At 34.8% G+C, this 137,203-nt stretch overlaps 1 protein-coding gene across 2 annotated transcripts; it reads right to left on the bottom strand.

The window, feature by feature from the left end:
• Positions 1 to 36,117: 36,117 nt before the first annotated feature.
• LOC149776619 (ATP-citrate synthase-like) lies at positions 36,118 to 121,997 on the bottom strand. 2 transcript variants are annotated; one of them, XM_089941120.1, is made up of 30 exons: positions 121,645 to 121,997; positions 119,038 to 119,198; positions 111,574 to 111,696; positions 105,286 to 105,348; positions 104,642 to 104,740; positions 101,984 to 102,078; positions 98,520 to 98,599; positions 93,624 to 93,754; positions 92,532 to 92,650; positions 91,100 to 91,236; positions 87,414 to 87,475; positions 85,173 to 85,290; positions 84,095 to 84,252; positions 75,492 to 75,727; positions 71,236 to 71,288; positions 70,213 to 70,328; positions 69,688 to 69,792; positions 68,056 to 68,147; positions 65,990 to 66,094; positions 64,203 to 64,284; positions 62,221 to 62,331; positions 59,041 to 59,168; positions 58,421 to 58,514; positions 56,188 to 56,342; positions 51,391 to 51,541; positions 49,167 to 49,310; positions 47,678 to 47,791; positions 44,432 to 44,514; positions 39,408 to 39,484; positions 36,118 to 38,502 (listed from the first exon to the last, which is right to left on the bottom strand). In XM_089941120.1, the coding sequence occupies exons 2-30, from the start codon at positions 119,185 to 119,187 to the stop codon at positions 38,399 to 38,401; spliced, it is 3,285 nt and encodes a 1,094-aa protein (XP_089797246.1). In that variant the 5' UTR covers positions 119,188 to 119,198; positions 121,645 to 121,997; the 3' UTR covers positions 36,118 to 38,398. The 2 variants fall into 2 exon arrangements, with proteins under 2 accessions (XP_089797246.1, XP_089797247.1); XM_089941121.1 differs by having other exon boundaries at positions 121,847 to 121,997.
• Between the last annotated feature and the right edge of the window lie 15,206 nt (positions 121,998 to 137,203).

The following is a 137,203-nucleotide window of genomic DNA, read 5'->3' as shown; positions in this document are numbered from 1 at the left end:
GGATGGCTGACGAGGAACAAAAGTTGGCACAGCAACCATTACCAAGACGCACAACCACAGAGGATCCAAGACCTCCACCAAAGAAAGGAGAGGGCATTTGGGTGATTGCACCCCATGCAGTGTGTGAACCTCACGAGCTTGCGGATCGATTTACCCCCTGAAGGTTCGGAGTACAGCTCCGATGAAGAATTTAATGAAATAGAAAATGAGATGCTACTTGTTGCTAATAACTCTAGTTATATTTTTCTCGTTGGTCACTTTAACGCCAGAACTGCCAACTTATCGAATATTTATAATAACATTATTAATACAAAAATGTTGAAATATTCAGTCTCGACAATGATGCAATGAATTACATAGAGAGAATTGAGCAACAAGAGAAACATAGTATACCTCAGGTACGATACTCACAAGGCAAATATATAAATAGGTATGGAATGCATTGTTTTGAACTTTTTTTTAGAAATAATAATGTGTATATTTATAATGGGAGAGTGGGTGTAGACAGGGGAGTTTGAAAATGAACTTCTGGTGACAAAAGCATAATTGATTATCTACTAACGACGTTAAGTGGTTTCCAATTGTTAAATACGTTTGAAGTCCTCGACATTAACCCTTTGCTTTCAGATACTCACTGTGCTTTCCCAATTTCAAATTTATCAGCTACATGTACTTCATGGTTCTATCGCAGAAAACTCTATACTAGAAAATAAACCTAAGATATTGTGGGATACGAGAAGAAAAAAATGAATTCACGCCGAATATAAATATTCAAAATCTAAATTATATTGACTGTGAATGGCAGAAACTCATCAAAAATGATAATGCAACGCTAGACGATGTAAATAGAATCATCAGTGACATTAATGTTTTTATTAGCTCTGCTGAACTAACATATTCTCGGAAAGGTTATCCTACTGAAAGTTTTGCTAATGCACTCAGGAATAAAACCGACTCTAAGCCAATGTTTGGCAGTGGGTGTATGAAAGCGATTTGCATAGAAAAATCCACGAGCTTAGGAAAAATGCAGTGAGTAAAGCTAATATGATGACTTCCAGTAGACAGGATAAGAAATCTCTTGCAAAACATTACTTTCCTTTCAAAGTATCGCTTGAAAAGAAATGACACACCTTACAGTCAAAGGATCCAAAAAAATACTGGAATATAATAAATAATGATTGCTAGAAAAAATAACGGTTTAGAGTGTTGCAATGCAAGAATCGTTTGAATATTTTAGAAAAATAAATTCAGTGAACACTGATAGTAGCGATTGTTTAATTTAAAAAAAAAAACAGTCCAAGCGGCGGATGTTGATAATTCTTGTATTAAATGAATATATAAAAAGCTCAATTGTTGTATTGTTAAATGTGTATCGAAAACTTATTATTATAATCTTAAATACTGGTTATGTACCAGATAACTGGACTAAATGTTTTTACCGCAATACTTGACTTAAAATTGTCTAAATTCTTTGACGATAATAAGTTATTATCTAAATACCTTGACGATAATAAGTTATGGTGTAAATTTCTTGACGATAATAAGTTATTGTCTGATTAAGTTATTGTCCGAATTCCTTGACGATAATAAGTTATGGTCTAAATTCCTTGACGATAATAAGTTATTACCTGAGAGTCAAGCTGGATTCAGAAATGGCTATTCCACAATAGAAATTATTTTTCTTTTGTATAACTTTATCGAATTTATTGGAAAATGCATAAAGACAATTTTTACGTTTGTTGATTTAGGAAATGTCATTGATATTGTATGAAGAGTTGGATTATGGCATAAACTGCACTCGTTTGGCATTAAAGGAAATGTTTATCAAGTATTTTTAATGATAATGTGTCTTGGTAAATAATGAATTTTCGGGTTTTTTCTCATGTGAAGAAGGTATAAGACAAAGCGGAAAATTTATCTCCATTCTTCCTAAATGATTGATATTAGTAAACTGGTGTAGAGAATACACTGTACCTTTTGAACATACTGACCTTGTGAAAAGGTTGCTTTTGTACGCTGACGACACTTGTTGCAGATACTCTTGATATGTTTAGTAGATATTGCGATAACTGGAAACTTAGTCAACACAGAGAAAACACAAATTATCGTATATGGTTCGAAATAAAGCTTTCATAAAATATAAGATCAGTAATGTCGATATTGATGTTGCGTACTTCGGTCTTATATTTCACAAGTATGGAAAGTTCTTCAACAGCCTGAATAACCTAATATCCATAGCTAATAAAATTTAGCACTTGCTAAAAAAAAAAAACGTACACACAATGTAAATTTCACTAGTGATTGTCAACTGAAACTACCTATTCGTATCTAGGGATTTGTGGAACTGATATAGTCGAGAAAGCTTAACTTTCTTTCCTCCGAAGTATATTGAATGTAAAAAATGTACGGATCTATATTTGGTATTCGGCGAACTTGATCGTTTCCCCTTAATCATTAACATTAAAAGTCGCATGGTAAACACGGGTTAAAGCATTTAGTGGTCATGATGAAACATTATCTTATCGTATGTATTCTCTCATATACAAACACTTTTGTGATAATTCGTATGACAAAATAAATAAGGTTACTTAGAGTAAAATCTATATTAAATAACGTTCTGTTAAGCTACTTATGAAGAAATCAAAGTTTTGTTTCAGTTAAATGGTTAACAAATTCGGTAGAACAACGGCTAAAAGATCAATACACACAAACTTGAATAGCTAACATCAATACATCATCGAAAGGTCGAAATTGTAGGTCATTCAAAACGAGTCTGGATTTAGAGATCTATTTCTGATTACCAAAAATATTATCTAAATGTTTAATCAAGTTTATAGAACTGCTAATCGTAGGTTTCCCGTCGAAACTGGAAGGTGGGCTAATGTTAACTATAATGGTAGATATTGCACACTCTGTCATTCTCAAGAGGTAGGTGATGAATATCCATTATTTTCTATCTTGCTCTCATTTTCAATTCCTGACTTTAACACTACCAGGATTAACGTTTATAAATATAATCAGTTAAGGACTACAGGTAACTCAAGACTCTTAAAAATATTTGCAGGTTTTTATATGGTGTTTTCCAAATATTTGAAACACTGTTAAGCATTATGTAATACTCATGTTTTTGTATATACCTTATATGTTGTAACCTTGACAACCTGAGTCTTGACTTAGAAATGCTCGTGGAATCAGTTCGTGCAAGTAACAATGCCACTGTAGTTATTAATCAAGCTACCTCAATTTGACAGCGATTGCGCAGCAACGATCTTATGGACAGAAACACATATCGAGAGTTGATGCACGGACTTGTTGAAGATATTCACGAAATATACGCCACCGATGATGAGTTCTAAACGATTGAGACTGTGTGTGTGTGTGCTACGTGAAATCTATGCATCACTGCAACAGCTGGTTGTAAATAAAGCACAGATCGTGACATTGTACCATCTCATCCACAAAACCAGAATTCAGTGTGACTTTGTATGCACCTGTGACTGCTGCGGACTCACGCACGCTTGATATTGCACTAGCCTCGCTTCGAGTGCATTACAGTTTGTCTAATATCCGATTCCAACCGATTGGTGGTCTGCCCACGAATAACACATTTGTGTTTTCAGCAGACAGTGGCACCAAATGGCAAACGATCGAACTTTCCTCGGGCGCGTACGACATATAATCGATCAATGAAGAAATTCGACGAACGATTTCGGTGGTCACTGGCAGAGACCCCAAAATTTATATATGTTCATGAACCCACACTCAGTTCTGTCATTGCTATCGAATCTCAAACGTATGCGGTGGATATTGCTCGGTCCTCCATAAGGTCAGTTTTAGGTTGGTCTGGCCCTATTCCAGAGGACAAACGGTTCTTGATTGTGGGATATCATATCGCTCCTGATAGTGTGAAGATTACCTCAACGAGGCAAGTTATTTTATCCTTTGACGTCGTCTTTGGCAGTTACGTAAGTAGGACTGACATGGCATGCTTAGTTGTACAAGGACACATTTTGTTTGGGCTTTCACCCTGGTGACCTAACCTCGATTAAGCTCGCGGAATCTGTGTATCTTCCATACCATAATAATCGGCTGACCCTTATTCGTTTTCCATGGTGGATCAAGAGAGGCACGTGACGGATCTGCGGAGTGAAACATTAACAACGCAACTGTACATTAAAGATCGGTCTGACATATAAAAACAACAATGAGAGGACGTGTGAAGCACTTTCGCGTAGTGAACGCCAGAAAACCCGTGTACATGGCCTATTACGGAACTGGACTGCTACCGATGCAGATGCTACTGTATAAATTTTAGCGTTTCGTAACTCAAATTTCAATCTAGGATTTGCACAGCGTCGAGCTAAAAACTTCGTGGAGACTTATTCAGATTTTCGTGTGCTATTTCTCTTAGTCACATCTTTGGGTTTCGCAGAACGATTTGCAATGTAATATTAAGAGCCAAACACATGGTGACCCTGTTTCGTAAAAAAACAACTCCAATGATGCCATTTGGTGAGATGCAGCTCTGGCACATAGTCCATTTATCATCGTTTATGGAGTCGGGAAACATGTCAACGATGCCGTTTCTCGACCATACCACAAATAGACACCCTTCCGCTGGTATATGTGTTTGCGGTGTTACAACTCTCTGGTCACAAATTTAAGTAACATAAAATAAGAAAAACCAACAAGTTTTGTAAAATTGAACAAACAATTTAATTAGTAAAGTCATAAACGAAAAATGTGAGAGGAACTTATTGTATAATGAAGCGAATCCAAATTAGTTCTTATACAGGTCTATGAAATCCCTAAACGAATGAAAAGTCACTTATAGTTTCAATACCAAAAATTCACTGGTCCTCCAAAAACCGTGACGTTGTCAAGATGGCATTGTCCAGAATTCTTTCGAATAATTTATAGCAATTCTAGAATAATATTATTGTCCAAATAATGAGTACTTTCTTTCACCACTAAACAGTCCCAACAAATGTTTTCCTCTCGAAAAATATCTAAGTACAACATAAAATACGTCTGCAGACTTGCAACCTGAACACAAAATGTGCAAATAACTCCAAAATTGGAATGAATCAGAATGCTTAATAGTCTTCTTATATACACCGCATATTTTGATTGTAGTTCGCAATATACACCATGTGACAACATACACTATTGATTTACGACAAACTACGTATATTTACATGACCTCGTGCAAACAATGTGAATCCACAGATTTCATTCTGAAGCTTCCATATCCTATCAGTCACACATAAAACACGCAATAGGCGCCATTTCAAGTCTTAATATTACGAGTATTATTGCTAATTGTCAACACGCACGTAAACATCTATTTATAGATCCAACGCAATTTGCGTTTTTAACAGAGCCAAACTGCATACAACATTTATAACAAAAACTATTCTATACAGTTTACGACCATGAACAAAAATTACGAAAATTAAATACAATCATTTACCATATGTTGCAGAATATATATATATATATATATAACAGTGTCATTTCAAAGTGTAAATCTAGATAATAATCAAAAGCATAGTAAGATGATATTTTACACCTTAGAAATAACTGAGGTCTCTTTGCTGTTAAATGGTCATCATGAAACTTCAGAAGAAATTCAGCTTGACTACGCAGATGCCAATCATACTGTCCAGGTATATCACAAGTTGTGGTCGTATATGGACTGTCATCAAAACGTCTATACTGGCCAACAAATTTCCGAACAAGACTTTCGCATGCTGTACCCCATGTTTTATTTTTCACTGGAGCATACGGAGTTGTTAAGGCAGTGCGTCGTTGACTTGTTTTTTTCAGGCACGTGTCATTAATGCAGGTGGCGCTAATTACACTGGTCAACAGTGAAATCATTACTGACTTGAAAAGGCCCTAATCTGTAGTATTTTGGTGTGCCGAACACGAATATAACCGTGAAAAATTTGTATTGGCTCTCGTTTTGAAGATATTCATATACCTCATTTTCTATGTTTCACTGTGTAAATTTCTCCAGTAGGACTGCAGCAACATCCGGAATAATGATGTAACATTGCATAATACCATCATGCTCACATCATCCACAGTTGATTGCATCATTTTCTGATGCAATGCAATACTAATGCCATGCGGCTGCTGAAGTAAGTTGACGTCAGCAGTGTACTATACATGTGTAGGCCTATTATACTAATGCCAGGCGGCTGCTGAAGCTGACGTAAGCAGTGTACTATATAAAGCCCAATCAGATAGGTTCAGCATTTAAAATATTTTAGACGTTGTGCGAGACAGTTCAAGCTACTGTTACATAAAACTTATTATTTTATCCATTTACGTACAATAAAGAACAGTAATGCCTCGAAAGTGTGTTAATACCGCGGACAATTTTTGCTATATTTGTGGGGAAGTGACATTTGCCAACCAGAAGAAAAGTATCAATTCTCAAGTGAAGAAGGCATATCATCTTTACTTCGGATGCAAGGTTGGTGACCAAGACAAGCCTTGGGCTCCGCATATATGCTGTGCTACATGTACAACACAGCTTTCACAGTGGTTGAATTGCAAAAGGTCATCAATGCCGTTTGCAGTCCCAATGGTGTGGAGAGAGCCAAGCAACCACCTAAATGACTGTTACTTCTGCTTGGTTCCTCCTCTTTCCGGCGGAATAACGAAGCGAAAGAAGTCGAGAATAGTCTACCCAAACATTCCGTCTGCATTGAGACCAGTTCCACATGGTGAGGGACTTCCTATTCCAGAACCTCCAGCAGAATATTCTCTTGATTCATCTGACGAAGACAAAGGTGAGTCGACCTGTTCTTCTCCTGGTCCATCAGCATGCAGTGATCCAGATTTTCACTGTGGTGCATCATCAACCCCACACAGAATAACACAGGAAGAACTAAATGACCTGATTCGTGATTTGGACTTATCAAAGAATAAGGCAGAATTGCTAGGATCAAGACTCCAACAATGGAATCTTCTAGAAGAAGATGTCACAATTACTGCATATCGAAAGCGCCACCAGCAATTGGAGCCTTTCTTCAGAAAGGAAAGTAATCTGATATTCTGTTCCGATATTGAGGGCCTCATGAATGCTTTAAAAATCACTCATGACCCACAAGAATGGAGACTATTTGTGGACTCTTCGAAACTGAGTCTCAAGGCTGTGCTTTTGCACAATGGAAACATTCTTCCATCTATTCCAGTAGCGTATGCTGTCCACATGAAAGAGACATACGATAACTTAAGGCAGCTACTGAATTCCATTGAGTATAACAAGTACAGCTGGCACCTCTGTGGTGATTTGAAGGTAGTTGCCCTTTTAATGGGACTGCAGCAAGAATATACAAAATACATGTGTTTCTTATGCGAGTGGGATAGCCGAGCAAGGGAAATGCACTACATGAGGAAGGAATGGACTCACAGGCAGAATGTAGCCATTGGAGAGAAGAATATCCAACACCCAGCTCTGGTTGAGGCTCAGAAAATCTTGCTACCACCCCTTCACATCAAACTAGGTTTGATGAAGAACTTCGTGAAAGCCATTGACCGGACTTTGCCAGCATTCCGATACCTGCATGAAAAATTCCCTCGACTCAGCGAAGCAAAGATTAAAGAGGGAGTTTTTGTGGGTCCTCAGATTCGAGAGCTTTTCAAAGATGACCGGTTCAACAACTTGCTGGAAGGTGACGCGAAACAAGCATGGAATGCTTTTCGCCTAGTTTCTACAAACTTCCTCGGAAATGTTAGGGCAGAAAACTATAAGGAACTAGTAGAAGACATGTTGATGAAGTATAAGAAACTTGGCTGCAATATGTCTCTAAAGATTCACTTCCTTCATTCCCATTTGGATTTCTTTCCTAGCAACTGTGGTATTGTTAGTGATGAACACGGCGAACGTTTTCATCAAGATATCGCAACAATGGAACAAAGATACCAGGGAAAATGGTCCACTACAATGCTGGCTGACTACTGCTGGACACTCCTCAGAGATGCTCCCGAACAGCTGTACAAGAGACAGGCGAAGAAATCTAAGATGTAGTCAATGACTTGATTTTTTATAGGTAGGCTATTACAGTTGACCTTTTACTATTGGAATGCATTTCGTTATGTAAACATTAATTTCTTGCAGATTACAAAAAAACTAGAGCCAATTTTGCAATTTGACTGTCATATTCGTGTTCAGCACATAAAAATTGATAAGAATTGACTAATTTTATTTCAGTAACATGACTTTTGTAAAAATTTGTTGTCCAGTGTTACAAATGCTGTACTGCTATACTTTCTGACAAGACGTTGTTGTTGGAGGGTGCTGATAGCTGAATGAGAGTGATCGTTGCACCTGTAGAAACAGTCGTAGAATTCATAGTTGCCCCATCCATGTTAAATTCCCCTTGACGTCAATATGCCTGGACCCTCTCTGTAATCCTAATTCCTATAGATGCTAAAGTGCCCCCTACCACTACTGAGATGCACAGTACCATTATTAAGGGCAAAGTTTAATTAGGGCGTGGCAAGTCAAGACCTGGGTATATTTTTCCACTCTTAAACAATACTTTGATAACTTCACTTTGCCTAAGATTAGTCATGTCCTGTTCGTAATGATACTAAATGAACAGTACTCAAACGTCCGTTTTCGTAAATATCCTCTAAAATAATGCATTTGTGTATTCAATGCCCGGAATGTACATACAACAAAGCATCCAACATCTGCTCTTACGACTGATATTGTAGATTCAAAGAACAAAAACAGAGCAAAAGATTTCAAGAAACAGCGGCCGCATCTGATGTTTTCCATGTGAAATACATATTCGGTCAGATCAAAGTGCTTATATCTGGTTCATTTCTTTTTCTTTTCTCCAAATATCATTAAAGTCGCTCAATTTTCAAGTTAGTGGACAGGCGTGTAGACATGAATTTTAATTGTCAAAAATATTTTTTTTTACTTAAAAAAATGGATTTCGAAATTATTCCCAACAAAAAAGCTAAAAGCGCATTGTGGGAATTTTAAAGCACAGACAGACTAGAAATGGAAGTGAGATTTTTATTTACTAATAATCTTTCTGCTTTCAGATGTTTCTAGACTTGTTTTATCTTTATGGTAAATGTATATGTTCATTTGAATTTAATTTGAAGTCTTACAATGTAACATCACTAAGAGATGTATTTTTGAAGAGGCAAATATTGTAGTGATTTTTTTAAAATTATTTTCATTAGCTGTTACTGTATTGCAATACGTATTGCAATATGGGTTAGTTATATCGCAAAATTTCGCAATATGGTTTAGGGTGTATCTTTGCACCCCACTACTAAATACATAGCCAGCTGATTAGGACGACAAAACGCTTGATTCATGAAACTGGTAGACAAAACGCCTGAATAATGAAATAGAGAAAACGCATAATTAATGAAATAGACAAAATGACCGATTAATGAAATAGACAAAGCGTATGATTAATGAAATAGACAGACAAAACGCCTAATTAATCAAATAGACAAAACGTCTAACTTAAAGAAAGAGACAGACAAAACGCCTAAATGAAATACAAAAGAAGCTTAATTTATGAAATAAACAGACAAAACGCCTAATTAATAAAATATATAAAATGCCTAATTAAGTAGACAGAAGAAAACCGCCCAATTAAGAGATAAACTGCCTATTTAATGAAATAGACTGACAAAACGCTTAATTATTGAAACAGACAAAACTCCTAAATGATGAAATAGACAAAATGACTAATTAATGAAATAGACAGACATAAAATATGCCTACTTAATGAAATATATAGACTGACAAAACGCCAAATTGATGAAACAGACAAAATGTCTAATTAACGAAATTGACAAAACGTCTTATTAATGAAATAGACAGACAAAACACCTGATTCATGAAATAGAGAAAACGACTGATTAATGAAAAAGACAGATATACAAAACGCCTAATTAATGAAATAGACAAAATGCCGAATTAATGAAATAGACAAAACGTCTAATCAATGAAACAGACAAACATGCTTAGTTAACTACAATGACAAAATTAATGAAATATACAAAATACCTAATTAATGAAATAAACATACGTACAAAATGCCTAATTACTGAAATAGACAGACATACAAAATGCCAAAATAATGAAATATACAAAACGCCTAATTAATGAACTAGACAGAGAAAAAAAAACGTATAATTAATAAAATAGACAAAACGCCTAACTAGTGAAATAGACAGATAAAACGCCTAATTCATGAAATAGACTAAACGACTAATTAATGAAAAGGACAGACATACAAAATGCCCAATTGATGAAATAGACAGACATAAAACACGTCTAATTAATGAAATAGACAAAATTTCTTACTAATGAAATATACAAGCATTCAAAATGCCTAATTAATGAAATAGACAAAACGTCTAATTAATGAAACAGACAAAACGCCTGATTAATGAAATAGACAAAACGCCTGATTAATGAAACAAACAGACAAAACGCCTAATTAATGACATAGATAGACAAAATGCCTGATTAATGAAAGAGAGAGAGAAAAACCATCTAATTAGTGAAATAGACAAAACGCCTGATTAATGAAATAGACAGACAAAAGACTTGATTAATGAAACAGGTAGACAAAACGCATGATTAGTGAAAAAGAAAAATTGCCTGATTAATGAAATAGACAGGCAAACGACTGATTAATGAAAAAGACAAAACGCTTGATTACTTAAATTGAGAAAACGCCTAAGAAATGAAATAGACAAAACGCCTACAAAACGCCTTATAAATGAAATAGATAAAACCCCTAATTAATGAAATAGACAAAACGCCAATTAATAAAATAGACAAAATGCCTAGGAAATGAAATAGATAGACGAATACCTAATTAATGAAATAGAAAAAAACGCTAAATTAACGAAACAGACAAACCGCCTACATAGTGAAACAGAGAAAACGTCTAATTAATGAAATAGACAAAACGCCTTATTAATGAAATAGACAGACAAAACACCTGATTCATGAAATAGAGAAAACGACTGATTAATGAAAAAGACAGACATACAAAATGCCTAATTAATGAAATAGATAAAATGCCGAATTAATGAAATAGACAAAACGCCTAATCAATGAAACAGACAACATGCTTAGTTAACTACAATGACAAAATTAATGAAATATACAAAATACCTAATTAATGAAATAAACATACGTACAAAATGCCTAATTACTGAAATAGACAGACATACAAAATGCCTAAATAATGAAATATACAAAACGCCTAATTAATGAAACAGACAGAGAAAAAAACGTATGATTAATAAAACAAACAAAAAGCCTAACTAGTGAAATAGACAGATAAAACGCCTAATTCATGAAATAGACTAAACGACTAATTAATGAAAAGGACAGACATACAAAATGCCCAATTGATGAAATAGACAGACATAAAACACGTCTAATTAATGAAATAGACAAAATTTCTTACTAATGAAATATACAAGCATTCAAAACGCCTAATTAATGAAGTAGACAAAACGTCTAATTAATGAAATAGACAAAACGCCTGATTAATGAAATAGACAAAACGCCTGATTAATGAAACAAACAGACAAAACGCCTAATTAATGACATAGACAGACAAAATGCCTGATTAATGAAAGAGAGAGAGACAAACCATCTAATTAGTGAAATAGACAAAACGCCTGATTAATGAAATAGACAGACAAAAGGCCTGATTAATGAAACAGGTAGACAAAACGCATGATTAGTGAAAAAGAAAAATTGCCTGATTAGTGAAATAGACAGACAAACGACTGATTAATGAAAAAGACTTGATTACTTAAATTGAGGAAACGCCTAAGAAATGAAATAGACAAAACGCCTTATAAATGAAATAGATAAAACGCCTAATTAATAAAATAGACAAAATGCCTAGGAAATGAAATAGACGAATACCTAATTAATGAAACAGAAAAAAACGCTAAATTAACGAAACAGACAAACCGCCTACATAGTGAAACAGAGAAAACGTCTAATTAATGAAATAGACAAAACGCCTAATTAATAAAATAGGAAAAAGGCCTAAATAATGAAATAGACACACTAAACGCAGAAATAATGTAAAACACAAAACGCCTAATTAATGTAATAAACAGACAAAGCGCCTAATTTTTGAAACAGACAAAACGCCTACTTAATGAAATAAACAGACAAAACGCCTGATTAATGAAATAGACAAAACGCTTACTTAATGAAATAGACAATACGCATAACTAATGAATAGACAAAACGCATTCAAAACGCCTACAAAACGCCTGATCAATGGAATAGATAAAATGCCTAATTAATTAAATAGACAGAACACCTAATTAATGAAGTAGACAAATCGCCTAATTAATGAAATTGACAAAACGCAAAATTAATGAAATAGACAAAACGCCTAATTAAAGAAACAGACAGACCAAACGCCTAAATATTAAAATAGACAAAACACCTAAATAATGAAATATACAGACAAAACACCTAATTAATGGAATGGACAAAATGCCTAATTAATGAAACAGACAGGCAAAACGACGAATTAATGAAATAAACAAAACGCCTAATTAAAGAAAAAGATAGACCAAACGCCTAAATATTGAAATAGACAAAACGCCTAAATAATGAAATAGACAGATAAAACACCTAATTAATGAAATGGACAAAATTCCTAATTAATGAAATAGACAAACGCCGAATTAATGAAATAGACGAAACGCCTTATTTACGAAACAGCCAGACAAAACGCATAAATAATGAAATAGACAAAACGCCTTTTCAATGAAATAGACAGACAAAACGCCTAATTAATGGATGGACAAAATGCCCTATTAATAAAATAGACAGACAAAACGCCGAAAGTAATGAAGTGGCGTTCACCAGTTTCGTATTTTGCATAGGGTTAGAATTTTTAAAATAAAAGAATTTCCCATGGTTGTACTAGCTATTTAAAAAGGACCTTGTATATCTTAGGTAGTATTCAAAGAACCTTTAATTCCATTCATTTTGGTATATAAGTGATGGGTGTAATACGGGTTATGGAGTATACAGCTTGGCCTTACTTTAAATGCGTATCTTTCAAAATACTGATAGCTCCGCTTGGTCCTTTTCACTTAATGGACTTCAGAGGTAAATTGTAAAAGAAAGAGCCGATAAGCTTTTTCTATATTTACATATTTGGTAATTTAGTCATTGCACTTTCAGAAGGTGTTTTTGTCTAGTCTGGAAAATTTATTTTCCCAGTTCTAATAACTATTAAAGATAGTGTACTTTAGACTAATTCAGACCGATTTTTTTTTAGCACAAGGGAGCAGTCATTTTAGTTTGTGTTTAGATCATTTACAATCTCTTCAAGGACAATATCCATGGGGGCCCCGAGTGACCGAGTGGTCTAAAGCGCTCTCCGTTACGGATCACTATCGTGTGCTGAAAAATGGCGTTAAACCCTACAACAACAACAACAACAATATCCATGCAATTTCAGCCATGAAAGTAACATAGAGGTATGACAATATTCTCTCCATTGTGCATGATGTAAATGTAGACAACTTCAGCTTACACCCACCTCTTTCTCAGAAGTTCATAATATCTGTAGAGCTACCCCGAAAGAGACAAATTGCCTAATTAATGAAGCAGACGAAGCTCCAAATTACTGAAACAGACAAAACGTCTTATTAATGAGATAGACAAAATGACTAATTAATGAAACAGACAGACATAAAAAATGCATAATCAATGAAATAGAAAGACATACTAGACGCCTAATTACTCAAACAGACAGGCAAAACGCTTAATTAATGAAATAGACGAAAGGCCTAATAAATGAAATAGACAGACAAAACGCCTAATTCATGAAGTAGTCAAAACTACTAACTAATGAAATAGACAGGCATACAAAAGCCAATTAATGAAATAGACAGACATAACAAACGACTAACTAATGAATAAGACAAAATGCCTAATTAATGAAATAAACAGAATGCCTAATTAATGAAATGGACAGACAAAAAGCCTAATTAAAGAAACAGACAAACAGACAAAATGCCTACTGACCGAAAAAGACAAAATGCATAATTAAAAAAATAGACAAAATGTCTAACTAATGAAATTGACAGACATACAAAATGCCTAATTAATTAAATAATCAGACATACAAAATTGCTAGTTAATGAAATAGAGGAAAATCCTAATTTATGAAGCAGACAGACAAAACGCCTAATCAATGTAATAGAAAAAAAAACACCTAATTAATTAAATAAACTGACAAAACGCCTAATTAATTAAATAGACAAAAGTCATAATTAATGAAACAGACAGACAAAATGACTAATTAATGAAATAGACAAAATGCCTAATTAATGAAATAGACAGAAATACAAAATTCTCATTAATGAAATAGAGACATACAAAATGCTTATATAATGAAGTAGACAAAACACATAATTAATGAAATAGACAAAAAACCTAATTAATGAGATAGACAAAATGCCTAATTAATTAATTAAATAGACAAACATGTACTTATATGAACACACGCTGAGCAGGTACTTAAATGAACACACGATCATCAGGTATTTATATGAACACACAGTCAACAAGTACTTATATGAACATACGGTCAACAGTTACTTATATGAACACACGGTCAACAGGTACTTATATTAATAGATGGACAACAGGTACTTGTATGAACACATGGTCAACAGCTACTTATATGAACACGGTCAGCAAGTACTTATAAGAATTCACGGTCAACAGGTAGTTAACACGGTCAACAGGTACTTATATGAAACAGATGGACAACAGGTACTTGTATGAACACAGCGTTAACAGGTACTTATATTAACACACGGTCAACAGGTACTTATATAAACACAGGGTCAACAAGTACTTATTTGAACACATGGTAAACAGGTACTTATATAAACACATGGTAAACATGTATTTATATAAACACATGGTCAACAGGTACTTATATGGACACATGATCAACAGGTACTTATATAAACAGATGGTCAACAGGTACTTATATAAACACATGGTCAACAGGTATTTATATGAACACATGGTCAACAGGTACTTATATAAACACATGGTCAACGGGTACTTATATAAACATATGGTCAACATGTACTTATATAAACACATGGTCAACAGGTACTTATATGAACACATGGTAAAGATGTACTTATATAAACACATGGTCAACAAGTACTTATATGAACAAAAAGTCAACAAGTACTTATATGATCACATGGTCAACATGTACTTATATAAACACATGGTCAACATATACTTATATGAACACATGGTAAAGATGTACTTATATGAAAACATGGTCAACAGGTACTTATATGAACACATGGTCAAGAGGTGCTTATATGAACACATGGTCAGCAGGTACTTATATGAACATATGGTCAAGAGGTACTTATATGAACACATGGTCAACAGGTACTTATATGAACATATGGTCAAGAGGTACTTATATGAACACATGGTCAACAGGTACTTATATGAACACATGGTCAACAGGTACTTATATGCACACACGGTAAACAGGTACTTATATGAACACACGGCCAACAGTACTTATATGAACACACGGCCAACATGTACTGTGATGTGATGTGATTTGGATTTTAACGTAGCTTTTAAAAAAATTAGTCATATCGCTACGATGTCTGCATTGTGACAGTTTATAGCACTGGGGCATCATGCCCCAGACGTGCAACATGATGCCCCACCCAGGCACGTTATCTTGACACCAGGTCGACCAGTACTAATAGTAACCACTTAATGCTGAACGCCAGGCGAGGCAGCTGTTAGTACCATTTTTATAAGTCTTTGGTATGACTTGGCCGGAGATCGAACCCACGACCATCCGCATCCGAGGCGGATGCTCTAACCACTGGGCCACCAGAACCGTCCATACAACAAGTACGTATACGAACACACAATCAACAGGTATTTACATGAACACATGTTCAACAGGTATTTACATGAACACATGGTCAATAGGTACTTAAATAAACACATGGTCAACAAAACTTATATGTACACATGGTCAACAGGTCCTTATATGCATTTACAGAGAAGTATAATATGAATTAAATAATTTGAATAAATAAATTCCAGCCCAAATTAAATACCGGATACACAATTTTCAAAGACTTATATGCCATGATTCTTTTCAAAAAAAAGATTACATTTTTATATTATGTAGCCATTGTAGACTTATAAGCAAATCATTAAAGGAACTCGCATTAATAAGTTTCAGAATTATTAGGTCTGGGAAATTTGTCAATTCTGGATATATTATATTGGATGTGGTACAGCAGCTGTCCATCAGTGGTTGTATATACCCCAAAAAATAAAGTTGCTGGCGAGGTAGTAATTTCTGCAATATTTTAAGAGTTATTCTTTTGACTTCTGTTACACATGTGATCGATATGCGCATTCCAAATGAGATGTTGATCGATGTAGATACCAAGTTTTACTTTTAACACTATATGTGTAAATGTGTGTTTGTATAAATAAAATATCGTATCATATCCAGTTTCGGATGTGTAAATGTGCGTTTATACCAATAAAATATATACCTTATCCAGTTTTGTATATGTATATGTGCGTTTATACCAATAAAATATATACCCTATCCAGTTTTGTATATGTAAATGTGCGTTTTTATGTATACAGTAATATACTCTACTCTTCTTTTCGTGTGAGAAAAGATCGTTACCTACTCCTATATTGTATATATGATTATGTGCTTGTATGAAAGAATATCACACATTATTCTTTTTACATGTATGGTTGTTTCGTTTTGTGAAAAAATAACATACCCTGTCCATCCTTTCTAAGAGTGATTATATGCTTGCTTGATAGTAAGTATCATTGTGTTGTGGCATCATAACATAATTTTCATGAGGCTTTTTCTTCTTATTTTATTGGCTAATTCGTGCAATGTTTACATTCTTTCAATCACTTATTCATTAATATATGTTTTTCCTCTAAAAGTTTGAAAAAATAAAACCTGTTCAAACAGGAATTGCGTGCGTGATATTTACCCTTCCTTTCTATTTAACTCAACTACAAATAAAATTATTTTAATTATTGCAAGAAGACAGGTTTCGACTTATTTGTTTGTTGGCATCCGTTAGTCTCGAGAGACGATGGAAGTGCGCGCATGAGAGATGTCCTGGTTGGTGGTTGTGCAGCGTCTGCTGTGGCTATGTAGCCCAACACGGTAGTAGCAGTCCTTGTTGCACTTGCTGCACAGGTTTCGACTATTATTATTATTATTATTATTATTATTATTCGACCATTATCTTAATCTGAAAGAAATCAATTGCTGTTTCAAGTGAGTTACGCGCGATCAATTTTCATGGAATCCATGTAGTTAGTCAAGTGGTATTTATGATTCCCGAAGAGCTTCATTAAGTGTATGGACCATATGCTGTAAAACTTTATAAAAATGAATGTAATTCAAAAGGTCTATTATTTGTTGCATCACTTTTATTACCTTGCCTGTATACAATGGGCATACATTGACTTTGGACCAATCTGAAGGAATTGGACCCAAATTAATGCTTTCGGTAGATGATCTGTTGATGATGTGGAGAATATATGCTTCTTGTTTCTGATTGGCTGAAGAACTATTGGCTTTATTGAATGTGTGCCAGCTAGGGTTTTGGGGGTGGAGGTGGGGCCGTATTTGCTAGAGGTTTAGTATGCCATTTAAGCACCTCCTCTGGGTTGTAAAGGACGTTAAATCCGATATAATTGTTCTTTTGTTCAATGACAACGATTTCATTAATGATGGATCGACTTACAATGATTTAATTCATGATGGATCGACTTACAATGATTTAATTCATGATGGATCGACTTACAATGGTTGCATGACTAGTCTCTCCCTCGCAATGTACGCATGAGATCAACGAATAAGTTGTTTGTACCTCTCTGCTGGGATTTATGGGGGAGGGAATTGTTAAGATAAGGATTGTTAGTAGATAAGATTGTACAGGCGAAAATCACAGTAAACAAAATTCATTCCTCGATTTGAGGATGATAAAGAACATGTACAGGGAACCACAGTAATGATCAGTTCTCATGTTCTGAAGAAGCAGAACTTTCATTGGAAATTTCTGTCGAAGTAGTATATAATTCATTCTACGATTGTATTTTTGTCACACTGTTAAAATATGTCTTGTAAATTTTCCGTTATTTGTGTAGTGCGATACATACAGCAGAAGAGAAAATAAATGGGTAATTTCTTCCACTCGCAATGCCACTTTTGTGACTCTGCATTGACTGTTATTGATATTCAAGGCCAAAAAGTGGACAAGGCTTTTCTTTGCATCACATAACTGAATCGACAATGCTGTTTAGTAAGTGTACTAAATGTTGAACACTAAAACTGTTCTGTAAATTCCAAAAGTATCGAGTAATCCGAATGTATTCCACTGGTAATGGTGTTCTGTATTGTACTGATGTATCAACAATACAGAAGAATTACATCGAATTGATCCCAAAATGTCTTTAAATTAAACAGCTATTAAATTTGCTTGATCTCATTTAGGTTTTCGCGTACTAAATTTGCTAGTTCTTTTCTAGATCATCGTGTGCTAAATTTGCTTGTTCTTTTCTAGACCATCGTGTGCTAAATTTGCTTGTTCTTTTCTAGATCATCGTGTGCTATTTGCTTGTTCTTTTCTAGATCATCGTGTGCTAAATTTGCTTGTTCTTTTCTAGACCATCGTGTGCTAAATTTGCTAGTTCTTTTCTAGATCATCGTGTGCTAAATTTGCTTGTTCTTTTCTAGACCATCGTGTGCTAAATTTATTTGTTCTTTTCTCATTTAGCTCATCGTGTGTTAAATATGTTCTGAGAATTAATAAACAACGTGTTCAGCTACTGATATAGGAAGTTAAAAGGTACATGAAAAGTAGAATGTTGTCTGATAACAGAAGGTGGTTTTGTCCATGAAGTGCTTCCAAGATAACTTCACTTGTCGTTAAATAAGATGAGGTCATACAATTGTAGAATGATCTCAGAAAAGGAAAAACCATTTCCACCAACCTAAAACCCCATCAGACGGAATAAAAACAAACTCTTCAGACAGGCTGTTAAAAATCTTCGAAACTTTTAAGTGTACAAATAGTAGGAACAGGTAAAATTGTTGTTGTGAGCTTAACGCCATTTTTTCAGAACATGATAGGCCGTAGATGGTAGCCAGTATAACTGGTGGAGGTAGAACACGGGAAAACCTCGGAAAGAACCACTGACCCACTGAAATATACTAGCAAGCTTTGTAAGATACCCACATAGACAGAGTTAAGATGGCGCAGTGATCGGAAGAGGTGAGAGCTTTAGACCACTCGGCCACCAAGGGTTCCCACAAGTAAAGGATAAATGCCCCAAGCGCGAGGGAGCCGCGTTAGCTCATTTGTTAGCGCGTTATCTCCTGACCAGAAGTGTATGTATATAAGACTTTGGACATTGTTGTTGTTGTTGTTGTTGTTATAGGGTTTAACTCCATTTTTCAGCACAAAATATGCTTTACATGGTGGCCAGTATAAATGGTGGAGGAAGAACTCGGGAAAACCCCTGAAAGATTCATCGACCCACGTGAAGCAACCGGCAAGCTTTCTCGCATACCCACATTGGCCGAGCACAAGACTCGAACCCACACAGGCAGAGGTGAGATGGCAATGATCCGTAACGGTGAGCGCTTTAGACCACTCGGTCTTCGGACATGGTGAAATGTGCATAACTGTGTTCATATAAGTACCTGTTGACCATGTGTTTATATAAGTATTCTTGACCATGTGTTCTTTTAAGTACCTGTTGACCGTGTGTTCATATAAGTACCTACTGATCATCTCTTCACAAAAATACATGTTCACGGTGTGTTCATATAAGTACCTGTTGACCGTGTGTTCATATAAGTACTTGTTAACCGTGTGTTTATATAAGTACTTGTTAACCGTGTGTTCATATAAGCACCTGCTTATCATCTTTTCATAAAAGTACCTTTTGAATATGGGTTCATATAAGTACACGTTGACCGTGTGTTCACATAAGTTCCTGTTGATCTTGATCTTGTATTCATATAAGTACTTGTTGATCGTGTGTTCATATAAGTACATGTTTACCATTAGTTCATATAAGTACCTGTTGACATGTGTTCATATAAGTACCTGTTGACCGTATATTCCCATAAGTACCTGTTGGCCGTGTATTCATATAAATACTTGTTGACCGTGTGTTCATATAAGTATATGCTGTTCATCTGTTCATACAAGTACCTGTTGACCGTGTGTTCATATATGTACCTGTTGAACATGCGTTCATATAAATACTTTTCGACCATGTGTTCATATAAGTACCTATTGAACATTTGTTCATATAAGTACGTGTTGACTGTGTCATATAAGTACCTGTTTACCATTAGTTCATATAAGTACCTGTTGACCGTGCGTTCATATAAGTACCTGCTGACCATGGGTTCATATAAATACTTGTTGACCGTGTTCATATAAGTACCCGTTTACCGCGTGTTCATATAAGTACCTGTTGACTACGTGTTGATACAAGTACATGTTGTGTTCAAATAAGTACATGTTGACCGTGGGTTCATGTAAGTACATGTTGTCCATCTGTTCATATCAGTACCTTTTGACCATATGTTCATATAAACACGTGTTGACCGTGTGTTCATATAAGTTTCTGTTGAACGTGTGTTCATCTAAGTACCTGCTGACCATGCGTTTATATAAATACATGTTGACCATTATAGTTACTCATGTCCATTCATTTGAAATCTGTGTGAGTACGTATCGAGCAATATGTGACTATTTATAAGTGAGTTACAAAAATCTTGAACATAACTAGTTATAAAAATTGAAGACCACACGACAGATGCGTCTTTCACGACCAAATGTGTTATCCAAGTTAAGATTATTAAATTATTATTTTCATTATTGCAAAAAAACACACCAAAATAGCGTTAGCACAATGCTTGGGAGTGCTATATTATAATTACCTTTCTTTTCCTGTTTATCCCTTCACAAGTGCAGAAACCCTTCACCTGTTATTTTAAGCTTAAAAAAAAGACAAAACTAAAAATAAATATGGTTTTGTTTTTCAGTTTTTAAAAATGCATTTCCCATTGATATAAATAACATACAAGACGAGGAATTTATAACTTATAACTTATGGCATAAATGTAGCAATGTTCTGACGCAGAACTTCTAAAAGGTACATATGAACAGACCCAGCTGAACAGACGACACAGTTTAGTGAGTTTCAGTATGGCTATTGCATGCACTTAGGTGTATTTGTCCATCCATTTCATCTGTAGCTTTGTTACAGATTTAACTATTGTTTGTAACTGGTATTATTTCATTTATAGTGTTACGTTTTAGGCTCTTTAAAACAGTAACAATAAAAGAGTGAAGACAACAAGCTTTGTAAAATTTAACAAATAATTTATTTCCTCTGTAAAACAGGTAAAAATGAGAGAAGAACTTACGGTTTTACGAATCAATTCCCAAAATATTCCAGGAATAATCCAAGAATTAAAAAATAGAAGTCTTAGAAATACGTAAAAATAAAAAGTCCTAAATGAATCTGAGTTTGAGTCCTGATAAAACAAGTCCAAGATGGAGGAGGATGACGTATGCTGTGGTCAGTGTTGTAGTGATGCATCAACAGTTCCTTGTTGAACCACAGAAAATAATATTCCAGTTTTGAATTCCGAATAAAATTTCAATAAATGTCTTTGTCCAAGAATTCTGTATGGGCACTTAAATATTTGTAGGAAAAAGAATTAAAACTTCCATAAAGTAGTATTTCAACTCAAACTGGTCACAAGAAAACACCTTAAAGTGTTAATGGTTTATATACAGCCCAACTGATTAAATTCTCTTTAGAAAAAGATTACACACTACTTTAAGACGCAAAACAGATTCCCGTATGAGGGTCATATGATCATGTTTCTAGAACAACACAGAAGCTTTGCATACCTGACATCATGTACTCCAAGTATGGCCTCGATTTCACTTTATGAATCTAGACAAAGAAAGAATTAAAAAATTAAAATTAAATAGCTGTTTACTTCACTCTTACTGATTCTGAATCAAGGTCAGGAATTAGGTCAGCATTTGATACAAAGTTTCTATTATTAGGTGTTTACGAAAAAACTGTCAGGTCAAACTATTTTCTGGAAAAAGTCAAATCCAGTAAATAAAGTTATATTATAATGGGGGTTTCACGGTTAGTATCTCCCCTTGAAAACACCAGAGGGCATCTCGGTGCAACTTACTTCCGGATTGTTCAATCAATTAAGATGGCAGATGATTATAAGAAAATGTGACAGACCGCTCACATTATGCAATCATATTTGATCAATTGTTTTTACATCTTCCCACCCCACCCACCCCACTAACTTGCGCTGCTCTCAGCTTTCAAATAAATATTATCTGCCCATTTCAGAGCTTCAGTATCTTTCCATTACTACCTTATGCTCTAGTTTGTATTAATTGATTGTACGAAAGTGTATCGCTGCGTAAAACGTTCTTGCAATTTATCTCGCTTGAAGAATAATGAAAATATGTTTATTTTTTTTTACAGTTTCAATCATAGCAGTTAATGGAGATAGAACGACAACGAGAAAAAAAATTCTAACTTCTTAAGGTTCTTTTATTATTGATTTAGACTGTTGCTTATCTGTTAATGTTCATTATATTTTTCACGAAATAACTTGAGTTTTTTCAAAATGCACAAATCTCAACCACGCATGAACAGACAGGCGCGCGTACAGGTCTCCTTGAAGATTATTTTAATTGTATTTCCTTGAACGGTTGGAAATTTTAGAGTGTACAGTTTGGAGAAATATCGATGTTAGACACACTATGCATGTATAGGACATTTGTGGCTCTCACCTATCTTTCTGTCTGTCTGTATGTATATCTGTCTCCTTTCATCTGGTGCATGGGTATGTATATCCTCGAATGAATGTGTGTTCGCATACGTATATTACATAAACATACTTCTGTTTAAAAACGAGTATAAATTATGCTAAGATCGAAAGAGTGACTGATAGATAAAGACAACAAATATGAATATTTGTGCGTATCCATTTATTATTGATTTGTAGAGCATGTTCTTACAAGCAGTCTCTTTTTTAAATCATACTGTTTGCAATTTTACATCCGGTCACGTGGATCAATATTGATGTAAAAGGCGAAGCAAAGTAATAGGACGGAATCTGTGAAATAATTGGATCTTTAAAACTTGCATATTTAATGCAAGGAAAGTTAAACAGAATTAAACTAATTTTAAGAAGGCCGTTCTAGACAAATTTGCTGGTGGCAATCAGAAATGTTGTCTAAAGACCCCAACAAATTTGAGAGTTTTTACGTGTCAGCATAGGCAAAGAAAAATCATGCTGAAAGTTATTGCATGTACTGTCCGATACTTGATGTTTCAGAAGTCAAAAAGACAATGAACCAAAAACAAAACGTCATTGGGCATGTTATTTGATCTGAAAATTGTACGATATTTACACCCAGATATGAATAAATATTCCGTCTGCATTAATTACAGTCCTTTGTCGCTATGATAGCTAATGTAATTATTGCTTTGTTAAGTTCCTCTGAATACAATGAAATACTGTGTTCCCTTTTGATTTTAAAAGCTTTTCTGGTTTAAAATATTCAGCATTACAAATCAGCTGACATCGAATTCATGTTATAATTTTCTTATCGAACTTATGTTATAACTTTCTTAACTCGTGTTAGAAACGAACTATTAGCCTTGCGAAAGTAAATGAGAAAGAAGAATATATCAACATATGAAAAATGCAAATTGTTGAGATTGTTGTCGTTAAAGTTATATAGCCAAGAATGTGCAATAACTGTTTAAAATCGGAGAGCAAAGTGAAATGTTCTTACAAATGTATCTGAAATTATGGATAATGAATCTATATTATCAGGTATGGACAGTGTATTTAATATAATTATTTTATATCATTTAAGTATGGAAAGTAAATATCATTTAATTATCTGATATAATGTAAGTATGGACACTGGATCTAATTATCTGATTTAATGTCTATAAGTATTCTCCTAGCATGAACAAAAGATGTTTGACATATATAAATGATTTATTGGTTTAACCATAATGATCTCTAGTACAGCTAAGATTCCTTCCTTTGTTGACTTTATGTTTCGCTAACCAAGTGTAGAACGGTGAACTATCCGGAATTGAAGATATTTTTGTGGACATGCGCATTGGAGCTAACGGAGGTAATTTTAGGCACTACGATCAGTAACTTGGTTGCAACCGTGAAACGCCCTAGAGCATGTAATGGAATAAAAAAAGCAAAATTAAACTAACAAACAAACATTTAAAATAAATAAAATAAAACTTTAAACAAATATACATAGCAATGTTATTTGTCTATCTTATTTCAGTTTGAATTATTGCCTGCAATTAAGTGGAATTGTCGGTCTACTTAATTAATTAGGCATTTTATCTGTCTATTCCATTAATTAGGTGTTCTATTTTATTATTTAGGCACTTTGACTACTTGATTAATTATGAATTTTGTCTATCTGATTAATAAGCCTTTTGTCTGTCCATTTCATTATTATGCTTTTTGACTGTTTACTTCATTCATTAGGCATTTTGTATATTTCATTAATTAGACGTTCTGTCTGTTTCTTCAACTAGGCGTTTTGTCTATCTATTTCATTAATTAGGCGTTTTTGTCTAATTGAGTAATAAGGCATCTTATATGTCTGTCTATTCCAATTAATTAGGCATTTTGTCTATTTCATTAATTAGGCATTTAATCTGTCTATTTGATTAATTGGGCGTTTTGTCTATTTCATTGATTAGATGTTTTATGTTTTTCATTAATTAGGCATTTTGTATGTCTGTCTTTCTTATTAACTAAGCATTTTGTATGTCTGTCTATTTCATTAATTAATAATTTTGTATATTTCTTTAATTAGGCTTTTTGTATGTTTGTCCATTTCATTAATTAGTCATTTTTTATGTCTGTCTATTTCATTAATTAATAATTTTGTCTATTTCAATTATTAGGCTTTTGTCTTTCATTAATTAGGCCTTTTGTCTATTTCATTACTTAGGCGTTTTGTCTATTTCATTGATGAGGCGGTTTGTCTATTTCATTAATTAGTCGTTTTGCATAGCTGTCCATTTCATTAACAAGGCATTTTGTATCTCTTACTATTTCATTAATTAGTCGTTTTGCTGTCTCTTTCATTACTTAGGCATTTTATTTATTTCATTAATTAGGCGTTTTGTCTGTCTATTTCATTATTTAAATATTGTCTATTTTATTAATTATATGTTTTGTTTATTTCATTAATTATGCTTTTTGTCTATCCATGTGATGAATTAGGCGTTTTGTCTGTCCAACTATTTCAGTAATTAGGCTTTATTTATGTCTGAGTTCTTTTTTAAATTAGGCATTTTGTCCGTTTCATTAATTAGGCGTTTTGTCCATTTCATTAATTAGGCGTTTTATCTGTGTATTTCATTAATTAGGCGTTTTGTCTCTTTCATTAATTAGGCGTTTTGTCTATTTCATTAGTTAGGCTTTTGTCTATTTGATTAATCAGGCGTTTTTTCTATTGCATTAATTAGACGCTTCGTCTGTCTATTTCTTTAATTAAGCGTTTTGTATAATTCATTAATCAGGGGTTTTGTCTATTTCTTTAATCAGGCGTTTTGTCTATTTCATTAATCAGGCGTTTTGTCTATTTTATTAATCAGGTGTTTTGTCAATTTCATGAATTAGGCGTTTTGTCTGTCTATTTCATTAATTATGCGTTTTTGTCTATTTCGTTAATCAAGGTGTTTTGTCTATTTCATTAATCAGGCGTATTGTCTAACTGTTTCATTAATCAGGCGTATTGTCTAACTGTTTCATTAATTATGCGTTTTGTCTATTTCATTAAACAGGCGTTTTGTCTATTTCATTAATTATGTGTTTTGTCTGTCTTTTTCATTAATCAGGCATTTTGAATATTTCATTAATCAGGCGTTTTGTCTGTTTTATTAATCAGTGTTTTGTCTATTTCATTAGTTAGGATTTTGTCTGTCTATTTCATTAATTAGGCGCTTTAACTATTCGTTCATCAAGGCGTTTTGTCTGTCTATTTCATTAATCAGGCGTTTTGTCTACCTGTTTCATTAATAATGCGTTTTGTCTATTTTGTTATTTAGGTGTTTTGTCTATTTCATTAATCAGGCGTTTTGTCTATTTCATTAATCAGGCGTTTTGTCTATTTCATTAATCAGGCGTTTTGTCTACTTGTTTCATTAGTAGCCGTGTTATGACTTTAATCAGCTGGCTATATGTTTGGTAGTAGGGGTGCAACAATACGCCCTAAACAATATTGCGAAATATTACACTTAATGACAATAATAAAATAATCACTACAACATTTACTACTTGAAAAATATATCTCTAAGTGATGTTACCTTGCAAGACTTCAAATGAAATTTCAGTGAATATATACATTTAACATAAGTCTACAAACATTTGAAAGCAGAAAAATGATTAGCAAATAAAACGTCCGACGGTGCGCTTTTAGGTTTTTTGTTGGGAATCATTTCGAAATCCATGTTTTGAAGAAAAAAATATTTTTGACAATTAAAATTCATGTCTACACGCCTGTCCACTAACTTGAAAATTGAGTGACTTGAATGATATTTGGAGAAACGAAAAGGAAGTTAACCTGACGTAAGCACTTTGATCTGACTGAATATGTATTTCACATGGAAAACATCAGACGCGGCCGCTGTTCGTTGAAATCTTTTGCTCTGTTTTTATTCTTTGAATCTAGAATATCAGTCGTAAGAGCAGATGTTGAATGCTTTGTTGTATGTACACTCCGGGCATTGAATACAAAAATAAATTATTTTAGAGGATATTTACGAAAACGGACGTTTGAGTACTGTTCATTTAGTATCATTACGAACAGGACATAACTATCTTAGGCAAAGTGAAGTTATCAAAGTATTAAGACTGGAAAAATATACCCAGGTCTTTAACTGCCACACCCTAATTAAACTTTCCCTTAATAATGGTAATGTGCATCTCAGTAGTGGTAGGGGGCACTTTAGCATCTATATACTTAGCATCTCGTTTTCCAATCTCCTGCAATCTCGTGCTAAACGTGCATCTAGGAAAAGAAAATATTGTTCTTGAAAAGATTGGGAAAAAATGTGCATTGTATAGAGATTTGTTAGATGAAAGCAAGATAGTGGAAAACTTATTTTAATACTAGATCTCTCAACCACTCCTTTTCCTCAGGTAACAATCACAGTTGACGTTTTAGCTCTTGAATCACCTGAACCAAAAAAGTGAAATTCTACTCCTGTTTAAATACTTCTTTGGTTCGGCACCCCTCTTATACAAAAAACACCTATTACGCCAGAAGTTTTGACATTGAACGATCGTCTCTTCCAAATAAATGAGACTCGAATAAGTGTGTCCTTGATGTTAAATAACAGTAGAGACATTTCTCTTTTCGATTCGAATATTGTTTGTTAAGAAATATTTGATGGTGAGCTTAACCGGGATGGGTACATCTGTGAATGACACTTAGCTACTGTGGTAACAATCCTGGAGTGTTCTTACTGCTGGTGCTGCAGACAACGCTAAGACGTTTTCACGTGCTAATGCTATAACACCTAGCTGGCCTCGAGTTGGCATTGGCACATCACGGTGGTCCCAGCTATCAACCTTTATCTGGTTCTTAACATCAGCATATTTTAGTGTATACCAAGGTATGCTAACACCACTCAAACAGATATTCGTCGACATGTGGAACAGAATTATCATCAATGTTAGCAACCACTGCCAATCGGTCCAACACCCCGTCGGTAAATTCCGTAACTTTATCACCGCGGTCAGATTCCTTCACGTATAGACAATGATGAAATCTTAACTTTAGCACAAACGCCAAAGAGGGTTAAGTAACCGAATGGATAGATGTGCATTGTCTTAAACTGAATGTCATCTTTAGCAATCAACGATATAGCTGTCGTATGCATAACAGATGCTGGAAGACCAGTGTCGGGTTCGTTACGTATTATTAATCGTGGACCAGGCTTCATATTTACAATTGCGATTATTTGACTCCATAAATATGAACCAGATTCGCATGGGGTGAAGATGTTAAATTTAGGTTTATCAAAACCATTTACATTATCAAAAATAATTTGACCATTTGCTGTTTTGCTACCATCAGCTATTTACTCTTCTTTGCTGCTCAATAGTTTTAAGTATGCCGCATATGAACTTATCACGAGTGATGGTGTGGGTACGTGAGGAAGTTCCTCTTGCACGTGTTGCACGTGTTGCATTAGTAGCTGTATTAATACAATGTTGATAAATGCGACTGAATCGCCGCTGTCTATGATTCCACCGTTGTCAGTGAGCTCAACCAAATTCATTACAACAAAGTTGCCGTTCAATTTGACATTGATATATTGAATTTCCACGTTGAACGTTTTTAGCTTGCCAGGCTGATCTTCAAAAATCACAGGCTTACCCGGATCAACGCCAACAACAACACGACCGGTAAACTGAGACAAATCCGCTTTGGTGGCAAATCGGCTCAGAACCACATCCGTGCCATGTCGTCGAGCAGAGTAACGACTGTAAATCGTGATAGACATGTTTGTATAGTATTATCGCACGTTCTTTTATGTGAAATCAGTAAGTGTTTGAGGGGTTGTGAGCGCCACAGTGGAAGCAACGCTCCAATGACAAGATGACCGCATTTGGGACCATCCAACCGTGTTTGTACTGGCATAGTAGAAGGAAACAGCAGTTGTTTACCATACTTGGATAAATAATTAACCACTTCTACTGGTGGTGCAAGTCCATATAGTCATATTACACACTATGTTGAGGTGTCACCAGTGAGTGCCAGGGCCTGTGGATGAATCTAGATTGACGATGCCCATTTCGCGTGTGCGTGGCACCATCGCTGCAAGTCCATCTGGCATAAAAACCACGAAAAATGTTTGATCGATTGTGCCAGCGCGAGTAAATCAAGTTTGGTTAGTGTCAACGGACAAGTCAACGGCGTGATCTTCTGCGACCGGGCAATCGAAGACCTCTGCCCGAGGATATTTAACGACTCATGCCTAGCAATCGAAGGCTTCTCACACCATCTGATCAACCCGTACTGGCTACTGCAGTGTGTCATTGGGCAAAGTTCCTTTCTCTAATTACCTTGGCATGATATAGCATTCGGGTGTTGCTATGCCTTAAAGTACCAACTCATTCCAGTTCAAGAATTGATTACCAAATGGGTAGCATTCTCATTTGCATACAGTTTCTTGGAAACAATCAAACTAATTAAAACCAGATCTCCACTGTCCTGGGTGAAGATCTGACAGCGACCGCTTAAGGTTCATGTTCTTGTTACCTTTGAGTTAGCTAATAGAAAATGCAGCTTTCAGAAATTTGAAAGTGAATAAAAATTGTTCGGCACACACTAATGCTCTTAAGTTATAGTGTTCAATCTCCAAAACGCGAAGATACAAGATTTCATGTCATTGGTCTATAAAATTAGCTATTATGGTAATAATATAGGTCACCAGAACATGACCCCTAAGCGGTCGCTATCCGATCTTCATTCAGGATACTGCAAAACTGATTTTAATCAGATTGGGAAACAATTTGAGGGGTAAACGATTCGCGATACGTATCGGCAGAGCAATATTTTATGTGACGATATGCAATAACAGACTTAACACCATTCCTGACAGCAACAGAGGTACCTTTGCTGCATTGCAAAGATCATTTGAGAAAAAGGTTCGTTTTTTTTTTTTTAATGGGATGACGATTTTGAATTGGTTAGGAATGGTGGAGACAAATAAAATATACACGAATCTGGTCTCGTTCTGAATTCAAATTAAAGCTTTCCTATGAAAGAAACTTTGTATAATAGCTTGTAATTTTCGAAATTCCGTCTTATAACTGTAGATGTATCTCCTGTTACCAATAACCTCTGACCTTCTGAGTTCTTCAGTGCGTGAAAAGCAAAATTTGTTGCCGTGTGTTGAATCGGGTTTACATAATGCATTGTGTCACAATGCATCGAAATGAAAGTAAATTGAAGTGCTTTGTGCTTCTCCTCAACAAGAGTACCGTAAAAAAATAGTATACTCCCGCACCCTGTTTAAAAGTTCGGTATGTGTGCACGAGTAGGGAATCGCTGGAGATAATTGACCAGTGGGTGTCAATGACCTGGACCTTTGGTTATCGTATACGGTCCTGAAACAGAATTGCTGTACAAAATCATTTTTTTAAAATAAACAATTAGACCTACAATGACCGTGACCTCTGACCTTTGAACCTGTATCCTTCTTTATTACCCTAAGCTCAAGTTATCCACAAAGTTTGATCGAGGCACTTGGTATAGGACCAAAATTATTCTTCAAAACCCAAAGTTTCTTTGAGCCACTTTGACCTTTTTCTTTGACCTTTTGATCCAAAAATCAAAAGTTTTTTTTTTCTCCATACATTACGCTTGAGGGGTTAATAAACATTCGTCAAAGTTCATGACCTAGAACTAAAGTCAATATGCAAAAACATGTTACTTATTTCAAAGTGATATTAGCCTTGACCTTTTGACCCCAACAGGCTTCTTTCTTACCCAGTGTGCAAGCCATGTTGAAGATACATAGTCAGGAAATAATGTTTTGTGCACGAACCTTTTTATTTATTTATTGTTTAACAGGGAGCTGCGGTCGCTCTGTGGTTCGCGTACCGGACTCACACCAACAAGGCGTGGGTTCGAATCCTACCATCAGACCAGCCTGGGTGAGCTACCGTGGTGTACCCTTTTGTAAGGCACTAAACAAAACTACTTTTGTTGCTGAGCCGAAATCACCAAACCAAAGTAAAAGATTTTAATATAATATAGTTTATATAAAGGTAGTATTTATGTTTGCATAAAAATTCACCATGCAAAATACTTGAAATAAATACTATTATTATTTCTTCCATTTACATTTTCAATTACGGGTAACGGGAAGGTATGTTTTTATTTCTGTCATAAGACAGAGCATTAATTGAAAGTAAGTAATTCATTCTGTTTACACGACCTTAGAAGCAGTCAAAATGTCTGGATGTTTTTAGATTTTCTGTCAAACTTTGTACAGTAATCATTTTCCACAATATTCAGTAGTTTAACATCTGATGAGCACTCGAGTGTACATTTGTTTGACTGAATATATGCGTGTTTTAGGGAGTATAGTGTGTTCTAGAGTAGCCAGTGCTGGTATTTGGTGTATTCGCTTGGTAATTAAGTGTTCTAGACATGCTCTTGTGTAGCGATACGAGATTATATAAACCAGTTTCAGTCGGATAACTACTGCAGAAATGTCCATACCAATCTACTTCTGGCGTATGTTGGGACATTTTGTCTCTCAATAAGACCGGGATACTATCTTATGTCTATGTGTATTCACAACCTTTGGCTGCCGTATTCAGAATTCTAACCTTAAAATGTTTTTCTTTTTTGGTGACAGCATGTACTGCAAACAGAGTTTGTGTTTTTATATTTGTTTTATAATAATCCTATATCAGCTGTTGCAAGTTAAGATTATATATTTACATTGGCTGTAGCGGCTGTTGCAAGTTAATATTAGATATTCTCAGTGGGTAGCAGCTGCTGCAGGTGAGATATTTACAGTGTTTGTAGCAGCTATCACGAGTTAATATTATATATATGTACAGTGGCTATAGCAGCTGTTGCAGGTCCCCTTTCTTTAAACAGTTGTTCCAGTCTTTTAACTAATGGTAATCTTTCTCAAATTAAATTGATTTTTTCCTCAATTTGTATCGACCTAATTGTGGCTGTTTGCTTTCAGCACACTTTCCAAATGTTCTGGCCTGACAGCCGTTTTGTTCATTTATTGGTTGTCCTTGTCTATCTAGTATGTATTAGCCTGTCATTCTAATTCACATTATGCTTTAATACGCCATTTCCAAATTTAACATTTCTAAGGGATTTGCAAAGTTACTAAATCCCTTTTCTGAATGTAGTGAACAATGTTTTCATTGCAGTGGCAAGCTCTCTGCTTTGAATACATATGTAGTATTCATCTATTACAGTCTTCACTTTTAATATTTTTGTGATATTCATCTATTATAGTCTCTATTTTGAATATGTAGTATTCATCTATTAGTCTTCAACTTGACTATTGATCTGGTATTCATCTATTATAGTCGTCCAGAACTCCTTCCAGTAATTCCAGAATAATATTATCGTCTAAATAATGAGCCCTTTCTTATTTCCACTGAACAGTCCAAACAAATGTTTTCCTCTCGAATAATATCTTAATACAACACAAAATACGTCTACAGACTTACAAATGGAACACAAAAAATGCTGATGACTCTAAAACTGGTAAGAATCTGATTGCTTAGCTCTTTCCGTATCTACGCCGTCTACTGCGACTATATCTCACATTATATAAACTACGTGATGGATCTTACTACCTATTTCGCTTCGAACTTGCCTATTCATGTGACAAAACAAATTGGAAGTCACTAAATTCTTCTAGAATCGTCTAAACCCGATCAGCCAATGAAAACGTAAGCCAAAGTCGTCATCAAGACTATGATTAGTACTTGTCTATACATACGTAAACATCTTTGTATAGATCCTTTATAATATTTGCGCTCTTAACTGAATCAGGTCACGTAAGCAAAAATCTAACTGAAGATATTATACTCTGTACAATTTACACATATGAAATTTTTTATAAACATTAAATAAAACCATGTTCCGGAGCGACAGAAAATATAGAAATACATAACAATAGTCTCCACATTTAATATTTTTGTAGTATTTGACAACTATAATCTCCACTTTGACTATTTATATAGTATTCATCTATTATAGTCTCCACTTTAGATATTTATGTAGTATTCATCTATTATTATCTCCACTTTGGATATTTATGTAGTATGCATCTATATAGTCTCCACTTTGGTTATTTATGTAGTATTTGCCTATTACAGTCTCCACTTTGGATATTTATGCAGTATTTACCTATTATAGTCTCCACTTTGGATAGTTATGTAGTATTCAGCTATTATAGTCTCCACTTTGGATATTTAAGTAGTCTTTGCCTATTACGTTCTCCACTTTGGATATTTATGCATTATTTGCCTATCAGTCTCCATTTTGGAAATTTATGTAGTATTTGGATGTATTTGCCTATTATAGTCTTGACTTGGGATATTTAAGTAGCATTTGCCTATTATAGTCTCCACTTTGTTTATGTAGTATTTGCCTATCAGTCTCCACTTTTAATATTATTTTTAATATTTGCCTATTATAGGATCCATTTTGACTATTTATATATTATTCATCTATTATGGTCTCCACTTTGGCTATTTAAGTAGTATTTGCCTATTATAGTCTCCACTTCAGCTATTTATCTAATATTTGCATATTATAGTCTTCACTTTGGATATTTATGCATTATTTGCCTATTATAGTCTCCACTTTGGATATTTAAGTAGTATTTGCCTATTACAGTCTCCACTTTGGATATTTAAGTAATGTTTGCCTATTAGTCTCCACTTTGGATATTTAAGTAATGTTTGCATATTATAGTTTCCACTTTGGCTATTTATGTAATATTTGCATATTATAGTCTCCACTTTGGCTATTTATGTAATATTTGCATATTATAGTCTCCACTTTGACTATTTATGTATTATTTGCATATTATAGTCTCCACTTTGGATATTTAAGTAGTATTTGCCTATTACAGTCTCCACTTTGGATATTTAAGTAATGTTTGCCTATTACAGTCTCCACTTTGGATATTTAAGTAATGTTTGCATATTATAGTCTCCACTTTGGCTATTTATGTAATATTTGCATATTATAGTCTCCACTTTGACTATTTATGTATTATTTGCATATTATAGTCTCCACTTTGGCTATTTATGCATTATTTGCATATTATAGTCTCCACTTTGGATATTTATGCATTATTTTCATATTATAGTCTCCACTTTGGATATTTATGCATTATTTTCATATTATAGTCTCCACTTTGGATATTTATGCATTATTTTCATATTATAGTCTCCACTTTGGCTATTTATGTAATATTTGCATATTACATTCTCCACTTGTCTTACCTATTCATCATCAAATCTCTTCCTATTGTTTTGCTTTAAAAATTATCTGATAAAATTTGTGTGTGAAAAGGACAAACAGCATGTTGAATCTCATGTGCATGAAACACCATGTGAAAAAAAGTTATCCAAATAAAATCAAATAAACTATTGTTTGTTAGATTGTGACATGGCTGTTTCAGACGTCTTGTTAATTCGGTCTAAAAGCAAAGTAGTTGCTGCTTTAAAAGTTAATGAACTGCTAAAACCAGTATAATGTTAGAGATAAAGAAAAGCCAAACCACTGAAACCCATACAAAGTTCAGCATGTCAGGTCCTTGTCTACGCACAAAGGCAAAGTCTGTCCGACTTGACCCAGGAATGACTACAATTTTCAGGTACTAAACAGTGTGCACAAAGCACAGCTTATATCATTAAAGAACATAGATTAAACTAAAGATTAATGTGAAGTGAAACAAAAATAAAAACATAATAACTCCGTTTAGCATCTTCCAGTTGCATACACTGAAGTTGTGTGCAAGTCTAATTCAAGTTATGATTCAAACTTGTGAATTGCATTACTCAAACATGAGTATTTTTCACTCATATAACATCATACAAGTCCAATTCATTTATTGTTGAAACTATTACATCAATTGCTTCTGTAAACTTGAGGTCCAATATATATACACTAACAATCCAAACACAAGCTCATTGAACACACCAACAATCCAAACACAAGCTCATTGAACACACCAACAATCCAAACACAAGCTCATTGAACACACCAACAATCCAAACACAAGCTCATTGAACACACCAACAATCCAAACACAAGCTCATTGAACACACCAACAATCCAAACACAAGCTCAATGAACACACCAACAATCCAAACACAAGCTCATTGAACACACCAACAATCCAAACACAAGCTCTCTGAACACACCAACAATCCAAACACAAGCTCATTGAACACACTAACAAACCAAAAATAAGTTCTGTCTACATATTAACTGAACACATTACCTAACCAGAAGCTCCATCTATGTATTAAGTGAAGAACTGTCACTGAATACATGAACAAATCAAACATTAACTCTGTCTATATATTTGCTGATGAGGATCTGTTATTGAACACACTAACAACCAACACATAAACTTTGTCTACGTTTAAAATTAGGAACTGTCAATGAACAAGCAAACAAACCAAACATAAACTGTATACGTATATGAGGAACTGTCACTGAACACACTAACCACACATAAACTCTGTCTACATAATAAATGACGAACTGTCACTGAGCACACTAACCACACACGAATTCTGTCTACATATTAAATAAGGAACTGTCAATGAACATATTAAGACACCATCCATTTAGTACGTATGCAAAAACCTGGCAAAGCTTGACCACTCCCCCCTCCCTGTACACAAGCAAACTTTTTTACACACACCCCAACTGCGTATGTATGCTTGACGCACCCCACCCCATTGAACAGCCTATGCAGAAACAATCAAGGATTATTAATATTAATGTGTTTAATAAAACAGATAGTCCACTGACGTTGAATGTCTGGCTGCATCAAAGAAATAAGCTACGTAACTTTAACAAGTTTGTCTAGTGTCCGTTAAATTCAAATGCCAACTGAACAAACAGGTTACGTATTAGACAAATTATTTTATCAAGATTTCACCCTCTCATTTCCTATGAGTATGAAAATGATCAGTAAACCCCCTCCCATGCAAGTATATGCATTTGGGTTAAACTCCCCTCTCCCTCCATGCATATGTATTAAATGGATGGCCCCTAATCGCATAAACTCTGTTTCCATATTAAATGAAGAACTATCACTGAACACACAAACTACACATAAACTTTGTCTAAAACAATTTTATTGCTGATCATGAACATAATGTGAAAGAATGGCACTAACAATAATAGTGGTTTTACATTTCCAATGCTATTCTTAATATCAAAAACACCTTTTAGTGTAAACAAGTACTATTTTCAAGGTCTTGACCATTTAATGTTCTAAACTATTTTGCACCAGGATAAAATATACCTGTATGATAACTATGTCAAACAAGTTTGGTCCCAATCACCTGGCAAGCTACAAGAAGCTTGATAATAAATATCTTGCAAGTGGGGTTTAAGCGATATTGCAAACTGCCACACATGAAACAAACACAAAAATAAAAAAAGCAATGTTTATGACATGATTTACTAAAACTTCATAATGTAAAAAAACCTGTAAAATGCAGAGATTTGTTCTTCACTGTCAATTGCTTTTTGGTCAAACATAATTACATATTTCACATGGACATAGTGAACTGAGCACAATGAAAAATGATGTATCACAACATGAGAGATTAAGATTTTCTATTTTACATTATTCAACATGACTGGAATTTACCTTTTCTATTATAGAATGATATGTATTACAACATGATACAGACTGAACTTTACCATTATAGAATCATACTTATTACAATATTAACTGTAACTTCAAGTTATGATATGAAAACACAAGAATTCATAACCATCAAAACAAATCTTTAAACAAACATGTTCTATAAATATGCAGTCATTGAACTCAGCCAAATAAATCTTGGCAAGACCATTCTAATGGATGGATATTTTGAAATAAATGTACTTATATTCAATCAGGCCTAATTTCATTACAGAAAAGAAAAACATCCAAAGAGATCAGTTTATTACATACACGTTTTCTTTGCAAATTCATCAATTTATTTTCCCATTATAACTAAGAAGCTAATGAAGGACTTTTCTATCCCAACGCACCAAATCAGGCATTGTAACCTATTTAACAATTAACATTTATCAGTTAATTCGACTGTAAAACAACCACTGCAATTAAAAATCAACATTTTTTTAATCATCCAGTATATGAAAATGACAGTGGGACTGCATTAGGCAAACTCTAAGCCCAATTTGTTGCTGGTCTATTTTTGTTTGTTTTACTATAAGTCCTTGCCAACACTTGTTTGCACAACAAAATGAAAACATTCTGTTTACAAGTTGTTAGAATCACAGATAAACTGCTACAAGCTGGAATAAGGCAATATAAAAAATAAAACCCACACAATATATATTTAAAATTCTATTTTGATACCTCAAATCACAATAAAGTTGCACATTTATACTGTATCACTAACGATAAAAAAATGTTGATGACACCTACTCCAACGCCTGTTATCTAAATTTGTCACTGTACTTATAATCACTGAACAGACTGGTATGAAAACACAGATAAAACATTATATATCTGCCTCATTTTGTGATAGACGTATATTGTTACATATCTGGCATAAAACAGCTAGCAGAAATATATTTTTCTTGTCCATTTATTGGTAAAATTAATAAAGCACCACAAACAACCTAATTACCAAATGTCCTAATTAGTATGCAAACAGTCTGGACAACCAACGCATGTTATGTATGAGAGACAAAAATTTTAAGAGCATGAAATTTCCCACATTTGTTGTTACCCATATTACATGTATTCATGAAGAAAAACTGATGTGGGGAGTCACAATTATGAAATTATCAATTTAATAAATTCAATAATTTTCACTATAGAAAAATTCGAAATTGATTGTATGAAGAAAGACTACAAACCCTTAAACTATGCAGATCATTCAAAGCACAGATAATAGTTTTGTTATTTAATGATGTCGATCCCAAAATATATTGAGCCCTAAAACCCTTGTGGCCATTGCTACTGAAAATGCAAAAAGATGAATAACTATTCAATGGTCTATTCTACTTCTAAACTGAATCCCTAAAATTACCCATTTACGCTGAGAAAAATAAAATAAATAGGCCCTACCTATAATTAGCAATATCATCAAATACAAAGCCTCAATTAATTTCACAACTCAAAATTAGGATAGCAGAATAAAAGTACTGCACATGAATATGTTCTGTTGAAGCAAAATCAAGATATTTGACAATTATTTTGATCTGTGATAAAATAATTTTAAGGAAAGATAACAATTTACTGATTACTGAAAAAAGTATCAAACATCTAATGAAAATAAAGTCAGATCAGTTGCATGTCTTTTAATATTAGCCTCAGGAATGTCCTTGAATTGACCTTTGATAAGAAACAGGTCCTGGTCATTTAGATTCTTCACTGTTGCTGTTCACTCATGGTTTCTGGCATGATGTATGAGATATCATCCCATGGATGACGATAAAGTCCCTGCTTCAGACGTTTTTGGTCCAAGAAGTGGCCTAAAAGACATAAAACATAGCACTGTCATTTATATAAGATCTGACACAAGGACATAATAGATATGGCATTCATGGCCCAGTATATATGGCATTCATGACCAAGTATATATGGCAATCATGACCCAGTAGATATGGCATTCATGACCCAGTAGATATGGCATTCATGGCCAGGTATATATGGCATTGATGACCAAGGAGATACGGCAATCATGACCCAGCAGATATTGTATTCATGACCCAGTACATATGATAATTATGACCCAGTATATATGATATGGCATTCATGGCCCAGTAAATATGATATGGCATTCATGACCCAGTAAATATGATATGGCATTCATGACCCAGTACATATGGCATTCAAGATCCAGTAACATGGCAGTCATGGCCCAGTAAATATGGCATTCATGGCACAGTAAATATGGCATTCATGACCCAGTACATATGACATTCAAGGTCCAGTAACATGGCATTCATGACTCAGTAAATATGATATGGCATTCATGACCCAGTAGATATGGCATTCAAGGTCCAGTAACATGGCAGTCATGACCCAGTAAACATGGCAGTCATGACCCAGTAAATATGACATTCATGACCCAGTACATATGGCAACCCAGTTGGATTTCAGGTCCTCCTTAAAAATCAGGAGGGTGTGGGAACCCTGCCTTTGTCAATGTGGGCGTGCAATGACTGGGCAGAAGGCTGGAGGGACATGCAGACATGGGTATTTTTATATATGCCCTGTCAGTGTAGTTCTGGTGTGTGCAATGACTGGATAGATGGCTGGAGAGAAGTGCAGGCAAGGGTATCTTTATATGCCCTGTCAGTGTTGTTGTGAATGGGCAGATGGATGTGCAGAAAAAAAGTATCACTAACCAACTGGCAGACAGACAGACAATTACCTATAAATCCCATACTTCTGCCAAGGACAAACAGACCATTCAATGCACCAATATCAATATACTCCTGGGCTTCTTCTCTGAAATAAAAGAATGAAATCTGAATTCCTTTCCTCCAACATTTCTTTGACTGTTACCTGTATTTTTTCATGTTTCTTTTTTTGTTTTTAAAATCAGATTTGCAAAGGAAATTTATCGAACCTATGTCAAAATGTTAAGAACCATACAAAAGTGAAAACACTTATGGTAAATAATACTGATGTATTGGCGATATACACATGATGTCCATTACACATATATGGTAAATCATACTGATGTGTTGGCCATATAAAGATGACATCAATTAAACATATATGGTAAATCATACTGATGTGTTGGCCATATACACATGATGTCCATTACACATTTATGGTAAATCATACTGATGTGTTTGTTGGCCATATACACATGATGTCCATTATACAACTATGGTAAATCATACTGATTTGTGTTGGCCATATACACATGATGTCCATTACACAATTATGGTAAATCATACTAACGTGTTGGCCATATACACATGATGTCCATTACACAATTATGGTAAATCATACTGATGTTGGCCATATACAGATGACATCAACTAAACATATATGGTAAATCATACTGATTTGTGTTGGCCATATACACATGATGTCCATTACACATTTATGGTAAATCATACTGACTTGTGTTGGCCATATACACATGATGTCCATTACACATTTATGGTAAATCATACTGATTTGTGTTGGCCATATACACATGATGTCCATTACACATTTATCGTAAATCAAACTGACTTGTGTTGGCCATATACACATGATGTCCATTACACAATTATGGTAAATCATACTGATTTGTGTTGGCCATATACACATGATGTCCATTACACATTGATGGTAAATCATACTGACTTGTGTTGGCCATATACACATGATGTCCATTACACATTTATGGTAAATCATACTGATTTGTGTTGGCCATATACACATGATGTCCATTACACATTTATCGTAAATCAAACTGACTTGTGTTGGCCATATACACATGATGTCCATTACACAATTATGGTAAATCATACTGATGTTGGCCATATACACATGATGTCCATTACACAATTATGGTAAATCATACTGATTTGTGTTGGCCATATACACATGATGTCCATTATACAATTATGGTAGATCATACTGATGTGTTGGCCATATACACATGATGTCCATTACACAATTATGGTAAATCATACTGATGTGTTGGCCATATACAGATGACATCAACTAAACATATATGGTAAATCATACTGATTTGTGTTGGCCATATACACATGATGTCCATTACACATTTATGGTAAATCATACTGATGTTGGCCATATACAGATGACATCAACTAAACATATATGGTAAATCAAACTGATTTGTGTTGGCCATATACACATGACCTCCCTTACGCTGCTCACACAGCCTCAGATATTAAGTACTACTTGTACAGCCCCAACCTAGCCCCATTTTTAGTCATGTGATACATGTATAGGCCCAACCTTGGCCCATTTTTGGTCATGTGATATGGCTACTTGTATGGCTCCAACCTAGCCCCATTGTTAGTCAAGTGATATATACCTGAAAAGCCCCAATCTAGCCCCATTTTTAGTCGTGTCATACCTCTATGGCCCCAATCTACCCATATTTTTAGTTATGTGATATGGCTGCTTATATGCCCCCAACCTAGTCCTATTTTTGGTCAGGTGATATGGTTGACATGTATTACATCATACCATATCTACTTACTTATAAGTTGAGTCCAAAGGTAAACTGAATTGTCCCAGATCTGCTGTGCCAGCAGGTATGGGTCTATGCAATTTGTTAGAAGTAATCACTAGAACAACCAACACACAATATATGATAGCAAATCAAGGTCTATGTTATCTGCAGTTGGACTTGACTTGTAGGTAAGTATATATGGTAGTCTGATCACATCCCAAGAATTGCCTGTTAAACAAGATTAATGGTATTTGTTCCAAGATCTTCATATTAAACAAGGCTAATGGCATTTGTTCTAAGATTTGCATATTAAACAAGGTTAATGGCATTTATATCAGGAACTTCATATTAAACAAGGTTAATGGTATTTGCTCCAAGATCTTCATATTAAACAAGGTTAATGGTATCTGCTCCAAGATCTTCATATTAAACAAGGTTAATGGCATTTGTTTCAGGAACATATTAAACAAGATTAATGGTATTTTGTTCCAAGAATTGCATATTAAACAAGGTTAATGGTAGTTGTTCTGGGAAGTGCATATTAAGCAGGATTAATGGTATTTTGTACCAAGATTTGCATATTAAACAAGGTTAATGGTATTTGTTCCAGGAACTGCATATTAAACAGGGTTCATGCATTTGTTTCCAGAACTGCATATTTAGCAAGATTAATGGTATTTTGTTCCAAGAACTGCATATTATGCAAGGTTAATGGTATTTTGTTCCAGGAGCTTCATATTAAACAGGGTTAATGGTATTTTGTTCCAGGAAGTGCATATTACGCGAGGTTGATGGTATTTTGTTCCAGGAACTGCATATTGTGCAGGGTTAAAGGTATAAGTTCCAAGAATTGCATATTAAACAAGGTTAATGGTATTTGTTCCAGGAACTTCATATTAAGCAGGTTTAATGGTATTTTGTACCAAGAATTGCATATTAAGTAAGGTTAATAGTATTTGTTCCCAGAACTGCATATTTAGCAAGATTAATGGTATTTTGTTCCAGGAACTGCATATTATGCAAGATTAATGGTATTTTGTTCCAGAAGCTTCAAATTATGCAGGGTTAATGGTATAAGTTCCAAGAATTGCATATTAAGTAAGGTTAATAGTATTTGTTCCAGGAACTTCATATTAAACAAGGTTAATGGTATTTGTTCCAGGAACTTCATATTAAACAAGGTTAATGGTTATTAATAAAGTTCACTCAAAAAAAGGACATGTATATTCTGTAACACTGTTGTAAACAGGTCACATTTTGAACTGGTATGGTGGAATCTTTCTGTTTGCTTCAGCTTTAACTTGATTGGGACACTGACTGGCAGTTAGGTTGGCTCTGATGACTTTCTGTATGTTCAAGTTGAAAGTTTTTACATGCTCAAGTTTTTAAAATTTTTGCAATATGCTCAAGTTAAAAGTTTTTATAACATGTTCAAGTTATTACAATTTTTACAATATGTTCAAGTTATTACAATTTTTACATGTTCAAGTTATTACAATTTTTACAATATGTTCAAGTTATTACAATTTTTACAATATTTTCAAGTTAATACTTGGATGACTAATAATGAAAAATGCAGGTCATTATCATTTGACAGATAGAACTTAACCAGCATTTAGTTTATTACATATGGACCAAAATATGTTCTGCTTGCATGTGAAGCTAAGTCAAGGGCAACCCAGAAATACACAAAATTCAGCATTAAACATAATTTGGCCTGATATTCACAAATTTAAGTCTAGAATACAATGATCTGGTCTAAATTTGACCAACATAACACAGTCTAGATTGAAGATATTTGATTGGTAACGTCAAAGTCAGACATTTTACCCTATCAGACTGCTGAATTTTAAACGCAAATTTTAGACAAGAGTTTAGTTGGTTAACTTCAGGCCAGGTCCAGAATTCATAAACAAAACTTAGGTTCTAACTTATAGATTAGTCTAGAATATCCAAATGGCTCAAAGTTATGACTTACTTAAAAATGACCAATCAAGCGGCTTAAGTTCTGACTCAAACGTTTGTGTAAAGCTAGTTGGATATGAACAAGATGAGGGAAATACCTCATGTTAAAGATTAATAAAAGCATACTGTTTATGGAAAACAAGAATTCTATGGAACATAGTGTCATAGCTGTGAATCTGGTGCAAATGACACAGCTTTCTACTCAGGTGGAACATAGTGTCTGAGCTGTGAAAAGTGCAAATGACATAGCTTTCTACTTAGGAGGAACATAGTGTCTGAGCTGTGAACCTGGTGCAAATGACAGCTTTCTACTTAGGAGGCACATAGTGTCTGAGCTGTGAACCTGGTGTGAATGACACAGCTTTCTACTTAGGTGGAACACAGTGTCTGATCTGTGAATCTGGATGACAGCTTTCTACTTAGGTGGAACAGAGTGTCTGAGCTGTGAACCTGATGCAAATGACATAGCTTTCTACTTAGGTGGAACAGAGTGTCTGAGCTGTGAACCTGGTGCGAATGACACAGCTTTCTACTTAGGTGGAGCAGAGTGTCTGAGCTGTGAACCTGGTGCAAATGACATAGCTTTCTACTTAGGTGGAACATAGTGTCCGAGCTGTGAACCTGGTGCGAATGACACAGCTTTCTACTTAGGTGGAACACAGTGTCTGAGCTTTGAACCTGGTGTGAATGACATAGCTTTCTACTTAGGAGGAACATAGTGTCTGAGCTGTGAATCTGGCGTGAATGACACAGCTTTCTACTTAGGTGGTACAAGCTTAGACAGGTGAGACAGGAACTTCAAGCACAAAGTGGTAGAAATTTAGACAGGTTAGACAATAACTTAAAGCATGCTATAGTACAAACTTAAGTGAGACAGAACCTTCATGCATTTCATAGTACAAACATAGGTGAGACAGGACTTTCAATCATATCACAGTACAAACTTTGGTGAGACAGGAACTTCAAGCATACCATGGTACAAACATAGGCGAGACAGGAACTTAAGCACATAGTTTAGTACAAGCTTTAGACAACAGTATTATACAACCATTGATGTAGAAAATGTGACTTTTAAAATACACATTTTTCATATTTACACTGTTGCTATTAATGCCAGAAATGTAATATCTGATGTCTTGCCATTCTCAGGTAGGACAAATATTGTCTTGCCATTCCCAGGTAATATAAATAATGTCTTGTCATTTCCAGGAAAGACAAATATTGTCTTGTCATTTCTAGGAAAGACAAATAATGTCTTAAAGTTTAAGATGCATAACACTTACCTGGTAAAACAACCACATTCTCTTAGCAGATCAACAAATGCCACACCAATAAATCCATCCACATTCAATATCAGATTGGGCTTCTATGATAGAAAACAAAGAAAAATGTCAGTAAAAATGCCATAAAAGACTTGTATTTTTTTTTGTCTTCAAAAATGTTGATCCATTTCTAAAATGTTTCTGTGGGTATTTGTTATTAGAGCCATTCTATTTAAATCTACCTGCTGGATGGGGATAGTCACTTTTTCTCTGTATATTTCTGGATTACTCCTAAAAGAAAATGCACCCACCCCCCGCTCTTCTAGGTAGATTTAAATATAACAGCCCTCATCATTCTCGTCAGAAAAGTTGAAGATATAAGAATGTCATTCTTTTTAAAGGTATTCTAAACCAGGATCACATTAAAGAACCACAACAGTATTCCAATGAACCTAGGATCAGATTAGAACACCAAAACAGTATTCCAATGAATCTAGGATCAGATTAGAACACCAAAACAGTATTTCAATGAACCAAGGATCAGATTAGGATACCACAAAGTATTCATGTATACTGGTATGACTGTATACAGCCCATTATATAATGTATATTGATATGACTGTATACAGCCCATTCCATCATGTATACTGATATGACTAGACAGCCCATTATTTAATTTATACTAATATGATTAAATAGCCCATTCTATCATGTATACTTATGACTGTATACAGTAGTTCCCCTCTTATAAGGCCACCCCATTGCAGCAGGGAAGTAGCCTTATAATGAGGGTGGCCTTTCTAGAGGGGGATGACAATTGCGAATAATAAATACATATGAAGAAAGTCACAAGTACATTTAATTCTAAAACATTTAATATTTTCATTTAAAAATCACAAGCATGTTGTGAAACAAATGCAAAACAAAATGTTTCATCATTTTCAAAAGAATGTTATGAATAACCATTGATATAGTTTTAAAACTGTCTTTATAATTATGTTACAGATCACATCATCTGTCACTTTGTTGGTAACAGTCTAAAAAACAAACCAGTCTCGTCACAATAAAAAATATCCTTGCTGTCATATCCTCTGCATATATAGTTCAATCTTTTGTTCCAATCTTCGACAACTTCATTATTATCATCAGCTGATTCTCCACAAAGGACAGAACACTTAATATTGTGTCAGACTTGAAATATGTGCAACCATCCCTTACTTGCAGTAAAGTCATCATATCCCATTTCAACTGACAAAACTGTTGCTTTTGCTTAGATCATTTCACGGGTGTGTGGAATTTTCTTAGCACGCGCAGTGCAAAACCATTCAAAGACCTTGTCATTCAAATCAGGATACAAACATCTCCTGGCTCAAACAATTTTCCTTTCTCCATCCATTCCACCTTCCCACTTCTGCAGAATTGTTTCCTTATCTTTCACGATATTGTTTATCTGAGTCTTTCTGACATCACATTTTTCTGCAAGGATCCTCGAACCCCCCACCCCCATTTTTGGTCAGTTAAATTACTTTCACTTTCTCTTCTATATTGAGAATTTTTCTTTTCCTTGATGACATGTTGATCTTTTTGCCGTAAGTTAATCAAATTGCCAACTACAAGACTGATAAAACAATTTTGTATGCATTTAAACAAATTGCCATGTGTTTTTAAAGGATGTGATCTTGTCATGTGATTTGTTAGTCGTAGTCTGGTACCCTATTGTTTTTACACATTTCTTTACACTAAGAGAGAGAAGCCAAAACGGCTTCGTTATGTACTATTAACATCAAGCAGATTTGACCTCATGACTGTTAGGATTTGTAATCTTGACAATTATGGTCAGTAGTAATAGCCACTAATTATCAAAGTGAACAAGCTCAACATCTTACTAAGGGAAGCCATAAAGGCTATCATGCCATTTTCCTGCTGACTTGTGTACTGTACATCAATACTGTCACTTCTCAGCTGTTACTACTGTTCAATAATTGTAATCTTAACAATTATCAGAGTGACTAAACCGGACAGCTCATGATAACACAGTAGTAAGGCTAATCAGTTTACATGTACTTACCCTTTTGTATGGACTAAAATTGGAGTCTTTCTCGGCTTAAATGGAATAAATGTGATTTCTTGTGAGGCGTAAATGATATAACATTAATCTTAGTGGTACATGTTCTTTAGTCAACACTTCTTTCAGTAACGAAAACCTGACATGGAGAAACAGAAATCGGATTACTTAATACACATTATGAACAAAATACTGGTTCTGGATACATCTTACAATAAAATGCACCCACTTGTGATGGGTAAATTTTATATTATTGCACTAATATGCTGGTCGCGTTAGCCAGGTGGCCTTTCGTGAGGGGTACTTTTGAACACAAACTTGTCGGTGCAGAAGGATTCTGGCCATAAAGAGTGGGTGACCACTGGTCAGGTGGGCCATTAAAGAGGGGGACTACTGTACAGCCCATTCTATCATTTCTACTGATATGACTGTATATAGTACATTTTATGCAATCTAGTAATGAATAGAGAGAAACTGTGAAGCAATCTAGCAATGTGTAGAGAGAAACTGTAATGTTATCCAGAAAAGTTTAGGCAGAAATTGCATTGTGATCCAGCTGACAAGAAAAGAAACACAATCTTAAACCCATTCCTTTTTTTTTTTAAAGCATAATAAAAATGTATACACAGTATCATACATTTCACATCAATAAAAATATAAATATTATGACACATTTCACCTTAATAAAAATATAAATAATAAAGATGTAAATATATGATACATTTCACATTAATAAAAATGTAAATATATGACACATTTCACATTAATAAAAATGTAAATACTAAGTCATATTTCACATTAATAAAAATGCAAAAATTACGTCACACATTTCACATTAAACAGTTTGGAAAAGAATAATATTAAAAAATTGAAGAATATGGAAAATTCAAAGTGTATACTTCAGACAACTTCTGTAAGAACTTGCATGTTTATTATTATCTGTGAGTCCACTTAGCAAGTGACTGGCACTAGATTCAATCTGGGACTAGGAACTGCCCATGTTAATTCCACCCTAATGATGAATTAGCTGAGTAATGACAATTACCAACCTCTTGGACTACAACTCAAAGTCACACAAATGACCGATTTATGGAGGTAAATTCTGTCTTTATCAAGGGTTAGCTAAGTAGTCAAGTCACACAAGATTTTAAAAAAAGTTTCATCTGAAGCTGTCCTGTGAGATGAATATTTTGACATTTTACCTTTGATGTGGTAATTTTCTCCACCTCAATCGCATAGTTTAGAAGAGGAGTGGCAGGAAAATTCTTCTTGGCATATTCCTTTAGGATCACCACTCTCATATCAGGATTGTTTATCTGAAAACAAAAGTTGTGTCTCATATGTACACACTTATATAATGTAAATGTGTGAAACTGAAGATACAAGATGGGAATAGTATATATTTCATGTAAGTATGTGATACTCAAGATACAAGATGGGTATACTGAACTGTCATGTATACTTGACAGGAGATGCGTATACTTGACAGCAATACCTAGGATCAATTCTAGAAATGAACATTTAGGGGGAAATTTCCCACTCCCGGCACCATCTGAAAAAGGGATCATTTTATTTAGATAGGTGGGATGAAGAAATAATGGTAAAAAACTGTAATACACAATTTTCATACATCTGGAATAATGGTAGAGCTTGAAAATGTAATGCACAATTTTAACACAGTAAAGGTAGAGCTTGAGACATGATGCACTATTTTCATACATTAGGTGGAGCTTGAAAATGTAATGCACTATTGTCAAACATTTTACTTGTTTTTCTAAGAGATTTGTTAGAAATCAGTGCAAACCATCAACAGCATGCCTTAGAAGAGATCCAACAATTTGGTGACACCATGTAATGATAAGAACTCTATAAAATAATATGTATGGGCAGATTTGCCAAAGAATAATTTAAAACATTGTACTATCTTAAAAGGAAGAATACTGGGTCACAATTATTGTCCATACTCGCTTGCATGTCGACATTTTTTTAATGATAATTCGATTCACATAAAGCAGGGAGTTTTATAAGTGCAACATACAAAAGAATTTGATAAATCTAGGGGTAATGTTGGAAACTCTAAATGCTTGCAGTACACACAAGTACTGTCAATTCAAATATATTTATGTTTTCATGTCATTATGCCCACTGAGACATACTTATGCCAAGTGATATCTACCAAGTTTTCTGCCAGTATATGCAGCCCAAAAAGCCCTTGGCTTTTAAAGGCTGCATTTACTGTGTTTTCAATCTGACAATCTTTTGGATCAAGCTGTGAATTTAATACATGTACTTGTTCAGTGCAAAGTAAAGTACTACAACTTCCTGTACATGTTTGACCTAAATCCCTAAGTTTGTAAAGGTAGAACCCTGTTTGTTTTCCAACATACCACTTTGACTGAAAGAAGAAATCAACATGAATGCAGCCATCAATTTACTTGACTACACATATGGCAGTGTTGAAGAGGAAGAGATAAATGCAAACTACAACAACATCACTGGAAGAGAGATATCCATGTCTCATCAATGCTTTGCAAATGAGTCAATGCTGTACAGGTGAGTCAATGTTTCCAAGCAAGTTAAAATTATGCTCTTAAACTGAACCAGAATAACATTTTAAAATCAAATGGTTAGAAGCCACAGTGTGATTAATTACTAATAAATTCTGGTGAAACTAATGACTAAACAACTCACAGATTTGACCCGATGTCCGATCCCCATAATGAGCTTTCCCTCTTTTCTCATCTTGTTTACAAACTCCATAGGAATCAGGCCACTGTCCACGGCATCACTAAACTGCTTGGCTGCAGCATCCAGCGCCCCACCAAACCGCTCACCCTAGAATTATAATGTGTACATTCTTGTAATGAGCATGAGATAAAACCTTATGAAATAAAATGGACATCTGCCCATCTTGATCTATTCTTCTGGATTATCACACTTGTATCACCACAGTTATATCCCCTGAAAATGCAATATATTATCAAAATTTCTTTCTATGCAAACTTTTTGGAGTACTCCAGAGCAATCAGATAATTAGGTTTTTAATACATTCTCATAAAAGAATATATTTTGGTATACTTTTAAGCAAACTGGGAAACAATTTTATCTCTATTTTCCCGTGAAGTGAAGGATCAAGAAGCAATTAATTTTTGTACATAAATCATATATCACCTTTCTGTGGCACAATATAGTCTTTACAGTGCTGGTGTACCATTAAATCCCAAATCAATCAATTACATGAAAGCTGCTGCTGAACATTTACATTCATCTGACACATTTCTTGATTTCACACTGGAGGTATATTGTGCCTCTTTGTATATAAAAACCTAGTACATTCAAGGTCAGCAATTTTGTAATTTATTGTATTTCTTAAGAACATGTATGATATAAACAGACCTCTAATAATGCAGTTATCAAAACTTCATCTCTCTCAAATTAATTACTAACTTTTCATTCAACTGCCCTTAGAAGATAATTGACTACCTAGTCTATGTTGTTGTTGTTTTTCAGTTTGATATTTGTTAATAACGCTGAGGCAATGAAATGCATGTATCTGTATCTCATTATATTGTTGTTGTTCACTGGTCCCACTTCTTGTAAGGTCACCCTTTCTGTTCAAAGAATGCAGTCTTACAAAATGGTTGACCTCTTATGAGGACAAAATAGTTAAAATATATTTGGTGTCAGGCAAGGTGACTTTGTCCTCTTTCGTGAGCAGCCTCTCAAATGGAAGACCTCTGCATTATGGACTGGTGGCTTGTATTACAAAGAAAGCTTCAATTAATATATGTCCTTGATACAAGAGATTTTATATATACAGGTTAACTTATAAGATAAAAGATCTTAGAATGTTGTCCATGGAGTTATTCTTTATTTGAAAGTGTTTACTAAGGTAGGTTTCAATGTATCTACCATGTCTGGTGAATATCTAATTATACAAATTGTAATTAACAATGTTAGGGTAGCACACGGATGATAGCATCTAGTTGTAGATTCTTCTTGAGGGGGACAATATGGTTAAAATATATTTGGTGTCAGGCAGGGTATCCTTATAACTGGGGTGTCCTCGTTTGAGAGGAACTTCTAAAGAAAGAGATCAGTGTACAAAGGTGGGTGGTATGTAAAAGAAATAAAGTGTCATCAATCAATCAATGTCTTCTATACCAGAGGTGATATATCTAAGTCAACAAGTAGACAAGAAAAAGAAAAGCTTAGATGTTCTCAACTGTGAGGTCTCCTTAATTTGAGGGTACCTGCTAAACAGGTTTCAATGTGCATATCATGTCTGGTGACAATCTATTTATACAAATTATATCCTGACCAAAAGTAGTAACTAGGCATTAAATGCCTTAATACCAAGGGAGATCACTCATGTGTAACAATCTCTAAGATAAGCTATAGTACAATCTCCTTGAGAGGGCTGAATTTATTGGGTAGTCAAAGAACAAAAAATTCATAATCAAGAAATGTATTTGAAGAAGAAATAATGAATGTTTACATGGTTAACAATTTCCTCAATCTATCTCTGGATCACAGGACCAAAGGTTATCAAATAGTGGGAATGGTTCTTTCAAAAGAACAAAAAAATTGAGCATTAATTGTTATTACACTGCATCAACATATAGACAGATAATATGACAGACATGTTTGCATCATTTGTCATAAATCAAAATTAAAAACAACCATAAGTGTTTCAAAGTATAAGCATAATATTAACCTAATGTCTGTTGCTTTTACATGGCAGACTTGGCATGAAAAAATTAACCTAACAAGAATTTCCTTTGATTACTTTAATTCAAGGAAGGGATCTTTTGATATGGATTTTATATCTGAAATACAGTCCAATGAATCATTCTCATTCTCTAATTTGACTTTCATATCCAGTTTAGTCTTGTCGAACTGCAGTCCAACTTACAATTGTGAGAAGTCCCGATGCAAGGCATGAGACAAGATCTTTCCCTGCTCTAGCACACACAATGGTGTTATGTGCCCCTGACACAGCTGGCCCATGATCTGCTGTCACCATCAAACACATCTCAATAAACTTTGTGGCATATTTTGGCAACCTGGAACAAAAAGACAAAAACCCATTTTATAATGTGCTTAATCATTTGTTACGTGATTGTGCTATTTTCTTCACTGAATTCAGACCTATGTCACCTGTTACAAAACTACTGAAAATTCTAAATTTTCAATGGAATTACTTGTACTGTGGATTCAATGTATGTGATGAGATTCGTGGAAGAGTATGAAGTGTTGATACTCTATTCATGCTATGTTAGACATGTATGTATATAAACAGTATACACAAAAAAGTACCAATGCATGGTTCTCTGAATAAAGTAAAATATTATATATGCCTTCCCTGTTTTCACTACAGATGTATTTCTTATTTAATATGCATCGACTTAAGATGGTAACTGTGTCAATGAAGCACATATTTTCGCGCTCACATTTGTTACCTACCCTTCCCCCACAAATTGTCTGGGGTACATGCATCATTTATCATTTTCTTCAGCTAACTGACCTGGTTGCTTATAACAGTTCGGTCTATAACACAGTCAGGTTCTATGGCTCCCAACTTCTGTATTATAATGGGGTCACACTGGATAATGTCCGTGTTTTATTTGGCATTCTGATTCCTATTATAATGCCCATATTTTACTTGTCATTCTGATTCCTAGAATAATGCCTGTGTTTTACTTGGCATTCTGATTCCTAGAATAATGTCCATGTTTTATTTGTCATTCTGATTCCTAGAATAATGCTCATGTTTTATTTGTCATTCTGATTCCTAGAATAATGCCCATGTTTTACTTGTCATTCTAGAATAATGCCCGTGTTTTACTTGTCATTCTGATTCCTAGAATAATGTCCATGTTTTATTTGTCATTCTGATTCCTAGAATAATGCCCATGTTTTATTTGTCATTCTAATTCCTAGAATAATGCCCATGTTTTACTTGTCATTCTAGAATAATGCCTGTGTTTTACTTGTCATTCTGATTCCTAGAATAATGCCTGTGTTTTTCTTGTCATTCTGATTCCTAGAATAATGCCCATGTTTTACTTGTCATTCTGAATCCTAGAATAATGCTCGTGTTTTACTTGTCATTCTGATTCCTAGAATAATGCCCATGTTTTACTTGTCATTCTAGAATAATGCCCGTGCTTTACTTGTCATTCTGATTTCTAGAATAATGTTCATGTTTAACTTGGCATTACGAGCCCTTCCAACCCACTGCTTTACTTCGCACTCTGATTCCTAGAATAATGCCCATGTTTTACTTGGCATTATCAGACCTGCTAACCCTTTGCTTTACTTCGCATTCTGATTCCTAGAATAATGTTTGTTTTACTTGGCATTACCAGCCCAGTCAACCCTTTGCTTTACTTCGCATTCTGATTCCTAGAATAATGCCCATGTTTTACTTGGCATTACCAGCCCTGCCAACCCTTTGTCTTAGTTGGCATTCTGATTCCTAGAATAATGCCTGTGTTTGACTTGGCATTACCAGCCCTGCCAAACCTTTGTTTTACTTGGCATTCCGATTCCTAGAATAATGCCCATGTTTTACTTGGCATTACCAGACCTGCCAACCCTTTGACTTGGCATTCTGATTCCTAGAATAATGCCCATGTTTGACTTAGCATTCTGATTCCTAGAATAATGCCCATGTTTGACTTGGCATTACCAGCCCTGCCAACCCTTCATTTTACTTGGCATTACCAGACCTGCCAACCCTAGCAAGACAGTCTCATTAAGGCATTTATTTTTTTTCTGTAAGTTTGACTGGTTTTCAGTAAGGTTTAACAAAATATCATATACTGCTACTGTAAAGCTGGAAATCATGTATTTGAAAAGTTTGATATTCAAAACATGCAGAGACAGTGAACATTATGTTCAAATGAAAACCTTGTAAAGTACACATAGACATTATTTACCTTTGGTACATTTGCACAAACTTCAGTTCCAAACCTTATGTAGCTGAATGGCTTTTTGCTATCTCGTAACTCGACATATTATTGGAATCTTCTTTCATTTCACATGATGATGGCAATCGTATCTCCCACCACAAGACATATTCAAATCAACATGTAATGTCAATAAATATATTTGTGTACCTTCTTGCTTTTATTCACAAAAATCTGAATACTTCTATTTATTCTTCTACTGACTATTAACTCTTTTCCCTTTCGTCTACAACATGCATCACTTGTTGGATGCCATATTTAAAAAATCTAGAATCAACATTGGATCTTGCAGATGCTGTGCAGTTTAAAGAATGTGAGGTACTACTTCAAAGTTAGTCTGGTTCCCTGACTAACTCCACTAAATCTAATATGAAACACTGATTGATATCAAACACGGATGAACCACTTACCCAGATTTTACCACAACAATCAAACATCTGTAAATTTTGCTTTTAGTCCGTAAGTCCATATTATATGGTCATTTTCTAAAGACTTATGGCAAAATCGTAAGGGTTGGCAGATCTGCATTATGATTCCTAAAATAATGCCCCTGTATTTTACATAGCATTCCTATTCTGAGATTAATGCAGTCCTGCCAACAGTGGCAAGACCATCTCAGCATGGCAGCTGATTTTTTTCATAAGTCTGACCAGTTTTTAGTATGGTGTAACAAAACATCATAAACTGTTACTATAAAGCTGGAAAATGTAATTAAAAGTTTTGAATTCAAAACATGCAGCAACAGTAAGCATTATGTATAACTGAGAAGTTTGTCAAGTACACGCAGACCTTATTTACAACTAGTAAAGTTGAAAAAAATCCAGTTCCAGCTAAATGGCGTGTTGCTATCTCTCAACTTGACGTAATTCTTGTAATTTATTTCCATTTCACATGCTGATGGCAATCATATCTCCCACCACAAGACATACCCAAGTTGATATGTGATATCCATTAAACATAATTGTGTCTCTTCCTGCTTTTATTTAAAAGAATCTGAATATTTCTTTTTATTCTTTGGTGCTGATTATTAACACTTTTTAAAAGGATTATTTTTTGTCTCATCTAAACATGCATCACTTGCTGGACGCCATTTAAAAAAAATTATATAATCAGTTTGATCATGCAGATGCTTTCCATGAAAATATATGTGTAGTTTAAAGCAGCTGAGTTACCGCTGTGAAGTTAGTCAGGTTCCCTGACAAATTCCACAAGTTCTAATATGAAACCAAGATCCAAAGCAAACACGGATGAACCAATTATCCAGATTTTTCTGCAACAATAATTTTTCCATAGTTTTTGCTTTCACTCTGTAAGTCTGTATCTTAAGGGCCATTTTCATAAGACTTGTGGCAAAATTGTAATGGTTGGTAGGTTTGTCACTGTCCCATTGTGTTTTACATGGCATTCTTATTCCTAGAATGATGTCCATGTTCTACTTGGCATTTTCATAAGACTTGTGGCAAAATTGTAGGTTGGTAGGTTTGTCACTGCCCCATTGTGTTTTACATGGCATTCCTATTCCTAGAATGATGTCCATGTTCTACTTGGCATTTTCCCCCCAGCATAATGACCCTGCCTATTACATGGCATTCCTATTCCTAGAACAATGCCCCATTGTGTTTTACATGGCATTCCTATTCCTAGAACAATGCCCCATTGTGTTTTACGCCATGCCATATTCCCATTAACAGAACAATGCCCTGTATTTTACATGGTATTTCTCTTCTAGTATAATGCCCCATTGAGTTTGACATGGCATTCCTATTCCCAGTATTCAGTTCCATTTTTTAAAACAATTGTCTATTTTTAGAAGCACAAACTTGAAAGGCCTTCATGATATGTTGCTTTCTGAAACTTTTGGATGAAGTTAATTTAGTGGAAGGTAGAAGTTGTTTACAGATGCATAATTGGTTGAAGTTAATTTAGTGGAAGGTAGAAATTGTTCTGAGATGCATGATGGACTCCAAACAAGAGCCATACCATAGATTGCTAGGTCTTGCAGCTGGTAAGCTAACAAGAAGGCTGGGGTCAGCATGTTAAACCCACATTCAATGCACTGGTGTAAAACAAGTGACCTTGACCTGAAAGTCAAAAGGTTGAGCAAGCATGTCACAAAATGAATTATCTTAACTTCATAATCATTCATTGTCAGAATTAATACATTTATCAAGAAGTGAAGGAAATATAAGCAAATGAACCTTAAATTACAGCCTTAAAAGCAATGTTTCTACAACCTTGACCATGACCCAAGGTCAAAGGGGCAAATCATAATCTGACAGAATGAACTGCCTTAGCTTCATATTGATTCTACCCATGTGTAAATAAGCAGGTTGTCAAGGGGTTTAGAAAAGCAAATGTAAACATTTGAACCAAAATCTTAATACACATCTTCTATTACTGTGACCTTTAAACTCCAAATCAAAGGGGCATGCATGCATCCTGCAGGACGAATTGTCTTTGCTTCATAACAAGTCAATCAAAGCATGAACAAAATATACAAATTGTTTGGGAAACATAAGCAAGTAAAGAAAAAGAAACTTTAATGTAAAATCTCTATTAAGTGACCTAGACGCCATGGTCAAAGGGCAGCAAAGGGCAAAGTGAGGTGTCAGAGAACGAACTGTCTTAGCATCATAATCATTTATGCATAGTATGAAAAAATTCAATCAGCGTGAGTGAGTGTGTGTGTGTGTTTGCATGCATATCATGCATGTCTAATAGTGAGAGCACATCCTAACCTTCTCTGGAACCAGAGGAGACTTAGAACTCCCCCTATACCCATATCTTCCTTGAATATTTCAGTGATGGGAATGCCAGCATATAGCAGTTCCTGCCCTCGCTCGTCACATATGCTTGTCATAAATGAGGCTGGTTTTCTTATCAGTCCAAGCTCCTGCAAAACACAAGTAAGATTAATAACAAAGTGTCAAGCAGATACAAAATTAATATTGTATAACAACTCTGTTTTGCAAACCTTGTGTGATGCCACACTCTATGAAGTATAACTCTCAATGCTTTCATAACTCTTTTGAAGAAATAATGTAATAAATCAAATACAACAGTAACAATTATAACAACCCTGTTTTGCAAACCTTGTGGGATGCCACACTCTATGAAGTATAACTCTCAATGCTTTCATAATTCTTTTGAAGAAATAATGTAATAAATCAAATACAACAGTAACAATTATGCATAACTGAATTGCTGTGGATTGTTTTAAAAATAAGTACCTCAGTCAATAGTACCTTGCAATGATTGAGGTTTATAGTACATTGTTATTATAATCAGCTGCAAACAAAGTAGAAAGTAGTTTGGTCTAGCAATTTGGGGAGATATATATATATATATATATATATATATATATATATATATATATATATATATATATATATATATATAGACAGATATATAACAATAAGGAGATTATCCAATTTTTAATATCAAAAGTCACATGACCTGTGACAAATCACTATAGTGCTTGAAAGCTAGAAATAAGAAAATAGTGAGATCATGTCATCAGTTTTCAGTGCTAAATGATTACAGGGACAATGGCACATTGGTTTTACATCTAAGCTATGACACAGTCAATGCCATATTGGTTTTACTTCCAAGATATGACACATACAATGCCATACTGGTTTTATTTCTAAGCTACAACACAGTGAATGCCATATTGGTTTTATTTCTAAGCTGCGATTACAGGGACAATGCCATATTGGATTTCTTGATACAGTCAGTGACATATTGGTTTTACTTCTTGACACAGTCAATACCATATTGGTTTTATTTCTAAGCTATCATACAGTCAATGCCATATTGGTGTTACTTCTTGACATAGCCAATGCCATATTGGTTTTACTTCTTGACACAGACAATGTCATACTGGTTTTACTTCCTGACACAGACAATGTCAAATTGGTTTTATTTCTAAGCTATGATACATCCAATGCCATATTGGTGTGTTTTGACACCATCAATGCCATGTTGGTGTTTCTTCTTGACAGCCAATGCCATGTTGGTGTTAGTTCTTGACACAATGTCAAATTGGTTTTATTTCTAATCTATGACACAGCCAATCCCATATTGGTTTTATTGTTAAGCTGCAACAGTCAATACCATATTCGTATTACTTCTTGACACAGTCAATGCCATGTTGGTGTTACTTCTTGATACAGTCAATGCCATACTGGTTTTACTTCTTGACACAGTCAATGCCATATTGGTTTTACTTCTTGAAACAGTCAATGCCATATTGGTTTTATTTCTAAGCTATGACAAGTCAATGCCATACTGGTGTTACTTTCTTGACACAGCCAATGCCTTATTGGATTTACTTCTTGACACAGACAATGTCATATTGGTTTTATTTCTAAGCTATGATACAGACAATGCCATATTGGTTTTACTTCGAAGCAATGAAACAGTCAATGCCATATTGGTTTTATTTCTAAGCTATGACACAGTCAATGCCATACTGGTTAACTTCTTGACACAGACAATGCCATATTGGTTTTACTTCTTGACACAGACAATGCCATACTGGTTTTACTTCTAAGCAATGACACAGTCAATGCCATATTGATTTTATTTCTAAGCTATGATAAAGTCAATGCCATATTTGCTTTACTTCCAAGTTATAACACAGACAATACCATATTGGTTTTTGTATGTGACTGAAGTATCAAATCTATTTGATGTTATAGATTTTATATCACCCCAGAAGATATCTTTTACTTGGGTAAAATCTGGCAACTGTGTTGAAAAACTAGCTATTTTAAATTTGGTCAGTTATATATTAGTGACTACAGATCTAGGTTATAAAGTGGTAAACTTTTATAAGATCGAGTTTTGTGATCTCACTCCGAGACCAATATTCTGCTAAAATTTCTCTACTTCTGAAAATTCCATCCACATGACATATTTCCCTCTCACCATTTTTCTAAGTACATCCATAATGATGCCTCTACTTACCCTAGCCCAAGAAAAGTCCATAGGTACTGTCGGTGGGGCTTGCTCTGCCTTGGGGACTATGATGCCATCAGCAACAAGATTGTCATACACCTCTCTGAAGAGAAGAAGTGAGTAAGAATATGTAATCTTATTATAACATCAGGTGTATAACAAAACACAGACAATTCAGAATATATGAATGAAATAAAATGTAATCCTACGGGTATATAAACAAAACATAGACAACAGAAGTCGATATGAAACATAACAAAACGTTTAGGATGGCTTTTACTGTGTTTAGGCTCCAGACTATTGGGATTATTATGTGGCCAGTTTAGACGGAATCGCCTGAGAGTGTGTCTAGGCTCCACTAAACGGGGATTAATATGCTGCCAGTTTCTACAGGGGATCACTTACAGAAAGTTTCATGGTGACTAGGCACCACTATGTTGGGATTAATCTTTAGCCAGGTTGTGCCGGGGACCATTTGAAGTAAGTCTCACTGTGTTTAGGCTTCACTATATTGGAATTATTCTGAGGCTAGATTTTAGAGGGCACAATATGAGGAAAGTTTAGGATACACTCATGAAAATGTTTAATCCACAGTATTGTGCAACATTTGACTTTCACACCAATCTTACTTGATAAGTGTTCCCAGTTCATCAAAACTTCTTGGTACATGGGCACCTGCCTCACGAAGAGCTTTGTTTTTCGCCTCTGCAGTCTCAGCTTCAGCATTTGCACATGATCCTGCATGACCAAACTGTACCTGTTGGTTAAAGAAAGGTTTAATTAACTTAAAAACAAAAATGTGGACAAGTATGCTTTGACAGGATGCTGTAAACGGCATAAGAGAAAACTCAAAAAGTTTGCATCATCATAGTCAGAACGCTAATCTGACAATTACCCCATGCTGGAGTAACAAAAATAAAAAGGGAGATGTCCCTGGAAGGTGAAAATAGAGAGAGAGAAGGGAGATAAGTCCATGGAAGGTGACAATAATACAAAGACGGGAGACACGTCTGTTATTACAATATTGAAACAGACCTGCCAACCCTGACAAGTCCGTCTCATTAAGGCTGTTGATTTTTTTCCCCGTAAGATTGGCCAGTTTTCGGTAAGGTGTAACAAAATATTAATAACTGCTAATGTAAAGCTGGAAAACGTAATTAAAAGTTTGACGCAGCGACGATAAACATTATGTTCAACTGAAAAGTTTGTAAAGTACGCACAGACTTTATTTACCGCTAGTACAACTGCATAAACTTTAGTTCCAAACCCTATGCAACTCAATGGCTTGCTGCTATCTCTCAACTTGACATAATTCTTGGAAGTTTTTTTCCATTTCACATGATGACGGCAATCATATCTCCAGCCACGAGACATACTCAAACTGGCACATGATGTTCAATAGACGTAATTGTGTCCTTTCCAGCTTTTATTCACAAGAATCTCAATACTCCTTTTTATTCCTCCATTTTTTTTAAAAATTCTATAATAAACAGTTTGATCATGCAGATTCTTTGCATGAACAAATAGGTGCAGTTTAAAGCATCTGGAGTGCTGCTGTAAAGTTAGTTTGGTTCCCTGACTTATTTCACTAACCTAATATGAAATACAGATCCATATCAAATACATATTAACTGATTATCCAGATTTTTCAGCAACTATCATTTTTCTGTAGCTTTTGCGTGTAAGTCTGTATTTTAAGGGTAATTTTTATATGACTTATGGCAAAATCGTAAGAGTTGGCAGGTCTATTGAAAACATTTGCCTTATTTATTTTGACAAACATCTCATATTTGCATCCATTATTGGTTGCATAAAAGAGGCAATGATAAAAGAGAGCTATAAACCATTAGAATCAGATGTAAGACGAATGATTAGTGTCTTAAGACTAGAGCTACCAATGGGTATGATGATGTATGGGTACACAAAGCTTGATCTCTTCGTGATGAAAGTTATTACAAATCTATGGTCTTCAAATAAGTAACAGAAAGAGTGAAAAGCAACAAGTTTTGTAAAATTCAATAAATATTTGATTTTCCTACAATACAAAATGAAAAATGTGAAAACAATGTATGGTATTGCAAAATAAATCCCAAATAATCCCAGAATTTCTAATACAAGTTTTGAAAAAACTTTAGAGGTATTCCAAAATAAATCCAATGCTGAAGATGTTGATGTAACTGAAGAAGCCTGTGTCGTGGTGACGTGCCAAGTCTTTTGCTGGATAATACAATCCAAGCATGTATCCTTATTTGAATTTCACTATAAATCCAAGTCTTTTCCAAAAATGTCATTTTGAGCACTTTGTAATGCCAGAGAAGAATAACTTGAATCAAATAATTTGAATGAATATATTCCAGCCTAAATGAAATACTGTACACAACAAGAATACAATTGATTTTGCTTAGATCTTACAGCATAAATAATTAATTTTTCCAGCAAAAAAATGTATATAAGAAGACGTAAAAAGGAATTCCAGATAAGGGTCAAAGGTCAAATAGTTATCCAATGTTGTTTAGAAAAATGTCACTGATCTTGGAGAAAGTCAGCAATTAGATACAATATTACATTACCAATAGCATATAATTAAATAAATAAAAAAATAACAATCAATGCAAATTAAATATATGTAACAAGGCTTGACTCCTTAATATCAAATATCTTTAAAGTTACAGAGTGATGGTGTATGGGTATACAAAGATTGATCCATTAAGGATTATTGGAAGTAACTTTTGTGTTGTGTCCCCCACCCCATTCTGAAAATCCTTACTATAAATGTGTTGCAAATAAGACTTAAAATATCTCCTAAAGTATAAAAATGAACACTAACATTTCATTATTGTTTATTATTTATTAAGTTGGCTAGTTTCTTTAGTGTATGATTTACAACTAATTTCTTAAGTGGTGGAGCTAATTTTCTGTGGTCTAACACTGCTCAGAAAGTGATATAACTTCCAGTCAAGGTAGGCTTCACAATATTCACAGTTGTTTCTGATACATTACTTTCTGATATTTTTTTCTTACGAGATTTCAGTTTCAAACATACGAATTTAGGTACACATGCTTATTGTTAATTATTACTATCATGCCAACTGAATTGTAGTTAGAACAATTACTTACAAAACAAAAACCAATTTACCATTCTTGAAGTAGAGGGCACAGACAGTAATTCAGTTCCCATAGTCTGTGATGTTAATGTTGACCAAATTACTATACCTTCATGGTAAGATCAGCAAAAAATGTTTACATTTTATGAATGGTTCATCCACTGGGAACTTTTTCAAGAAATTATTACACCATGTGCGTCATTTTTTAAAATAATGTTCTTGCAAGTGCCCACTATAAAAATCTGACCTGGTGATGTCTCCCTATTACATCCAGTAGTACCTGTGCAGAGATCAAACTAAAATGATTCAAGGCTGAAGCCCACAACTGCATACAATTTACCTATAGATTAGTTTTTTCATAATAATTATGGCATTTTTTCTGGTAAATATTTCCAGCTAATCAATTACCTTCATACTCTGGCATATATTATTTGTATACCACCCACAACAGACTGGTTTCATTACTCACAAAATAATTTCAATGCTGTGATCTAAATGGGAGAGAAGAGTGGATCAGAAATACAAAATTACCAAAAAGAGAAATGAAAGTCGTAAGCTTCTGATAATTGATATCTAGACTTCCATTCCAATCCCTAAAAAAGGAATGACAGATGGACTAACTTGCTTGTGGAAGGGACTGTTAATACCATGTTCCCATGGAGCAATTTTAATATACAAGAAAGGAAATATTTTGGCAGAACGTACCTCAGAAGTGAACATTTTGGCACAAGTTCCAATGCACCAAGCCACCAAAGGCTTGGTAATACGCCCATCTTTCATGGCTTGTGTTATTCTGTATTCTTCCACTCCTCCAACCTGAAGTTGCACAAAATTACATAGTTAAGTTTTACCAGGAATTACTGTATATACTCAACTGTGTTAGTGATTTAGATTTTTAATGAAGCTTTAACAATTTTAGTCATATTGCTACAAAGTCTGCAGTGTGACAGTTTACAGTGACGTCTAGCACTGGGGCATCATGAAGCAGATGTGGCATTATGATCAACCCAGTCATATTATCCTGACACTAGGCCAACCAGTCTTGACACTAACTTTTTAATGCTTGGCACCAACTGAGGTCACTGTAACATTTTTATAAGTCATTGGTATTACTTTTCCAACGAATGAACCCACAACCTCCCGCATCCAAACTGGATGCTACAATTAGGCCACTGCAGCAGTATATACTCAAATGTAAGTTCAATCCAACTGCAAATTGCATGGATCCAGACCTGCCAGAACATATGATAACAGACCATGGTCTGTTATATGATGCCATATCATAGTCCATTATATAACAGATCATGGCCTATCAAATGACAACAGATCATGCTCTATTGCATGATGACAGATCATGTCCTATCATATCTTGAAATATCATGGTCTATTATATGACATATCATGGTCCATCATATGAAGACAGATTGTGACCTATCATACGATGACAGATCATGGTCTATTGCATGATGACAGATCATGTCATATCATATCTTGAAATATCATGGTCTATTATATGACATATGGTCCATCATATGAAGACAGATTGTGACCTATCATACGATGACAGATCATGGTCTATTGTGAGACAGATTATGGGCTATCATGTGATGACAGATCATGCTCTGCTGCATGTCAGAGCTGGTCAATTAAGCAATGACAGATTGTGGCCTATCATATGACTGCAGCTGAATCCAATTTGTATATTTTATATGGTAGCAAAAAATGGTTTTGTATACCACAAGAAAACTCTAAAACACTTAAAGATAAACTATTTGTCTTGCAGTTCCTAACTGTGCTCCCTTAAAATTAGTGTGTGTGTGTGTGTGTGTGTGTGAGAGAGATAGAGAGAGAGAGAGAGCATCCATGTAAAGATGACAGAAGTATAATAAGCAGGCAAGATACAAACAGCATTTAAAACAAGATAAACATTTTATGAGATTCTCACATCTGGTACTTTAACTTACAAACACCATCTAACTATATTTAACTATATTTAACTTACACCATCTAACTATATGTAACTTCACCATCTAACTATATTAACTTAGCAAGCAACTCTATCTAAATATATTTAACTTACACCATCTAATAACTTTCTAAAAACCATCAAACTATACTTAATGTACTAACATCATCTAACATATTAACACCATCTAACCATATTAACACCATCTAACCATATTAACTTATAAACATGATCTAACTATATTTAACATATTAATGTCATCTAACTATATTTAATACCAAATAACCATATAACAGAAAAATAGTATTCATTCAGATATCTTTTCTGCCATATCAAGAGCTTCGGATTACAAAAAACTCAACTGACAAAGTAAATAATAAAAATCTATCTAATGCCTTAAAATACAAACAATTCAAGTTATTCCACATCTCTGTATGCTGTAAATGTATGTAATTAACATTTCATGTTATTTAATGTCTTTGTGTTATAAATATCAGAACATTTCAGGTTATTCCACGTCCTGTGTTGTAAATGTATGCCATAACATTTCATATTATGCATTGCAAATACATGTTACATCATTTCTAGTTACTCTATGTTTCTGTGTGTTGCAAATGTATTTCATGAAAGTAGTTTGCTGTTTGTAATGCAAATGAAGCATTAGACACAGGTATCTGGACCAAGCCTCTCTTTGATCTAACTTTACTGAATTCATGTTTACCTCTCCCAATAATACAAGCATCTTCACATCCGGCTCATTCTGGTAGCGTATTAAGTGGTCCATGAATGTAGTGCCCGGGTACCTGGGGAAAACAGGAGACCTTGTGAGGACTTTGCACTCATCTAAATAAACTAAAGATGTAGGCTTTGGCATACAATTTAATCGTGTAGCTCACAAAAAGATACATTCAATGATCAGTTTAACTGATATTTTAAGCCAACAAAAACAAACTTGCATCAAATTTCGAAGGGGATTTTTAGTTATAAAAGGTTAGTTTGCAGAAACACATATCACTAATTTAATACTGTTACAGACCAGTGTGACTTAGGTATCCACGTAAAAACAGACAGAATGCTAGATCAGGAGATGATGCTAACAAAAATGGTAACTTTCCATGTGGAGACAATGATATAGAATAGGCCTGGTACTTCTGTCCAGCATGTCTTAGAGTTAACTAACTGTGAACTGTTTTGACCCGGGATGTGCTCCATGGTGATGTTCCAGCCAATAAGGTCTTGACATTTTTAAAAGATTACAACTTATATATATAAAAAATTGGCCTGGTGTTTCAAGGCTTGAACCTTCTTGCCTCTGTATTTTTATACTAATTTTGGAACACATGGACTTACTCTCACTTATAATATATAGTCTGGAAAGTGTCATTAGTTTTACACATTCAAGCTTACTCTGCACTGTGCTCTATATATAGTCTGGAAAGTGTCATTAGTTCTTACACATTCAAGCTTACTCTGCACTGTGCTCTATATATAGCCTGGATTGTGCCAATGCGCTATTAGTCCTTGCACATTCAAACTTAATCTGAAACACACACAATATTGTACTAATATACCAATAGTCTTTATACATTCGAACACACTTCATTTTTTTAAAGGTGTTGCAAAGTAAAGTTAAATATGGATACCTACTCCATCCTAATGATTTTCAGCACCAAACTGAGGATGCTCTCCTAGATCTTTACCCTCATAATCATTTTCTAATCCATTCATGTTGACATCCTTCACTGTCTCTGATAGCAATTCTTTCATACACTCAAACAGCTTTCAGGGTGATGCCTTCCCTGCCCCCTATAGCAATTCCTTCATCCACCCCATTAGTGTTCAGGGTGATGCCTTATTTGTTCCCTCCTACAGAAATTATTTCATACACCCCATTGTGTTCAGGGTGATTGCCTTACCTGACCCTTCTGATAGCAATACACTCCATTAGTGTTCAGGGCAATGCCTTACCTGTCCCTTATTATAGCAACCCTTTCATACACTCCATTAGCATTCCTGGCAATGACTTACCTGTCCCCAATTAAGGCAACCCTTTCATACAGTCCATTAGTGTTCAGGGTGATGCCTTCCCTGTTCCCTCCTATACAAAATCTTTCATACACTCCATTAGTGTTCAGGGTGATGCCTTACTTGTTCCCTCCATTACCAATTCCTTCATAGACTCCATTAGTGTTCAGGGTGATGACTTATCTGTCCATTCCTATAGCAATTCCTTCATAGACTCCATTAGTGTTCAGGGTAATAACTTACCTGTCCATTCCTATAGCAATTCCTTCATAAACTCCATTAGTGTTCAGGGTGATGACTTACCTGTCCATTCCTATAGCAATTCCTTCATAGACTCCATTAGTGTTCAGGGTAATGACTTACCTGTCCATTCCTATAGCAATTCCTTCATAAACTCCATTAGTGTTCAGGGTAATGACTTACCTGTCCATTCCTATAGCAATTCCTTCATAAACTCCATTAGTGTTCAGGGTAATGACTTACCTGTCCCCTCCTATAGCAATTCCTTCATAGACTCCATTAGTATTCAGGGCAATGATGTTGTTCAACTCATTTGACATTCCACCTGACCTGGATACATAGGCCACACTGAAATGGAATGGATTAAAATTTATACATAGGCCACACTGAAACGGAATGGATTAAAATTTATATGTAGGCCACACTGACACAGAGTTTATTATCAGTTTCCTGAAGAAGTTCCAAATGTGTAATAAAATGATTGTTTCCTATAGAAAGCTTGCAAAATTCCACTATCAGCAACAGTGTACAATGATTTCAAACTTGCATGTCTATAAATGATTGTTTCCTATGGAAAGCTTACAAAATTCCACTATCAGCAACAGTGTACAATAATTATTTCCTATGGACAGCTTGCAAAATTCCACAATCAGCTTGTATAGAAGATATGCATAGCTTGTATAGAAGACATGCATAGCTTGTATAGAAGACATGCATAGCTTGTATAGAAGACATGCAAAAACTGTATAAAAGAAATGCATAGTTTGTATAGAAGACATGCATAGCTTGTATAGAAGACATGCAAAAACTGTATAAAAGAAATGCATAGTTTGTATAGAGGATGTGCATACACTGTATAGAAGACATGCATAGCTTGTATAGAAGACATGCATGTCTGGTATAGAAGACATGCATAGCTTGCATAGAAGATGTGCATAGCTTGAATAAAGACATGCATAGCTTGTATAGAAGACATGCATGTCTGGTATAGAAGACATGCATAGCTTGTATAGAAGACATGCATGTCTGGTATAGAAGACATGCATAGCTTGTATAGAAGATGTGCATAGCTTGAATAAAGACATGCATAGCTTCAATAGACGACATGCATAGCTTGTATAGAAGACATGCATGTCTGGTATAGAAGACATGCATAGCTTGTATAGAAGACATGCATAGCTTGTATAGAAGACATGCATGTCTGGTATAGAAGACATGCATGTCTGGTATAGAAGACATGCATAGCTTGTATAGAAGATGTGCATAGCTTGAATAAAGACATGCATAGCTTCAATAGACGACATGCATAGCTTGTATAGAAGACATGCATAGCTTGTATAGGTGATGTGCATAAACTGTATAGAAGACATGTATATAGAAGACATGCATGGCTTATACAGAAGACATTCATGGCTTGTATAGAAGATGTGCATAGCTTGTATAGAAGACATGCATAAACTGTATAGAAGACATGCATAGCTTGTATAGACGATATGCATAGCTTGAATAAAGACATGCATAGCTTCTATAGAAAACATGCATAGACTGTATAGACAACATGCATAGTTTGTTTAAAACTGAAAGGGCATCATGCTAGAAGGCTTTATAAAGTTTTTTGTTTTTTTGGGGCAGAAATCATTTAAATGCTTCTATTTTCAGTAACAGTAATAGTTAGATGACTGATCAGCAACATCTATTCAAAGTTTAATGGCCTTTTTTCAATCAAATCTGGTAAATGTTTGTTTTGGTTTTTGAGAAGAACATGTTTGCAAATTTGTATATATTTTGTTACAGTGGCCATGTTAGGTGTCAGATTGGTATCAACCATATAAATATGAAATCGCTTTACATTAGGATGATCTCTACTACATTTTGCTGAAATTGCTTCATTAGCTTAAAAGAAGCTGAAAATAGTGAATGCAGATGGATCTTCACTGTACACAGTGTCATGCCATTAATTCACCTTGTCCTCAGTCTTGTGAAGAAACAATTAATCTCACAACATACTATTTCCTTCCCCCACCCATGAGATGTCATAACAACCTCCTAAATAGTAGCTGAAAATGTACGACATCCAATAACTGTGACACCAGTCCATCACAGGTTAACCCTAGCAGAGACTTACAAACATTTACAGCTGGAGAGATCAGAGCAAACTGGCTTGTCAAAAGTGCTTTGCTAAATGGCAAAACATATACGATCTAGACGTAACAAGAATCCCACGTCAACTATGCACACTTTCTCCTCTAGCTTAAGAATAAAACAACAAAATTTATGGCTATTTTTATCCGTGGGTGGAGAATGCTTACCTGCCTGGCCTGTAGAGTTTGGAAGATAGAATATTGTCTAGCATCCCTCCTGTGTTGCCAATCTTAAGACAACCTGGCTTAACTCCACCCACCTGAAGAAAAAAAAGTACCATACAGCATAGAGATCACAATATTACGAACTGAAGTGAATATTCATAAAAGGCAAGGACAAAAATATGAGCTGAAGTGATAAAAATGAATATTTATAAAAGGTGAGGACAAAATTATGAGCTGAAGTGATAAAAATGAATATTTATAAAAGGTGAGGACTAAATTATGAGCTAAGTAATAAAAATGAATATTTATAAAAGGTGAGGACAAAATTAAGAGCTGAAGAGATAAAAATGAATATTTATAAAAGGTGAGGACAAAATTATGAGCTGAAGTGATAAAAATGAATATTTATAAAAGGTGAGGACAAAATTATGAGCTAAGTAATAAAAATGAATATTTATACAAGGTGAGGACAAAATTATCAGCTACAGGAAGAACACAATTACTGACTGAAATTAAGACCAAAAGTTACTTATCAAACTAAAATTCTGGCTATGCTTTGTCTACATTTCCACTACTGTCCAAGAAATCAATATCTCAGTTTTAAAGTCATGTTTGAAGCATTCCCAATCTGCTTCATCACATTTTTATAGTTCCTGTATGTCAAGATTCAGTTCATGAAAACAACTGCCATTATCATGACGAATAATCAGGGCAGTTTCACGTGCTTTTCAAAGCATGTGAATACAGGGGTTATGGATTTCATGAGAAGCTATAACACTAAAAGAGATAGGCATACTAGTTACACTGACTAGGTATAGTCCAAAATGTTCCTGAAATGGGCATGCTAGTTAGAATGACTAGGTCTAGTCCAAAATGTTCATGAGATTGGCATACCAGGTAATGTGACAGGTTAAAAAAATTTGAAAATTTGTAAACAATAGACAAAAGTAAGCCTAAGGTCATACACATGACCGCCATCTGCCCAAAAGCCAAATACAAGAGCAGCAAGCCAAGAGATCTGGCTCAGTAGGATTCTTTTGGCAGGAATTTCTTCCGATGTTGTTGACAATATCTGATCTTAATGGGACGTCTCTGCATGAAGACGACACAGCTGCTCAAGCTTATACTGCAAGTGAAATATTAATGAAATTGAAAGCAAGCTTAATTCTCATATTACCAATTTTCAACTTTGTGTACCAAATGCTGTGCTCGAAATTCTATACCCCTCCAACCTAGAACATGATTTTACAACTTGGAACAACATGGGAAAAAAGAAAGAAAAAAAAGCAATCCTTGTATACTGTGGACAGGCCTAATGTGTCGTTGATGACAAACTTCTATGAATCACAGAAGAGGATACATTCATGAAATAAGCAAATCAACACTCTATGAGGCAAAATTTCCTTTTATTGTAAAAGAATCCAGCATTTTTAATGCCAAAATCATAATTACTTTTAAAAGTTTAATGTTTTCTCATTTTGATTAATGTTCCAAAATTAATGGACAATGTTCAACTTATCTTTAAATGCAATGAAATCACGCAAAGAAGGTTCCAAGAATTCTTTCAGTGACAGCAAGGACAGATTGCCAGAAAATATGAGGCTAAATTTTAGAGAATGTTAGTATTTAACTCACTGTAGCTGGTCCAATGATATGTACTCCTTTCTCATCTGCCATTTTGATCAGCTGACGGGTCAGATTCTCTGGAATACCCTCTGCAATTATTGCAATCATTCTGATCTACAAAATAAAATAGCAGAATTTACTTAAGCTTGGATTTTTAAGTTATTTCCAAGCTAACACCAACTAAATTTTCCTTTTTATACCACCAACACCCACTAGATTTATATTTTGAAAACACCAATGCCCCCACTGGACATGTGTTTTTAAAACACCGATGGTGCCACTACAGCCAATCAAATACAAATGTATAACAATTTGGAAAAAACAACTTGGCAAAATGATATAAGTCTTTAAATGCATAATGTGTCCATTACCAATTAGACATGTCTAAGTTTTACTGACCTAAAAGACAAGACTAATTAACTCTTTAAATGCATAACAGAAAAATTTGCCAATTAGACATACCTGTGTTGGTCTTACTGACCTAAAAGAAGACTAATTAACTCTTTACATTATTTTACTGCACTAATGACTCACCTGTGGATAGTTCATGGTTTCAACAGTGCTCTCATAGGCAGAGCGCAGAGATGCAAAGCTTATCATGACGTCTGCATTGGGATGCTTCTTCATGGCATCTGCCATGTTCTTGTACACTGAAAATATCCATTTCACATGTCAGCTGAATACATAGGAAATAGATGGCGATGGTCTGCATATCAGAAAATCAGTAACAAGTTTATACTCTGTTCACTTAAGCACTTTCGCATCCTCATCACGGATGCTCTTCAGGCATATACTCTACAACTTTTATTCGTTTAATTACTTTCACATCATCGTCATGGATGCTCTTCAGGAAGATAGAAAAGTTGGTAATTAAACAGAAAATCAGTAACATGTTTATATTCTATTCATTTAAGCACTTTCGCATCATCATCATGGATGCTCCTTGGGCAGATACATTATGTGTGTGTCTACCCGAAAGATGATGTGAAAGCACTTGAAGGAATAAAGTTTGAATGTATTACTGATGACTATTTTATATATATATATATATATATATATATATATATATATATATATATATATATATATATATATATATATAAAATAATCTGACTACAAACAGTGCAAAACTAGTATCTAACTAGCCAAAGCGTTTTGACTCTTAATGAGTTTTTTTTAAAAAGGCAAATACAAAACATAAACAAGACAAACAAAATAAACAGAAAAACCATTGTCTTTGCAAAACTTTACATGACTATGACTTGTTGCAGATGCTGGACGATATTTCATTTTGACCTAGAAATCAATAGTGTAGCTGTAATGTACAAAGCCAACTGATCACATCAATTTAGTTTCTGGGGAATAAATTAGTAGATAATCAAGTCTGCTCATTATAAACATGGTAAGAATTCGATGGGAAAAATGTAAGCAGATTGTCCTGGCAGACAATCAAATTTATTACAGAATTAAGCTTGAGGCCTTCTTAAAATGAATTTTGCCCTGACAGTTATCTTTTCTAATTTGTAAATAATATCTATCAATACAGAGTTTACTTACCTGGAATGAGAATTTCTTTATGACCCCAGTAGAACTTCTGTTTGTGGTCCCCTCTGTAAAATGTGTGGAAAAAAAGAGTAACATACTATCACTTGAGTACAAATTCAGTTGAGTATTCAATCCGACTGTGAACAAATTGTGTTGAGTATTCGATCCAACTGTGAACAAATTCTGTTGAGTATTCAATCCAACTGTGAACAAATTCTGTTGAGTATTCAATCCAACTGTGAACATATTTAAGTGTAGTCTATCCAACTGTGAACAAATTCATTTGAGTGTATTCTATCTGACTGTGAACAAATTCACTTGAGTGTACTCTGTGAACATACTCACTTCAGCAGTCTCCCTATCTGTGAACAACATAACTCACCTGAGCATAGTCTACCTAGCTGTGAACATATTCACTTGTGAGTAATATACCCAACTGCATACACAAGATAACAATGTGCTGTTAGATTAGGGACTGCACTGTTATTTCACTGATTTCAAGCAAACAGCAAGGATGCGTGTGTCATTTGGATTTTTAACATAGCTTTAACAATTTTCCAGTCATATCGCTACGATGTCTGCAGTGTGGCAGTTTATAGAGATGTCTAGCACTAGCGCATCATGCCGCAGACATGTAGCATCATGTCGCACCCAGTCACATTATCCTGACAAAAGGCCGAACAGTCCTAACACTAACCTCTTAATGCTGAGCGCCAAGTGAAGCAGCAGCAAGGATGCAGCTTTATGGGCAAATAATGTGAATAACACAGTAGTTGCCATGACAATGTCATGCTTCTACCTGCTATAATGATAATATGTGAATAACACAGTAGTTGTCAAGATAGTGTCCTTATTTGTACCTATTGTAATGATATAACGTGAATAAGATAGTAGTTGCCATGACATAACACAGTAGTCGCCATGACATAACACAGTAGTCATCATAATATAACACAGTAGTTGTCATGTCAGTGTCATGTCTGTACCTGCTGTAATGATACAATGTGGATAGTACTATAGTCAGCACGGATTCTAAAGAAATAAGACAATCACAGGTCAACCTTCAAAGATGCAATTTACAATTCTGAGAGAGAATACATGCACTTAAAACAAGAAAACTTGTAAGTTATTATTCTTCATTCGTCTGTAGTCATGTTGTTCATTCTCATGTATTATTTATCTTCTGCATTTGTGTTAATTGTTTATGAAATGCATTTGTCATTTGTTCCATTTTTGAGTACTATGTGCAATCAATATAATCCATCAGTGCAGGAAAGGAAAATTCCACTGAAGGGTCGGAAATCTGATTCAGGCACAAAGCTGTGCTGATGTCTGACACAAAAGTTCTTGCGGGTAGAAATTTCCTATCCTACACTGAAGCATAATGACTGAATCATTTTTTCACATTTCTGAATGAAAAATAAGGTCCAAAGCAAAAACGGTCTACTGGAAATACTGATGTAACTTTTACATGGCAGAACACCCACTGACTGAAAGCTTCCTTATCCTAAGAAAATGCATAACAAATAATGTATATACTGAAAAATAAAGTGTTAAATTTCAGTGACATTTTAGCAGATTTTAGCTTTCAAAGAACAGTGGTAGAAATCACTATGGTAATGGTAATACACAGCATCTTAAATGTGTACTGCAGACAGCTTGTACAATGAAACAAATGTGAACAGGTAAAAAAAATGAAGTTCACTTTAACTGATAAGATCACCTGAGACAGACAAAAATAATGAAATAGTCCTCAATTCAACTTTGATCAAGAACATATCTACCTTACAAAAGTAATAATAATATGAATTTTCAAAAATAACATTTTAATCAATTACTTTTTCAACTCAAAACAGACAAAAGTAGCCATGCATATAGCAAGGTCAACCTGTTTGTAGAACACTTAACTTGAACTATTGGTTGTTTTAGTACGTAAAGAAGTTACAATTAATGTTTAGTATGTAAATGTGTTACTATTCATGTTTAGCATGTAAATGTGTTACTATTCATGTTTAGTATGTAAATATGTTACAATTAATATTCTGTATGTAAATGGATTACAATTCATGTTTAGTGTCTAAATGTACTACAATTTATGTTTAGTATGTAAATGTGCTATAATTCATGTTTAGTGTGTAAATGTATTACAATTCATGGTTAGTGTATAAATGTATTACAATTCATGTTTAGTGTGTAAATGTATTACAATTCATGTTTAGTGTATAAATGTATTACAATTCATGTTTAGTGTATAAATGTATTACAATTCATGGTTAGTGTATAAATGTATTACAATTCATGTTTAGTGTGTAAATGTATTACAATTCATGTTTAGTGTATAAATGTATTACAATTCATGTTTAGTGTATAAATGTATTACAATTCATGTTTAGTGTGTAAATGTATTACAATTCATGTTTAGTGTATAAATGTATTACAATTCATGTTTAGTGTATAAATGTATTACAATTCATGTTTAGTGTATAAATGTGTTAATATTCATGTTTAGTGTATAAATACATCACAATTCATGTTTAGTGTGTAAATGTATTACAATTCATGTTCAGTGTATAAATGTATTACAATTCATGTTTAGTGTGTAAATGTATTACAATTCATGTTAAGTATGTAAATGTGTTACAATTCATGTTTATTATGTAAATGTGTTATAATTCATGTTAAGTATGTAAGTTGTTGTTGTATGATTTAACGCCATTTTTCAGCACATGATAGGCTATACATGGCGGCCAGTATTAATGGTGGAGGAAGAACCCGGGAAAACCCCAGAAAGAACCACCCACCCACGAGAAGCTGCTGGCAAGCTTTCTCACATACCCACATTGGCTGAATCCGAGACTTGAACCCACATAGACAGAGGTGAGATGGCAGTGATCCGTAATGGAGAACGCTTTAGACCACTCGGCCACTCGGGGCCGTGTTAAGTATGTAAGTGTGTTACTATTAATGTTCCATATGTAAATGTGTTACGGGGCCCAGAGTGGCCGAGTGATCTAAAGTGCTCTCCGTTATGGATCACTGCCATCTCACCTCTGTCTGCGTGGGTTTGAGTCTCAGATTCAGCCAATGTGGGTATGTGAGAAAGCTTGCCAGTAGATTCTCAAGGGTCGGTGGTTCTTTCCAGGGTTTACCCAGGTTCTTCCTCCACCATTAACACTAGCCGACATGTATAGCCTATCGTGTGCTGAAAAATGGCATTAAACCCTACAACAACAACAATAAATGTGTTACTATTAATGTTTAGTATGTAAATGTGTTACTATTAATGTTTAGTATGTAAATGTGTTACTTTTAATGTTTAGTATGTAAATGTGTTACTATTAATGTTTAGTATGTAAATGTGTTGCAATTCATGTTTAGTATGTAAATGTGTTACTTTTCATCTTTAGTATGTGAATGTGTTACTGTTAATGTTCAGTATGTAAATGTGTTGCAATTCATGTTTAGTATGTAAATGTGTTACTTTTCATCTTTAGTATGTGAATGTGTTACTATTAATGCTTAGCATGTAAACATAATTTTTAGAATACTATTTCCAAGCTGTAACATTACCGATGTGATACCATTCTTTGAAAACTATTTCCAAGCTATATCAATACCAACGAGACACCATTCTTTAAACTCTACTTTCAAGCTATATTAAAAACAATGAGGAACGATTTTTGAACACTATTTCCAAGCTACACCTTTACCAACCAGAGACCTATGTTTGAACAGAATTATTATATCAATACCAATAAGACACCATTCTTTGAAGACCATTTCCATGCTATATCAATACCAAAGAGAAATAATTTTTAACACTATTTCCTAATAAGAAATGAAAAAATCCATGTATTGACGTATGATGGAAATTCCAAACTCCAGATCAGAATTTGATCCATGTGTTGACATGACTGGGAAATAGCATCATCCGGATAAGACTTTGAGCCATGTGTTTGACATGATGGGGAAATCCTACCGTCCAGATAGAGTTTGATCCATGTGTTGACATGATAGGGAAATCCTACCCACCAGATAAGAGTCTGATCCATGTGTTGACATGATAAGGAAATCCTACCATCCAGAAAGAGTTTGATCCATGTGTTCATGAATGTAAGAAAGACAGGAAAACCTCATTCCTTCCTATAAATTCTGACAATTGCTGAATAAAACTGTTCATCATAATGTTCACATTTTCTACACTGGAAAAAAAAAGAAATGCAGATAATCAAAACTTAAAACTCAGAAAGTTCACAATTCAAACTTACGTAAATGGATAAACCATTGCCTCAACCGAGGGTTCCTTTCTAGAACAGACATAGTCAAAGTCAAGCATGCCCTGGACAGCCCGCTGCTGCATGCCCCAGACGATACACTTTGTGCTTGCAGTAAACAGCGTTTGGGAGGGTGTTGGTAGCACTGAGCTCTGTAACTGTTGAATAAGATTTGCTGAAGGTGTGCGACCTAGCTCACCTGAACCACGCCGACTGGTAGTAGGGGAGGCCTGATGTAAGAAAAAACAGTTGAAAGCTCATGTAGTTGACTCAATTCGACTTGATTAGACACCAGTTATTCTATTAATATAATTAACACTTTAGGAACAATGCTTGTACAATTTGTACAAGATATAAATCCAGGCAAAGTAATTTAGTATTTTTCATTAAAAACTCCAGTCTATGCCACAAGTTGACAATTATATGCATACAAAGTGTTTATTAACAATTTCTTTGAGAGAAAAAATTCAGCAACTTCAAAAGTTCTATTTCTCTTATCTCCTATAACAGTGAATACATGATGGGAGAAAAACTGTACATAAAAAGAACCAGTTCCAGTAGCATTGGCTGCATCACAAGGTCTTGTTTATTACATATATAATTTGCTTGGCAGGCCCCTGAAGGAAAAACAAATTCCCTTAAAAAAATAGTTTTAATAAAAATAGCCATTCAGGGGTGATACTCTACTAAATAATGATGGAAAATACTGAAAATCCTTGTTCATGCAAGTGAAACCCAGAATTCCTTTATGGCGGAAATTTTTTTATGAGGATTAGCGATCAGGCACCACAACTCTTCAAAGTGACAATGTAGACTACTTTCAATCAAACTAATTAAGGCCTCATGCCAAAAATTGTCTGACACCCAGAAAATCTTAGCAATTTTGGGAATAGTCTGGACAATGAGATAAGGAACAATATCAGGGGAGTTAATCATGTAAATGATTGCATAAGAATGCTGGAAATCAAACTCGTTCAAGGTCTTGTCAATCTGAAACTGCATGCCAAACTGAATAAATGTTGGTGAAATTACTTAATCAAAGTCTGGTGGATAAGTAATCAAAGGGCATCAAGTCCTTTTAATAGCCAATCAGATGAAAGATCTCCTCATTAGCATGAATGGAACTTGCCCATCATAAAAATCATCTGAGATTTTAATGATACAAGCATACATTCCAAGCTTGATCAAAACTGGAGATGAAAAACAGCCTCCAGAATGGTAACAGACTCAGCCAATCAGATGCAAAATTCACTCACTACTATGTACAGATACAAGAATCTTGCTCTCTATTGAACTTCTGAGATCTTAATAATAAAAGCATACATTTCAAGTTTGATCAAAATCAAATTGCAAATATGGCATCCAAAGTGGAAATGGGTTCAGGAAATAATATTTAAGATCACATTGTTAATACATTTGGATCTTCATGATTATCAAACTTAATCAAAATTTGATGGCATAAACCTGCATTCCAATTTCATAGGAATTGGATTTGAAATATGGACAGACATATGACTAGATGACAGATGGAGGGCCACAACATAAAGTCCATTGACCGCTATGGCCAGGTGAGTTAAAATATTAAATCCTTAAAAATACTGGGTCAACTTTTCTTTAAATAAACCACATTCACCCAAAATGTCCAAGAGTTTCTCTGGTGGTAGATGAGCTTCTTAATTAAGTTAATGACTGACATGTAAGAGTTGCATAGTTATGATGGTCTGAAGCAATGGAGTTAATTGTCAAGGGCCATAACTCCTACCAACAACACTCCCAATTAGACCCCATATAATTCACCTAGGCAGTTGAATTATCTCAGCTAATGAATATAAATTCACAAATGTATTGAAACTATAGAAGGGAAATAAAACTTTAGACATTAGCTTCACTGCTTTTTCACGTCAGTAATGTATCTCCTCCTTAGACCATAAATAAAGCATAACATTCTGTGCAGAAAAAGGACAAGTCATGAAAACAACTTGAAATGCCCCCTAGTTCACTCCATTCTTAAAACGTCCTGATTTATAACTATGAAACTGTTCATAGCCCACCCTTTAATCAGACCAACTTACTTGGTATAACAAGGGCAGTTAATCAATGTAGTCCACATGGCTTCCAGGGTCTGTTATTACCGTAATTATGCCCTGCCCATGGTGTTACACCTTAAAAATCATTGAAATGCCGACCTAACAGAGCTGCAGTGCTTCAGTGGATTCATGATTATTAGGTTGTAGGTTCAATTCCAACCTAATGATCAGTCTACATCCTCATTAGTATACCCGAATCTCGATCATGCCTGAATTTATATGTGACCTTGAAATTTAAGAACCTAGTCTGACAAAACTATATTTAGAATCAGAGGCATTATCAGCTTGTTAATAATAAATATACATAGACATCATTCATAACTGAATTTATGTGGAAATCACTCATAACTGAATATACATGAATATCACTCATAATTGAATATACATTGATATCACTCAACTGAATATACATGGATATCACTCATAACTGAATATACAAGGAAATCACTCATAACTGAATATACATGGATATCACTTGTAACTGAATATACGTGAATATCACTCATAACTGAATATACATGGATATCACTCATAACTGAATATACAAGGAAATCACTCATAACTGAATATACAAGGAAATCACTCATAACTGAACATACGTGGATATCACTCATAACTGAATATACATGAATATCACTCATAACTGATTATACATGGATATCAATCATAACTGAATATCACTTATAACTGAATATACAAGGAAATCACACATAACTGAATACACATGGATATCACTCATAACTGAATATACATGGATATCACTCATAACTGAATACACATGGATATCACTCACAACTGAATACACATGGATATCACTCATAACTGAATATACATGAATATCACTCATAACTGAATGTACATGGATATCTATCATAACTGAATATAAATGGATGTCACTCAATTGAAAATACATGGATATCACTCATAACCGAATAAACATGAATATCTCATAACTGAATAAACATGGCTATCACTTATAACTGAATATACATGGATATCACTCATAACCAAATATACATGGAAATCACTCTTAAGTGAATATACATGGATATACATTGTAACTGGATATACATAGATATCACTCATAACTGAATATACATGAATATCTCATAACTGAATACAAATGGATATCACTTATATCTGAATGTACATGGATCACACTCATAAATGAACTCAACTGAGAGTTTCATGGTACTAGCCTACACATTAGGTCAGATCAAAGAAATATGATCTCTAGTGTGTTTACAAGCTCATCCAATCAGATCCAAGCTCACCTCATTAATATGCTGATGTCATTCGTAATCCACCTCATATGAGGACCTGATGACATACCAAATCTTACAGGGTGTTAACGCACACAGCCACACTCAGCCAGTCAGATGCATGATCACCTCATCATTATGCAAGGATACCTCTCATAAGATGACCTTTGCAGTGTTCACAAACTTACATAATAAATCCAATAAAAGTATGACCTTTAGTGTTCACAAGCTTATATTTCAAATCAAATCAAAAATATGACCTTCAGAGTGTTCACAAGGTTATATATCAAATCAAATCAAAAAGATGACCTTTAGAGTGTTCACAAGGTTATATATCAAATCAAATCAAAAAGATGACCTTTAAAGTGTTCACAAGCTTACAAAATAAATCCAATAAAAAGATGACCTTTAGAGTGTTCTAGAGTGTTCACAAGCTTACATAATAAATCCAATAAAATTATGACCTTTAGTGTTCACAAGCTTACATATCAAATCCAATTTAAAAAATATGACCATTAGTGTTCACAAGCTTACAAATTAAATCCAATAAAAATTGACTTTTGGTGTTCACAAGATTACACATCAAATCCAATACAAATATAACCTTTAGAGTGTTCACAAGCTTATATAATAAATCCAATAAAATTATGACCTTTAGTGTTCACAAGATTACATATCAAATCCAATATAAATATGACCTTTAGAGTGTTCACAAGCTTACATAATAATCCAATAAAAATTATGACCTTTAGTGTTCACATGGTTACATATCAAATCCAATAAAAATATGACCTTTAGAGTGTTCACAAGCTTACAAATACTATAAACATATGACCCTTAGTGTTCACAAGGTTACATATTAAATCCAATAAAAAATATGACCTTTAGTGTTCACATGTGCCAAGCAGGACCATAAAAGAAGCTCCTATCACCATTGTCCTGGTGAGCTATAAATAAAATGGAGTTGATGAGACTTTTGAGCAGGTATGCTAAAAATGGAGTTGATGAGACAAAAACAAATGAAAGGTAGATCTAGTTTTATAAGTATAAATGAATGTGCAGATGGAGTGATACAAACAAGGTTATTTCTAACTATCAGGGGAACAAGCTATCAAGTACAACACAATTACTGATGACACCTAATATTCCAAAATAAACAACTGAAAATACAAAACTGAAAACAAAAGCTATACATAACAACTTTCAAAGTAGTACATAGATACCTACTGTAACACTAAATATGTTCCAAATACTTTATAACATATGAAGTCAAATGGCTTTCTAATTAATTAAAAACTGATTCTTTGCTATTGAAGCATGACAGTATAGTGAAGCCACTTGATATAGAACCATTAAGGGACCACACATTTTCCATTATGGTTAGTTATCCCTTTAACAGGTTAAAAATACAGGACCATTAAGGGACCACATACATTTTCAATAATTGGTTAGTTATCTCTTTAACATGTTCAAAATAGAATGAACATTAAGGGAACACACAAATTCTCTTATGGTTAGTTATCCTTTTAATAGGTTCAAAAATACAGGACCATCAAAAGACCACACCAATTTTCTCTTATGCTAAGTTATCCCATAAACAGGTTAAAAATTTATAACAATTCAGGGAAGACACTAATTTTCCTTATGGTTAGTTATCCATTTAATAGGTCAAAATATAGACCATTAAGGGACCATACTAATTTTCACTCATGGTTAGTTATCCCTTTAACAGGTTAAAAATATAGGACCATTGAGGGACCACACCAATTTTCACTTATGGTTAGTTATCCATACATGCCAATCCCAAGAGGTATAAACGTAAGTATTGTTATTGTAAGTAGCTAAAAAGCATAATTTGAGCCCCCCCACCAAAAATGTAATCAATATATTATATGCCAGAATTACAGCACTTATAAAAAAAGATACATGTTCATGGCTAACCTGGTTGTGCAGCTCACGGTCAAGTGCTCAGAATGCCATTACATTACTCGCTTATACTTCTTTTAAAGTTTGTAAAGCAGTCTTGATTTGTAGCTTTTTCTGATCTGACATGTTTTGAAGTTTGAAAAGATTCATCTGCTCTAACATTTTCCATCATACAACATCCACAACTCACGTCATAAAGCATTTCACTTAACATCTGGCACCATTTTCATTAAAAATATAGACTGGTTCATTACCTAACTAGCTTATCAATAAAATGAATCTGTTAGGCAAAGTTTACTTTTGAATAGACCCATATTTTCTTGGAAAGGGGTCATATACAGTTTCTATAAATAGTAAATAAGGAATGTGATCTTATGCTGTTCTTATGCATCAGTCACCATTTTAAGAATTTTCTCAAATTTATGAGTGGAATTAAAGAGATGATAAAATGAAAAAATAACCTTTTGTTGCTTTATTTTTATTTTAGTTTTTAATGTAGCAAAAGAGTGTAATCTGTATGCAGTCTTGTGCAAAACTGAATTTGCTGAAAAAAGCATAATGGTTGGCATGTATGGTTATCCCTTTAACAGGTTAAAAATATAGGACTATCAAGAGACCACACCAATTTTTCTTACGGTCAGATATCCCTTAAGCGTCTTAAAGATACAGGACCATTAAGGAACCAAACAAAGTTTCCCACATGGTTAGTTAACCCTTAAACAGGTTAAAATATGTGCACTGTCCTAGACATAAAAGCATCTAATAATAAGGCTAGTTTAACTATAGAATGACTGAATGTTAATTGCTGCTACAGTAATGGAAAGCATGATAACACTCAAAATACAAACAGTGTATATTCAAAAGACTACATGTGCATGAAGAATGGTGGTCAACAGATATAACAAATGCTGAAAACAGATATAATGACAAGTGCTGAAGACCTATAATGACAAGTACCAAAGACTGACACAATGGGCGATATTTTGCTATTTATTCAAAAGGAAAACTGCAGTTGTATTCTATGCTACAAATAAGGTGCTACTATTACAGTATTAACAAAGAAATATACCAAAAAAATTAAATATTAAATAAATATATTGGACAAAAAATATTATTTTTTACCTGAAATTTCTGTAATGATAAATAATGGATGAGATTTTTAAACAGCACCAACTATTCTTAACATACAAACATGAACATCATTTCAGTGTACATATTTAACTAACAAGCCATGTACTAGAACATAATAATGACATGTAACCATTTTAGTATCAGACATGCATATGGTTCTTGGGTAAAAGTATAAGCAGTGTAGAAGAGAACTGTACTGTGTACATATGGTTCATGAGTAAAAGTATAAGCAGTGTAGAAGAGATCTGTACTGTATACATATGGTTCTTGGGTAAAAGTATAAGCAGTGTAGAAGAGAATTGTACTGTGTACATATGGTTCTTGGGTAAAAGTATAAGCAGTGTACAAGAGAATTGTACTGTGTACATATGTTTCTTGGGTAAAAGTGTAAGCAGCGTAGAAGAGATTTGTACTGTGTACATATGGTTCTTGGGTAAAAGTGTAAGCAGTGTAGAAGAGAATTGTACTGTGTACATATGGTTCTTGGGTAAAAGTGTAAGCAGTGTAGAAGAACTGTACTGTGTACATATGGTTCTTGGGTAAAAGTGTAAGCAGTGTAGAAGAGATTTGTACTGTGTACATATGGTTTTTGGGTAAAAGTGTAAACAGTGTAGAAGAGAACTGTACTGTGTACATATGATTCTTGGGTAAAAGTGTAAGCAGTGTAGAAGAGATTTGTAAAGTTGTAAGAATAATATGGACTGGGATTAACAACTCTTGCAACATCTCCGGGGATGATTGCTTATGAAATTTGTTTCCTGATTCCTTGACACTGCTCAATCTGGTAACTACCACGTTTCATCATTTCAACCATTCAATTTTATCACATTTTATTTATTTACTCATTATTGTTCAAAATTATGTTAATAAAAATCTTGATTTAAAAAAAGTAAATAAATAAGTAAATGAATAAATAAATATTTGATGTGGTTTTAGCCATTTTGTTCTTGTTCTTGTTGTGGGGTTTAATGCCATTTTTCAGCACACGATAGGCTGTGTATGGCGGCCAGTATTAATGGTGGAGGAAGAACCCGAAAAGAACCACCGACCTACGAGAAGCTACTGGCATGCTTTCTCACATACCCACATTGGCCGAATCCTAGACTCAAACCCACGCAGACAGAGGTGAGATGGCAATGATCTGTAATGGAGAGCACTTTAGACCACTCGGCCACTCAGGGCCCCTAACCATTTTGTATTCCCTCTGATAAATTATAATCAAAGGTTTTCATAGATAAAGACAAACCTTCAAAATTCAACACATTTTCAAGGTACCCTCTTAAATCCAAGAGCCTTCAAGGTGAATCATTAAGGAGTTTTCAAGGTAAACACTCAAATTCAAGTAAGTTTTCAAGGTCACCCCCAAATTTAAGGTACTTTTGAGGTTGTATAACTTGTGATAATTAATTGTAATGCAATAACTTTATCATCAACTACTTTTCTATCTGAATCTCTATTTCAAGAATAAAATGCTACATGTGCAGTTGAATATTTATTTTTGTTTATGACTTAAGTCAGGTTATATGTCCCAAGGTCATGTCTTCTTACCCTGACAGGTTAGTAGAATAAAAGATGATCATGCATTTCAATGACATGAGGTTTCAGCCTTATTTGTATAATGAACAACCATTTAGTTTTCAATGGGTGATCAGCGTATGTAACACAAATATCTGACATCAGCCATCTTACAATTGTACAAGCGATATCTTTGGCAATAGACACATAAAGGGCTATAAGGTAAACAGCTAATCTCAAAGACAATGAATCAAATCAAAAACTATAAATCCGTTTTTTTACTGAAATAAAAATGAAGTCTTACTTATCATTCATGGCATCAATGGAAAATACAGCACTTGCAAAAAGAAAGCAACAACTTAAAATTTCACCATGCATTTTCCAAAATTAACTTGCACTTTGTGACATTGTGAATGTCAGATCTAAGCACTGTACAGTACTTTCAGGAAAATGAGATAATTAGAGTCAACACTAAAAATTACAGTTAACACCATTTCAATTTCTTCTTATGAGGAACAATGGTGCCAACTAAAGCATGTGGGAGATGCCAGTTATCTTTTTAGTGGCTTAATTGGCCTCTCATTTAAAGTGTACCAACTCAATCACCCTCTCACCCAAACAAATCAACTTTTCATTTCAACAGTAACAACTCTACATTCCTCCCACACAAACTTACCCCTCCCTGTGATGAGTAAGATGGCAGCAGAAAGTTTGCTGTTGTCCCTTCTGGTTTTGGAATTGTGGGAATATCTCTTTTCCCTAGTGCCATGCTGACAATGGCAGTCATATGTGTCTCTGGACCAAACACATGAATTGGCACACCCAGTGTATTGCCTAAAAAGCAGAGAGATATAATTTCAGTAATCATCAAAGGACAAGACAGATTATGAGTATGTACCTTTACCTTAAATGCTGACAAACACTCGTGTCCCTGCAGCACAAGATACTGCTTCAAACTGAGAAGGGCAAGTCATTTCCACATTTCTTTTGGAAATAAAAATGCACAAACCAGAACTGTGAGCCCTGAATGCACAATTTGTCTAGAACATTCTCTCACCTGAACTTAAAACACTGACAACTGGTAAACTTTGGTGACATGACACCACCATCACCACCATTACCAAATTTGCCTAACACTAGAACAATTACCCCAAAGTAAAACATGTTCCTGATCAGTGCAATAACAAAACACAACACTTGTAATTTTGTACATCAAAAAAAGATCCAATGAAACTATGATCCTCTGCCAATTTGAAAAGAACTGTAGCAACTTGAATGGGTTACATTTGCAAATCTCTATGCATATGTTGTCTTCCCCCTCATATTCTTATTAGAAATCGCAATTTCAAACTATTTGACTTGATTAATGCTGCTTTACACACCAATGAGTAAATGGATAGTTACTGAACAACAACAAATATGTCTTTCAATAATAATAGTAACTTTGGTTGCAATGTTAACTGTCCAACAATACATGATGCATTAAGTCATTATACCAAGTCTCATGTGTGGTGTTTACATCAAAATAACATTTGTTCCTGTATAAGAATTAATGCACAACACCGGTCCTGGGTCCAATAAGATCCACACTCCACTTACAAGGCCATCATTCTGCACAGACAAAGGACCTCTTATTTTATGGTTTTAAAAAATCATTAACCAATTTCAGGGAAATTATCGTCAATACTACCCAATTGTTATATTGTGTATGCGTCTGCATGAGAAAGTGTCAGCTGAGATGAAGTAATTTTTACCGAGCTCCCTCATGATACGCAGTCCTTCCTGGTAGTTTGGACCTGCTCGTCTGACATAGATGGTTACTTTCTGCTCAATAATCAGCTGTTGGTACTCACGCAGAGCTCGCACTATTCCCTAAAAAAATAAAGAACATTAAAGATGAGGACTTGCACTATTCCCTATATAAATACAGAAGGTCTAAGACAAGGACTCACACTATTCCCTACATAAATACAGAAGGTCTAAGATGAGGACTCGCACCATTCCCTATATAAATACGGAAGGTCTAAGATAAGGACTCACACTATTCCCTATATAAATACAGAAGGTCTAAGATGAGGACTCGCACCATTCCCTATATAAATACGGAAGGTCTAAGATAAGGACTCACACTATTCCCTATATAAATACAGGCAAGTCTAAGATGACTCACTTGAATCCCTATATAAATACAGATGGTCTAAAATAAGGACTTACTCTATTCCCTATATAAATACATAAGTTCAAAGATGACAACTTGCATTATTCCATATATAAATACAGAAACTCACTCGAAACCCTATATAAATAAAGGTCTAAGATGAGGACTCACACCACTCCCTATATAAATACAGAAGGTTTAAGATAAGGACTTGCACTATTCACTATATAAATACAGAAGGTCTACAATAAGGACTCACACTATTCCCTATATAAATACACAGCCTAAGATGAGGACTCACTCAAATCCCTATGTAAATACAAAAGGTCTAAAATAAGGACTCACTTGAATCCCTATACAAATACAAAAGGTCTAAGATGAGGACTCGCACTATTCCCTATATAGTCTAAAATAAGGACTTGCACTATTCCCTATATAAATATAAAAGGTATAAGATGAGGACTTGCACTATTCTCTATATAAATACAGATGGTCTAAAATAAGGACTTGCACTATTACCTATAAAAATACAGAAGGTCTAAGAAGAAGACTAATTTAATTTTTAAATTACTGAATATGGTATTTACTTTTAATAATATACTGTCTTTCTATTAACCCCAAATCAAATGTTTATTCTTTAATTTCCACTATTTAATTCTGATTTAAAATTCAAGCCATGTCATGATGAATTTTATGATTAAATTTATATTTTGGAAATTTGTTTACATTGGCACCAATTATTTCTGCTGATACCAATTGTTCCAATAATCGGCCAGATTATGAGTATGGCCGATTAATCGGTACGGCTTTAATGGATAACTGTATATTGGACTCGACCATGTCTTAAATTGAGTTCACTTTCTACCTGACCAGAATCATTGATTTTGGTTTTGTAAACAACATGTTTGTCTCAATCTGAGTCCAGAACATTGGGAATTCCCAATGAAATGCCAGTCTATCTGTTGTTTACTACATTTTATATTATAATTTTAGTAACTGACCTTCTAATTATCTTTTTAATTTTTATCTTATGTATATTTAATTTGCATTGTTTGCTTTGTCTTTCTGTATTCTTTTATCTTGATTTTATCTTCTTAACATTTGGAACCTTTCACAATGAAATCTGCTATTAGGTAATAGGTTTTTTCAATAGAAAATATTAATTGTGACCTGAGGTCAAGTAGAGGACTATATAATCTTGTTTATCTAGAAATTATTAATTTGTGCTGCTGGATCTGAGCTGAATCAGTTGTAGTACTGTTGTGTCCAGTATTTCATTTGGGCTGGAATTTATTTATTCAAATTATTTAATTCAAGGATTCTTCTCTGAAAATACAAAGTGCTCAAAAATAACATTTTTGGAAATAGATAACTGGATTTACAGCAAAATACAAATAAGGATATATTCTTAGAGTGTTTTATTGTGATCCACAAAAAGACAGTTAGCACATCACTATGACACCTGCCATCACATGCACATAATTGCTTCCAGCATTGGATTTATTCTGGAATACCACTAAAGCTTATTCAGAACTTTAATAATTGGGTCTTTTGTCCTAACTCCAAGAATTATTTGGGATATATTTTGCAATAACATATGTTCTTTCTACATCTTTCTCTTTGTATTCAATGGAAGTAAATTATTTAGAAATGTTTTTAAAAAATGTGTTGGTTTTTGCTATTTTATTTCACGTTGTTTTACACCATAGAGTCACAACAATTTTTTTGCAAAAGTTTTAACTTGTCATAGGTTACATGAATTTTATGTACTGCTGGTTGATACACTACACTAAGTGCAAATTTAACTTGAATCTGAATCTCTGTATAACCTTCTCACCTTGAAAGTAGCAGCAACATTAGTAAAATTGGCAATGCCACCTCCAATCAAAAGTATCTTGCCTGAAAAAGAAAGAGTACTAATTTACATTTACAAAAATGATGCTAAAGAGAAGAAGAAGAATTTTTTTTTTTACATGATACATGAATTCCAATGAATTTAATGATGCAGATATGTTTTCACTTTCAAATAACCTTGACAATGAATGTGGGTCAGAGGGAGGTTGGGGTACATGGATGTGAAAGAATGGTGTTTCCTGACTCTACATTCCAACTATAATAGCTACCCCACCATGAGTATGGAATCTATAACCATATATTGTAGAATAAATGTCTACCAAAAACATGATCAAGATTTTCATGTGACTTTGCCTTTCCTGCAGGAAGAACACAGGTGGATGTATAAAAAAAGGCAGGGTAAATAACTCATGCCCACTGTGTACCCTTGCAGGGCTTCCCAAAAAGGAAATTATCTGTCCCATCAGTTGGTACTTGTGACCAACTGAGAAATTTCCACCAAAGCCGTAACCATCAAATTATGTCACTTGCATGTAAAATGCAGGAAAGAATAATGCTAGCCAATGCCAAAACAGTAAAGACAATGACACAGGCCTGTGCCAAAGAGGTAAAGACAATAAAAATGGCCTGTGCCAAAGAACTAAAGACAATAACACTGGTCTATGCCAAAGCAGGAAAGAGAACAACATTGGCCTATGCCAAAGCAGTAGAGACAATAACACTGCCCTATTCCAAAGCAGGAATGACAACAACACTGGCCTATGATAAAACAGATAAGACAACAACACAGGCCTATGCCAAAGCAGAAAAGACAATAATACTAGCCTATGCCAAAGGAGTGACAATAATACACGCCTATGACAAGGCAGTACAGACAATAACTCTGGCCTATGCTAAAACAGTAAAGACAACAACACAGGCCTATGCCAAAGAAGTAAAGACAATAATACTAGCCTGTGCCAAAGGAGTAACACTCATACTCGCCAAAGGAGTGACAATCATACTAGCCATTGACAAAGTAGTGACTATTATACTAGTCTATGACGAAGCAGTAAAGACAATAACACAAACCTATGCTAAAGGAGTGACAATAATACCACTCTATGCCAAAGGACAATAATACCACCCTATGCCAAAACTGTAAAGAATACTTGGACAAGAAATCTGAGGTTAATAGGATGTCGCTAAAAGAAATGCTTTTCATCGCTGTGGATTACATATCCCATGAAAATATTTCTTCATTCATACAAGCAACTTGTGCCAAATACTGAAAATCCCAAATCCCCTTTCTCCACAAGTACACATTCCGTCAATGTTGACATGACACTTTCTCCCCATGTACACTTTCTGTCAATGTTGACATGACACTTTCTCCCCAAGTACTCTTTCTGTCAATGTTGAGATCATGCTTTCTCCCCATGTATTCTTTTTGTCAATGTTGACCAAATTCTGATGTTTTATTTCTAGATCAAGCTGTGAAAACATTTTTCTATTTTTTGCAATGTTGGCATTATTTAACAGTTGTTTGGAATTGTATGCTTAGAAGTAAAAGGCCTTCAAGCATGGATACTTCTGTCCAAATTCTGTTCAGTATTGTTTTGTGTGAAGAATACAAACTTTTCTATTTCAGTAACGTTAGTCAAATTTAAAGATAGATTGGCATATCTGTAAAAACTCAAAAAGCACTTCATTCCAGGACACTTTCAGTTTGTTCAAATTTTTCTTAGTGGCGTTTGCGAAGGTATTAACTAAATGCTTCTATGTTCTTGTTCTTTGGCCATATTGTATGCTGAATCTTTACTATTGGCAAATACTTACAGACATTAATGCTAGAATATTTTTCATAATATCTGGTCAAATTAGGCTAAGTGATTTCTAAGCAAATATTTGGCCATATTTGATGGCAGAATGGCATCACAAAAAGACAGTCTTTTCCAGGATGCTTTCTTTCAAATTTGGTCGAACTCTATTCAGCTTTTTTACAGAAAAGTTGTTCACAGGTTTTCCAATTTTAATGCCAGCAACAAGATATGCATGCATATTGCATCATTTCTGCCAAATTTAAAGTTCTCTATTCCAGGATGTTTTGTGTAAACTTTGATTTTGAGTACTTATGAAAAGCTTTTAGAGAAGAGTTTGTTTCAAACTTTTTACATTTTTAGTAACTGCTGCATGTCTGATGGTTGATTCATACATGGACTGGCATTGTCTTAACAGACCCGAAATACCTTCATGCATGGATTTGCTTTGTCTCAACAGACCTGAAATACCTTCATGCATGGACTGGCATCATCTCAACAGACCTGAAATACCTTCATGCATGGATTGGCATCATCTCAACAGACCTGAAATACCTTCATACGTGGATTGGCATTGACTCTACAGGCTCAAATACCTTCGTGCATGGACTGGCACTGTCTCAACAGACCTGAAATACCCTGATGCATGGATTGGCATTGTCTCAACAGACTGAAATACCTTCATGCATGGACTGGCATTGTCTCAACAGACTCAAATACCTTCATACGTGGATTGGCATTGTCTCAACAGACTCAAAAACCTTCATACATTATCTGGCATTGTCTCAACAGACTGAAATACTTTCATGCATGGATTGGCACTATCTCAACAGCCTGAAATACCTTCATGCATGGACTGGCATTGTCTCAACAGACTCAAATACCTTTATGCATGGATTGGCACTGTCTCAACAGACCTGAAATATCTTCATACATGGACTTGCATTGTCTCAACAGACTGAAATACCTTCATGCATGGATTGACACTGTCTCAACAGACCTGAAATACACTGATGTGTGGATTGGCACTGTCTCAACAGACCTGAAATACCTTCGTGCATGGATTGGCATTGTCTTAACAGACCTGAAATATCTTCATGCATGGATGTTGTCCTGCAAATTTTGTCCAAGTCTGTTCAGCAGTGATTGTAACAAGTTATCTCCCCTTTTTATGTATTTTTTTTTAAATACTAATGGTGGCCATAATGGATCATATATCAACATCCACTGAACAAAGTTTGAAAGGTCTTCATGCCAGAATGCATCCTGTAAACTAGTGTGTAAAAGTGGTTAAGCAGTTTTCTAGAAAGATGCTGTAAATAGTGACTGTGAATCAATGTTGCATGATGAAGGACATGCCTGCTTTACAACAAGGTGAGCTTAACATATTAGCACGCATAACATTTTTATGTGACAGGGGAAGCGACATTTCTTTTAAAATTTTATCAATGTAAAAACAAGATCATATTATGTATGCTAAAATAAGCTGCTGACCATCTGGACAGACAATTTTTGAACTAGAGTTAAAGATTAGTAGCCCGCTATTTCGTAAGTGCCATGTTATGCATATATAAGTAGATGTTGTTTTAACAATGTATTTCTTTTTTTTTCTATAACTGCATTTTGAATATCACTCACTGTCAGCTACAATTCATTTGAAGTTTAAAAGAAAACTGAATATGGCAAACACACTTTGTTCCATTTATGTTCACTGTCAATTAATATTTATATTTTTGCAAATTGGAAGTCTGCCCATACTGTATTACTAAAATGTTGAAATTACCTATGGACTAAAATTTGACGACATTAAACTATTGTGATTTACATTACATGTATATGGGTAATGGTCAGTGTTTCTAAGGTAACTCACCATCTGGGTGTTTTTCTGTTGTCATGAGAGACAGAATGGTTTTGGCGTATTCATAAGTCTGTTGTTCACTTGGTGCTCCGGAATATTCTCCATAGTTTGCAAGCTCTGATGCCCCTCCTAGATCACAAATTGTGTCCCTGTCAAATGAGGATTGATATAATTAGCAAGCTTAGATGCCCCTACTATATCAAAGATTGTGTCCCTGTCAAATGGGGATATAACTGGATTATTTGTATATCACAAATTGTGTCACTGTCAAATGGGAGCTGATATTTCTTCATATAACTAATCTTCTGTCTGGTTGATGTTGTATTTTGTGTCTCCCTCTATATTTTAACAACTAAGATGCACATTCCTGGTGATAACACTATAACCTCCAGAGATTAATACAATTTATAACCAGGATAACAATGTAACTTCCAGACATTAATACAATGTAAAACATGGGTAACACTATAACCTCCTGACATCGATACAATTAAAAATTTCATTAACACTTAACTGCAGACATTAATACAATGAAAAACTTGATTAACACTATAACCTCCGGCCATTAATGCAACATATAATTTGGTTAACATATAACCTCCAGCCATTAATACAATGTACAACCTGGGTAACACTTTAAGCTCCAGCCATTAATACACTATAACCTGGCAAATGCTATAACCTTCAACATTAACACAATGTAAAACCTGGTTAACACTATAACCTTCAACATTATTACAATGTAAAAGAATCAGGTTAACACTGTAACCTCCAGACATTAATAAAATGAAAGACATTGGTTTACACTATAACCCCATGGTTCCTAAACTTTTTCAGGCCACTGACCACTTGGTTATCTTCAGTGCCCCTTACATTACCCCTAAAAAGCATTATTTAGCATTAGCACACACCCCTCCCAGGAGACGATATTGCCCACTTTGCGAACCACTGCTACAACCTCTAGACATTAATACAATGTAAAACATGGGTAACACTATAACTATGAAACATTAATAAAATATATAACCAGGAAAACACTATAACCTCCAGACATTAATATAATGTACAACCTGGGTATGATTATAATGTCCAGACATTAATACAATGTAAAACATGGGTAACACTATAACCTCCAAACATTAATACATTTTATAACCAGAATAACACTATAACTTCCTGACATTAATGCAATGTAAAACCTCGGTAGCACTATAACCTCCATACATTAATACAATGTAAAAGAAAATGTGCCAAGAAACAGTGTGCACACAAAAACTACCAGAAATACTCCTGACTGAAGGTGATATTCCAAACTTGGAAATTAAAGACTATATTTGTATTATTGATGCTACACCACTTGATCATTATCACATGCATATGAAAAATAACTGAACTTTGATATGGGTATTAATTCCAGAAGCACTTTCCCTGAACTTTGACCTACGCATATATTACAGAAGCTCCTCCTCCTGCCACCATGGTCCAGATCCTCCCCGCTTTGTTCAGAATGGTCAGCTTGAGAGAAGCTCCACTCTTGGCATCAAGTTCCGCAATATAGGCTTCCTGAGTGAGAGACAATTCTGGCAGTCAATCATTAATAGTAGATAAATGTGCCATGTAATCATTAATGGGGGACAAATATGGCAGGTATCACCAATCACAATACATATCTATCATCGCTAATTATGTCACAATTAGGAAATAAAAGGAGTTAACACTTAATAAACTTGATTCTATAGTAACTTCAGTGTATTGTTTCAACACAGAAAAGGTTTATACATGTGTATGATTTTTTCAAACATGGAAAAAGTACAGGTTTATACATTCATACATGCATATATTTTTTCAACACAGAAATAATGTTTATACATGAGTATATTTTTTTAACATGGAAAAAGTATTTGTTTATACATGTGTATATTTTTTTCAACATGGAAATAGTACAGATATGTACATGTGTACATTTTTTCAACACAGAAATAGTGTTTATACAATTGTCCAAGTACTTAACACAGAGGTCATGCCTTTTTTTAATGGAGAGCTATGACAACTTCATCTATTGATAAATGATCATCTTCATTTCATAGTGCCTCCTAAAACTAATTGTTTAGTGTCCAATAATAACTATTTTTGTTTTAAATGTTTTCATTTCAAAACAGATTAAGAACAAATGCTTAAAACATGAATTACTCTACAAGTCTATGGGATTTTCAAAAGTGAAATGCCTTCCTGAAAAAAGTCTATGGGATATTCAAAAGTAGGAACTCTTTCCTATTTCCAGTAACCGTAATCTGACAAATTTCCTAAGTATCAATACGATAAGATGGCATGTTTGGTATAATGTGTGTACATGCTAGTAATAATTTTCAGTCATTTAAATGCTACCTAGACCACATTTCCACATGTACACACATACACATATACGTACATACATACATACATATATATACATGAGGATAAAAATAATTTGGGACCTTAAAATAAACTTAATAAAACATTCATGAGTAACTACAACTGCAGTAACTGGAAAATTTACCTCTGGAAGGGCATCTCTGCCAAATGGCGGAGGGAAGTCTATTTCGCCCCACTGGGCTTTACATAGGTACTCTGCACACTGGTCAATCTTTGCTGCAAGGTCCAAAATGTAAACCTTTCCACCAGTGACAACTGAAATAATGTAAACACTAATCACATTACAAGATTGAGAGTGTTTGTAAAGCACTTATCCTTGCACTATCCTGTTTTATTGCACACATGTGCACGCATGTACCTAGTTCCAACTGTTCGCAGATTAAGGTCAGAATTATGTCATTGGGCCACAGTTCCAAACACCAAGTTCTAATATCATAATTCTAAAACATTGTGTATATCTTCAGAACATCCTGAATCATCACAAAGTGTCGAGTCCCTATCTTCAGCATTGTAGAAATTACAGAAGAAACAAATCTTCTGAAATCACAATAAATTTTATAACCATGCTGATGCCAAAGTGTCCACATCATACCCAAACTTAAACATCAGCGCATATCAAAGATAAATTTTCTGAAATCATAATACATTTTATAACTATGCTTATCTATGTCAAAATGTTCACACCACATCCAAACTCAATCCTTGGGAGTTGCATATAAATTCTAAAATCATTGTGCACATGTACAGATCACATGCACCAAGATTCCAAGTCTTCTGTTTAAACAGTGCGCATGGAGCTGTCCGACACTGTAAATGCATGCATGCATGTCCATTATGAATGCATGAATGCAAGCAGGTAGATGTGAAACATCACAAATGAATGCAAGCACATATGTGGAAGGAGTTCAGACCTTATGAAAGCATTCATACCTGAAAAGTTTTAAGTACTAATGAACATGTGTATGTACATATCTATGGAGTTGTCAAACATTAAGAATACATTGCATTCATACCTGAAAAGTTATAAGTACTTATGAAAATGTGTATGTACACATCTATGGAGTTGTCAGACACGATGAATGTATGTATGCATGCATGTCCAAGGAATTGCAAGACATTATGATTGAAAATCAAGGCATGTCCAAGAGATTGTATGACATTAAAAATGTATGCATGCAGGCATGAACCAAGAGTTTAAGACATTGTTCAATGAAAATCAGGAATGTCCAAGGAATTGTGAAACATTACAAACGTATACATGAATGCAAGGCCAAAGAGTTGACATTATGAATGAAAATCAAGCCCGTTTGTGGAAAGAAGATTATATAGGGTACATTTCAATCGGATGATCAAGTCAGGTGGGTTGTGTTGTGACATAAGTCACATGGGAGGTATTATACCATAGGGATGTAGTAGAGTCATGGAGAGGTACATAAGGAGGTAGACAACAATTCATATTATTGTTATTATTTTATTATCAGTCTGCAGATGTTTTTAGTGATATGTTTTGAAATGATCTAAGAGCAATCATTTATTTAAATTATTTACTGAAATTACAGAGTGTTCATACGACGGTCTTGACTAAAGCAACATTTTGGGATTTTTGAGAAGTCAGTCAAAGACATTCTGGAAAATGCCACTGTGATACATCAAGGATGTTTGCACTTCAGCACATCCAAGACTACCTGTACTTCAATACATCAAGGATATTTGTACATGAATACATTCAATATTTGTACATCAACACATTCAAGGATACTTGCACATCAACACATTCAAGGTTACTTGCACATCAACACATTCAAGGGTACTTGCACATCAACACATTCGAGGGTACTTGTACATCAACACATTCAAGGATATTTGTACATCGATACATTCAGGATGTGGAATTCATTCAGAGCACTCTATTCTTTTGGATCTGTGTTTGAGCTTTTAGGATTATCTTGGATTTAGTTCACAATATTTTAATTGCCACTTAAATTTTCATTTTAGAACTTAGCAAATTAAATTATTTGTAAACTTTTAAACAACTAGTGGTGTTTACTTCTTTGTGCTACTTAGTTTATGACCACAGAGTAGTAACAAGATGTCCGAACATTCTTAACAAAACTGAACTTTCGCCATTTGTTACTTAGTTTTTCACTTCAAAGTAGGAGAAAACATTTAGCACACCCCCACAACAAAGATGTATTACTCCATCTGGCAATAACAATATGTTGTGCATAGCTAATACAGCATACGGACACTATTCCATCTTATAATTACCTACAGGAAACATCAATCGTACCAAGCAATTTTATCTTATTCATTTATTATTGGTGGAAAATATGTAAATAACAAAATTCGAATACTAAGAGTGATATATAATTTATTCAGTTTTAATATTTGTATTCCCTCTGATAAGTTCAAGGTATCAAGTTTTAAAAATAACATCTTCTAAATTCAAGGCATTTTCATGGCAACCCTCAAATTAAAAGTTTTCAAGGTTGTACAAACCATGTTATGACATTTTGTTGTGTGACAGTCTTGCTGATGGGAAATAATGAATAACAATTATATTCAGTAAGAAATCTTACAACTTCATCAAAATTTCATTATTCCAGATAAAAAGTTGAAATGTTTGAAGTTTCTAAACTTTTTTTTGGAACAAATATCACATTTGGAACATCAATATAACTAAACCTTTCATGGCATCCATTTATTATGCCAGTATTCCACAACTTCATAATGTGTGATATATTAGTCTACTGGTATATTTTCATCACATTTTAATACTGGCCTCCTGTGGGTTTGTCACATTTTATGCCAGTACTCTGCCACTTAAGCATGTGATATATTAGTCTAATGGTTTATTTTCATCACATTTTACACCAGTAGTCTACCACTTTAATATGTGTGTAGTCTCCTGGTGTATGTTCATCACATTTTAAAATCAGTCTTTTGGTGTATTTTCATCACATTTTAATATCAATCTCTTGGTTTATTTTCATCATACTTCAATATTAGTCTCCTGGTGTATGTTCATCACATTTTAAAATCAATCTCTTGGTTTATTTTCATCATACTTCAATATTAGTCTCCTGGTGTATGTTCATCACATTTTAAAATCAGTCTTTTGGTTTATTTTCATCACATTTTAAAATCAGTCTTTTGGTGTATTTTCATCACATTTTAAAATCAGTCTTTTGGTGCATTTTCATCACATTTTAAAATTAGTCTTTTGGTGTATTTTTATAAAATTTTAATATCAGTATTTTGGTGTCTTTTCATCCAAATTTAATATCAATATTTTGGTGTATTTTTATCACATTTTAAAATCAGTCTTTTGGTTTATTTTCATCACATTTTAAAATCAGTCTTTTGGTGTATTTTCATCACATTTTAATATCAGTCTTTTGGTGTATTTTCATAACATTTTAGTATCAGACATTGGTGCATGTTCATCACATTTTAAAATCAGTCTTTTGGTGTATTTATTTTAAAATCAGTGTTTTGGTGTATTTTCATCACATTTTAAAATTAGTCTTTTGGTGTATTTTTATAAAATTTTAATATCAGTCTTTTGGTGTCTTTTCATCCAATTTTAATCAGTCTTTTGGTGTATTTTTATCACATTTTAAAATCAGTCTTTTGGTATATTTTCATCACATTTTAAAATCAGTCTTTTGGTGCATTTTCATCACATTTTAAAATCAGTCATAGGTGTGTTTTCATCACATTTTAAAATCAATCTTTTCGTGTATTTTCATCACATTTTAAAATCAATCTTTTGGTGTATTTTCATCACATTTTAATATCAGTCATTGATGTATTTTCATCACATTTTAAAATCAGTTTTTTGGTATATTTTCATCACATTTTAAAATCATGTTTTTGGTGTATTTTCATCACATTTTAAAATCAGTCTTTTGGTGTCTTTTCATCCAATTTTAATATCAGTCCTTTGGTGTATTTTCATCACTTTTTAAAATCAGTCTTTGGTGTATTTTCATCACATTTAAAATCAGTCTTTTGGTGTATTTTCATCACATTTTAATATCAGTCATTGGTGTATTTTCATCACATTTTAATATCAGTAACTGGTGTATTTTCATCACATTTTAAAATCAATCTTTTGGTATATTTTCATCACATTTTAATATCAGTCATTGGTGTATTTTCATCACATTTTAAAATCAGTCTTTTGGTGTTTTTCATCACATTTTAATATCAGTCTTTTGGTGTATTTTCATCACATTTTAATATCAGACATTGGTGTATTTTCATCACATTTCAATATCAGTCATTGGTGTATTTTCATCACATTTTAATATCAGTCATTGGTGTATTTTCATCACATTTTAATATCAGTCTTTTTGGTGTATTTTCATCACATTTTAATATCAGACATTGGTGTATTTTCATCACATTTCAATATCAGTCATTGGTGTATTTTCATCACATTTTAATATGTCTTTTTGGTGTATTTTCATCACATTTTAATATCAGTCTTTTTGGTGTATTTTCATCACATTTTAATATCAGACATTGGTGTATTTTCATCACATTTCAATATCAGTCATTGGTGTATTTTCATCACATTTTAATATCAGTCTTTTTGGTGTATTTTCATCACATTTTAATATCAGTCTTTTGGTGTATTTTCATCACATTTTAATATCAGTCATTGATGTATTTTCATAACATTTTAATATCAGACATTGGTGTATTTTCATCACATTTTAATATCAGACATTGGTGTATTTTCATCACATTTTAATGTCAGTCATTGGTGTATTTTCATCACATTTTAATGTCAGACATTGGTGAATTTTCATCACATTTTAAAATCAGTCTTTTAAGCATATTTTCCTTTTAGCTACCATATATACACATTGTAAATAAGATGACATTTTGAGATGATAGATCAGAGTCTATGCTGTCTACAGTTGGACTTGACTTTTAAGCAAGTATGCACAATGCCTCTAACAATGCTACTTGTAATGGGTAAAATAAAAATATATGCCATTTTACTTACCTAGAGGATTTATTTCAAGGTACGTAAAATGAAGATCCTTGTAAACAGTATACAGGGCTAGTATAAACCTGCACAGGGCTCTGAAACAGAGAGAATATATGCAATAAATTTTGACAGAATATAAGGTGATAAAACAACAAAAATTAATGGATATGGAAAAACAGATTCAAATCACCCTGAAACATCTAAATAAAGTTTTAGTCAATTTCCCATAAATGTTTGTATAGAACAGTGGATTTCTAGGAAAGCATATTGCATCTAATTTGCTATCCCACACTCCATATTTTTATTTCATCCAATTTGTTCTGTGATGTGCTTTTCTGTGAGGAAATAGTCAGAATTTTTGCATCTTTAGGGCTGTGATTTCAACTTTCTTGCTGGCTACGGGTTATGTAAGTTTCATGACAACTGACTGAAGGTTTTGTGAGACCACAACAAAATGGCAGGCTGTGTGTTTATTTGGTAATTTGATGGCTGAGTCAGCTAGTTGCTTCGAAGGGATTAAACTCTGTGTCGCTATGATGGCCAGACTTCTGTGTTCACAGTTACCTGTGAAAAGGTGGTGTCAAGCACCTTGAACATCAAACTAGGCATACCAACCAACTGGAATCAGAGAAATTTAAAAATCTAACAGCAGGAGGAGTTAATGTCTCAGACAGACAAGGGGAAAATGAAACACCTAGCCTGTATCTGGGTGAAATTAATCAGTTGTTCCCGACCTTCTGAAAGGAGTGGAGGATGCGAAGAAGTATCAAAAAGAATTCTAGGGAAAAGACCCCTCAGAGCAAGAGACTCATACCAAGGAAAAGAGGAATTGAACTTGGAAAGAAACAGAAAGCTTCTACAGGTAGGAAATATCTCAACTGAATATTTGTGCGGATTTGTGTAAATAGCAATTTCTTAGACTGTGAGTTATAACGTATAGCTAATTTATTAGGACATGGAACATAGCATATCATAGAATTTTTACAGAATATTATATCACAGTGTATAACTGAATCTATTAAAATTTGAATTGGGATGATATCTGCATTTATCAGTATGCATACTAAGAATTATGTGAAGTAGACAGTGGATTTGTAAGCTATATCTTTACATTTTTCTATATATTATTCTATTATTTTCAGGACAGAGGCAATGTGAACGATTACCATAACAACGGTAGATTGCCGTGTTGGAATAAAACATTTAAACAGTGTGTGTGCATGTGTTACAAAACCTCGTTAAGTAGTATTATTTGTATGTAGAGCAAGGCGTGTATGGAATGAGAGACGTGTGTGTGAGGAAGGCCTGGAACAGTGTCTGCTATTTGTCTGATGAGAAGTCAGTGAGAGAGTGGTAGATTATGAGTATAGGGAGAACCTGATCCCTTATATCTTCTACAGGAAGCACAAGAATAGTGCAAGGTGTAGTAGAATACATGGATTAGCACAGGAAGGTGAAGGATAAGAATAGTAGAAAATGCAGCACAGGAAGAGGGAAGGAGAACCAATACAGATGAGTACAAGGGACTAATCACTGGCAAAAGACTCTCTCACATTAGGACATTAATAAAGAATTCATTGGTTAACAGGCCAAATCAATGTGTTCATTTATGAGTGGAGTGTAACTGTAAGATTTGTATCCAGGAATTGCTTGATCAGTTTATTTTTATTAATATTGATTAAATTGTTATATATTTTACATAGAGTTGTTCATGTATTTAGGCTGCTGGCAGTGCTGACTGGGGGCTCGTGAGCAAGTGAAAATTTAAATGTCCACTTTTCAACTGTTACACTTTTACACTCCACTCATAAATGAACACATTAATTTGGCCTGTTATAGGGTTTGTGAAACCTTCTCTGTGTCAATTTTCTCAATGATCTCATTAATTAAGAAGATCAAGATCATTATTTGTCAATTTTCTCAATAACCTCAAAAATGCTGCAATTAAGACAACCAAATTCATTTTGTGTATTGACTTTCTCAATTATCTCAAAAATGCTGCAATTAAGACAACCAAAATCATTTTGTGTATTGACTTTCTCAATTATCTCAAAAATGCTGCAATTAAGACAACCAAAATCATTTTGTGTATTGACTTTCTCAATTATCTCAAAAATGCTGCAATTAAGACAACCAAAATCATTTTGTGTATTGACTTTCTCAAATATCTCAAAAATGCTGCAATTAAGACAACCAAAATCATTTTGTGTATCGACTTTCTCAAATATCTCAAAAATGCTGCAATTAAGACAACCAAAATCATTTTGTGTATTGACTTTCTCAAATATCTCAAAAATGCTGCAATTAAGACAACCAAAATCATTTTGTGTATTGACTTTCTCAAATATCTCAAAAATGCTGCAATTAAGACAACCAAAATCATTTTGTGTATTGACTTTCTCAATTATCTCAAAAATGCTGCAATTAAGACAACCAAAATCATTTTGTGTATTGACTTTCTCAAATATCTCAAAAATGCTGCAATTAAGACAACCAAAATCATTTTGTGTATTGACTTTCTCAATTATCTCAAAAATGCTGCAATTAAGACAAACCAAAATCATTTTGTGTATTGACTTTCTCAATTATCTCAAAAATGCTGCAATAAAGACAACCGAAATCATTTTGTGTATTGACTTTCTCCATTATCTCAAAAATGCAGCAATTAAGACAACCAAAATCATTTTGTGTATTGACTTTCTCAATTATCTCAAAAATGCTGCAATAAAGACAACCAAAGTCATTTTGTGTATTGACTTTCTCAATTATCTCAAAAATGCAGCAATTAAGACAACCAAAATCATTTTGTGTATTGACTTTCTCAATTATCTCACAATTACAGCAATTAAGACAACCAAAATCATTCTGCACATATTTGTAATCAAGCATCAAACATTCTACACAAAGAAATGTTACATAAAATTCCATCGCCACAACATCTGCCTATATTTCGCACAGAATTTTACATAACGTTCCATGACCAGAACATCTGACTTTATTGCTTGGCAACAAATACAATAGCATTTGTAACAAGCAATTAATGTTACTAAATGCATTTCCATAAGCTCCAGTGGTTGAGCGCTTAGTGTGTTGGACACACAATCAGTATATTGTGGGTTTAAATCCTGCTCTGACCAGGCTAGGTGGGCTTTGGTGCATCTCTAGTCAAGGGATTTTACATCCAATGCCTCAGAACTAAATAGTTTGTCATGTTTCATGCACTGCTTCACCATTATATAAGTTTCCCCTTTTCTGAAAGCTAATGCAGTTCCTACATAAACAGGATTGTTAAAAATGTCTCTGCTGGTAACAAGATGTGTTTATCTGCTTGCAATTAAATCTTCAGTTATTTCTTAGAGAAAAATAAATGACACCTATAAAGAAAACGAAGCTTGCAAACCTTGATTTAGCCAACTTTCATGTAAATGTCCAAGAAAAGGAAATGTTTCTGCATGATATTCACTGTGACATATACTTACACTTTAGCCTCAGGAGAGGAACCATTGGTTAACAACTGCTTTTTGATACTATCTTCAGTGGGTACCTGGCCTACTGGTACAGCCAACTGCAGAGCCTAAAGAATAGAAGAAGAAGACTAGAGATTGCATTTTTCATTATCTGTTGATATTAACTTAGTACACTCACAACTTTTGACCTCAATAAATCTGAAACCTTCACTCTCATGTAGTCTTCCATAAAGAACAAGATAACCACGATATACCCTCCCACTCAGTGCAGACAGTCATATCCCCTCCCACTCAGTGCAGACAGTCATATCCCCTCCCACTCAGTGCAGACAGACTTATATCTCCTGCCACTCAGTGCAGACAGACTTATATCTCCCGCTACTCAGTACAGACAGTGTTATATCTCCTCCCACTCAGTTCAGACAGTGTTATATCTTCTCACTCTCAGTACAGAGTTATATATCCTCCCACTCAGTGAAGACAGTCATACCTCCTCCAACTGAGTACAGACAGTGTTATATCTCCTCCCACTCAGTTCAGACAGTGTTATATCTTCTCACTCTCAGTACAGTTATACATCCTCCCACTCAGTGAAGACAGTCATACCTCCTCCAACTGAGAGCAGACAGTGTTATATCTCCTCCCACTCAGTGAAGACAAAGTTATATCTCCTCCCACTCAGTGCATACATAATTATATCTCATCCGACTGTGCAGAAAGAGTTATATCCCTCCTACTCAGAGCAAAGTTATATCCCCTCCCACTCAGTGCAGACAGTTACATCTCCTCCCACTAATGCAGAGTTAAGACTGTAAGTTCTGCCTATCAAAACATCTGCTATTCCCTATATGCTTTAGAAATGCATCCAAAATCCCAAACCTCTGTTCTAATCTACTCATCCTTATCAAACATCATAACCAAGTATGACACCCCCACCTTCTAAAATTGGTTGGAATCAAGATTACAAGGATGAGTACTCTGTGGAACCTGGTGCAATTATTTATTCCCACCATGAATCTTAATTCAAAAATTTTAATACTGATGATAGCACCACAAATGTTACTGTTGGAACACTGTTGTCATTGATGGAAAAAGTATACCCATGTCTAACCATGCTTACACAGGTGAAACTAAACCAGCTGATGGATGGATGCACCAACACATGAAGTACACAAATGAGACAAAACCATCTGAAGCATAGGCACATACAATGGTGATACCATCATAGGTGTGTCTGTGTGTATGTATGTATGCATGTATGTATGTATATATTTATGTTGTGGTTGCTGTTGTTGGGTTTAACGCCATTTTTCAGCACACAACAGGCTATACATGGCGGCCAATATTATTGGTGGAGGAAGAACGCAGGAAAACCTCGGAAAGAACCACCGACCTACGAGAAGCTACTGGCAAGCTTTCTAACATACCCACATTGGCTGAATCAGAGACTCAGACCCATGCAGACAGGTGAGATGGCAGTGATCCGTAACAGACAGTGCTTTAGACCACTCGGCCACTCATGTATGTATGTTGTATGTATGTATGTGTAAATTATGTCCTTTAACATATGCCCATGATTGTAAGTTGTAAAGAGAATGTTTACACAGCATCTGAGTTCAAGGCCAGTCTTGTTTACAATTAGACCAAATTTTTCCATGGAACTGCTTTCTTTTATGACATTGGTCAAGTGAAAATGTATATAAATAAGGATTTGATAAATAATTAATTCCTGTTTTAGATCAGTCTGTGGGAATCCATTTGAGATCAGTTTTCAATTGTATTGCTGACATCAGGCATAATTTGAGAGGAATTATTTAAATTATTCATTGAAATTACTAAAGGGCTCACTGACTTTTGGATTAATAAATGTCTCCAGATTTTTGTGAACTCATTCAAAGACAGGATGGAATGCACCATTTGTGTTGTACTAGGACATTCAAGACTACTGGGTGGAGCTGCTGTGGCTCAGTTGTTAGTGAGCTGACTCATGACCAAAAGAGTGCCGATTTGAATCCTACAGCTGGACCAGCCTAGGTCAACTACCATGGTGTGTTCCTGGGCAAGGTATTTTACTCCAACTGCCTTGGCACTATTTTTGCTGCTTTGCCATAAAGAACCAAATCAAACCAAAACCAAAATACCGGAATTCATTTGGAACATTCTAAAATGTTTAACTTATGATAGGACATTTAGGATTATTTGGAATATAATTCACAATACTGCAACTGTCTTTTGAATTTTCATTTTGTATTGTATGGAAATATATTGCTTGTTGAGCTGACTTGTCTGTGTAAGTGCATTTATGTATATATGTATGTATGTATCTATGTACATATATTTAGTGGCAAATCTACACAATAATCGTTATCTGGGAAAGTTTTTAAAATGTGACAAGAAGGAGACTGATCTATACTGTCCAAAAAGAATTTCTCCTTCAAATAATTTCCCCAATCATATAAAATTTGGGAGAATAGGTAATAGGATGATAGAATACTTAGTATCTGACATAATTTGGGCAACCTACTAATGCCCCTTCCTTCATATACAGTAGGTATACCCTGGAATTTACATTCCCAACCATGAAATAGTGACACACTAGGTACTGACACATCTGTCTTGACAATGTTTGCAATTGCATGTGTGTATTGTGTGTGTTATGCACAGGTATACCTTGGAATCCACATCTCCAATGTCAACTCCACCCTCATGATGAAAAAGGATGCTGTCTGCATACCGATGGGAATATATACATACATAAAACTCCTCACTCTGGAAAACATAAAAACAGCTTGCTTTTAAATCTTGAAAATCCTGGCAATGCTTCCATGTAATAACAAAATGAAAACATTTTGTTCTTTCACTTTAAAATTTGCAGTGCAAAATACACAAGATTTTAGTTGAAAACTAAAAACTACATTATCTTTTGTATTATGCCAGAAGAAAAAAATCCAGTGGTTACTATTTCCCATATATTTTTTCATGACTACAATGCAACTTTGGTCTATAGACTAATAATGTCTGTCTATTTATCTACCCAGCATAACCACCGAGGTTAGGGCTTGTTGTATTCAAGTAATTTTCTCAAGACAATATTGTTTGTAGAATAGCAGCGCATGCTATGTAACTGCTTCAAGAAGAGTATCACAGCCAATGGTGAAAACTATGTCACTGTGACCAATGTTTAAAGGTTTACAATTCAGTAATTTACCATTAGCAGTTTTCTTGTTTCTTCAATTATAAACTCACCTGTGATTGCGGCACAAATGATTCCACAATAAACATCTTCAATCTTGCTTATTTAATTGCTTACTCACCTGAGCATGAGGCACAAATGGTTCCACAATGAACCTCTTCAATCTTCCTCTTGCTGCACCAATCTAAAATCAAATGAAAAAATCTGCATCAGACTGATCAATCAAGGTTAAATGTTGAGTAAAACATATTACAGACTCCAAAATTAGAAAATACTCCTCCCCTAAAGTAGATGAGACACAATTTATACATATTTAGTGGAGTGTGGTGACATGGCTGCTGGCATGTAACATTATATGACCTACTTTAATAATGATGTGGCTCTGCTGCTTGCATGTAATAAACACCATAGGGTGTAAACTCATTCATGTGACCTACTTCCTATACTGCTGTGGCTCAGGTGCATGTATGTAAAATACCATAGGGTGTAAACTTCATTGATGTGACCTAGTTCCTATAATGCTTTGACTCCGGTGCATATATGTAAAATACCATAAGAGTGTAAATTTCATTGATGTGACCTACTTCCTATAATGCTGTGGCTCAGGTGCATGTATGTAAAATACTGTAAGAGTGTTAATTTAATTTCATATGACCTAATTCTTATAATGCTGTGACTCAGGTGCATGTATGTATAATACCAAAAGTGTTAATTTCATTCATATGACCTACTTCCTATAACGCTGTGACTCGGGGTACATGGATGTAAAATACCATAAGTGTTAATTAATTTCATTTATATGACCTACTTCTCATACTGCTGTGACTCAAGTGCATGTATGTAAAATACCATAAAGGTTAATTTCATTCATGTGACCTACTTCCTGTAATGCTGTGACTCAGGTGCATGTATGTTAACATCATGGGAGTTTATAAATATCTGACCAATCAATGTTGAAAGAAACATTAACATTTATACCTAGTTGACCAACTGATGTTGAATGGAATATGGAAGTTTATACCTTGTTGACTTTTTAACACATGAAAGGTTGTACAATACCAAGGCAATCTGAGAAAACTGCCTTGCCAAAAGACACACCATGGTAGCTAACCCAGTCTAGTCTAGGTGGAAATCAAACTCAAAGCCATTTTGGTCATTTGGATAGTGAGACATCAAGATAAACAGTATCTTAAATGTCAAAGAAGTTGTCGGGCATAACACCAACAATATCTAAAATGGTACAGGAGTTGTCTGGCATAATTCCGACAAAACTGTCTGACATAATGCTAAGAATATCTTAATGGTACAGGATGAGTTGTCTGACATAATACCAACATCTTAAATAATATGGTATAGGAGGAGTTGTCCAACAAAATATGAACAATATCTTAAACAGTATAGGAGCTGACTGACATAATACCAACAATATCTTAAATGGTATGGGAGGTGTCCAAAATAATACTGACTAGCAATGTGCAGAATCACATGATCTCCATCATTACCTGACACAGCTGAAATTATTTGAAAGGTCTGGGGATAGGCAAGAAAACTTGTGGTTCATAAATTCTGTCCCTAGTAAACAGATATATTTCACACCAAGGTTCTGTTTAGATACAAGATAAAAATGCAATCTGAATAGGAAATGGGCAAAATATATTGACTGCTGGTGGGGAAAAAAGTCTCTTCAACTCATTATTCTTTCTATCTCAAAGGGAGTGGGGGTGGGGGCTGGAGTTCATATTGTGATAAACTCCATCTGTCTGCTCATTCACATCAGATTTATTACAGCTATCTCAATTTTTTTACTTGACCGTATGATCAGGGGATGGGGTAGGGGTGAACATAATAATTAAAAGCATTCAGGATTACAAGAACAAAATCCTGTTCTGTCCTCATTTTTGTTGCTAATGATTTTAGTATGAATACTTCAACATTCACCATTGGATAAAAAAAAACTGTAGACAATCCTATATATTTCCTAAGTAACTACAATCATACACACTCCTATAAGATCCTATGTAACTAAAACTGCAGACAGTCCTATACATTTCTTATGTAACTAAGACTGAAGACAATCCTATACAGTTCCTATGTAACTAAGACTGAAGACAGTAATATATATATATATATAGTTTCTATGCAACTACAACTGTAGACATATCTATATAGTTGCCATGTAACAAAGACAAATAATTTCATTTGATCTGTAAATATTTTACTATGGTATCTAATATTTCCTATCTTACATGCAGCATTTTATCAAAGTGCTTTACAAGCATATTCAAGCACAGTCTTAATCAATATTGTATCATGTCTAAATAGGCAAGTCCCAGTACAGTCCTCAGAATCAATATTTCATCCTGTCTAAATTACATGCTTCAAATGCTAAATGCAGCCATGCCAGATGTTATTGACTTATTAATTCAATTTCAGTCAGTATGGTCATTTAATCTGAAATCAGTATCAATAATATAGCACAAGCTGCACAGAACTATAATTTTTGACTTTTTGTTATTTTCAAAGTCTACTGGTAACTCAATCAATTTGTATGGCATGTAAACATTATTTCTGTTACCTATCTGCCACCCACAAACATCACCATTCTGAACTATGATCCATGATCCTTGTGTCCCCAAACCCAAACCAACAACCACACACATGCAGTTGTGATCATGATCATTGTGTCCCCAAAGCCCAAACCCACACATATGCAGTTGTGATCATGATCCTTGTTCCCAAAGCCCAAACCCACACATATGCAGTTCTGATCATGATCCTGGTGTCTCTAACCCCAAACTAACAACCACACATACGCAGTTGTGATCATGATCCTGGTGTCACCAACCCCAAACCAACAACCACACATATGCAGTTGTGATCATGATCCTTGTGTCCCCAAACCCTACCCAACAACCAAATGTCCCCATTCTGGATCATAACCCACATGTCATCAGGCCCAAAAAACAATCAAACATTGCCACTTTGGACCATGCCAAATATGTCCCAAAGCCCAAAACAACAACATGACCCATATGTCCCAAACTCCAAACCCACAAGATAACATACCCATTTTGGACCATGACCCAAGTATCCAAAGCTCAAACCAACAAACGTCACCCATTTTTGACCATGACCCAAGCATCACAAAGCCAAAACCAACAACCAGACATCCCATTTGAACCATGTGTCATAAACCCATATTTTTTACATATATTGTGTCTACCTGTAATTACTACACACTTAAAATTTCCCTATAAATTGTTTCAAAATGCTAATGCAACTGCAGTTTGAGTAATTTTGCCTTTGTATCCCCTGCTGACACCAGAAAAGGAAACTAATAATTATATTCCTTTACTACATCATAGGCAATGTATGTACAAAATCAGGAAAGGTACAGAGCTGAAGAAAATGGACAGCCTAATGCCCCTATAATTCTAGATCAGGCCCCTCCCATATTCTGAATGAATTCACCAAAGGGACTGTCAAAGAAAGAGTATTGTTTAGTTTGACTGAAAGAAACTCAAAGTATGCCAACAAAAGGCATTTTTATTTTTAAGTTCTTGAAAGATGCTGGTAAATTATTCATATTCAGCATCCTGATTGTATCTACATCCATCTCATGATGACTGCCTGCTTGGGCCAAAAACTGTATCACCCTCCACCATAAAAGGACTATCAATCAGAGCATTTTATCTAACTTTTGTTGACGGTAAAGTGTTTGAATGGCTAGAGGAGGTGAGTAGCTAACAGAAAATATGGTTACAGTCTCATCTTAACAGCATGTACACAACCAATTTTATGGATATCCTTTGAAAACCTTCTCTGCTGGGAAAGATGCCAAATCAATTCAAAAATACTATAAATTATGTCTTTTCTGGCAATATTGATTTTCTCTAATTACACAGGGAGGATTGTAATAACCTGACTCTTGGAGGAGGGTACCATTCTCACATCAATATCTAGCAGATGTAATTTTATTGAACGATGGAACAAAATTCCAGCCAACCTGACAAGGCATAAAGATTAAACAAATTCTTACCGATAACTCTCCATGTGACATGGTGTGCCAGAGAATTACTCTTCCTGTGATGCAGTGTGCCAGAGAATTACAATATTTGAATGTCTCAGAGAAATACATTTCACTACCCTAAGGTCACAGGAATGAGCAAGTATAGTGCAGAATGAACCGTCCCTGCTTTAAGAGATGATATATCCCAAGTATGAACAGAATATATCAATAGATAATGGAAATGTAACCAAATGAAGAAAGAAAAAAACTTAACTGAAACATTAAGGCGAATCTTCAGTGTCTATGACTTGGACCCCCAAGGTGTCTATTTCTTCCCTTAAACAGACTAAAATTTGTTATGTAATGGTGATTATTTCTTGCCTTAGACTGACAGTGAAATTTATTAAGTTGCATGTGTCTATTTCTTGCCATAAACTGACAAAAAAATGTAGAAATTTGCAAGTGTCTCTTTTTTGCCTTAAACAGTGAAAAATTAGTTGCAATTGAAAATTTCTTTCTTAAACTGACAATGAAATTAAGCAAGTTGCAGGTGTCTAGTTCTTGCCTTTAACTGAATGTGAAAGCTATCAAGTTGCACCTAGACAGATCAATGGACATCAAGACAAATGAATGGACCACTAAACAATGGATAGAGTGCAAGACAGATTGTCACAGAATAAGGCAAGAAATAACTTGGTTTTGCCTTAGAACGTTTTGATCATTTTCGTCTTACATGCATACACTGTTACTTAGGGTGGATAATTGTTTTTCTAGTTAAGCAACTGAACTAACATGTATCTTGTTGTAGAAAGAGTGTAAGTTCTCCATTTTGTTCTACAGCCATAGGGGTAAATATTACGTTTGGTGTCAGAAGTGGGATGCTTTGGATTGAATGAACTACCAAGGAGAAAAGGGAATCAGAAAGGGAAATAATGGAAAAGGTACAACTCAAACCCCACACCTGCTAAAAATTCACTTGTCAAAAAGTCCACAATTTACAGCCTGCCTATGGTTCAAATAGAGTGTATTGGTAGTTCATTCAATCCAAAGCATCCCACTTCTGACACCTAATGTAACATTTACCCCTATGGCTGCAGAACAAAATGGAGAACGTACACTCCTTGACAAAATCCCAAAAGACCAATCTGTCAATCAGAAATTAAACTTGCCTGAAATCTACAGGAGAATGAGTATTAATAAGGGTAAAATACCTGTGCATACCGTATTTTTTGTGTCTCGCTGAAAGCAATCTACAACGTGATACATGCTAGTTCAGCCACTTAACTAGAAAAACAATTATCCACCCTAGGTAACGTTGTATACATGCACGATGAAAATGATCAAATTGCTCTAAGGCGAAACCAAGTTATTTCTTGCCTTATTCTGTGACACAGATGGATAGTGTCACAACATCCCCCACTTAACACATTAACACATTTTGAAAGCTATTTCTGAACAGATCTGAAAACACCAAATTCCAAGTGATCTTTCAATAACATACTGCCTAGTTGTGTTAGAAACATCATTTTTCATTGGCTATTTAGCTCGCGCATGAGCAGAAGGGTAAAAGTTCGAGTTCTATTTTTTTTGTTGCTAAACGGAGCCATTATTTATGTATCGAGACCACTCTATTCCAAATGCCCATCTTATCCTACTTTTTGCAAAGGTTCACCTGTCTGTTTGCAGTTCATATTGGTTTGCCTTAGATCTGAGACCAACAAGTCTAAAATATGGACACAAAATCGGATCCAGACCACGGGACAATTTTGGGTTTTAAAAAAAATTGGGTAAAAAATGAGGTTTTTCCCTCTGTATTTTGTAGTGCAACAAAATTCCAGATTATCTGGTATCATTGTACAGCTACATCTGTCTACCTTTCTGTAATACCACCCACTTTAGTGTATCATGCATGACCATGACGCTACAGAGCTCGGCAGTAGGCTACTACCTCCTGCCACGTGAACTCGTCGCTAGGGGTTAATGTGTTAAGTATAATCTCGTACTACAGAGCATTTGACATGGAATTTCCAAACAAGTATTTTTGTCTATGTGGCGCAGAGCTGTGGGAAAGCAAGATGGGAGAAAAGAATGTTCCACTGTGTTTTAAGTGCAAGCATGGGAACTTGATTTTAATACAGTAATATGTATACACAGATTATACAGAGAAGGGAAATATATTACCAATAATTTCATTGGTGTATTGAAGAACTTAACTTTTCCAAGAATACTGTATTATTCTGAAACTGAAAAGGTAGAGATGGCACTCATCTCAAAGAATGAAATGCAAAAAAAAGTTTAATCTAATTTTAGTAACAGCAAATCGTAATTTAGCAGATGCATCAATCATTTATTAATGCTGCAAATAATCTAACATAAATCAACAAATTACTGATAACCTACCTGGAATTCCTTGTTGAGTTTATTTGCTAACCAGTCTTTGACTCCATCCAAATCCGCTCCTGCTTTGATGAGCCCTAATTTGCCCCGTCTTTTAATTAACTGATCTGGTTTCACAACCAGCTTCTGCAATATAAATATAAGAAAACTCAATTTTAGTCCTTTCAGGTCTTGATGAATTTTATGAGCCCCACCCCATTGCATTTTCTTCACTTTGTATTGGAGCCCCATCCCTGCTGGTATTTTCTTAGCTTTGTAGCTAGAATGAAAACTTAATGAGCCAAAAAGCGACCAGTGAGACCAAAACATAGTTTGGTTTTCATGGTAAATGTGAAGTGACTTTGAATACATATATCTTCTCCATACACATGCTTGATCCACACACCCACCCCAATGTTGTTTCAAACCTTAGTTTCCAATTTATAACAGACTAACTGGAGCAAATGAATGCCTTGCTGCAAACTACATATTGAGAGGGAGAATGATAACATATTACCACTTGATCCAATTTTCGATCTGCAGCATTTACCATTTTAGATCTGCAGTATTTGCCATTTAGTCATGCTGGCCACAATATAATTGTTCAGCTTTCGAGACAACTGACACTTCTGCAAACAGGAGATAACCACACCCCTATAGATTGAAATGAGCATTTCCTTGATGCCATGCCTGTACTTAGATAAAAGACACTCGCAAACAGGAGATAACACACCAGAGTAGACTGAAATGAGCATTTCCTTGATGCCATGAGCATTCACAGATAATTACTTGAATTGACCTACAAAGAGCTGAGGCTATCCTTTAATGTTTTTCTGCTTTACTAATCTATTCCAGATGTACATTCATGCCAACACTTTCATATTTGAATGGCACTTGTCAGGTGACATTTTCAGTTTTGAAGGTAAATTCTAATATAAAAAACCCTATTACAACCTCGTTTACATCAATAACATATATGAACTAGTAGTATCCACATTTATATTGTTTAGCAGTTTATCGTGGCTTTAAAGTTTTTAACCCAATTGACTAATCATCAAAATGTTCATTTAATAATTAAGACAACACCTGACCAAATCAAGTTAGGTGGCCTGATCAAGATCTAATATCAAACAGTATTTAAAACTGTAGATGACATTCATTTTTGATCATGTTATCATGGATTCCTAATACACCGCTCCCTCGATAACTTGCGCACAACGGGGTCCAAAAACATTGACCGCACTATAAGCGAGGGCGCAAGTTACTGAGGGACCTATAAAAAAAACTAATAAAGAGATGGAGATCGACAGAGAGAGGCGAAGGGGGTGGGGGTGGTTTGCATTGTTAAATACTCGTTTTATAATCGTGCTGAAAATAACTGTGAATAAATATTTCTTTATAAAGGTGTTGTTCATTTTTCTTTATAAATTACCTTTAATTTCTGGATAAAGTATCTTGAAAAGATCATAAAAACAAACATTATTCCACGAGGTATCAGTACTCTTAACATGTGTATCGCTAAACACATTGTGTATTACGTCACTGCTTTTTGTGTTGATTTGGATACATTCTAGTGTTATTGTTTGTTCAAAATGAATCAAAATTTCTTTTATCAAAAAAGATAACATTCACATCGAAAAATGACGTCGAAACTTGTGTTGCTCTAAAAAAAAAAAATCTGCTATCACTAGATAGATAGATAAGATAGATAGATAGATAGAGTAAAATGTAAAAAAATAAATTCACAAAGATAAACCATTACCAACCATGAATTTAATGGGTCTAAACGTGAGACATGTAAAACAAAAATTTAAAAAAAAAAGACTTTAAATACAAATACGCGAGTGAGAATAAGACAATATTTGCTGGGCAATTGTCTAATAGCAGTAGAGCTTTCTCCTCTAAGCCCCTGGATTGCAGGTGGTTTCTGACGGCGGGGACAAACATCTTAGAAAACCACTCCGTAAATACTGTTGCAGTCATCCATGCATTTCCACTATTTCTATATACAAATGGAAGGGTGTCCATATTCATGTGATGAAAACAATGGGGAGACTTGTATTAGCCAACACATAATGGTTTCATTTTATGTGTGCCAGTTTTGTTAACACAAAACAAAAGTGTTAATCTCTCTTTGTTCAGCTTGAAACCCTCATTTTTGTGTGTATCATCTCTGGTAGCTAGAGTTTTGTCTGGCATTATCCGATAGCATAGACCAGCCTCATCACAATTATAAACTTGGTCGTCTGTATATCCATCACGGGTCAGTATCTCTCGGAGTTGGTTGGGATAACTAGATGCGGCCGCCTGATTTGCTGAGCGTATCTCTCCCGACAACGAATTTTGTTTTATTCCATGTCGGCGCTGGAATCTACAAAGCCATCCATGGCTTGCCATGAAATCTGAATCAGTATCCATAGTTTTGGCCATTTTCTCTGCCTGGGCCTTGAGAATTGTTCCCGAAATCGGAACACCTTGTTCATGTTGCTGTGTGAACCAGGTGTACACAGCATCATCTAATTCTGTGTCGTTTGCAGTGCGTGCCCGTTTCTGTTTAAATCCATCATCAGAATCAACTTCATGCAAATAATCCCGAAAATTCTTCTCATCCTTGAGCCAACCTCTGAGTGTCGACTCTGCAAGTTTAAGTTCACTACAAACTTTTGATCTTGATTCACCATTACGAACCCTCTCTATGACAGTAAGCTTTTCATTCACTGAGTACACCTTTCGCTTGATTCCCTTGCTCTCCATGATCACATTTACAAATGATTAGGATAAATTACCGATTAATATATACTCTAATGACAATAAGTACATACTATTTGAAACCATGTTCGATTGGTCCAATTAAATTGATTGATGTTGAGACATGGTTTGATTGGTCCAATTAAATTGATTGATGTTGAGACATGATATTGACCACAAGAGTTTATGCATGTAGGATTTGCATTCCTTTGAACTTTTGTATTGTACGTCTTTTACCTGATTTGATACAAAAGACCGTCTTAACGTGATAAAACAAAGCAGGTCTATTTTAATTGATTTTTACAATGCAACAAACACTTCCCCAAGTCGTCGATCAAAACGCAGCCGGCACTTAATTAGGTTCTCACAGATGTGCTCGCAGGCATCGATGTGACAGTCAATTGACTCTTTTCATGTTTGAATAGAAGAGAACATGCAACGATTATACTGCTTACACTGCAACACAATGAAAAGATTAAAACACTAATTTCCCCTGACAAGACATATTTAATTAGTGTTCATTTCATTCAGTGTTGCCACCTGTTAGCATTTACTATAATTCATTGATCGCTGTTTCGCCGTATACATATACAGTATTATTATTTACAGTGAACTGAGAAAATATTTTTTCCGATAAAATCTAACAAGATATGTGATTCCTTATTAAAATCTGAAAATTTCACGATGTTGATTCTAACTTTTCGGGCACTAACCGCCATTTTCGACAATAAAACGGGCGATATATCAAGGTTTCATTCATCAGTTCTGATCATGATGTTTTTCATTTTTTTAAAATATTTTCTTTAAAAAAACAGGATCCATGCCGGACACCGCGTTATAAGCGGGTTCGCGAGTTATCGAGGGAGCGGTGTACATTTCAAAATATTTAAATTTCTTTGGATCTTCTGTTAACTTATCTCCCACCTCATCTGAGATATAGTCACACCAAAACATCAGATCTTCCATTAATTTATCTCCCAATCTGGGATAGTCACACCAAGACATCACTGAATAAAACATGAATTTGCACTGTGGCTATGCTAATATGCAAACCAGTAAAAGGTCAAAAAATATTTTTACTATGTCTATTGTTATGTATATCTATTTTGTGTTTAATTTTTTTTGTCTATGATTGTTGATTATAAGAGTCATTTTGTAACATATTACATACATGTAACTAATTTTTGCCTATGATTTTAGATTATATTTAAAATAATTATCACTTGTAGGCAAACATGTTTACTTAGATTTGAGTTCAGGACATTGGTTTTCTCATTAGGAATTCCTGGTCTACCTGATGTTTGATATGTTCTTTAAAAAAATTAAATAAACGATTTGCCCTTGTTCAAAACTTAGAATGTTCTGGAAATGAAATTATGACCCTCGTCCTGATCATCTTATTTTGTCTAAAGGTTATTTACATTAGAATTGCTCATTTCTACTTTAGCATCTGACTTATGGTATCAAGTCCTTTGTTTGGGTTAAGTTATAATTTGACAGGAATTTATTTACATTATTCTCTGGAATCACAAAGTGTACAATGACTTTTGGATTAATAATTATTTTGGAATTACTGCGAATTCATCCAAGGATGTTCTGGTTTATATCACTTTGATACATCAAGACTGTTGACACATTAGCATATTTGAAGTCACTGGTACATCAGCACATTCAAGATGAATTCATTGCATCACTGATCAAATTCATGTAAAACACTTTATACCTTTGGACTTGTGACAAAATTCTTAGGTCTATTTAAGTTTTAATTCCCAATACTGTAAGTTCCTTTTAAATTTTTACTTTGTATTCTTGGAAAATATTTTTTTTTAAATTTTACAAAACTTGATGGTTTTTGCTTTTTTATTACTTACTTGAAGACTGTAGAGTCATAACACTAAGTGCTTGTATGCATGAGTTTATATTTGCAGTGTAGATTTTTTAATTTGATTTGATAAGAACTGATACTTTTAATCACCATTACAGGCATTTATACCATAGGTAGGCCTCACTATTATAGACATTTATACCATTGGTATACTTACCATTACAAATATTTATACCACTGGTAGGCCTCACCATTACATATATTTATATCATAGGTAGGCCTCACCATTACAAATATTTATACCACTGGTAGGCCTCACCATTACAAATATTTATATGCTTGGTATGCCTAACCATTACATATATTTAGACAATAGGTAGGCCTCACCATTACAGATATTTTTACCACTGGTTAGAGGCCTAACCATTACAGATACTGATCAATGAAAAGCGAATCCCCCATCATTTTGTTGTACTCACAGTGAACAGTTTTAAACAAAGCCAGGATGAAATGGCGACAACACTTCTTGTCACATTGTGCCCTTTCATTTTCTTCACCAACGGAAGGTGTGTTGCGACCAATTATTTTTTATTTTTTGATTTAAAGAAGTCAGGCAAATATGATATTCCCAGAATTTATTATCATTTACATACCTGTTCCATTTTTACAAACTTTTAGACGTTTAAAAATGCTTCTTCAGCTTTTATAAGTTTTTAAAGACTTTTAAAAACCCTGCAAACCCTGTCCATTCACAACTTTCCATATGCTGATGTCACTAAAAACACTTGTGTTGTACACAATACTTTGAATTCTAGCCTTGTCTATTGTATCAGGTTGTGTTGTACACAGTACTTTGAATTCTAGCCTTGTCTATTGTATCAGGTTCATCTCAGTTATCAATTACAGAAACTTCACAACGTTCAAAACAATGCTGCTCATATTTAGAGATGTCAAAATTCTGGGAACTTTCTACCGGGTACCCGTCAATCTTAACAGTTACTCAGGTACCCAATCAAAGGGAAACTATTAAAGGAATATGTTTTTGAGATTAACAAAATTACTCTTCTCTAACATTTTTCAGTCATATAACATCCAACAGTCACGCAGATACAGCCCATTTTTGTATGATATCTGTTGCCATTTATTTTCAATTTAGACTGGTCCAATATGTATGTAGTGTCAAAATAGGATGAATCTATGACAGTTGTTCCATATTCATTAATCCCATCTGTTTTCTTGGAACTGTTTCATGTAAAATTACCATATTTACATACATGGACACTTTTTAATAGATTTTTTTCAGTGCTAATAAATAACAAAGATTTCCCTTATATTTAAATACTTCAGTGAACAATTTCATTCTGTATAGCTGTTCATTTTGTTTAAATTGTTTTACTAACATGGTATAAGAACTGGATGTTACAGTAACCAAGTTTTTGTGTTGTCTTTGCTGTGACAAAAATATGTCTTTCGTTTTCCACTAATAAAAAAAAAAGAGTCCAGAAAACAAACAAATGAAAAGTAGCCCTGGCTTGAACAGCTAATACTTGCTCCAGGGCAACAAACTTGAGGCAAAAATGACATTAGTTAAACATTTATACTGTGCTTTTTTTATATACTTCTAGTACATATTTTATTTTGTTGAATATTTCTTAATCAGAACTTTCTATTGCTCTCGCTGAAGGGTGCTGACCTAGTTAATGTCATCGGGATCTCAAAACAAGGAAGTTTAAGTCACGTGAAAACTGGGGCACAAACTCTGGACAGGCATGATGTTAGAATGGTCCAACTTTAAATATCAGCATTGAATCTTAAATAGGTCGTGCGAGAAAAGAGAAGTATCCTCCCTTGTATTATTATATACTATAAGTATGATAAATAAAATGTAAGCAACCATACGAATCCATGTGATGATGAATAAATGCACACACGACACGAGCCTCAAACTGGATTCGTTATTATTGTATATGTCTCAATCTGAATTTGGAATACTTTAATTTTTAATGGTTACCCGCTGCTTTGTTTTATTACCCGGGTTACTGTTAACAGGTGAGTACCTGAGTACTCTCTGATCTATTTTCAGTTTAAATATACATAGAGATATAATATACAAAAAACATGTTCTAGTTCTATTTCAGCATTTCAATAGATCGGCATATCAACAGATGCATAAATATCTAATTCTGAATATCAAGAGTTACATAAACTATCTAATTCTGAATATCAAGAGTTACATAAATTATCTAATTCTGAATATTAAGAGTTACATAAATTATCTAATTCTGAATATCAAGAGTTACATAAATTATCTCATTCTGAATATTAAGAGTTACATAAATTATCTAATTCTGAATATCAAGAGTTACATAAATATCTACGTCTGAATATTAAGAGTTACATAAATATCTAATTCTGAATATTAAGAGTTACATAAATTATCTAATTCTGAATATCAATAGTTACATAAATATCTACGTCTGAATATTAAGAGTTACATAAATATCTAATTCTGAATATTAAGAGTTACATAAATTATCTAATTCTGAATATTAAGAGTTACATAAATTATCTAATTCTGAACATAAAGAGTTACATAAATATCTAATTCTGAATATTAAGAGTTACATAAATTATCTAATTCTGAATATCAATAGTTACATAAATATCTACGTCTGAATATTAAGAGTTACATAAATATCTAATTCTGAATATTAAGAGTTACATAAATTATCTAATTCTGAATATCAAGAGTTACATAAATTATCTAATTCTGAATATAAAGAGTTACATAAATATCTAATTCTGAATATTAAGAGTTACATAAATATCTAATTCTGAATGTCAAGAGTCACAGACATTTGCTAGCCATAATTATATTGAAAAAAGAACACTAACAACTTCATCATTTAGATTACCTCTGCTGAAACCCAGGGATTCTCCTGCACAACTTTGTCCCAATTGACCTCTTCCTGTATCACCACAAAACGGTTCTTGACAGCCTCATCCTTAAGAAATGTGTTAAGAAGTTCCTTCCCCTTTGCCTCATGAATAGCTTTGGCAGACATTTTAATTCAGCCTGAAAAGATAGGAAAAATAATTGCTGATTCATCTTAAGTAGGCTCCTTACCAACCACAACTACTGTAACACATTAACCCCTGGTGACGAGTTTAAGTGACAGGAGGTAGTAGCCTACTGCTGAGCTCTGTAGTGTCAAGGTCATGAAGGATACACTAAAGTGTTTGGTATTATAGAAAGGTAGACAGATGTAGCTCTACAATGATACCAAATAATCTGGAATTTCTAGTTGTACTACAAAATGCAGAGGGAAAAACCTCCTTTTTTGGACCCGATTTTTTAAACCCAAAATTCGCCCATGGTCGGAATCCAATTTTGTGTCCGGATTTAGACTTTTTGGTCTCAGATCTAAGGCAAGCAGGTATGAACTGCAAACAGACAGGTGAACCTTTGCAAAAAAGTAGGATAAGATGGGCATCTGGAGTAAAGAGTGGTCTCGATACAAAAGTAATGGGTCCTCCAGGGTTAATGTGTTAAGCAAACAAAAAAAAACAAAAAAAAAAACACCTTCTGCTCATGAGTGAGCCAAATAGCCAATGTTAATGATGTTTCTAACACAACTAGGCAGTCTTTTATTGGAAGATCACCTGGAAGTTCGTGTTTTCCAATGTATTCAGAAATAGCTTTCAAAATGTGTTTCCTACTCGAATTTCAGGTGAAAACGACAAAAACCTCCAGGGGTTAATGTAATGTGTTAACAGACATTTTAATTCAGCCTGAAAAGAAAGGAAAAATAATTGTCGATTCATCTTAAGTAGGCTCCTTACCAACCACAACTACTGTAACACATTAACCCCTGGTGACAAGTTTAAGGGGCAGGAGGTAGTAGCCTACTGCCAAGCTCTGTAGTGTCAAGGTCATGAAGGATGCACTAATGTGGGTGGTATTATAGAAAGGTAGACAGATGTAGCTCTACAATGATACCAAATAATATGTTAAATCAGTGTTTAATTACACAACTACTGTAATATGTCAAACTAGTGTTGCATTACACTAGTGTAAGCATGAGCATGGGACACCTTAGTTATTATACATTCAACTTTAACTTGAAACACCTTGAAGTTGAACAATTCAGTAGCAATTTAACAAGAACATAAAAAATATTCACAGTACTTAATTACTTACTTACTCCAATTTTATCTCACCTCCACCAAAGGACAGACAATTCTTAATCAAAGATTTACAAGCCAGCACGGACCATGTTTGATCCCTTTATTATATATAATACTTCAATACTGCATTTGGTCTGAACTCTCCAGACTACAATAAAGTACACAAAGAAGGACCTATGACCAACATCAAAAGTGTAATAAGACACTTTATAAAGCAAGACATGCTGGAGTTGCTAATTAACAAAAGCAGCGCTGATCCAAAGTGTCAAAAAAGTGTCATGTCCCTGCCCCAGATCACTGAATTGTTGGTCCCTAATATAATTGTGGCATACATGGTAGTATCACTATATGTTCAGAAATACTGCAGTGGACCACAGTAAACATTTTTGTGGTAAACAGCTCTACCTACCACAATCCCAAACTCCTAAAAATGACGACTGAACAAACATATTTTACAAATAAAAAATTGGTTTCTACTTCAAACACCTAAGCCAATCATAATACCATAGAATAGGTAAAAGGTGTAGGGAGATACAATACCCTGGAAAGACCATCGCCAGTGCCCTAAAGTATGCAAGACAGATTCTGACTAACCCAACTGAAGAAACTCATTATGTCATGGAGTGGCTTCGAATGGGGAGCTTTTTCCATCCTGCAAATCTAGCAGAAGTCATGAAGCTGTCAGACAATCTGGGAAGATAACATGTTGCACCATAGCTATTGATCCTACCAGATTAAGTTTGGCCTTTTGGGATTCAAGATCTCTGTATAAAAGCTAGAGAAGGTGGAATCAGATCCCCTTTCCAGGGATCACATACCAAATACAGGGGTCACATACCAAATATCCTATATGGTGATTTTTTTGGCAGCATCATTTTTTTTACTGTTAAAACGTAAATACAATATTGGGTTTGGAGTGGAGAAATTCAAAGGCACGATGAAATGAAGCTGCAAACTTGGGATATTAAATGCACTGGAATCTATCTATTGTTACATAAACAAATTCTGTGCTCATATTGACAAACCATCTTACTAGTGCACTGTTGTATCATACTCTATGCTGACATCTGGCCTAAGTACTGTATGCTGTGACATACGCACTAGTCATGCTATGTCTTCTTATTTAACTGTTGTGTTCTGTTTAGCTGTGTATAGTCGGTAAAACAGCCAAATGAGCTAGTGTTTCTTCAAGTATTACGCAACTGCAAATCCGACTCGATAAAATTTACCTGTTGAATCATAACCATGCAGGAAGTTCATTTGAATACGGCATTAATTTCCACTCCTGTTAAAATGGAATAGATTTTGTTCAAATATTACATTTTAGTACCTACCTCTCATTAATTCTCCCTGAAAAATGAATCTGACTATCGCTGACTCTGCAAGCCTACACCCTAGTATACCCAAGGTCTAGCACGTTAATGGGAGCAAACGCACTGAACACTACATTCAATAGATGGCGGAAAATCCTGAAAATCGATACGTTTGTTCCTTAACACCCTTGGCGTACAACTTGAGATATGACACTGCAGTTACCTCTCTTAAACGCTTCCAATGTACGAAGGGTAATTTTTCTTCTTTTGGTGTGGTCACGTTCGCATGTGCCAAGATCACGCCACAATGTAAACACTGTTTGTGTGCGTGTCAGAGCGATGCGCCGACGGTCTGACCTCTCACTCTTGTTGTTGTTTTCTCAAATCCTCCACAATCTAAAGAACCGTCAGTCCAACGTAAGAGTGTATTTCTCAGTGCGAAGCTGTTGAGATACAAGGCAAAAGTTGAAATAAAATATATAGCTTAATTTCTTTTTTTTGAACACGAGGAAAAAATCACGTGAGATTTAAACTCCGAGCAGCAGTTTCTGCGTGAATGTCAAACAGGTTGCAAGTTGACAGAGTTTGCTAACTTGTGCCTTGATGGAACTTGAGTGACCAGAAGTCAATAACCACTTGACCACTGGTGACCGGTGAAAAACAGTCATTCAAAATCCGCGTGACAAGAATAGAGATATTGCTGACATATAATGGCACCTTCATACCGAAATAGACAATGAATACCAAGTAAATATAATGTATTCACAACAGGTGTCTCGAGCGTAACCATTGGTGTGTTAGCAATGGGGAGGAGTGGGGGGCTGCAGTTCCCTCTAGAAATTCTTAAGAGTATCCGAACCTTTGTATTATCTAAATAGTATCCCATAACTGCTTTTTAATTTTAAATCACCACCACCTTCCGCCAATAATAATAATAATAATAATAACAACAACAACAATAACATCTATTCAGGATTTATGTAGCTATCGTAATTTTGTATAGGCGATTGGTGTTGTTACTTATTCGGTTTTCTAACCGTACCATCGGATCAGCCCGAATCGACTGTTTCCCTTGGCATGGCTTTCACATTATCGTCACGACAGAACTTGTTCGCAGCGTTTCACATTTTTTTTTCTTTCTTCCTCTTGTTATATGATACTTTTCAGTTTTTTATATTCAAAGGAGAAATTATCTGACGCAGGTAAGTAAATGATTAAGTTTTCAAATGAGTCATTTTTATTAAAATCGCGCCATCGTCAAACTAGAGCTTTCAATATAACTGTCCATTATTCCTTTGTCCTCAGTTGTGAAATTGTATCGTCTGCACCAGGCACAACCCATTTTCCTCCTCGTGGGCATTTGTGACCTTGAACTTTTAACTTTTGACCACTACATCAGTAAGCAGTGGCTGGTTGTTTTCCGTCAAGGCCAAGTCATTCATCAATAGGAGGTTTGGTTTGGTCAAGGTTCAACGCTGATTAAAGATGAAACCACAATGGATCTGTATGGATGGAAGGGGGGGGGGGTATCATATATCCAATTATAACAGTAACTAAATGCAACATGAACAAAACTGATATTATCGCGTAATCTAATATAGCTAAATGGGATCTCCTGTGTATAAAACTTATTATTAAACTGGTCAATCTTCACTTGAATATATGAAACATCTTATCATCTCTGTGTGTATCCATTTGTCAGACATGCCTTTAAATTGCACCACTTTTGAATAATATTCATTTTCGCGTGGGTAGGGGCTGGAATTTCTTTTCGAGCGGGATACATTATTTTGTTTTCTTTTACCTGGAGATAAGTTATTTTTGTTAAACTAATATAATGGCTAATATAATGGCTATTATGTTGGGTGTTGGTGGTGGGTTGGGGTGGCTCTAAATCAGAGGAAGAATTTTTTCAAGCTATTTGAAAGCAGGAGTTTATTTAGTTTTTATAATTTTTTTCTGTTAAGAAAACCCCCCTCCCAGAAAATAAAATGGTCGGACGCTTAATTATTGCACATGCATACTTATACATACGAAGAATTAAATGTATTTACCTTAATTTCTTCCATTACTTATGCAAAGGATTCATTGAAATGTTGCAGTCATATATATGATATGCAATACCCTTAAATCGTGAAAAGCTTTCCACTCTTTTTTAATCTAAAAAAGTCTGCCTTCAACTTCTGTTGATACATCTTGCATTTATTCCATTTACCCAGCACACTATTTTTGTATCTAGAACTCTTCATGACAAATACTGGAGAAACGATTTTAAACAAATTATAAAAGCTCTATAGGCCTACAAAGCAGAGTATGGTACATTATAAAAGCCCTTTAATCCTTCTTACTAGAGTATGGTACATTATAAATGACCTGTCGGCCTTCATATCAGAGTGTAGTGCATTATAAAAGATCTATCGGCCTACACATTAGAGTATGGTACATTATAAAAGCCCAGTGGCCTTTATGTTGGAGTATGGTACATTATAAAAAGCCATATCGACCTACACACTAGAGTATAGTACATTGTGAAAGCCCCGTCGGCCTTCATATCAGAGTATAGTACATTATAAAAGCCCTGTCGGCCTTCATATTAGAGTATGGTGCATTATAAAAGCCCTATCAACATATACACTATAGTATGGTACATTATAAAAGCCATGTCGTGCTTCATATTACAGTATGGTACATAATAAAAGCCCGTTGACCTTCATATTAGATTATGGTACATTATAAAAGCCATATCGGCATGCACACTAGAGTATGATACATTATAAAAGCCCCATCGGCCTTCATATTAGAGTATGGTACGTTATTAAAGCCCTATCAGCCTTCTTACTAGAGTATGGTTCATTATAAAATCCCAGTCATACTACACACCAGAGTATGGTACATTATAAAAATCACGTCAGCCTCCATATTAGAGTATAGTACATTATAAAAGCCCTTTATTCCTTCCTATTAGAGTATGGTACATTATAAAAGCCCTGTCGACCTACACACTAGAGCATGGTACATTATAAAAGCCCTGTCGGCCTTCATATTAGAGTATAGTACATTATAAAATCCCTATCGACCTACACAATAGAGTATGGTACATTATAAAAGCCCTGCTGGCCTTCATTTTAGAGTATGGTACATTATAAAAGCCCTGTCGGCCTTCATACTGGACTATGGTACATTATATAAAGCCTTATCGGCCTACACAATAGAGTATAGTACATTATAAAAGCCGTATCGGCTTTCATACTAGAGATGTTACATTATAAAAGGTCTATCGACCTACACACTAGAGTATAGTACATTATAAAAGCCCTGTCGGCCTTCATATTAGAGTATGGTACATTATAAAAGCCCTATCGGCCTTCATATTAGAGTATGGTACGATATAAAAGTCATATCGGTCTTCATACATGATTATGGTACATTATAAAAGCCCAGTCGGCCTACACTTTAGAGTATGGTACATTATAAAAGTCATGTCGGCCTTCATATTAGAGTATAGTACATTATAAAAGCCATGTCAGCCTTCATAATATAGTATGCTACATTATTAAAACCCTATCGGCCTACCCACTAGAGTATGGTACATTATAAAAGCATGTCAGCCTTCATATGGTACGTTATAAAAGCCGTATCGGCTTTCAAACTAGAGTATGGTAAATTATCAATGCCCTATGAGCCTACATACTAGAGTATATTACATGCAACATTTAGACAACATCACTGACCATGTGAAATCTGAAGGAAACAAAAACAAAAACGGCAACAACTTTCGCGTTCTCTTTCTGTCTAAAGTTTTTAACTCGGGGCCAATGAAATTAAACTAATGCTTTGTGTATTTTTATTTATGTTATAGGGCGCACAATTGATGTTACATATATATAGTAAGAAATTTGAGGAAACTAGACAAATAAACTTTTTATGCATCACCAGTGGGACTGTTTAGTCTCAATGGAAAATCCAGTCAAAAAGGTCGTGGGCACGTTTAGGGTCAACACCTTTTAAATCACCCAGGGCACGTTTAGGGTCAATGATAAAATACATTAAGCCCCCTCCCCCCCCCCTTGGGCACGTTTAGGGTCAAGGTATTTTTTTTTTATCACAGCCTGGGCACGTTTAGCGTCAAGAGAAATTGAACATGGGGAATATTGAGTCTGTATAGTGACAAGGGAAAGTTGGATTGTTGCACAGTGTTGCGGGTAGTGGGCTAATTAGCTAGGTTAGCGAGTAGCCGGTGACAGGTAAGTTCTAGTTCAGCGGGTGGCGTGTGAGTTCAGCTAGTTCATAAACTATACCAATAAAACATCGCTTGGCAGGGCGGGACATGTAACTTCTTTATAGACAGAGACATAGATATACGACACATACATAGATTGATGCACATCAGTCTATCAGACAACTATATAACCGACTAAAACAAATTTAAACAAGAAAGCAAAACTTTTCGAGGCATATGAGTGGCCCTGAAACGGGTCTTTGGGTTTCTTCTTTTTTCTTCGAATTTCTTCTATTCTTCCACCAGCTTCTTATTTTCTGTCCTACACTATTTGTCTTCTTTTTTTTTTTTTACCTCCTCCTGATTCTCATTCTCCTCCTTTTTCTTCCTCTTCTCCTTTTCTTCTTCCTTTTCTGTTTTTCATTCCATTCTTTCATCCTCTTTTTGTCCTCTTCATCATCTTTCTCCACCTTTTCTTTTTTGAGTAGATATCTTATCATTTCTTTGACTTTCTTAAATTGTTTATTTCCATCTTCAATCAATGGGGCCTATAAGAATAACAATCTTCATCCATTTTAACTAATATCTCCTCTATCATCCCCATATTGTCGAGGAGGTCTTGCAGCTTCTTCATCTTGCCAAGGCGGTTTGAAGCCATCTTGGTATATTCAATGTTAAATGGCGCGAATGACTGACTGGTAAAATTAAAGTGGTTTTGGTACATCGGTACATGTACCACTGGTTAATGCCTGCACGGCAGGTTATTTAATTAATCCTGGGGGAAGGAATTGATGCCACATCCCCCATGCATTTATGTGCTTACAGAGCACTATTTAATTTAGCCTTCAGGTGGTGGGACTAATTAAAGTCCCTAACGATCTGAATGTATGGCATTCATGAGTGGGAATGAACCCAACACGCACTCATGTTAACAGGTAAATTAATTTCAGTCCGTTATCAACTGAGCCAGGTGTGTACCAAAGCAGTATGTGACGCCCATAGCGATTGGTCTCCACTATGATGTCACATCGGGACATCGGGATTTAGACGGGTGGAAATGGTTCCACATCTCCGCCGTGGTACAGGAGGTCCGAGAGAGGCAAGGGAGGAGAGGTACTCGGCAGCAGGCGCAAACGCACAGAGCCCTGAAACGCCAGCCCGTACTTAACCAAATCTAGTCCAGTTATTTGAATGGACAATAAAAGTACCAATTGTGTGTAAGTCACCTGTGCAGTTAATCAAGTCCAAAAACTTCGAAAATGATTAATTAATAGAGTTAAAACTTAGTGTACAGAGTGTACATACAATAAACTAATTAAAAACCAATCAGTAAAGTCAAAATGACTTATGCATGGTTTGTATCACGCATAATAAAAATTGAAGAATAGAAATTTTGATGGCGGTAACAAAACGGATCAAATTAGGATATTAAAATAAAGATATTATCAAAGATGGTTCTCAAGCCAAAAATGAGAACCATATACATTCAACCAGGCAATATGATTATTCCTCGACCTTTTCATATCGAATCCAGGAACGTCGTCCAGGCAGGTCTGGAAATGGTCTACACTGCTACACGGGTTGGTTTGTTTCTCATCCGGGGCTACATTTCTGGTGACTACCTCACATTGGCTGCCTCCCTTTTTCAGTGGTTGCCTCGTGCTTTTAAGTTGCCTCCCAAAACAACCTCCAGATGAAGTCCGCCATTTCCTTTTCACTGTCATGATACCGTTGAAAATCTGAACTTTTTGTCTTCGGACTCGATGGGTAGGTAGATAGGTCCCCTCGGGCTGCTACACGTGTATATGGCCATGCTTCCTTTTCTTCTGTTTTGTTGGATAGTCACGGCCCATGTGCAGCATGCTTTTACCGTTCCCTTCTCCTCCCTTGTCGATATGGTGATCAGCACTCCGGTGAAGTTTTTCCTGCAACGTTCCCTGTCCCCAGTGGAGTAATTCAGCAATAATATTTGCTGTCCACGGCAAACAACTGTCCTTGTAGGGCTGGTGGCTCATCTTCTCCATTCTAAATGCTTAGTGCGTGGATGCTCGGATGTAGTGCTCTGCGATGTTCACTGGTCGACGTACCCTGGTTGAAAGTATAGAATGGAATGATTGATGTTGTCGTTGTTGTAGGGTTTAACGCCATTTTTCAGCACACGATAAGCTATACATGGCGGCCAGTATTAATGATGGAGGAAGAACCCGGGAAATCCCCGGAAAGAACCACCGACCCTCGAGAAGCTACTGGCAAGCTTTCTCACATACCGACATTGGCCGAATCAGAGACTCGAATCCACGCAGAGGTGAGATGGCAGTGATCCGTAAAGTAGAGCGCTTTAGACCACTCGGCTACTCGGGGCCCCAGAATGGAATGAAATCAATCAATCAAAAAATAATTATAGTCGCTTACGTAACTAGGTGCTTTTGCGACTTGTTAATTCCTGATGGTCAGGATATTTAACTGGTCGGAGTTGTATGAATTGTGCAACTACAACGCCGCATTTATGTGTAAATGTCACACTTTTTAGTTATGCTGTCCTGAAGTGGCAAGGAAGGAAGGCACCCGACAGAAGGTGAAAACGTAACAGCCCCAAAACGCCAGCTCGTACTTTTATAATCAAATCAAGTTCATTTAGACTAATGGACAATAAATGTACCCAATACTGTGTAAGCCACCTGTGCAATTATCCAAATTTAAAAACAAAGTCAAACAATTTAAAAAAAAATAATTTATTCATTGAGGTCGGATTTTGTGTACAAAGTGTACTTTAGTTATCCAAAATAATACCAATCATGTGCGAGTCTAAGCGACTCATAAATTTTAGATCACGTAATTTTAACTCGGAGTATTGTAATTTTTATGGCAGTTTGTAAAGGATCAAATCAGAGTGTAAAAAAAAAATTATCAAAAGAGTTTTCGAAATCAAAAGTTAAAACCTCATACATTCAGGCAATGATAGCAATCGTAATTCTTCTTTTCTTCTCCGTGACTGCTTTCTGTAGTGCATGCATCTTCCGGGAGACTGGCTAGCTGTTCGGTATATGACAGCTTCCATTTCTTGTTTATCTGGTGGCAGCACTGGTCTTACGCCCTGCCCCCCCCCCCCCTTTCTTTTTTTAGGTGGCCGCCTAGTGACTACTGCCTTCCCTTTAAATTCCTGTGGTGCTACATCATTCTTCAGTTCAGCTAGAATTCTTTCCACTGGTTAACAGACTTCTGGTTCTGATAGAGCATAGTTTTCACTGGCTACCTTACATTTTTTTAGGCTGCCTCGTGTTAACGGCTTTCTTCCGTCTCTCTGGGCCTGTCCGGTGAATTTTTCCTTGTGAAGGGTCGTTCAACTCTAGCAATACATTCTTTGTTCTGTGCTTGATTGCCACATTCGTTGTTCTGTGATCTTATGTGCACGTTGGTTCTGCTTTTCCCGCCTACGCCCTTTCACTGCGCTCCCGGTACCGGTCCTGCCTGCTTCGTGTCCACAACCTGAATGAATGTGAATGAACCATGGAATGAAATGCTGAACTGAACTGATAAAAAAGTTAGGTCGCCTATGCAACTACTGCTTTCGCGACCGGTTAAAGTCCTGAAGGTCAGGATTCTTAGTTGGTCTGGGCTGTGGGTATGATGCCACCCCAGCCCCGTTTTTATGTGCAAATGTCGCACTTCTTACTTTTTTACATGTCTAGGCGAGGCAAGGGGGAAAGGGACCCCCGGGACACGAAACGTCACAGGAAAGCGGTACGCCCTAGAACGGCAAAGCGCATATGATCAAATTTAGTCCAGTTATGCTAGTGGACAATCACGTTTCCAACAGTGTGCGAGCCACCTGTGCAATTTTCTAATTTCATTGAGTTGTATAATTTTCTTTACTATTTTGACAAAAGTTTGAATTTTGTGTACATAGTGTACCTTCAATTATCTAAATAGTACCAATCATCTGGGTGTCAGACATCCTATATACTTTTGTGTCATGTTATGTTTATATTAGTTCTTGAATTTTGATGGCAGTAGTCAAAGGATCAGATCAGGATTTTGGGGATAGAGCTTTTATCGAAAGAGGATTTAATAAACCAAAGGAGGAACCTCATGTAAGTAGACATTTTGAAAGTCGATGTCGGTCTTCTTTTTCTTCTTCTTTGTTTTCTTTTCTCCTGTTCTTTCTCCTTTCAGTTGGTCTGATGTTGGAGTTAGATGTTTTGGTACCGACTCGACTTTCATTGTTGTAGTCCGGCCATGATGTTTGCGACCGGTCCTTGGAATGTCGTTCCTTATTTACTTGTTGGAACTTTTCCAGTACATTGTGCCTCTTAGTTGTATTATTTAAAAATATAAATATATTGGTCTGAGAGATAATGTTGGGATTTTAGTGGTGTGTGTTTAATAATTTGGGGTCTGTGTATCTGGTATTTATTTTATTTTCCGCCTTGGGCGGTGGGCCGCCTTGGGCGGTGGGCCTGATGACTGGGCTTAAGTCACCTTATAGCCTTAATTCTTTTGGGGAACTAAAACTTTGTGATGTTTGTTTATACATTACCAATCTTTGTCGCCTTGTGCAACCGGGCCTGGTGGCAGGGTTAGCCACCTTATATGCATTATTTGTTTCTTGGATGGATGAGTTGCAGAGTTATATGCATTGTTCTTACTTTTTACTCAGACCTGTGTGGTTAGTATTGTGTTAATAGCCTGAACAAATGCTGTGGGAGGGGTGAAATAGTCCTCTCTGTTGAATGATGTTTTGTTTGATGTTATGTTTTTATTTTATCATGTTTATTAATTTGTTTTAGGTACCATAGTATATTCTTGTATGTAGTTTCGATGTTTATGTACCTTGTTTAATATTATGAGTATGTCGTATTTCTTTTGTTGTTCTTGGAAGTTAGTTCGTTGATTATGGTATTTGGGGCAGGTGTTAAAAATAATGTCTAGTGTTTCCGCTATTGGAAAATGAGGACAGTTCGTGGTTTGGTTTAGTCCTTTCTCGAAATGTTTTCCAAAACTGCTTCTTAGTAAAGTTTTTCCTGTTTTTAGCCTATTAATAATGCGGAGGTCGGTGGTTTCTAGGTATTTAGGTGTCATGATGGTCCTGGTGACCTCTTTTTGAAGTTGGAATAAATGTCTGCCCTTGTTGGTATTTTCCCAGAGTTGCTGCCATTTGACTACATAACTCTTGTACACTGTAGTCAAGGTGTAATAGTGTATTGTTCATGAGGCTGAGTTTTACTTGTTGCTTAGCTTTGTCATTTCCTGTTAGATTAATATTATCTACTATCCACACCCGGGAAGAAGAAAAGAAAAAAAAAAAACAATCACAAATATACTATCCACACACGGGAAGAAGAAATAACTATTATATACTATCCACAAACCCCATCTCTCCGGTAGACAAGTGGTTAGAGCGTACCTTTCGGACGCGGGAGGTCGTGGGTTCGATCCCCGGCCGAGTCATACCAAAGGCTTGTAAAATGGTTCTAAAAGCTGCCTGGCTTGGCAATCAGCATTAAGAGGTTAGTGTTAGGATTGGTCTGCCTAGTGTCAGGATAATGTGACTGAGTGGGACAGCATGTTATAAGCCTGCGGCATGATGCCCCAGTGCTGGACATCACTATAAACTGCAACATCGCAGACATCGTAGCGATATGACTGAAAAATTGTTAAAGTTACGTTAAAAATCCAAATCACATCACACATCCACAAACCCAAAATATACTATCCACACAAACGTACACACACGCATACAAACACACATTATAATATCCACACAAAAGGGAAGGGTAAAAAACTAATATCCACTATAAAAAAAATACCCCAATATTTACTATTAAAAAAACACCAGTATCTACTATCCACACAAACGTACGCGAACGCATACAAATACACTCTCTACTATCCATACAGAATGGAAGGGTGAAAAAAACACTAATATCCACACAAACGTACGCGAACGCATAGAAACACATAAATACACACACGCACACACACCACAGAGGGAAGAAGAAAAAACAAACCCAAAATATACTATCCACACAGAAGGGAAGGATAAGAAACCTAATATCTACTTTAAAAAATTACCCCAATACTTACTATATAAAAAAACACCAATATCTACTATCCATACAAACGTACGCGCACGCGTACAAACACAAAATCTACTATCCACATAAACGGACGCGAACGCATGCAAACACACACTCTACTATCCACACAGAAGAGAAGGAAGAAAAAAAGCACACAAACGTAAGCGAACGCATACACACACACACACACACACCACAGAGTGAAAAAAATATATACTATCCACACAGAAAGGAAGGGTACGAAACCCAATATCTACTATTAAAAATACCCCAATATTTACTATCCAAAACCCCCAATATCTACTATCCACATAAACGTACGCGAACACACACACACACACACACACACACACACACACCACAGACAGAAGAAGAAAAAACAAACCCAAAATATACTGTCCACGCAGAAGGGAGGGAAAACAAACCCAAAATATACTATCGACACATCGACACACGGGAAGATAGAAAAAACAAACCCTATATATACTATCCACACAGAGGGAAAAAGAAACAATAACCCAATATACACTATCCACACAGAGGGAAGAAGAAGAAACCATAATATACTAACTACACAAAGGGAAGAAGAAAACCATTATATACTAGCCACACAGGGTGAAGAAATATCTCATTATATATACTATCAACACAGATTGAAGAAAATAACCCATGATATACTGTCAACACAGAGTGAAGAAGAAAACATTTTTTGAAAGCACTAAGCCCTCACCTACAATGACCAACTCTGCAACACCCACACCCACACTCCAAAACCCATTAACCCGTTATTCTATGGCGTCAGTGTGCGATTTTAAAAAAGAATCAAGACACAAAATGATGGATGAGCAGACTGACTATATTTTACCCATTTGCATGCCTAAAGTGCGTGCGTGAAGGAACACATCCCTTCCATTTCAATTCTAACTAAAACGAGAGAGAGAGAGAGAGAGAGAGAGAGAGAGAGAGAGAGAGAGAGAGAGGTAAAAGAGCACATATCCATGCAGTGTTAATAAAAATAAAGCACACCATCCATATTTTAAAAAGGCAAGACCATGAGACACTTACGTTTTCTTTCTGGTCTATTCTCTTTTAGAAGTTAGCATGAAATTTCACATCAGGGCCAACGCATCGGCTCACATTGTCAATTTTTCCATTTCCATATCTTCACTGGTACAAGTTTTTCCTCGTCATCAATTTCTTCTTCTTTTTAACCCCTCTCCACTTTCTCCTCTTGCTTCTGTTTCTTCTCCTTTCTCTTAGGGCACTCTAAAGCCGTGTCTTTTCTCCTGACAACGATAACAGTTATCTTGACTTTTGTCCCTCTTTCTTAGACGAAGCAGGTATTCTGGAGACAAATACCCATTTACCTTGCAGGTACAGCATAACTTCAGCAGCATTTATACACGTTCGTGTGACTCATCAAATCAACGACCAGAAGGGTAAGTTTTGTTGCCACTTTCGCCTGTGAATTATGCTTTCGTATGACTAAGCAAATCAATGACCAGCAAGTCGATCTGTGCTGACTCTTCCATCTTCTTGATCGTTTGAGAGTTGAATGAATACTCTGACTCTAATACACTCTACATATATACAGGGACCTGCTGCGTGTGAAACCTAGTCAAATGAAATTTTGCAATAAGATGAAACGACTTCATTGAGAAAGTAAGAGACAATGACGTTCCGTGTCGCCTAATAGAAGAGCTGAAGTGTTAGCTCATATCCGTGCTAGCGATTTCGAAGACGACATCAGTGAGCTTGAATCAACGCTCTCCACTTATAAATGCTACAAAACCAATAGTCATGATTCACGCCCAAAAGAAATTCGATTGATCCATAAAAAAATTACAACATTTGAGAAACGCAAAAACGAACTTCCAGAAAATTGAGAACGACGGCTTACACCTACACGTGAAATGTAAAGAGTTCAAGTATTGTGTAAAACTTAGTCAAATTAAATTTTTATAATCAAGACGAAACGATCTATTTTCCAAGGAGAAAGCAGACAGATCCGTGTCACACAACACTTTTCAAAATGTGTTGGTAGATGTTTGTGCTAGCGATCTACACGGTAAATTAAATTTTTGTACAAACGAGATATGTGTAAGCGAAAGCAAACACACGCACGCACACGCACACAAGTGTTACTGCATTGGGTGACAGTAGAAGGGGCAGTACTTTAGTCTGTAGTGTTTTGAGAGACGGTCAGACAGACTTAACATTACATTATTACATTGGAGAGAGAAAGAAAGAATGGTAAAGAAAAAAAACGTTTGACACCATTTTTGGTTCTGTTATTATTTGCGGAATTATAGGACAAAGATAATTAAGACGACCACACATTCTATGTGATACATGTTCACTGTTTTCATTCATTCATCAATTTTATAAAAAGGTAGTGTGATATTTATTGTCAACTGACTGCTTAAAATTTTGCTGTATATCCCAAATTTAAGAGATATCCTGTGTTTCGCAGCACACGCTACCAACAGTGTTGCAAAGTTTTCACAAATCTAAGGGCGGGGGGAAAAAGCAGCACCAAAACGCGCCTTGTTCTATCGACAGTCTAAACTGAGAGAAAATAGGTCGAACATTGTTCCATTTTTTTTTTCTGAACCGCATGTTTTGGTTTTAGAATTCAGAGTTAAACATAGGCAGGGTTATATGGAGGGGGATTACCGCCAAATAATGCATCAAGGAAAATCAGAAAATACATGCATATAATTATGGCGGTAGTCCCCCTCCATAGGGTTATACAGTGCAATGTTATTCGCGTCATTCTTGAAAAAGCCGCGTGTTTGTGGCCTTTCTGAAAGAACGGTAGATCTAATGTTATACATTTTTTCTGTGATACATTGCAGTGCCAAAAAAAAGGATAAAGCTAAGATACCTGAATTGTACAAGCTCGTCAGCTCAAGATTTTATTTCATCCAACGATTTACTGATAGAAGAAAAACATCGTTCTACAATTGTTAGGGTGTAAGATATTGAAGAAAAAAAAATACATGACAAACGGAATAGTTCACATATTTCTGGTAACTACTGATCACACTTTTGGAGAGGTATCTTCAAACGGAACAAATACCATTAGGATTTATTATCTTGTGCAAATCCTTAAAATATGGGGGGTTTTTTTGTTTGTTTTTTTTACGACGACATTTATTGTTTTCTCAATTAGAGATTTTAACATGAAGTTAAAATGACTCGAGAAATGTTTATGTTTTATATATTTTGTCTATGGTACTGTGTATGATAATCATCTTTCTTTTTAAAATATGACTTAATAAATGTCTTTTATCTCTCGTCATTTTGAAGTAGAACACATACTTCTTGTTCTTTATAAAGTGAGCTTTTCTATACCTCATCACATCCCTATACATTATTAACGATTGAATATTTTGATGTATAAGGCTGATAAAAAGCAAAATCGAAATGATAAGTTGCTGTAGAATGCAGAACTGTTTTCTTCATCCTCTAGATATCTAAGCATATTAAGACTATTTACAAATTTTATCCATGAGCAATATGTTAATTTGTGGCACTGGCTCTATTTAGTTTTGTTGCATATTTCGGAAGTATAAATTTTAAGTCTGAGTAAACCATATAGTTATGTTTTAACATCTTTCTTGCATTTATGAACTCTATAAACTCATTTGAATGTTTTTAAGAGTTTATTTGTGGTTCTCAGCTTTAGTATCAGAAGTGCATATTACATATGTCACACAGATCGAATGTTTTTCTTCTGTCATTTGCGCCTGTAATAGTTAGTTAGTAATTTCAATGTAATGACCATCGTAGAAAATTATAGAGTTATGTAGTTTTCAGTTGAGTTGTTGTTGTAGGGTTTAACGCCATTTTTCAGCACACGATAGGCTATACATCGCGGCCAGTATTAATGACGGAGGAAGAACCCAGGAAAATCCCAGAAAGAACAACCGACCCACGAGAAGCTACTGGCAAACTTTCTCACATACCCACATTGGCCGAATCGGAGACTCGAACCCACGCAGACAGAGGTGAGATGGCAGTGCTCCGTAACGGAGAGCGCTTTAGACCACTCAGCCACTCGGGGCCCCTTTCAGTTGAGCAAAGACGGACAAACATTCTAACCCATCTTAAATTTGGTATGCATAGAAGCAGACAATAAGCATTCAAAATGAAAGCTCCCAAGGTTTCTGAATATTTATTATATTTTGAAATATTATAATTACTAGTTTAATCCATGCTTACAATGAGCTTACTAATGATTCAGGCACACCAAGAAAGCATGGATCCAGCAAGTTTCGAACATTTTAGTTGCCGTCATATTGTTGACCCAGTTTGGTCATTCAATGTATGTCATAATAATCGGAGTACATATCTAGCTCAATAATAATATGGAGTACATATCAAGTCAATAATATAAAGTACATATTTAGGTCAATAATAATTGGGAGTACATATCTAGCTGAATAATAATATGGAGTACATATCAAGTCAATAATACAAAGTACATACTTAGGTCAATAATAATTGGGAGTACATATCTAGCTGAATAATAATATGGAGTACATATCAAGTCAATAATACAAAGTACATACTTAGGTCAATAATAATTGGGAGTACATATCTAGCTGAATAATAATATGGAGTACATATCAAGTCAATAATACAAAGTACATACTTAGGTCAATAATAATTGGGAGTACATATCTAGCTGAATAATAATATGGAGTACATATCAAGTCAATAATACAAAGTACATACTTAGGTCAATAATAATTGGGAGTACATATCTAGCTGAATAATAATATGGAGTACATATCAAGTCAATAATATAAAGTACATATCCAGATCAATAATAATATGGAGTACATATCAAGTTAATAATACAGAGTACATATCTAGGTCAAAAATAATGGGAGTACATATCTAGCACAATAATAATATGGAGCATATATCATGTCATTAATATATAGTACATATCTAGATCAATAATAATAGAAGTACATATCTATGTCAATAATAATATGGAGTACATATCAAGTCAATAATAATTGGGAGTACATATCTAGCTGAATAATAATATGGAGTACATATCTAGCTCAATAATAATATGGAGTACTTATCTAGCTCAATAATAATTGGGAGTACTTATCTAGCTCAATAATAATATGGAGTACTTATCTAGCTCAATAATAATATGGAGTACATATCTAGCTCAATAATAATATGGAGTACATATCTAGCTCAATAATAATATGGAGTACTTATCTAGCTCAATAATAATATGGAGTACATATCTAGC

This window comes from Sinohyriopsis cumingii, chromosome 18 (genome assembly GCF_028554795.1).
Source record: "Sinohyriopsis cumingii isolate HCF-2022 chromosome 18, ASM2855479v2, whole genome shotgun sequence".
Taxonomy (NCBI): domain Eukaryota; kingdom Metazoa; phylum Mollusca; class Bivalvia; order Unionida; family Unionidae; genus Sinohyriopsis; species Sinohyriopsis cumingii.
The sequence above is the reverse complement of the archived record's forward strand: the minus strand, read 5'-3'. Positions and strand labels throughout refer to the sequence as shown.

What these genes read in the sequence shown, in the direction of transcription:
- LOC149776619 (XM_089941120.1), bottom strand. Translation starts at nt 119,187, where the DNA reads ATGTCTGCCAAAGCTATTCATGAGGCAAAGGGGAAGGAACTTCTTAAC. An exon ending in CATTTGTGCCTCATGCTCAG is followed by an intron (nt 104,741 to 105,285) that starts GTGAGTAAGCAA and finishes TATGTTTTCCAG; the next exon opens with AGTGAGGAGTTTTATGTATG. An exon ending in ATTGCTATAGGAGGGGACAG is followed by an intron (nt 64,285 to 65,989) that starts GTAAGTCATTAC and finishes TGTTTTCCCCAG; the next exon opens with GTACCCGGGCACTACATTCA.